Below are 144,179 nucleotides of genomic sequence, written 5' to 3' on the forward strand. Positions count from 1 at the left end.
AAGTTTTGAATGAACTTTAACTGAGGGCCACTTGAGGTATCCCAGAAAAAAAAAAAAAAAAAGGTGGTAGGAGAAATCCAGATAGAAATTAAATCATTGCTATGGGTACCTGGAAACTGGGATGTTCTATGTACAAGAACTGACCCATTGTTCTAAGGATAGAGTTTGGTTCAGTCTTACATCAAGGGAAAATTGTAAGAAGCCATCAGGTTCATGGTTCAAATTTTATAAGCTATAGGAATAATGGTTAGGCAACATAGAAATAGAGAAAAACATAGGTGCATTAGGATAAAAGAAGAGGTTAACTTTGATTTTTACTTTTATACTGTGAACTTACTCTAACATCTTGTCTATGCCATATATATTATTTTATGTGTGTATGGTTTTTTTTTTTTTAATGTTTGAACACAATTTGAAGCTGTTAAGTTTCAGTTTTTCTTAACAGCAGCCATATTTCCTGCCCCCTGGATAATATTGTAGTCCTTATGCGAACTAAGTTTCTTCTATTTTATTTTTTATTAATTGGGCTCAAGCACACCTGTTCTGTTGGCCTTTGTAACTATAAAAGGGGTATCTTTCATAAACACTTTCCATTGCCAGGGCTGTAGGAAATGCAAATGTACTGCATGGCATCTGCTTTGCAATTAATTGGTGATAAAAAAAAGCAACAGCTTTATTATTATTTTACCGCTACTATTTCCTATGACAAGACATGCTTCTTTACTTTCTATTGTGAGAATAAATCTCCACTGAGCACCTGACACTAGAAATGAAAAAATCCAACACTCACATTTCCCCTTCTCTGCGCATTGAAGGAAGACAGATTCTGTTATACCACATGTATCCCTTCCCTTCTCTGGCCTCTGAATCAAGCCACAGGTGAAATATTACAGAATGACATCTGAAGTTATGACGTAGCATGAATCCTTACAAAGATATATTTAGCTCTGTAGACATTACGGTCATAAAAAGGTTTAAATACAAGATAAGTCAGCTTCCTTGCTGGGTTGACTTGAGTCAATAAACATTAAGAATGATTGAGATTTATCTGTGAGATGACGTTAGCTGCTCTCAATTGGTAAAAACTGAGAAATGTCAAATCAAAAGATTTTCTTGATGGGTTGGTCCATCAAGATGGTCTTGCAGAACACGATCCTTCTATGTAATGAAAAGAAATCACTGGTTGAGCTGAAAATATTCTATGTGAAGTTGAGAGAAAGCAAAATCCTCTAGACCCTTAGCACTTTGTAAACCCAAAAGTACATTCACACAAATGTGTTTGTTGTTTACGGAGCAAAGACCATCTCTTTGCCAATAAATCAAGTATTATAGCTTTACTTCCTTTTGTGTAAAATCAGGTAAAAGCTTATGTAAAATACATGCCTTTACCTAAATAATATACCTACCATTATGATGAAGACAATTTAAATACAAATATGAAGCTCACATCTTTTTGCTTCTTGTATTTTTATACTTTTTGGTTGGTGAACAGTCTAGCCTTGTTCCTTATTATGGTACTTTGTGTCATTTTGTCATGTTCAATAGCTTTACATTGACTCAACAAGAAAACTTTTAAGAGCTTTCAACAAGTTATTAATGGGAAAAGAATGTCAAAACCACTAACAGAAGAACATGTTTTAAATGTTTTATTCCAATCTGTCACACCCCTACTTTTTCGCAGGTTTCTATTTTGTGTTAAAAAAATTATACTATGGTCTGAAACTTGACATTCAGGTTACCAGGCTGTGAGAATTTTTGAGACAACAGTTTAAATAGTCTGTTAGGTAATAAGAGTTTTATTCTTTAGTCAAATGTCATTGGTATATTTAGAATGATTTATTTCCCTTCAGCACAGAGAAGTTGAAGATTATATGCTCTGACAGCCGCATTCTGTGATAAATCTGAGTAAATTTACATAACATTTCATAACTTCCTAAAGGAGGAAGGGAGTATACAAAGGAATTAAAGGTCCTTAGAAAGAAGATATTCCACAGTGCAAATGATCGCATAAATTAGGTTTCTATAATCATCACTTTTGGGGAAGATCTAATTGAATTTTGGGGGAGGGAGTCAAAGCGGAAGAATGGAGGGGCAGTGGAGTTGGGCACCTCCTCTGTACTCAGCTCAGAAGCAAAATTTAAAATTCCAGCAAAGACCAAGACGTGGTAGCTGTTTCTGCATTCCCTGTTCTTTGTCATTTTGGATGCATGTAGACAACCAGTTTACTAGCAAAGCCTGACCTGTACCTGTCTATATGACTAAAATTTGGGATTAGTAATGCCTGCACCTGCATCAAAAATTCAAAGTCATGCAAGTCACAAGGACTCATAACAGAGCAGAATGTTTGGACGTGGCTCATCTGAAACTGTAGGTATCCTGGGTGTCTTCCTCCCAGATCCCCACTTGACCCCTGACCTCAACCAAATCCCTGAGCTTGACTTTACTCCTAAATCTCACCCTTGATGTCGACCTTTCCTTTATGCTTCTGCATTTTTACCTACCCCTTTATTCTTACCGCCCCCACCCCCAGCCATGAAATATGCTTCTTTCCTGAGCTTCCTCCCAAAGTTGAAGGATCAGGAATAGGGGTCAGGCACAGAGACAGAATAAATGGTACATTGTACTTGGTAAAAAAATAAATAAATAACATAGAAACAATAATAGATGAAACATAGAAATAACAATAGTTGCTGTTTTAAGCTTTATGTGAACCTGATGGAGAGTTAAAATGTCCTTCCTATTGAGAGACTGGTATCAAAATGCCATACACTCTCTGCAGACACGTTGCCTGGACCAGTGGCTTCTCTTTGGAAGGTGGGTAATAAATGCATCATGGATTCTGACTATTGTAGCCAAATTGCTCCCACCTGACATCCAGGGAGTTATTGGTGCCTTAAGCAGTTGCCACTGCTAGTTTGACTCTAAAGAGACCTAGCTTTAAATTCCTCAGACATTCATCTGCTCAAATGTGGTATATTTAGAATATGTCCACTGACTTTTACAAAGCCAGCCTTATTCTATGACCACGTAGAGCATCCTTTCATAAACAGTCCATACCTTTTCCTTAGCATTTTAATGTCAATACTGTAGGATCGTAAATTACATAAGCCGAAGACACTTGAAGTCATCATTTGATTTAGTTTTTATTTCATTTTTCAGATAAGTATGCTTGAGGTTGAATGACACACAGGAGAAGATTCCTGGTGTTTCTTGTCCCCATTTCCCCATCATGTACCTGGTGGCTTTGTCAAAGTCAAGAATGTCGAGAAGTTGTAGCTGACCTACAGAGTTAGGACAAAGAGACAAGCTGAGAGCTGGTTTCTTCTGGGCTCACAATCTCTCCTTTCTCTCTTGGAAAAATCTGATGATTTTATATACTTCTTTGTGCACCTACTTTATCCTGAATCATCAGGTTTGAAAATAATGTCCCCCATCACATTATGAGTTGAAGAAAAAAAAAAAAAAACCTCCTAAAGCTCTGAACAGACTGTCTAAATTAGACATTAAAAGAGAGAGTGGAGGAGGGGTGAAGAAGAGAGGCGGGAGGGGCAGGGGATGGGGAAGAGTCTGCAGAGCTGCAAGACACAAACGTGTCTGTTGTTCTGTTCTTGTGGTAGCTCTTTCCCAAAGTGGGGCTGACTTCTCCACTGCTCTCCTTTCCCCTCTCTCTGCCCTGGGAATTTTTAGTGTTAGCTACTTGCCAAAGACCTTATATCGTTAATGTTGTTTAATTTCCAAACTCACTGTGTAGTATCAGAACTGTCCTTCAGATGCAGCTCAGTCACTACCCACAGCATTTAATCAAACATGAAAAGGGTTCAGGGCAGCTCTGGAAAGGTAGTATACGGTCTATATGATAGCGTCTACCATGGTCCCCAAGCCTTCTTGCTCTAAGTGACCAGGCTTCTTAAAACATACATTTTGCTAAAATATTCTACTTTGTGTTGCAACATTTTATATTCAAAAATTTATACCCATATGTAAGTAAATGAATGAGGACGTAATTCTTCCTCAATCAGAATGTTGCCTTTTGGTAGGCAAAGAAATAGTTTTTTTTGTTTTGTTTTGTTTTGTTTTGTTTTGTTTTGTTTTTAACTGGGTTTCACAGATATTATTATTAGTGAACAAAAATGAACATAGAAGATAGATTGCACTTTTTTTAGGAAATGAAGTGATGATTTCTTGCAATAATTTAGTCCATCTCAATGTATAAAACTCTTTAAAATGTGATAAAAATTAGGTTCTGAATAATCAATCCAGGAAGACTTTTGAAACATTCACGATGGAAGGCTTAAAAGAAAATATAGATATATTTAACAATAAAGACATAAAACATTTTGGAGAGAGGTATACCATGAATAAAATTTTAAATGCAACACAAAAAATGAAAAATGTTTGCAATATACATGATCAGAAAGTGTTAATGATCTCACTGTATGAAAGTCTCATATATGTCATGAGAAATATTAATATAGATAATTAAAAATAAATATAAAGGCCTAATTTCGTTAGAAATCAGATGACTGCAAATTAAAACTATATGGATTTTTTCAAATCCCAAGTGACAATATTTTTAAACATATTTTTAAAGATATTGTTAAAGTTGAAGCAGAAGAAAAACTCTAAAATGTGGGAAATAAATTATAATATGAGCTTTTGAAAGGTGATTTGGCAATTTAAAAACTCATATTGTCTAGTTATTTTGCTTATAGAAATTTATCCCTTGGAAATTGGGATCAAGTTCACAACCTTTTTTGTAAAACAATGCTCATTGCAGATTTGTGTAATATTGAAAATAACAAAATGGGCCAACAAAAGAGGATTAAAGACATTACAGAGTATCTATATGATGGGATATATTAAAAATTATGTCCTTATAAATACTGATGTATTACTAAATGTACGTTTATAAGTACTTCACATATACAACTTTTTCAAACCATTTTGTTTGTTAAAAATTGAAATATGCATTACTTAATACAATTCCTTTTAGACTGTGTGGTATGTATTACACATGTGTGTGTATAATACACACACATACAAATATATCCATCTATGTGTGCACTGCCCACTGTTAATGATGATTAGCTAATTCTGGGTGCAGTAATGTGTAAAAATATTACCTTCATAATTAAACCAAAAAAGTTATTAAATACATAAATCTTCCCCTACTCTTTCCCCCATGAATCTTACTCACCAATACTCTGACCCTATTCAGTGTTCCAGATATCAACAGAAGGCTATAACGGTATTGGGACAAAGGAATAGATTCGGCTAATATTTAGCTCAATTTAGTTTCAGAGATAGGCTGCCACTTCCTTTGGCTTCTAGGAAACCAGTAGCCCACACCCTCTTCTACTGCTCTTCTTCTGGTACCTCCTCTGCTTTGACATCCCTGCAACGGCTCCAGGTAGCTTTGTCCAAAAAACCCCCAATTCCTTCACAGTGCTCAATTTTCATCTAAAATGAACCTCTGCCTTTTGATCTGTCTGCAGTATAATTCTTACAACACGGCTTTTCATGAATATTTTAATCAGAAGAAAAACAACTTCAGTTCATCCAGCAAGGCAAGGTGCTTCGTGGTTGGTACTCACTCCCTGAAAACAAACAACGCTTCAAGGGAAGGAAGAGAAGGAAGGAGAGGAGAGAGAGGAGATAAAGGGAGAAAGACAAAGTTATCTCTCAGTCTAAGTGAAAGTGGCTTTAGGAGTTTCAAAATATTGATATGATAGAGGAAAATTAATGTATCCTAGATAATTTTACATTTTAAATAAGATTTTCATATTGGATCAGTTGGATAAATCATCCTACTGATAGTGAGGTACTAAACTCTGTTAGATGCTATAATGAGAATGCCCCCCTCCCCCAATGAGAAAGGAGGAGCTAATTACTCATAGTTACTTACGTGAAAGTCACGGGAGACAGCCTTATGGTCCAGAGAGAGCAGTGAACATGTCAGTATCAGGTAGAGAGAAAGATCCCAGAAAGGCAAGATGCTGCACAAGACAATGAAGAACAGGTGGTAACACAATAATAAGACTTTATTCACAAGCAAAAAAACAGACGGAAGGAAGATTTGCTGGACTTGTCTGAAAATGTAAGCCAGAATAACAGTTATAGCTTTTTTTAAAACAAAATCATCATGACAGAACATATTTCTACCCCACCTAAGTTTTCAGCATGCTCTACTTTTTTTTTTCTCTTTAGACCAAGACAAAAGTAGATATCTATTTTTATAATGAGAACCAATGGAAAATTTGATGCATTCTCTGTCTAACTGTTTCACTGTACCTATTGCGGCATATAGGAAAAAAGAACTGGAAATAAATATTATTAAGAGGGTAGGTTTTCAAAAATAGAATAATCATAGAAGCAAAAATGCATTTAAGCCTGAAAGCTGTAGTTTAAACATAAGGTGAACTTTAACAGTTAGTTAAAACAGTATAAAATTATCGGGAAAGCATTCATTTTAGTTTACATTTCAACTTCCAGAAGAAAAATAATCTTAAAATAGTCCCAAACATTTGGAGTACTTCTGAATTAGGATTCTTTGAAGCATGAAGATAAATTGATTCCAGGATGATTCCACAAAGGCCCCCCAAAAGTCATAAAGCTTCTGAGTGCACACAACTGTTGAATGTTTAGTCTATGAGCTCAACACATTTTCTAGGTCCGAGATGATGGAGATTTTATTGCAAATGGGCAAGATGGTTTAAGTTAGGGTGAGGCTGTCATTTTGATATACTTGTGAGGCTTAATGTCTCTAATCTTTGAAAAACCCTTAAAATGCAAATGTCAACCACACCTAATTGGTTCTGAAGTTTTCATTCATTGTAAAGGATTTACAGAGAGTAAATGTTTCTTCCCTGGCGTCCTGCATTAATTGTGTAAGTCAGTTGTGTAGAAGCATATGTTAAACCTCTTTATGTAGTATAATTTTATTAAACAACTCAAAAATCTCAGAAGCGTAATGTATTATCTGAGAGAGAAATTCATTGACATACATTTTCAGGCACTGTCCTTTTTCGATTAAAGAACTTGGTTTTGAATGAAGGAAAGAGAACAGTACAATAAATCGTTAACAGTTACCTGGAATCAGTACTTCAAATAATTTAAAAAGTCAAAATGGTAATTTGGAGTCACATTTCATCAAGATAGTGACTAGGTGCTGTATCTGAATCCAGAAATCTAAAATGAACTTGGCTCTTTGTGGAGAATCTTGGTCCACGCTTCTGTTCCAAAGGAGTTGTTCATGTTTAATTGCATTCTGGGACCACATGTGAGTTCCTGCCTGTTTACAAATCTCCTCTCCCCATCTCCCCTGAATCCTTTATCAATCTTCTATTTATCCTTTTAATCTTCTCAGGACTCAGTGCCCTCTTTACTACAGAGAAAACAGAACAGCTTGTGTACCTCCCACGATTCTTTACAAGATCTCATTTCTTGATGGTTACATGGTAGCTCATTAAGCTGCTCTCATGGAGGTTATGAGATGCTGAAGAAGAGATGAGGAGACTGAAAGGAAAAGTGATTATGCGTGGGTCCCATGGGCACGTGTATCTCTGGGCATCAGCTATGTTGGAAATAAAGGAGGAGAATTCTGCCTCTGTCCATGTCTACTTTTTGGAAGAACACATATGTCTGCTTTGATGCTACAGAATAAGGGACAGGGACACAGAGCCAGACGAATCTGAACTATGATTCAAATCTTAGCTTTGCTGCACTTACTTACTATGGCATTGGGTGAGTCACTTGAATTCTCTAAGCTACAATTTCCTTAACCATAAAATGTGGATAAAATTTCTAACTTATGGAGTTTTATTGAATATGAAACAATATAAATAATTTAATTGTATGTTTCACAGAATTCAATAAATGCTAGCTATTGCTACTGTTATTATTATTATATTCAGTGGTTTAGGAAACAATCTGGTACCTGTTCACACACATACAACAGTTGATGTAACCTGAGGCCAAGAATAGCTTCAATTACCTTTCAAGAATGACCCAGTTTCACTGGCTCAAGTCCAGTCCATGAGAATACATCTCAGTAGGATGATTTCAATGATCTGATGTGACTTCTTCCTGGGCAAAAATGCTCACCACCATGCATCAAAACTCATTTTATGGGGGAAAAAAAAGCCCAACAACCAAAATCTAAAGAAAAATCATAGAATTGAAACTCCCTTAGATTTTTTTGGATTATGGATTTTGGTTTCAAATATCCAAATGTGTTCAGAGAACTCAACATACTCATTGCTCACCGGTGGCGCCATCTTAGCTTGTGTTTCCCGCTTGCTCTTGCTTCTTTCTGCTGCTGCTTCTAATACGGAAAACATACTTTCTCTAAAAAGAAAGTTTACCTCATGCTTTCTAAGTGTGAATTCAAAATTGATGCCTAAATGGGTTTTCTCCATATAGAGTCTGAAGGAAAGAAAGTATACAGAGAAAAAGAAGAGAAAGCAAGTGTCAGACTTTAGTGTTGACAAATATTTCAGAATTCCTCGAGGTTTAGGGATGCCCTCTAAAGCCCCTCTCCCACATCACCCATTTCTGCGGTCTTGCTGTGGGCTGTGACCCCACTACGAGCACTGTCCAAAGTAACTTAGAGTGGATGAGGGAACAATGCCTATGGATACTTCTGTTCTGACTGTTGCTGCTGCCTCACAGCCTCAAACATTATCTTCTTAGAGACATTCATCAACCAAGACCCAACAGTAGATCACATCTTTGGAAATGCTTTAGATTTTGGATTTGGAAGCTGTTCCTCAAGAATTTCCTATATCTCTACTGTCTCTTGACAGAAAATGGTTCTTGGTCCTTTCTTCTTGCCTCTAATTCAGTTTCTTGGGCAAGACTCCAGGTTGCAGGGGGCTGAGGAATAAGAGTGGTTCTTAATTGTATCATCTTGGAAGAGACTTAATCCCTTGGTCAAAACTTATTCCATGACCCCAACCTAACTACCAAAAAGGGAAAATATAGAAAAGCACGTGAATATTTGGTGAGCATTAACTACTTAATATGTGTACACATGCATGTGGGTGTTCTTTTATGTACAGGCATAAAAATGCATTAAACTTCTCTGAAAGCATCACAGTTTAGATCATTAACCAGCAACCAGGGGAAATTAGTGGGGTTGAGTGACTGGGGATTTTAAGGATTTATTTTATGTATATCTATTGTGTAATTTTTTCACAAAGTATATTTCATATATTATTTTTAATTTTCATTTTTAAAGAGTAGTACTCATGTACCTTTTTCAATTCCTCATCTTCCATTTACTTACTAACTTCCCAAACCCAACTCTGTCCCTTCGTTCCCTAGAAACAACACACACAAAGCTCATCAGGGACCTACTAATTGTTAAATCCAGCAGCCCCACTTCGATTTTGTTTGTACATGACTTTCTGTCGCATGTGACACTGTTAAACACGTGGCCTGTCTTTGAAACTGTTGCCTTATGTGACATTACACTCTCTTACTTCACCCCCTACTTCTCTGATTATCCTTCATTCTCTTTAACTTTAATCTTCCTCATTCGTTCTTTACCTGAAAGAATCCACACATGTTCTCTTAAGCCAAAATCTCTTTCTGAGCAACTTTAACAGCACTCAGAGATTCAGCTTCATGCTTCCGAGCAGAAGACTCAGAAGTGTGCATTCCAGTCTCCCTCATGACTTCCTGCACTGAATTTGTAATTCTATGCCAGAGAGCTCCGTATCAAGGCACAACGGGTAACTTAAGCTCTGTCTGTAAAACCCTGATCACAAAACTGTGCTCCTCACCCGAGGTTTCATATCTCACTTAGATCGTCTCCTGGGGGATGAGCTCACACGATCTTCAGTCAAATGGGCTTGAAATGTAATTTCCCAAATTCACCAGCTATGTCTTTGGGAGGTTGTTAAAACTCTCAGGATCTTAGATGAATCATCTAAAAGGGAAATAGTAGTAATAGGAATTTCCTTTAATGGTTGATGTAAGGAAATTCTATAGATATATGTAAATTCTATATAAATTTCACATCAACCATTTATATATTTTATATATATATATATATATATATAACCAGCAAGATGTAAAAAGATTTTTCTTAAGATCTTATTAAGCATTGACACTGGAAACGTTGGGCAGGAATTTCTTTCTCTTCTCATGGTTAGTTCCCCCACATCAGGAACCATATCTCAACAGCATGTATTGGTTCCCATTGCCATCAGAATAATTTCCATTCACACTTTGGGCAAGAACTTCTGCAATCTGGATCATATCTCTTTCCAGCCTGATTCCTCACCACCAGCTCTCTACTCTGGTCATTTCCAACAATATGCTTCTTCTTTTAAATCTTCTGTATCTTTACTCATATCTGTCCCTTTGGCTAATTACCTCTTCTTTCTCCCTTCTTTATCTATTGAAACTCTTCTTCAAAGTCCATCTCAAAAACTTGCCCCTCTATGAGACAACTTCCAGTGACCTCTCATTCCATGAAGAATTCATCTTCGCCTCGTTTTTCACTCCCACCCTCACTGACGTCTACTTCTCTGCTATCTTTATGCTGTGCCTTTTTATATCCATTCACTTATTCATTCATTCAACCAATCCTTTCAGAGCGGATCTGCTCTGTCAGGAGCTGTGAGTTACTCTGGTGACACGAAGATGAAAAAGCTGGACATGGCTGTCCTTTTTGCACTCTAAGTTTCTGGAAGACACCTTTTTACCCCCAGCTGTCCCTCTTCCTTCAGCCTACTTCACTCTCTGCATAGGATAGATGGTTATCAAAAGTGCATCGATCAGAGCAGGCTAGCATTGACATCTCCTTCTGTAGAGTCTACCTCTGCAAATATAATGTCAATACTTCCTTCAGAAGGTTAGCTTGCCTATTAGCAATCCAATCCTCTTTGTCAAAAGTAAGAACTAGGTTTCCTTTTCTCAGGGAGTCCTAACTCTCCCCCTTTGACTCCTATTTCTGCAGTTTCTAGAAGGACGTATTGACTGAAAGGATGCCTATGGTCAGGTGTCTCCGTGGAATTATATGTTACCAGACCTGGAGTTTTCAAGGTACTCTAGCAAATATTCCCCTGGATCTGTGTTCATTGAGCGGCTGTGGAAATACTTAAACCACCTTGGGGTCTCCAGGAAAGGTAACAGACCGTATCTCCGGTCCCAGATGAAGTTAGCTCTGACTTTTGCAACCTGAATGGTTGGAGTCTTACCTTAAACTCTACTAAATCTTTTGAAGGAGAGTGAGAAAAGGAAATGAGAGAACGGGAGAGAGTGTTGCTTAAAGTCAGAAAGTGAGAGGGTAGAAGAGGCAGGGGGCCAGCCGAGAGCTTAGAATCCTTGTTCTAACTCAGCAGAGCCCGAAGAGGAAGGAGGTTTAGTGGTAACCTGTGTTTCACAGCCTGTAAATCATGTCTACACTCTACCAGGTCAAGATGTTTTTCCATATTTCTTTTAGTATCACCTTGTACCTCACATTTATCTTTTCCATGCAAAATGTTTAAAGGGTATTATTTTCTCCTGTTTATACACACCTAAGCATGTAAAAAGTCCCCCCAAATTAATTTTTTGAAAAAAAATAAAGCATCCTGTGCAGGTATTTAAAAATTGTTTTATACCCCAATCCTTGTTCTGTTTCTGAACCTTTCAAATATGTAATTTCATATACTGTAATAATTCATAACCTTGTAACTTTATAGGAGAAAAATGAGCAAATGCTTTTAAAAAATAATGACAGCTTTTCTTTTTCAAAGTCAAGTGCTGATTTTTTTTTTAAAAGGTAGATAAAATTATTTAAATCACTAGATATTCTTGGTCTATGTGATTCTACTAATTGGTTGTGTGAGGTTTTTGTTTTTAATTGAAGTATGGTTGATTTTTTAGTCACTACACTTACATATATGATACAAATTGAAAGGGCTTATTTTTAGTTAACAACAGAGAAATAACTGAATCCATAACCTCCAGATGAGGGAAACAATTATTTTTAAAAATTTTTTTTATTTAATTGAAGTATAGTCAGTTACAATGTGGAAACAAATATATAACTGCAATAACAAATACACACCTAAAAGAATTTCTGGGGGGAAAAATGTGTTAACTTTGGAACAAGATCTTCACAGTTTTCAAGTCTGATGGAATGGATGTTAGTTTTTACTTTCATGGCAGACAATCTTGAAAATAAGATTTGATATTAAGAAAAACTCAGATTGATTTTTGGCAATTGCATGTGGTTATTTTAATATTTACCATGTGAATAATTACTGCAAGTTTATTCAAATCAGTAGGTCAGATTTATCCTCAAAAATTTTGATAATTTTGTAAACATGTCTTGTCTAGATAACCTAAAACAAAACAAAAAAAAAGATCAAGAAGGAAGGAAGGAGGGAAGGAGAGAGAAAGGGTGAGGTAAGAAAGAGAGGGGGAGGGAAAGAAAGAGTGAGAGAGAGAGAGGGAGGGAGTGAGAGAGAGAGAGAGAATGAAAGAAAAGAAATACCATTAAGGAATTTAAGAGTGATGAAAGGACTCTTGTAAAAACTTTGCAATAGCTCCTAGGGCAACATGTTTTACAGAATACAGATCTATGGTTGGACCCATAAATTACAAAGTATTTGAACTAAGTAACATAAAGTCTGGCAAATGGTCCTTAATTCCCAAATAGCTAGGTGTTACCTGTTTAAGAAACAAGTTTCTTAAAACATTTGTATAAAATGACAGTAGTTAACATTTATTAAACACTTATTATATGCTAAGCATTGTTTTAAGTTTTTAACCTGAATTACCTTCTTTAAATAAATCACGTAAGTACTCTATGAGGTAGTTATTATTAATATCCCCTTTTCATGAGTAAGAGAACCAGGGCACTGGGAAATGGAGAGACTTGCACAGATTTGTGTGGTTAGGGCATGGTTGCCCCTGGCATTTAAACCAGGCTTTCTGATTGCCAAACCCACGTCCTTAACCATTGTCTCCGTACGTATGAAAGCGCATATTCTATTCAGAAACAGTGGTTGCTAGCTTTCTTTTAGTTTTGGAAGACCAAGATTGTCTCCCCGCAGCAGTAATTCAAAAGATGCCTGGAATAAACAAAGTCATAATCCCCCAATAAACACAGGCTGATTTGCCCACCCCTTCCTCTAAAATCTATTAAATCACCAGCTTAATAAACTCCGCGTCAGTAGCTTACCTGGCTACAAATAGTTAAGGTACAGTTTTGGACAAAAACTCTGTGCTCAGGAAGATCAAGTGTTCCTGCTCTTCCTAGTTCTCTGTCTCACCCAACTATGTTTCTGAAGTTCAGGTGCATCCGGACCTACGTACTCCTTTAAGTTTCAGACATACAAGCATTTACTCAAGGAAAGTAAAATATTGATGGACCTGAAGAACTGTGTTTTTGAAGCTGCCTTAGTGCTCCCTTATGTTGTACCTGGAATTGCTTTGGCTTCAGAAAGTGACCGAGTTGAGTGCACAGTGGCACACGGATCCAAATGCTCTTTTCATATTTATGCTGCGAAAAGAAGCCTCCTAGCGATGCTTCCTTTATGTTCACTCCTAATGCTGGAAACATTTTGTGGATTTTATGAAATTTGCCAGTGAGAAAAAGAAAACGCTGCCTTCAGACAGCCCGCGGTTTGATGGTTGAATAGGTTTGCAGTGCAACATTGTAGCTGCTCAATAAAGGCTCGTTGAAAGGAATTAAGTTTTATCTCTGGCTCAGTGCCAAGAAAAACATCTGTTAGGCTGACGCAAGTTCAAATTTCGGTGCTCCCTGTGTGGTGTACTTAGGCCAGGTGTTGAGTAAAGGGGACCTTAAACCGAAACGGTAAAAAGAAGCAAGAAGGGAGTATTTTTAAAGCTAACTCAGTCGTGATGATAACCTTACTTTGGATCATCGTTGCCAGTTTTCGATCATTCTGGGAAGCAGGCGGAAAACATTGCCTTCATTCTTCAAGGTGACACAATGGAGACTTGGGACAGTGAGAGCGACGTGGGCGAAATCCGGGGGCTCGCACAGGGTACAACCTAGATCAGAGTTGGGGCGGGGGGTTCGACTCCAGAAATCAGACGGCGCTGCCACTCTGAAGAACATCCTTCTGGAACCAGACAGCCTTGCTCCTGTGCCAGATCTGTGCACCTCCGCCCAAGCTCTCCTTCCCACCAGACTTAATTACTCATGGCTGGTACAGCGCACATTCAAGACTCATGTGTGTGGTATTCATTAAAAGAGAAATACAGCACGGACTAGCTCAGAGACGCATCTGCTTCCCCCGGGAAGGGCGAAATGACTCCCACAGACCGCGGAGCCTTAGGGTGCAGGTGATGGAAATGAGGGAGGAGGGAGGAGACGTCGGGGAGGAGCGAGTCGCAGTGGGTGGGGTGGACATTACTCGAGCTCACCGCCTCGCTCCATCAACTTTATTACTCACCAGTGTGCAACAATTATTCCTCCCTCCCTGGTATTTCCCTTGGACGAGTTGGCTCATTGTGCAGCTTGCATTTGTAAGCTTCGGGGAACCTGAGTGCCCCTGAAGCTTAGATAGATTTTTGCTAGAAGGGGATTCATCTTGCCAAATTTTACAATGCAAATTAAGCGTAACTTTGAGCCTGATGGCTGAAAACTTTTACTGCTGTGTGGTGGCCGGTCTGAGATGAAGAACTCTGAATTTAGCCTGAGCTCAGCTGTGCGGGGGCTTGGCAGTGTGTGTCTAGAAGACTAAGTTGCTTGAGGCTCAGCCAAGGAAAAATCCCAGAATCTGACCCCAAATATACATAAAACCGAGATTCTTCATTTTCCAAAATTTGCTGGGCCTCCATTTGGAAGATGAGGAAGCAAGGTAGGAATCTTAAAATCTAGGAATTTGGCTGCATCTGCAAATAAGGAACATTGAAAACGAAGTTGTGTCTTAAAAATATATATATATATATCAAATCTGTTTTGGATTTCTAACTAAATGGAGCAAAAATAATTTATTGATTTACAGAATTCTGGAAACCTTCAGATTTAAGGAGCCCATATGTTAATTATTATGATTTCTCATGTAAGCCTCTACTGGTAATAGAGCATCTGAAAGCTCACTCTAGGAACAGACCCAAATTCCAGGAATTGGGAGCCATATTCCAGGCTCCAAAAAAAAAAAAAAAAAAAAAAAAGAAGGAAAGAAAGAAAAAAAAATGATAGCAGCCTTAAATAGCCTGGTTGAGTCTAGAAACACTTTAGTCATTAACTCTTCTTGGCTTCCCTCCATGTCATAGCTACAATAATCTTTCCAAGGGCAAAGACGTATTTTTGTAGGTGAAATAGCTGTGTACTGAAAACACTGTAATCGCCAGCCTGACACATCTGGGCTCTGAGTAAGCGAGCGAAACACTGTGGAATATTCAAAGATAGTCAGTGTTTGTGATTTCAACTGAAGTCTTCCATTGGACCAGCTTTGAGTATCTTTTCAAAGAATCGATGTCAGGGAGTGCTGTTTAACTGTCAGTCAAACCAGCCTGGATCATTCTGGCCATCAGTAGCCAGGATGGAAATCACAATAGAGCCCCAAGGCTAGATGGCAGAGGGCAGCTAGGGAAAAAAACGACCTGGTTAGTCTGGGTAAAATGATGCCCATTCATTTTTCTTCAGTAGAACATACGTATCGAGCACCTACTAATAATACAAGGTATAAGTCTAGTCACCTCAGCACTCCGACGTAGACACATATTTTACTCTCCCTGGATATAATATATACCCATAAATACTCAATGAATGGCAGAAAGTAATACATTTCATAAAAGTGTAATAACAAATGTGCTATGTCAGCTCAAAGGAGTCTAAAAATCACTCCCAGTATGGGGAGCATGGAAAGGCTTTTAAGCTAGAATTAAAGAAATGTAGAACATGGGAAGGTGCAGGCTCTTCCAGACAAAAGGACTATTATATTAACAAATATGTTATGTTATAAAACAAGGGATATTAGCAAAGTCACGGAATTGAGAAAGTGTAAAATGGGCACATGGAACTACCCAGTTGGCTAAAGGGATATAGTGAGGAATCAAGGGGAAGTTTATGTTGGTCCAAGTGTTTCAGAATTCTTTCTTTAGGTAATTAGGAAAGGCTTTAAGTATCTAGTATCTACTTATCAAACGGGGACGTTATACAGTGGCTGTATTTCAAATTATTATGGCAGCTGAGTGTATGGTGCATTGGTGGGGAGACCTGTCTATGTAGACCATGGCTGCAGTTTAAATGAGAGGTAACCAGGCAAAGTCTTGCTTCATGATCCTGGACAAAAGCAGCTGACGATGAAACCAAGCATTTGGGGCAGATTTCTAGAGAAACTGGTGGCACCATTAACAGAATTGGAAAATCAGAAAAAGGGGAAGCTTTCCAAAGGAAAATGAATGAGCTCAGCCTCAGATAATGCCTTAGAGATCACCATTCGGATAACCTAACTCCAATAGGAGTTAGAAATCAAATCTTGAAACCCAGGAGAGAGACCAAGATGGTAAATATAGATTTGAGAGTTATCCACTGCCTAGATGCAATCGCAGAAACTGACAGATTCGATGAGAGTGTTAACGGAGTGACTGCACAGGGAAAAAGGCAAGCCAAGGACAAAGACGCTAATGTCTTTCTTTTGGGAGTGAAGATGTTGGATTTCTAAATAGTCCTCACTTCACCAACTGCATTTTTTTTTAACTTCCAAAATATATTAGGACTTTTTGCAGTATTCTTAAGACAGATGTTCTCAATATGTTGCTTTGTAGCAATTAGCATTTTATTTCTCTAGAGGTCTGAGTCTATAGCAAAGCCCCAGTGTGCTGCATAGGGCAATGGTGATGGTGTTGGTGATGGTGATTGTACATCTGTGTAGGTGTGTTTTTTTTGGAGGGGGAGCAATAGCCAGATTTTCCTTATCAGAAAAGCACTAAATAGAGAAATGTATATGAACATTTCCACTGTAATATTAACAGGATGATTCTAAGTGTTAATAGTTAAGTACATGCATTAATACTTATCCTCACAACAATATTTTAAGGTGAGAATTATTACCATCTACAATTAATACATGAGGACGTGAGTCTCTGCCCAGGTCAGTAACCTTTCCAACATCATACAACTATTATGTAGCAGAAAAAGGTTCTAATGACTGACTCTAAAACTGAGGTCTTAATCATTATATTTTCCTGTCTTGAAGTTATTTCCAAATCAGTGATACATCATGGTCTGATCATTTATCTTAATATTATTTGTTTGAATTTATTTGTTCATTTGTATCTTGCTTGATTTAATTTCATTTGAAATTAATATATATTACTTTTTACTGTGTAGTAAGTTAATGTACAGTAAACTTGATATTGAGGGTGTAAAGTTCTGTGAATTTTAACACGTGTATCAAATCATGTAACACCATTGTCAGGTTACAGAACCGTTCCATCAGCCCAAAAGCTCCATGGTGCTCTCCATTTGTAGTCGAGCCCCCCCCCCCCCCCCGCATCTGCAAGCCCCTGGCAACCACTGATCGTTTCTCTAGCACTATGATTGACTCTTTCTTAGAGTGTCTAATCTAAATGGAATCATAAGGTATGCAATTTCTTGAGACTGGCTTCTTTCATTCAGCATGACGTTTTGAAATTCATCCAAGTTGTGTTTATCACAGGTTTGTCGAGTAGTTTTCCACTGTGTGGAATCCAGTTAGTTTATCCATTCATCAGTGGATGGACATTTTGGTTTTTTCCCAGTTTTTAGTGATTATGAATAGAACTACTATAAATATTCTCAAACGTGATTATATAAGTTCTTATTTATCTAGAGGAAATACCCAGGAGTGGGATTACGGGTCATGTGATAAATGTAATTATATTATTTTTAATCATCTGAGGTAAAGACAACCTTTTGTAATAGTGACGGCAAGCCATCTTGGTTATCTGTGAAGGAACTCTTTCAAAAATATGCTGCAAGTGAAGGAAAGCGTGGCCTGCTAATATAACTGCTGTGGCAGAGAGCATCCAGGAAGCTGACAACTAACTCTCCAGAAGTGCATAGAAAGATGCACAATCTTTAGGGAAGGCAACTGAGGACCCCAATCCACTGTGACTTGTCACATGGTGAGTTTTTATGTAAGTGAGGCCAAAACTAGGCTCCTTAACTTCCAGGCCAAGGGGAAAAAACCACCCTAGAAAGAAAAAATAAACTCTTCTCTTAGGGAAAACCACCACCTCAGTGAGGGTAAAGGTAACAATTGCACTGAATGTTTTAAAGATAAATATACTTGTGTGTGCATCTATGTGTGTGTGCGTACATGCACGTGTGTGTGTGTGTGTGTATGCTCTGTTTGGGACTCTAAGGGTTTTTTCCCAATGGCATACATGTGTATGTCTATTCAATGTTCTGAAGTTATAAACACTAATTTAAAGTCTTCTATAAATATTTAAATATGAGTGATATCCTTTTGTAAACATAACATCATGTAAAGAAGATGTGAAGAGTTGGTTCCATTCTGGGAATTTTGAGGTCATTATATGTAAAACAAATGTTGAATACTAACCCAATAACCCGCCACGTTAATGACTATACCTCAAGTTACACTAAACAACATGAACTATAATAAGTCATGAAGTCTGTATGTTTAAGAGCAGTGTTCTTCTGCTATCCATAGAGTAATTATTATAACATATTGGACCATTAATTGAATTCGCCATGAAGTGCTTTAAGTCTCACTGAGTTTGGCAGATTTCTGTATTTTCCCACTGAAAAAGAGAGCCATATAGGAATGCAGTGGTTGACAAAGGTATGTTTAAAGATAAAGTTCATTTCTAAACTCAAAGATAGTTTCAGTGAAGAGAAATGTTAATTTAGTGGGAGAAACAATAGCAGAGAAAGGCAGAAAAGAGGTCACTGTCCACTGTACCTAAAGATTATCGATTGACTACAAAGAAATCAGCTGTGGGCTTCCTGTCTCAGCTTCCACGTGTGAAGGGGCTTGGGCATCGTCACTGGTCCTGACAATAGGGAACTAGTTGAACAGACTGAAAAATCAACAACTCTTCTTAGATTCATAATTGAGGGGCAGACATGGTGGAATCTGTTGCCCCCAAGAATAGAGAGATAGAAGGGGGGTCACTGGAGGCAAGGCTTCCTGGAGCAGAGACTCAGAGGAAGAGGAAACAGCAGTGGGAATCAGTGTCGGGAAGGAAAACCTGAGTTGTAATCGACACATTCCTGGAAGCTCAGTGAGAACAACTGCGCTTTAAAAACTCCAGGGGAACCCAATCGTAGAAGCCCCGCGCCCCCAACCAACACTGTGAGATTTACCTTCACACGACAACTGTGGCCAAGAAATCCGCCACAGGTCTGTGAGCTCGGAGGGGCTCCTGCGCTTTTATGGCATGGACCAGTGTCCAACTAGAAGGCAGCTCAGCTCTGAAGTAAGACAGGTGATGCTCTACACAGATTATTTATTTCTTCCATAATAAATTAAGATAAGCTGCTGTTTGTAGAAAGAGAAGGAGAATGATGAAAGCACTGGCTTAGGGAAAAAAAACCAGAGAGGTGACCCAGGGTGAAAAGTAGAGATCCCAGCGAAGAGGAGGGGCAGGGGTGGTGCCCAGAGCATGAGATGGCGCCCTGGGAGTATCCAGGTCCCCTTTCTCTCTCTGGTGACGAGTGGTAATCTTGATGTTTCTTGAGAGACTAGCTTTTTGCAGATTTCTTGATATTCAGGTGTAATCTATCAATTTAATATTTAATGTTGTTTCATCGCAAATGAAATACATGTTTTTAATGGCCCAAGAGACCCCTCAGTGATGCCGTATCTACTCTCTAAATTCCAGTGTCTTTTTAAGGTTCTTGGCAGCTAGTCCACTGAGGACCCACAGTCTGGTCATTCTGCTCACCTATGACAGCCTTCTGGTGACCTCTGTCCTCAGCTCACTTGGGTAGCCAGAAATTAGAAAGACCCCTTTATTAAACAAGAACGGAACATTCACAGAATGAGACTGGGAGGTGATAATACCGAAGGGAATGTATTTCAGGGCAGGGAAGTGGAGGGGGAGGAGTAAGAGTGGATGAAGCAGGGGCTCAAGACGAAGGGCTGGTGTTCTGAAGTCCTGCGTTCCCCTTCTGGCTCTGCTATGCATAAGCTGGTGCTTTTCTCAGTGTTCAAAAACCTCACCTAATTTTCTCTAGGAGAAGAGTGTAGCTCAGCCCCAAGTGGAGGTGGAGATAGGAAGGAGAGTTAAACACTGGAAGGAGAGCCTGAAGGGTCATGGATCTGAAGGGATCAGAGTAAAAATCACATTTGGGATATCAGAGCAAGTACGCAGGAGCTGAGAGCTAACCGTGGAGGTTAGTGTGGATGTTGTTTTTAATAATAACACTATGCTGCACACCAGCAACTAACACAATATCATAAATCAACTATACTTCAGTAAAAAAAAAAAAAATAGACTGATTGACTACCTGGGTTTTTTTTTCCCCCATCTTGTCTCAATTATAACATTCTCTTTAAGCCAGATGCTGTAGGAATGGATGCCTGGTTTTAATTCACTGATTAACAGAGGGCTAACATTTGTTAACACTATTAGGGCAAAGTTCTATTTATGTACCTGGAGACCTACGAGGAGCAAGTTGTGGAATACACCAGTCTCTCTACCTTCTGGAAACATCGTGCCATAGAGATCTGAGGGGTCAGTGTGAAAGGACAGACTTTTTTTGATAACTGTACGTTCAGACCAGACATGGCTAACTGGGTCACTACCTGCCACGTGACTCCCACTTTTCTCAAGGGTCTTGTTTCTCATTGCTGGAGGGACTTCACTGGCCTGAAGACATATGCTACCTCATTCACACTGGCACACACATGAAAACAAGCAAAATGCAACATGCACACACATTACTGTCCGTTTATCCTGCACACACATTACCAGTGTGAGTAGTGAGAGGGGTTAAGTACTGCTGTGCTCAGAACCAGATGTAACCTTTCTCAGTGCTGTTTCACTACAGATAATTATGTTTTTCATCTTCGGAATTGAGCTGAAAAAGGAAGGAGTGTTTTTAATCTATTACCCCTGTCAATTTTTCCTGATCCTCTTTATTTAAATGAAGGAGCTAAACTCGAACTCCCACATTTCTGGAAGCCACCATTTAATTTTCTAAAAGAAATCATGACGTACCAATCATATTAAAGAAAAGTCAGATATAAAAATCTCAGCATTCCTAAACCCTATAATACCAAATATTTTTTTAAATATTTCTTCATCATTGGCCAAGTGAATACATATTTTCATAGCTACAACCGCCATGTATCTCCTTCTTCCCCCATAACATCATAATCGTTGCCTATGTTTTCTATACAACTTTCAGATTTATAATTTTAATGAGTAATTAATAGTTTAGAACTGACAATGTCTCCTACCTGATTTAAGACAAAGAGTGTGTGGTATTTATTTACAGATAAATAATAACACAGAGGAGAAGTACGGTTACAATATAGCTTTAGATGTCCATTGCTGAGGCCATGTTGAAATAATGCAGAGTCTGGCCATCTCCCTGTAACCAAGGCTAAGTCCTTGATTTGGTAACCCAAATAGTGTGGACACATTTGGCAGCCAAGCAGTTTAAAACTGATACCACTTTTGTGGTGCTGGGTATTGAATTGAGGCTTAACTTTCTAGTACCTAAGAGTAATGTTAGCTGTATCTAACATAATGTGAAAATCCACATTAAGTGGCCATCCATTTTATTGAATATAAGAAGGGAAAACATACCTAAATACGTTTGTGGTTCACCCATCCCTAATCTCCTTAACGCTGAGTGGCAAGACTCCTCCGAGGGCCTCGAGGAATGTTTGGAGAATCAGTAGGCCTTTGTACTTGCGTCTTCAGCTAACCCTCGGGGTCGATGACAGCTGCTCCTGCAATTAGCCTTTCCTCTGACCTCATGGTCAACCACAATAGCCTTGGAGATTTCGGGAAGGGAAACTATGACTTTTAAGGTATCTGGACAAGACCCGCATGTGTGCAAATTAATAGGGGGGCTGTTTGCTGTGCTTTATTCCCTTTTTCTCTCTCGGTTACAAATTGTCCCCATCCATACGTGACAGGCACATCTGGTTACCTACTCTAACGGGTGAAGAAATGCATCTAACAGGAAGGGGAAGCCATATAATACTCCCCAGGAATGTTTAAAAGAGGATTCCTCAGTCTTTCTTGGAAAACAAGAGTCTTAAGGGAACATCCTAGGCTGAAGGATGATATGCTCGCTCAACTTACCTCTCTTAGTTCAGAAGGTAGAAATACGTAGCGTAAGACGGTATTTACTAGGATGCGTCAAGAGTGTGATAATACATGCAAGAAACACAGTTTTAAAGAGATTGCAATGATAGGCTTGTTAGGAGCTAAATTGGTTTCTTTCTCCTTATCATTCTCCAGTGTGCCCATCTCAGGGAGGAGTCTCGGCCACGAACATCTCTGTCTTTGCTGAGTCTAGGGGACCGACTGTGGCTCAGAATCTGGTTTGGAGTCATCGGGGTGGGGGGGGCGGTAAGCAAGCCCCAGCTCTCTCTAGCCTTTGTGCTGTTTCTGTTTTTAAATTTCAGTCCAGTAGTGTTTTCTACAAGCTGTGAGGAATACAGCTGAATTAAAAAAGGTCAATTATTCGATGACCCACGTCTGCCTAAGCCTAATGTAGAAGAAACCTACAAATGAAGAGCAGAGTTAAAACAATAAGAAAATAGCGGCTGAGAAAGGAGGTGCTAAGAGCAGAGTGGATGGAGTCATGGTGCTAAGGACTGGGGAGAAAGGGTAGTGAGATGGGGCGCAGAGCTGCAGTACAGGAGAGGGGTGCGTGCTCAGCAAAGCCGACACAGGCAGCAGTGATGCTGGAAGCTTGGCTCTGCTAGACAGAAACCTGCCACGGAGCATTCTTCTGAGCCCTTTCAAGTGGTGACACGTGCAAACCCACCTCAACAGGTCAAGGAGAACAGGAGTGATGGAACTAAATGTCAGTCTCAAAGGAAGTGGGAAAATGAGTTCCTATGAGTTCCCTAAAGGCCCATGGAAACAGCCTTCCTGGAATGCTGTTCCCTCTCTTCCTGGTCATATTCCCAGAATTTTCCATAATGATGAAGGTACAAAAATCCCTTTGCCAAACATATTTTGTGTATTATCACAACTCTGTCTAAACTACTTTCTAGAAAAAGATGAATAAACATCAGGAAAGTCGAACTGATGAAATCAGACCATTTTTATCAAGGGCTGGCCAAGTAATACAATAACATTATAATCAACTGATCAACTGCAAAAATATTCTTTGGAATTACAGCCTTAACCGACTTCTACCCATTATAGTTGTCCTATCTTTAAAATGTGTGACAGTTCTTTAAAATGTAGAAAATGCTTTTCACATTTACTCTTTGAGCTTCTTTCATTTCCAGGGCTCATATGGAAACCCATGCCATGAAGAATAGGACTTTATCTTATTCACTAAGTACTCAGATGATAATGTACTTAGTGTGGCAATGGGAGTGACCATGTTACATAGGAAACATTCCATAAAGGTCTGTCCAGTTAACAAAGTAAGACATAAAAGAGTTGCAACAAATATTTAAAAAGCACAAACAGCTGTCAAATAAGTGAAAAATTTAAAGATAGCTCTAAGGAGAGAAAAATGCACTTCCCTCCCAGGTATACAACATGGAGACCCAAGTAGGGACAAGGAGTAAGTCATTAACGACAGTGGTCATTCCGGGAATTCTGGATGGAGTTAGCATTTTAAAATATTTCCGGTAGAATTAATATTGAAGTCCTTCTGTGAAACATCATTTGGCAATGGGCTGAGTGGTCTTTACCCGTGGAGGTCAGAGAGTGCTCTCCAGGAGACAAGAAGAATAGATAACTCTTTTATCTCAACTCTCATGCACACTGCCAAGCCTTCAGCAGCTGTCTCTATTTAAGCTGCATCTGAGCAGTGCCTGAGAGATTTTGGATTAGCCTGAATTTACCGCTTTGACCGTATTAATGTTATTAAACCAATAAGCACATGGATTATTCAAATCGGTGTCCTTGAATGAGCTCAAGACCTTTTAGCAAGTAACTTCTAAGTGCCAAGAAATTTGACTTAATTAATGCTAATGGCATCGATCTTTAATGAGAATTTTCCTGCAAAAAAGTTAATTTTTAGTTTCTTTAAGATAGAACTGTTAACATGTAAGCCAGTGGTTCCTACCAGGAGTCAGTTTTTCCCCCTACCCAGGGGACATGTGGCAATGACTGGAGACATTTTTGATTGTCACAGCTGGGGAGGGGGTCCTACTGGTCGCTAGTGGTTAGGGGCCAGGGATGCTGCTAGACATCCTATCATGCATAGAACAGCGCACTCCCACTCAAGGTATGTCCCAAGTGTCTTCAATGCCCCTGGAGAGAAACCCTGATGCACCGCATGAAGACGAATTGTCACGCAATTTGAGACAGCACACAGACAACTCAAGACACTTTGAAATTTTGATTTATAGTCATGAAAAATCCTGATGTAACCCCTTTCTCCTGTGCCTAGACTTCTCCCTCATAATAAATTAGGCCTCTTTTGACACTGCATTAACTGTTCAAAACCGCTAGGGAGCTATTCGTTATTTTGCTACTTTGGTGTATTAAATACAGCCTTGGGGTATTTAAAAAGTTAACAGAACTTTCACAAGTACCTAATTTACAGCTGAGCCTTAAGAGAACCAGCACATGTGAAAAAGACATAAATGCACGCTAAAAGAAGCACATAAACAAGCTGAAATGTTCAGAGGGCACAAGGTAATCTAAGTTAGGTGTGTGTTTGTTTGTTGAAGGGAGGGGAGTCATTAGTTAGGAATGGCCAGAGGTGAGTTTTGATCTGGGTTTAAAGAAAAAGAAAAGTGTGGATTAGTTAAGAGGACAGCCTAGTAATTCAGGAGCCCTTGTTAATGCAAAACAGAAAGTGGTTAATTGCTAATTCAATTTCCTGAGGGTTTTCAACAGATAGGAGTTGAAGAAAGTAATTAGAATCTACTGAGTGAAAACAGTTTACAATTAATTCATCTTTTGATAAATGTTAAATGGATGTTTATGATAAGGTTTATGATGTTCTGGATACCTAGAATACGGTTGATTACTTTCAGGAAAATCTGCTAATTAAAAACAAAACATTTTTCATAACATTTTGTAACTCAAATATATGTTAGTACTCTTCATTGGAAGGAATGAACAAGTTCTAAAGGTGGTCCCTTTACCCATGGAGGTTTAAATACATGAAGATGATTTTTATTCTTGCTTTCCACAGGTATTTCTAGATAAAAAGAAATTATAGCTGATTGTTCAATCTCCTCCTTTTCTTGTATTTTTTGCACATGCAAAGAGAGTTGAGAGGCAAAATCAGACAAGTTTGTGAAACCCAGATGTACCACTGATAAAATAACATAGTTAAGAGCAGATATTTTCTTTTCTTTCCTTTTCTTCTTCTTTTTTTTTTTTCTAAATATGCTTTATACATTAACTTAGATAAAATATTAGAAATAACATTTTATCCTTTGGGGAGACTTAAAGTACTGAAAATAATTTCACATTTGACTGATTATCAGGGCAAGTTAAGAAATGTGGTGTATTTTCTCCTCCTCTGCCAGGACCCTGCTAACTTTTGACCTCCAGAGTGGCTAGAACCCCCAAAGAGAACATAATTATTATCACAGCTGTCAACAGACCTGTGATGGTTAATTTTTTGTATCAACTTTGCTGGGCCACAGTCCCCAGATATTTGGTCAAACATTATTCTAAATATTTTGGTGTTTTTTAAAGATGAGATTAACATTTGAATCAGTACACTTTGAGTAAAGCAGATTATCCTCCATAGTGAGGGTGGGTCTCATCTAATCAGTTGAAGGCCTTAATAGAAAAAAAGGCTGAACTTCCCAGAGGAGGAGGGATCTCTACCAGTGGATTGCCTCTGGAGTCAAAGGGCAACTCTTTTCCTGGCTCTTCCCTGGGCCATCCTATCCAGAAGATTCACCAACATCCACAATCATGTGAGCCAGTTTCTTAGAATAGATCTCTTCCTCTCTCTCTTTATATAAATATATCTATATATAGATATAGACAGATTTGTACACATATGTGATGGTAATTATATACATGTATAATAATGATATGTCATGTATATTTATATATCATACATCATATTATACACAGACACAGACACACACAGTATTACATCCTATTGCTTTGGATCCTCTAGCGAATCCTGACTGACACAGGATCACAGATACAGACAGCAGGGAATCTATATACTCCCTTCTTCACACTCTCCTTCCTTCCGCAAAGATTTGGTAAATCTTCCATGTCCGAGGTACTGCGGATAAGACGCTGAGAAAAATCAGACATTATCCCTGCTGTTAGAGAGCTGAAACACCCATATGGATGTAGCTAAAAGTAGATTTTAAGGCAAGAATAAATATGAGACATAAGAATAGATATCTCCTAATTACTAGAGGTAAAAAGGGGCACTTGGAATATACCACAAACCTAATTTGAATAAACCTGATGCCAGAGTGTCTAAATACATACATGGAACTTGCAGAATCAAAAAGATAAGAAGAATCTGCAAAAACGGTGAAGAACTTTAACACGCCACATTCACTTGCTGACAGAACAGGAAGATATAAAATGAGTAAGGATACAAAACATCCCAATAATTAATAAGGATCAGAACATTTAAAGAGCTGACCTAATTCTTATATATATGATTTAGCTTATCTTCGTTTCATTAGCACATGAAACATTTATAAAATTTAACCATATACTTGGTCATAAATAAAGCTTTAATTTGTTTTTCAAAATTTGAGATAATTCAAGGTATAGTCCCCGAGAATTTGGAGAGTAAGCTAGAACTAACTAATTAGAAATCCCCTATGGCCTGAAATTAAATAAAACATTAAACAATACATTTCACATAAATACCTGAGTTGAAGGAGAAAACAAAAGGAAAATAAGAAAATATTTTTCAATGAGTGGTACATCATATCAAGAATGCAGCCTGAGCTTAGGAAAAAAAATGTACACCTGATATACACATATCAGATAAGAAGACTAAAATAATTGGTTAAGTTTCCATTTTGAGACACCACAATAAAAATAGCAAATTAATTTTAAATAAGTAGAAGAAAGCAAATTACATGGATTAAAAAGAGAAAAAAGTTTAAAAAAATTTAAATGTATAATGGAAAAGTCAACAAAGCAAAAGACTATATAAAAAAAAGAAAGCCCTTTAATATAAAAAATAGATGATTAATAGCAGGATTAAAGGGTATTCTCACTACAGATAGTACAAACATCAAAAAGTTATTAGACATAGAGATGTAGTATACAGCATAAGGAATACGGTCGATAATACTGTTAATAACTTTGTTTGGGGACAGATGGTTACTAGACTTATGGTACTGATCATTTCATAATGTATGCAAACATCAAATCATTATGTTGTACACCTGAAATTAACACAATATTGTATGTCAATTATGTTTCAATAACCCACTTCCAAAAAAGTTATTAAAAACATATTATGAGCATCATAAATATGACAATTTGGACAAAGTTTTAAGAACATCTTTTTTAAAAGACTTACCAAATCTTCTAAAAGAAATAGAGATCTGAATAATTTAATATCTTGTCAAAATTGAAACTATTGTTAAAAACATCCTCAAATAAAAAGGTCCAGGCCTATTTGGCTTCAAGGGGCAATTCTTTCAAACATGCTAGATAGAAATTACAGCAAAAGTGCTGACTCTTCCTACAAATGAATAAATGTTCAAGACAATGACATTAAAAACTCAAAACAGTATTCAGAGAAATTTTAAAAAGATTTAAATAAACAGAGGATATGGTCTATTCATGAGTTGAAAGACAATATTGTAATAATTTTTCCAAATTAATCTATAGGTTCAGCACAATCTTAATAAAAAAATTGTAAACTCCTTTAAAAATGCATATGGAAATGAAAGGGCTGAGAATAGCCAAGACAACATAAAACTACAGAGTTGAGAGACTTAGAGTAAGACATACTCAAGCTTTATCAATAAGGCAGTCCCATATTGGTTCAAGGAAAGATTGACTAATGGTGCAAAACAGAGTCCAGAAATCAGTCCACACATACCAACATCTGATTTATAGCAAAAGGATGCTAGAGTACACTAGAAAAGCTGATCTTTTCAATAAACAATTCTGGGTCAATTTGTTATCCGTATGGACTAAAAATGTGTTCTTTGGCCCCCATGTCAAATCATCTGCAAAACACAATTCCAGATGGACAGAAGATCTAAATGTGCAATAAGAAACTATAAAGCTTTTAGAGAAAAACAGAAGGGCATCCTTGTGACCCTCGCATTGGCAAAGATTTCGTAAACAGGACACGGATGTACCCAGCTATAAACAGAGACAAAAGATAAATTTGTTTTTAAATTAAGAACTTGTGTTCATTGAAAGATACCATTAAGAGAGTAAAAATACAACTCAAAAAGCAGTACATATTCCTGCCAATGAGTCACATCCGGAATATGTAAATAACTCCAACAAATTAATAAGAAAATGACAGGCTGACAAATAGGAAAAAAGGCAAATGACTTGAACAGACCCTTTAAAACAGAGGATATTTAGTGGCTAATAAACATATGGAAAGCTCTTCATATTTATTAACCATCAGGTAAATACCCATTAAAATCACAATGTGACAAAAGCACACATTACACCAGGGTAGCCAAAATGAAAAAGACATTCAACATCAAGTGTTGACAAGGATGTGGAGCAACAGGAACTCGCTTACATGATTCATGGGAATGGAAATGGTTATCCTCTCTGGAAACTGACATTATCTTCTACAGATGAACATACTCAGATCTATGATGCAGCAGTTCCACTCCAGAGTGTACACGAGGAAGAAGGAAGTCCATATGTTCATCAGACTCAAAGTGGAAACTACTCAAATGCCCGTCAGGGGTAGAGTGGATGAGGAAATTGTCATATATTCACACAATGGAACTACACGTTGATGGAAGTGAGGAAGTACACCTACGTGGAAAATATAAATGAATCTCACCAATATAATGTAAAACAACAGCAACAACAAAAGCCCAGTGGAAAAGAACATGTTCTACCAAACTATACAGGTCCATTTATTTGAAGAGTACAAAACAGCAAAGGTGATGGACTGGGAAAAGTCACAAAAGTGGTTAAACATATAAGGATAGCGTTCAAGCATAGGTAGGGAAGGGTAAAGACTTCAAAGGAGCACAGGGGGAGCTTCGAGGATGCTGATAATGTTATGTTTCTTGAACTGAGTGTTGGTTACATACGTGGGTTCAGTTTGTGAAAAATTGTCCAGCCGTGTACTTGTTATGTATCTGCTTTTTGTGTATACAGTTGGCCTCCACATCCGAAGAGTTCTGCAGCCATAGATTCAGCCAAGCACAGATCAAAATATTTAAAAAAAAAATTGGGGAAGTTCCAAATACCAAGACAGGAATCTGCTGTGCTCCAGCAACTATTTTCATAGTATTTACAACTATTTACACAGCATTTACATTGTATTAGGTATTATAAGTAACCTAGAGATTATGTAAAGAGTATGGGAAGACGTATGCAGGGGAACTTGCAGATGCTATACCATTTTATAGTGGGGACTTGAGCATCCTCAGATTTTGGTGTCAGTGGTGTGGTGAGAGGTGGTGTTAGGAGTGGTGGTGGTGGGGGTCCTGGAACCAATCCCCCTTAGCTACTAAGGAATGACTGTATTATTCTTCAATTAAAAATGAATAAATAAAGGTGGCAAAGTGCTTGGGTTGAGTTCACGGCCCCCTCACTTAGAAGCTAAGTAAACTTGGGCAGGGTACTTACCTGTTCTCTGCCTGTTTCTTCAGATGGAAAAATAGCCATAAAAGAGCGCTTAGTGTCAAAGGATGGTTGTGAGGATTAGCTGACTGAATGCATTCAAAACACATGAACCAAAGGAACCACTCACTTTTCAGTTGCCAAAGAACAGCTCATAGACACATTTAGCTAGAATTCACTGACGTTCACTTGCATAAGAAAGGAACTCAGTCATTTATAGTTTGTCTCTTAGAAAAGTGGAGTTTAAAAAGGCAAAACTCCACATGTGGTCTATGAAACAGAGACTCTTATTTTGTTTTATCCCAGGGGAAGCTGATCAACTAAAAATGTCAAAGAAGACAATTTCCCTTGAACAGAATGGAAGAGTTACTGTGATGAAAGTGTATTTATTTGTGTGTTTTCTAAGAATCCCGTGTCTCTCGATGTAAGGCTGGTATGGCCTTTCGCTGGGTGCTGTCAGCTCAGAGATGGCTGTGCGGTATCCTGAAGCACCTGCAAATCAGAGAGTAGAAAGAGGTCAAAAGTATGAGGACCATCACAGGAGCCTAAGAAACATTTAGAACTGACTTTGTTTCCAGCCTTCTGAGTTGGCCTCAACCTCACCAAAAGAATTGTCCCAAGGATCGGTTTGGCTGACCTTAGATAACTAGGTAACCTTTTATCTCAATTGATGAATTGATTGTTTTACTTTTCCTGAATTGCTTTCTCAGATGAAATGAGATATGGTAGTGATTGCATAGACTCCACCTTACATGGCGAGTAAATAGTTGAGGGCAAGCCTACTGCCCAGAACTCTTTTAATAGATTAATGTGTGCTGGTCTGGGAGGCCTCTAACCCTTATGCTGTTTCATTTGCTATTTGAGTCACAGTCAGGAATAAATTGCTGAACGTATAGTTTACTTTAGGAACTCCTAGCCAAGGTAGAATTTTGTACAAACCCCAGTGATATCTGGTGTTTCAGATACTCTTCTAATAAATGAACATAGCTTTGTATTTTATTTAATAAGATACAAAGTACCTGGAGATTTGCAATGAAAAAGGGCCAGGTGGCCATATGTAAAGCAGTGGTCTAATCTGAACACGATGGACACAAGAGGGCATCTGATTTCACAGAAAAAAATAGCCTTATGGGTACAAAATAAAGGGGTGTGAATACCTTGTTTCTGGGACCTGGTTGATACAAATTATTATCGGTGCTTAATTGGTCTCATCACAGAGGGCTAACAGTTTGGGAGGAGTTAAAGCACATAATCATTTCTGCGTAGTCACAGGAGAAAATAACCTTGGGTCCAGTTAAAACGTAGGCATGCTGAGGATAATGATACTTATGTTTTTACTGAATACAACAAGAGGTGTGATTATAATTGTGAGTATTAATGTCATATGTCTGGCTATCAGATTCTTATTAGAGGGTTCCGCTGTCAGATGACAAATCCAACCACTGGAAAGATTGGAAATGGCTGCAAATGTTTGGGAAAAGACAGTTTCGGGAGCTCAAGGGTTTATAGGACAGAAGAGAAGTGAGAAAAGAGCAAAAAGATCACGTGGTCATTTTAACTGTCTAATCTATTGAACCAACACAAAAGAAAGAATATGGTAAGCAAACAGAGAAAGAAAAGATGAAACTATAAGGCTGTTACTCTGATCATAGGTTTTAATTAAAAGGTCGGAGAAGGAAGTTTTCTTACAACTGATCTAGAGATACTTGAGACCACTGTCTCCTTCTGGAAGGAAGCTATTTCGAGGCATTTTAACACATTGTAGCCTCAGAGCTAGATCTCCAGAGGAAATGAATATTCTGGTTGTAAGATCTGTAGCACATTTACACTGGGAATTACGGATTTATGCAACACATGCTCTAGAGTTGAAGAAGCCATTAAAGTCACAAAAATGAACCTTCCCGATGACTTTGATTTGTGTCTTTTTCTGTAAATCCACTCTCCCGGCTGTATTCATGTAACAGTGTGACCAGTTGTGTCATTTCTGAATGGCAGCTTAATGAACACTCGTCGGGCATAAGGCTGTGTATGTGATAACCATTTTTTATAATACCTAACAGAATCAGAATAAAACACGGTTGACTCTGACAGGAAGTCCTGCTGTTAGAAAAAAAAAATCCAATTTTCTGTACATGGGCCTTAAATTTCTTTTCCTCTTGTTTTCATAAGGGAGCAGGAACTCAGTTTTCCAGAAACTTGTCTTCAGTATGAATTTCATCCCACATGACCAAAATAATGACTTAAATAGCTGTTTCAGAATCACAAGCCCTGTTTATCCCATTCCTTGAGTAACTGGATTTCCAGTGCTTTTAACTTCCCCCACCCAGAGAACCGGTCCCAGATTTCTTCAATTTCCTTCATTTTCGTTGCCTACTGTGTAGTCTTAGTTTCAACATCTCTAACAATTAGGGGCTATAATTGCCAACAACTGACTCTGACTAACAATCCAGAAAGAAATAGATTGGGTAATTCATAGAATAAACAGGAAACAGGAGAACACTGTCCTAAAAATGGGCAGAAACTAAAGGCCACCAGAAATGCTGAAAAGACCCCATAATAAGAACAGCTGGTTAAAAATGGCATGACCACTGCTCCAGAGTGATGCCCACATTGTGACTAATACCATCGCCACCACTGCCACCACCACCAGCGCTACTGGCCACCATCATTAATACTGCTGCTATAAAACCATCGAGCATGGGGAGCATATTTTTCTGTCCCTGAATCTGTGTGTCACTGCATTCAAAGTCAAGTTCAGAGTGAGAGCATTGAAGTGGCTGAAAGTAGATTCTGCATTTGTGTTCTAGGTGCCAGGCACCTCGGAAAGTTGAAGATGCAAGAGAATATTCCACAAATACTGGAGCAGTTCCTTGAAGGAATAAAATGGCAGATTTCCACTACAAAAGCTACAGCATGATTTCTTGCCAGGTTTTATGTATTAAATAAATAGATACATGGATATATGTGTATATATATTCACACATACATACATACATATATACAAAGGAAAAAAAATATATCCCAGGCTTCCAGAAAAGAGCCTGGGAAAGGATATATCCACCTTTTATTTATCCAGCTTAATCTTTTATGCTTCTTGTCTCTTTTGTATGTTTAATTGACATATAGTCCTTACAACATTGTAAGTTCCATAGGGAAGGAATACCTCTTATAAATCTAGCATCTTCCAAAACCCGAAACAGAAAATGTTGTACAAAGTATGTCCCTGATAAGTAACTATTGATTTATTGATGCTTTCTGTCAATATCTCCTTGAGCACTAGTTGATTCATGAGCAAAAAAAGAAAGGCTGGGACTTGAGAAGTAACCCACAGCTGTGAAGAAAACTAAGGCCATTAAGCTGTGGATAAGTTCAAAGAGTGGCACTGACACCAGGGGTGTCAAAAAGACTCATGGGTTCCTTTCTTTGAAATCCAAGGAAAACATAAATGGAAATCATCACCATTAAAGACGGAGAATTGTACCCACATGTTTCATTTCTTTAGAAGCATACTCGATGCGACTGCAATGTCTGCTCATTATAATACCATATTTAACGATCTTAATAACATGCAGTGTTTTTCTCTCCCCAAGAGCATAAGGAAGAAGATGCTGTTTTGTCTCAGGCTAAAAATAGGTTCACCTGCTGTTCGATATGGAGAAGTCGAACTTGTAAATCTAGACAACTAAAGTTAACTAAAATAACCTTGGAAAGTGTCTCGTCTTGGCGTACTTCATGGCCTCCACTTTTGTGCTCGCCATTTTGTACTAATGAGTATTGGCCAACAAAGTTCTACAGAGTACATTGACCCCCCATGGTAAGTCTTACCCAGACAACTCGGGTGAAGAAACGAATGGCAAGTTACTTCAGGAGCAGGCACGATCATGTTTTTCAAGCAGATTCCGAGGGGGCAAATTCTTACAAAGAAATATATTGAACTCTTAAGAGCCCAAGAACATTTCTTGATTAAAATGTCATTGCTGAAAAATTCAATTATGCTTTAATGTTTACTCAGCTGGCTATATTGACATATAGAGACGTATTTCAACATGATGGCAATGTTGAACAGCCTACGATTTTAATATGCAGAACTTATTAGTCATTATGGAAAATAACTCTGAGGCAGATCACCAAAGGTCCGAGTAACCTAGGTTATAGGTAAAAATTTTAAGTGAGAAAATGTGAAGATAAAAAATTAACCTGGGTATCTAAAACAAAGTGATACAAATAGACTTATTTTCAGAACAGAAACAGAATCACAGACATAGAAAACAAACTTATGATTACCAATGGGTAAAAGTGTAGGAGGGATAAATTAGGAGTTTGGAATTAGCAGTTACATACTATGTATATATGAAACAGATAAACAACAAGGTCCTACTGTCTAGCATAGGGAACTATATTCAAAATCTTGTAATAACCTATAATTTAAAAAGAATCTGAAAAGAATGTATATATGTATAACTGAATCACTATGCTATACAACAGAAACTAACACAACATTATAAATCAACTATACTTCAATTAAAAAAAATTAACCTGGGGTCTTTATCTTACTGATTGTTGGGGAAAAAAAAGATAGGAAGGCATAGAAGTAAGCGTGGAAAAATTTGTACCTATCAAAATAAATTTGTACTTGCATACAAAAATGTCTGAAAACCAAACCTGGTGTGTGGAAGTGAAGTGGGCACTGGGAGACAATAGCAAACCTGATCACAAAATGGTAACCACAGCAACCTTGTGTGTTCAGGAAGACCACAGCTGGGTTACTCACAAGGGAAGCAAATCATGGAGAATGGACAAGGGAATGGTCTTATGGTCAGTTGTGGTGGAGATGATCAGGACCAGATATCCATATACTGACCCTGATTACTAGGTCCCTGCAGGATAGATGCACAGAGAAATCTATAAGGAAACAGGACACTGTCTACTACTAGACAGTATTTTGTGCTCAGATCACTCTGGGACCTCCTACCCGTGAGAAGCAGGAATGACCCTACTTAGCCACAAGGCTCTCCTAGCCTCTTTACTGAAAGCTCTGGTCCAGAGGCAGATGCAAGTGGCCTTTGTCATTGCTCCTTTTACCCAGGCCAGCACCTGGATATTGGCTCTTTGGATCTCTGTATCCTGTAAGAAGAGACATGCAAACAGGAGCAGAAACAGCCCTTTAACTCAGACTTAAAGAAATTGTTGCCCTGTCCACTGACCTTTCCATGTTTCCCACTGGGCCTTCCAGAATTGGAGAGGCCAGATCATCTAAGCCACTGGTTTTCACATGTGGCTGTACGTTGAAATTACCTGGGCAGATGACTGGGCCCCACCTCCAAAGATTCCAATTTAGTTGGCCTGGGTTAATGGCCTGAGCATCAAAGGGTCCTCAGGTGATTCTGACAGACAGCCAAGGGTGAGGACAACGGATGTTGGCCAGGAGAAATACAGCAGCTGCAAATGACAGAGGGACCCATAGAAACACATGCAACCTGCAAAGAGAACCAAGAGACAGACACACACACACAAAAACGATGTGGTAAATGACAGCCCACCACGTGGAAGAGCTTTTCTATTTCCTTGCTGTGCCACAGAAGTCCAACTGCTACTCATGCCAGTTGCCCGATCTGTTTTTGAGCTCTGGTTTGAAGTGGAGAATGGACGATTCCACCACAATCAGACTTCTCTAGATGTACGAGTACTTGCTTATTGGCCTTTTTGCTTTGATTCAAAGATGCAAACTCTGATGAATTTACTTATCATCATTCTCTTCCACAAAATTGGAGCTTGGTTAATATAAACAAAAAGAGGAAAACCGATCTCTTAGAAAGAGTATCTTTAACAGCCCCTGTAGGCAGGCAATATTCTTCAGAACAAAAAAAAATTTTGAACGTTTTACTAGCATATCAAATAGGAGCTGGCTTTTATGATCAAGAGCGAGCTATGTAAGTCAGGAAGCATGAGGAGAGCAAGAGAGAGAGCTATGTAAGTCAGGAAGTGCAGGTTAATACGCTTGGGCGGCAGAAAACACAACAAACCCAAACAGTCCTAAATAGTAAAGGTGTTTTAACTTATATGAGATGGAAAAGCTAGAGGTAGGGGGATTGCAGCTGCAACTGGGTCAGGATCTCAGCTCAATTTCTCTGCATTCCTCTCACTTCTGTCTTCTTTTTGTGCTGGCCTTTAACTCAGGCTAGCTTCCCTTACAGGGGCACAGTGGCAGCCAGCAGGTACAGGATCTCCTTGGTTGGTCCTTCTCATTTACAGTGGGAGGATAGTTTGTCTTCTGGCTATGCTCATGCAACAGTCTGGAAGGTTCTTCCTACGTGGTCACTTCAGTCCCCAGCGTACAGGTCCTAGAATTTTTTCATCCCAAATTGGACCGTATGTCTATCTCTGAACCCATCACCAAGGCTGGTAGATTGAAATGGACAGAATGGCTTGCGTGGGTCAAGCCCACTCCCAAATCGGGGGTGGGACTAGACTTTCTAGAATCATATGAATCTCCAGATGTTAAAAAAGAGAGAGAGAGAGAGAGAGAGAGAGGAGAAGGAGGAATGGTGAGGTAACAAACGTGTACAACAGAAACTTCTAAGAGGGAACCTATGACAATAACAATGTATCTGGGTTCCAATTTGAATCCTGCCAAGTAGTTTTGCATCCTTGGCTGAACAAGTCACTTTCATGATTACCGTGAGTGTGTTGGGCAAGATAATCTTGTTTCTCACATTCTGTTCAAACCTAAAATTTCTTAACTTTCTATCTCTAGAATATCTTGTGCCTGAGCTGCTGGTTTTCAGTCCTATTTTTCTGAGAAGCATTTAAAGGGCTAGGTCTGATTTATGGTCTTGGGCAAAATTGTTAAAGGCAATTAAAGAATGTTTTCACTTTTCTTTGGTTATGTAGGCAATTCTGGCCTTTTTAGCATCTACTGATGGAAAAAAAAAAAAAAAAAAAACCAAAACTCCTTGTTTCTCTTCTACTGCTTCCCTGGGCGCCTGATAAATCAGAGCAATTGCTCTGACTTGTATAAGAATGGATTTTCCTATATTTGTTTTAAGACTTCCTAGAATGATTCACTTTGCTACCACAATTCTGTTGCACCCGCAAAATGTTATGTGACACTGCTAAGGTAAATTTATTGAGGCTCTCAATTTTAATTAGTTTTTTTCTCATATTTTCTCTGAAAAGTTAATCCTCTTTTAATGAAATTGTAAAATATAAGCAAATCTTACATGACACTTTAATCACCTGCCCATTTGAGATCAAAAGTCTAACTGTACTGCCTTCTAAAATTATACCAAATTTTAAGTGCATATTAAAATGGTAATTTTTATCTCAGATCAATGGTTGAGCTTTAATTTATTTGAGCAAAATAAAACAATGCAGATAATGGCTTAGTGCTGCATTTCAACATGTTTTATAGTACTGAGATATTATTACAGTGATTTTTATCACTGTTTGAAGTAGAGTTGGAAGCAGATTCTTAACTTGAAAACTTAATAGGTCCAAACTTTCCATCAGAAAAGAATCTGCCAAACAGCTTCTCCATAATAAAAAAGGGAGACACTTATATCTCTTCCAGGTTTTATGATGTAAAACAGTACCCACTGTTACATTGTGATGATGGTAAAAATCTAGCGCATGTGTGAGTTTGCCAGGTTAATAGTGTGATTACTTTAGCTCAGTGATAAAGAAAATATTTGTCCTCTAATCTCTCTTCCGAATTTTCCAATCTTATCTCTTACATTTAAGTCCCAAACGTCATTTTTGGATCTATGAACAGTACGGTTGTACCCTTTACTTAATTTCAGCACCCCAGTTCACATTGTTTTAGCTTTCTTCTTTATTTATGATCAAAGTATAGGCTCACTTTGTAGCATTATACTGACAATTTACACCGGCTCATAAATGCCCCTTATCTTGTGATTTACGGAGGGCCTCCTACTTGCTGTCCCTGACCTCTTGCTCCTCATCCCCATTCATTGTTCATCTCAGGCAACCAGTTGAAATTCGTTAGCTTAGGTACCTGTTGATAAAGAAAAGCCAGCATTTATTTAAACAATGTCTACATTATCTCCAGGCTCTTGATGCCAGCATACCAAAGGATCGGAAGATAACCATTTGTAACAGTTTGGCCTGAGAACTGCTTCGAATAGCACTGAACTTTGTTGGCAATTCCAGGTTAACCCTCGCCAGAGGAAAAATAAAAGGCAAAACAAGTTCTGGTGATGAAATTAATTGAGAAAAAGCCAGTCTAACTGTCAAAAGAGAAGGACCTTGAGAAGAAAGGCATCTTCTAAAGGTCAATACTCAGCGTGCTATAATCTTTACCATCTGTGTTCAGGCTGGTGAGATTCAGAGACTGTCATATGCAGTCGTTTTTTCTGAAAATAACAGACAAGGGAAAAAAAGGCTTGCCCAACAGGGAGCCTGGATGTACTTAGCTGGATAGAAAACGAGAACACTATATGGTATAAACTTAGGATGACCCTTAATTTTGCTTCCCCTTGACCTACATGAGTCCAACAGATAGTTTCAGAAAAGTAGTGCCATGGCAAATTGAAATAATTCCATCACCAATGAAATGTAATGTTATATTTACAAGGTGGAACACCAGGCAGCTCGACTCAGTGTGGACACACTCCATCATCTGACTCTGTACTTTGATGAAGGTTAGCAAGCCTTTCTCCATTTTTTGCTAACAGAAAACATTTCAAAAGTAAGTAGAAAATGGATTTAGTTTCTCTTTACCTAAAGGTTCGACAGCTATGTTAGAAATCTCCAATGTTACAATTCTATAGCGTGATATGAGTTTCTCCTATTAGAACAACATTTAGAGGTTTGATATAGACTTTTGAGAAGATTTCTAGCAAGTATGTCAAATGTCACTGATAATTCTATACACTCTCATTTCTATGAATCTGTAGTGTTTTTGCACAAAGGAGAAATGACGGGGAAAGAAAAAATTAACATATGTAATATTTACGTATATATTGTCTATATATTTACATATATGTATATATGTATATATGTGTGTATGTAAATGTTACATAACAATTATGTTTTATGTGTAACTTTTATATTAGTATTATGTATAAACTTTAAGTGACTATTGAAATTTTGTGTATTCTGATTTATTCATTAAAGTGAGAAATACTCTCTCCCACCATCATATACAAAGTCAAATGTTTTCTGTATTGTTCTTTGAATATCAATTTTCTTTTTTTTCTAAAAGTCCAATCCTTAAGAGATTTTTCGCTCTTTTTCCCATAGCACCACCCCAGCTATTTATTACCTCATCTGAAGAGCTCATTTTTCATGCACATACTTCATGTATTCATTCTCACAACCTCCAGGAATCATGAATGACCATGTCATTCTGATGATCCATGATGTCCATGTACTGTCCTATAATAAAACATCTTCCTCGTGTTTATTGGGGCTGTTTTAACCTGCTACAGGAGCGGCAGATTTTACGAAGTATCCTGATGTCTGAATTTCGTAGATAAAGCCAAAGGTTAACTGATTTGTTTTTCTCGCCTATGAATTCATTGCTTTGTTTCAGAAACATGAACTGAGAGGCTACTAGCTTCTGCAACATTTGTCACTGCCTCCACAGCCTTCCAGAAAAATAGAATCCATAAAATCTTAGGCATAAAAAATAATAACACTCTCCAAGTGCGAGTTAATAAAATGCTCCACCTCTTTAGGAGAAAGAGATACTTCATTTGTATTCATTAGGGTGACCTAACCACTCCCTGGTTCGCTTTGTTATCTCTCTCCTGTGTGATATAACAGCGTGAACACATGAAAACAGAGCACGCAGACCATATTGTTTTCTCTCTCCACGTATTTCAAACACAGTACCCTTTGTTTCCTTTTTCCCCACTGTCCCTTCCGTTTCCCTCCTCTTCCCCTTCCTCTCTTCTTTTTCCTCCTTGCTCTGCCCACCAAGAACTTCCTTCGCGAGCCATTCACTTTTATATCTGGGGTGCAGTCCTGCTGGTTAAAGCCCCCAGGAGATTACACAAGTGAGTTAGGTTTATTTTCTTGTTGTTGCTTTGACATCGTAAGTTACATATTATTCTCCTCAACTGGTTTATGTTGACCTAAAGACTTCTTCTTTATGGAAGACAGCATCGTTTTGTAACTAATAAGTCAGGGAGACATAATCTCAATGAAAGCATAACCAGAAAATAAAAATCTGGTTCCAGGAAAAGGGAAATAGAGAAAGAAAGAAGCTGTTTACATATAGGCTGCTGAATAAATGTCTCTCTCTCTTAGTTTCGGGAAAAGGGATCTCACCATTAACAAATGATCCCCCTCTGAGCCTGTTCTGTTGAATATGTCACTGTCAATCACTTTGCAATCCACAGGGCAATAATTCTCCATTATAACTGCCAACTCTAGTCAATATATTTGCATCATTTTACTTTAGAGGCTTATGAAATGCAAATGCAAATTCTAATAATAATGCTTCTTATTTAATTAGTTCTGCCTGATGGATATCCTCTTTCTTCAGCAAAGCCTGAAAAATAAGAATTTCAGTTTGGAGCTGGGTAGGGCCATTTGTGAATTCTTTGTTTGTATTGCTGGCCCATTGTTTGGAAGTTTTTGACCAAGGAGACAGGCACCATGATTTCAGCAACAAGACCCTTTCTTGAAAGAGAGTGAGCACTACAGGAATCCTCAATTCACCACATTATTTTAAACCCAGAGAGAAGCATCTTACCCACATATTTTTAACTAATAAAAAAAAAAAAACAACTTTTGAAAAAGGATACTTGCTTGCATCAGAGGTCAGAGCCATCTATTATGAATGTCTTGCTCTGTTACTCTAACTGGATGTGTACATGTCCACCCAGCACCCTTCACTTGGTGGAAAATATGGCTCCCCATCACTCCATAGTAATTCTGCTTTTCAAAACGGTGGATGAGTGATACAGACTCGGCTAAGCAGAACAGTCCATGACCCCTAGCACAGTTAGGAACAGAGGCTGCCTAGCGAGTTGCTTGGGGAGCCCAGAATCTACCTGCCCTGTAGGAAGGATCACCTTGCTCACCATCTTTCTGTGCCTTTTTCACAATCCTTGGTTCCATGAATCATGACCTCAGATCAGGATTGCCAAGCAGTCATAGTAGTCAGACTGTTCTTCAGAACCCAGGTATAAACCTTGAGGCTGGTGCGTTTACCAGCAACTGGGAGCAAATATGTGTCACACACTTGTGATATTGAGAGCCTTTTGTAAGGTGTCCCAGCCTATCTTTACCCCGATATGGCCCAGTCAAACTGACATTTCTCTGGGTTAAGGTAGCAGTATTCTTTCTTCTTTCTTTTTCTTTTATAACCTCTTCATAGCTACAAATCTCACATGAATCCGAAAGTATATTTTGCAAAGAGTGAAGCTTCTCTGATAGAGCAAACTAGAACTCTTTTTTTTTTCCCTTTTAATTTTTTGCTGCATCTCCAGATTTGCATTCTGCGTGAGTCCCAGGATTATTCTATGGAAGCATAAGTCTCCATAGAAAAAAGGCTTGAGATTACAAAATTAAGACATTGAATTATTGAATGTAGAAGGGTCGTTTCCTTGAGCTCAGTCATTCCATGGAATATATTCCTAGGAAACCAACACTAGAGCAGTTATTCATTTCATTAATAGGAATATGTAGAAATGGGTGGGTGAGACAGAGGATGGATGAATGGATGGATGGCTAAAGGCAGGTAAGTACTGATGAAGGGAAGAATGGGGTAGATCATTCTGGAGTACTGAGTAGAGTGGATGGTAACACAACAATTAAGGAGAACCCTGTTATGCCAGCAGCATTATAGTGATTCCCCCAAAAAGAGATTGGCTTAAGAGGAAAGTAAGAAGAGCAGACATGGAGTCATAACAAATTTTATCTACATCCCAACTTTGCTGAGGGATGGGTCTGTTACAACCAATTTCTTCCTTGACTTTGTATTACATAGATAACAGCCATTGCTGAAAATAAGGGTGGACCCATTTGGGACATTAAGAAACTACCACCCACACCCGTGTGTGCTAATTTGTTTCCTGCCAAAACATGCCTTTTGAATCATCTAGGCAAGGGAAAAATCAGGCAGCGTGTTCAGCGGGATGCAGAGAAATATTCATGAACTCATGGGTCTATGACTTCCCCCAGGAAGTTTTGGTATCTGCTTTCCAATTAACCTGTCCAGGTACTGCTCAGAGTCAATCCAAAACACCCACAGCAATTGTTTTGTAGTTAAGATCCTGAATTTCTATTAAAAACAATTCCTAAATTGTTAGCAGAACAATAGGCAGAAAATACAGATCTCGGCACTCAAGATATTTACTGGACACAGGGGTCTAGGTAGGTTGTTGCAGTGTCAGGGAGGGACAAACAAAACATAAACAAAACCTGCAGATTACACTTGAACCTCAGGGTAAATACGCACAAAGAATAGATTATATTTTTGTAAGGCATCTGGGTGTAAACCTTTTTCCCCCCTTTGCCAGAAACCATAGTGTTTATAGGCATGTTTTACTGGAAATCTGCTGCTTCTCACAATGTTTCCTGCACAACTGTCTTAGTAAAAGTACATCTGGAAATGACAAGCACACAGTTGTAAATCTGGAAGTCGGTGTGTTGTTCTAATAGCTTGCAGCTACAATATGGCCGTCTCGCTGAATGCCAAAGAGCGTTACAAAGACAGAGGCCAGCTGTAGCTACCGAAATGAATGCTATTTTTCTGAAGGGATAGAATGAGTTTTAAGAGGGCTATAATGTCTCTTTTCAAACTACCAAATGAACCAGAGTAGCATTGAACTTATTGTTTCTTGGACACACCAATTATTTTAGAGATCTTGACAACCAGATTAGATTGACCAGGCATGATTTGTTGGTTGGTATGAAAACAGGTAGAGATTCATTTAATTGTAACTTCCTAGATGTTTAAGAGCCAGCTAAGTCAGATGTCTCCCTGGATAATGAGCCTCTCGTGCTAAGAGCCACAAGAAGCCATCCTCAAGTATCAGCTGGAACATCTCAGCAGTGCTTGGTCCTGGATAACTGATGTAATCCACATAGGTCCCAAACAAAGCATCCTATGTGGGAAGCTGGAAGATTCCCCTACAAGTGTTTCTTTGAGTCATTTAAATTAATCTGGGAGTCAAGGATTGATTTGTCATTATGGGAGGTTCATCAAATTCCGTTTTGATATAAAATCACCAGTAAGAATGGTAGTAATGAGTTAAGTAAACATTAATAATGAACACAAGTAAAAAACAATCAGGAAAATCCTCATTTGTTCACTATTCATGTAGTAATTGAGTACTGGTAAATTTAGACACTGTGGACTTTGATTATAACATATGTGTAGCTGAATACTACTTATGTTTTACTATGGCTTACACTTTCAGTAATGTCTCTAAGCCTGTGTTTAACAGGTGTATATTTGTAATAACTACAGTGTCTTGCCTCTTCTTTACCTTTACCTGTTTCCAACATGTTCTCTCTTCCTTCCTTTCTGTCTCAGAGGGAGAGCAGACCATCTCTCTTTTCTTTTTAAAGTCCAAACTCCCCTTTCCTATTTCCTTCATCCCATCCCATTCCACTTCCAAAGGGATTTTTGTCTTCCATTATTTATTTTTCCCTTGCATCTTCAATGTCTGGATTTCCTTTCTAGGCATTTTTTCCTTGCTTTCAATCATGCACAAATCTCTCCCATATGCAAAGTGAAGATGGACAAATAGTACAAACTTCCAGTTATAAGATAAACAGGTTCTTGGGAATGTAAAGTCCAGCATAATGACTATAGTTAACAATACTGTATATTTGAAAGGTGCTAAGAAATTAGATCTTAAAGACTCTCATCACAAGGAAAAAAAATTGTAACTATAGGAGGGGATGAATGTTAACTAAACTTATTGTGTAATCATTTTGCAGTATATATTTATATCAAATCACTTTGCACACTTTAAATGTAGACAATGTTATATATCAATTATATCTCAGTGAAACTGGAAAAAAATGAACTGTACAGCCCACTGTATCTAACAAAATTAGAAGAAGAAAAAAAGAAAAGCCTTTCAAGCAAGTGCTCGTGTAAGATCCGTGTGGGTAGAAACAATATCTGTGGTTTACTGGTATACCCAATGTCTAAAAGCATGCCCAGCTGAAGTAGATGCTCGATAAATGTTTGTCAAATAAATGAATGAAATCAATAAATGAGTAAATAGATAAGAAATGTTTGCAGGCTAGCTGCCTCAACTCCCTCACAATTTACTGGCTCTTTCTCTCTGGCCCATGCTAGATTTCTGAAAAATCTCCTTTGTCTGCTAGATGCCAACTTGCTCTTCTGTCTTCATCTCCCCATCCTTACTATACATTTGATGCTGTGGACCCCCTGCACTCCCACCAGCACTGCCCCCTCCACTCATACACACGTGCGCACACAGGCACACAATTTTATTTATTATTTTACTTTTTTAATATACATTTTTATTGAAGTATAGTCAGTTTACAATGTTGTGTCAGTTTCTGGTGTGCAGCACAATGCTTCAGTCATACATGAACATACATATAATCATTTTCACATTCTTCTTCACCATAAGTTACAAGATACTGAATATAGTTCCCTGTGCTATACAGTATGAACTTACTGTTTATCTATTTTATACACAGTAGTTAGTATCTGCAAATCTCGAACTCCCAGTTTATCCCTTCTCACCCTTCACACACCCACACGCAACTTTAATATGTTTCCTTTCCTAGTTTTGATGATGGGACATTATCCGATTCTTATCCAAACTCCATGTTTATGCATCTCCTTCATTATCTCTGACTTTTCATTGTCTCTGACGTTCCCCCCTGGTTCCAACTGTGGGACTTGGACTTGTCTCACCTCCCATCTTGGTGATCTAGCGGCTTCTCCTTCCTGAGAGGGACAAACAGGGTGAAGAGGGAGGGAGAGAGAGAAGAATGGAAAGGTTAGATAGAGTTTGTAGTTGAGTATTTTCCTGTGAGACCCCACTACTTGCCCCTCTCCTAACTCCACTTCCTGCTTGCTTCTCAGATTGTGGTCTCTGCACCACCTGTGTCAGAATTTTTAAGATATTGATTCCCAAGCCCTATCTTAGTCCCCTGGTCCTACTTAAGCAGTATCCCAAGGATGTAGCCTCCAGAATCTATATTAAAAAACAACAAAACAAACAAAATTTCTTAGATGGTTCTGATTTGAGGCCGGGGTTGGGGGTCACTGAACTATATAACATTATATAGAAGCAGATACAGGTTTTAAAATAAGGGATGAAAACTCAAGCGTTTAAAGGCTGTGATACTTGGGTCTCTCATCGTGACCTTCAGAATTTTCTGCCGCCCTCTCCTCTCCCAGTTCAACAAGAGTCCTGGGCTGAACTGAGTTATCCTCAGTGTGTTAAAGATTAGTTATCACCATCTTACTTTCACAGAGGACGGATACCTCATTCTGTCCGAGAGGACCCCAAACAGTTTTTTCTCAAGTTGGTAAAAATGCAATCATGGCTTTTTAGGGGAGTTTCCTCAAGTAAGTGCAACATAGCACAGATCTAAACGGTATGATTTGTTATGACTCTAATCCTTCTTTTCCATTCAAAATTCTACACATTTCTGCCCCTTTTATCTTTACTGCTACATTTTTACATTTCAAACATAAATCGATTTCAATATTTCTACTTTTTAAAATGGAAATATTTGGTTTATCATAGTAAACATATTAGCAACAAACGTACAATTACTCCCAAATTTAGGGGAGGACAGCATTTTGAATCTGTGCTGCAGGAAGGACATGGTTTACTTACAAAGCATGCTCATATAATGGGAAAAGTTTATTGCCATCCACAAAATTAATGACATTTCTATATATAACTACACAATAGGGTAGAAAGAGAGTGAAAAGGAAAGAGAAACATTGATTAACAACCAATGCTGTGCTCATTAATATTTGTTTTATCGGTACACACACAATTTTACTCTGTGAGACTCCTGGGGGACGGAGGGTTAGGACATTCCTTGGTTCCAGTCCTGCCCACCTCCCACTCCTGTTCTCCTTTGTCCTTTAGCAGTGGTGTTCTCTTTAGAGGCCATGCTGTGGCGTGTCCCCTATGCATGAGGAGAGGAAATACTGCCCCCAAATATGGGTAAAGCTAATGCCTTCCAACGAGCAACTTGGTCAAGACCCCACAGCTTTCTCATCAGACCCTTAAGTCAGAAGAAGGAACACACTGAGTTTAAAGTAATAACTACACCTACTCATTCTTCATTCTTTGATTTGCTTTTTGGTTTTCTCTCTTTCCAAGCTGCTATTCTTTGAAATGCTCCCCATTGCTGTCTGGCCTGAGACATCAGACAATAAACATATGAGGTCATAGAGGTACCAGATGGCTGGCTGTGCTATAACCTTGACATTTCCAGCATCTGAGTCAATCTCAACTACACTCCAGCAGTCTCTGAAATTTGAGGTTCCTCACCCATCAAGATGAATCTTGACCTCCCCCTTTCCACCTGGGAAAAGCTGTATTCTCAGCATCATCTTTACCCCATTTACTAGTTTGTCCATGTTGATGATCCTAAATATAATATTTGGAAAAATACAGAAAATTCTAATAAAAATAGTAACTCATAATATCATACTATTCATAACAAAGTTGCTCAAATGTACCCACCCTTAACATTTTTGATGCTTCTACCCAGCTTTTCTCCTTTTCTGTCTTTTTTTGAGTTGAAATCATAATGTGTATTTTTTTATGTTGCTTTATTTTCTTCAGCCTTTTATTAGAAGTATTTCACATTTAATTAAACTCTTAATAAATACCATTTTAATGGCAGTATGATACTCCTATTAAATGACGATAATGTAATTTATTCTAACGTTTTCCTAATTGGGGATATTTTGACTATTTCCAAGGGTGTGAACTGCATATATTTGAGAGACGAACACGAAGGAATGGAAGTGTGTGTATGTTTTTAACTGGTTTGGTTTCCTAGAGCAGAATCGATGACGTAGACTCAGTCGATCAGAGAGTGTGAGTGTTTGCATGGCTCTCATGACGTATGACTCTCCCTCATTTTCAAACCCGATCTAAAGATTCTTACCTAGCTCCAGATTATTGGGACTACAATGAGTCAACATTGATTTATGAGAGGTGTCAGCTAAAGGTAATGGAAAGTAATTGGAGGGAAATTTAAAAGGAGAAGAGTAATATTCTAAAAACAACTACTTTGAGGAATTATTTTACCCTTGATTAGATCATGTCTAACTTTTAATTTGACTTTTCTGACCATATCGAACAAGCCAGCCTTTTCTGTTATTGTAGAAAGAGTCTTTAGGGTTCTTCTGGTTTACCTTCCCTTGCACATTTTTTTGATTGAAGTGTAGCTGATTTACAATGTTGTGTTAGTGTCACCCTCGTTCTTCTTAAGCGAGTTGAGCTCTCACTCCCATTGTTCTGTTGCATGTATCTATGTGGTTTTAACAAAGCAGAAGCATTTTTCTTTTTTCCTTCCCTACTATTCGGTTTCTTTCATCTGTTTTCTAAACATTTCTGTGCCCTCAGTTCTCCTCTGTCCTTCAGGTTCTGTTTCTCGCTTGTCCAAGTTCTCCGAGCTCCTCTCTCAGAGACACTTCTGGGTGATGGTATTTGTGCGTTCACATTAAATAGCCTTATCTAAGCTGTAGCCTGAGAATGATGTAACTCCGCGGGTTATCCAAGGTCACCGGTCCACAATCGGGCAGTGAAATTCCTTTGCTGTGTTCCCGTTGTTCAGTCTGCCATGGCTCCCTCTCTTTTCTCTCCTCATGAAACAGAGCTGGGTCCTTCAGCTGAAGTCCCATCTGGGAGCAGAACACGCTTTCTTGGGGCAGAGCTGTGGAGCGTCTAGAGAAGTATTAACACTGCGACGGTGACTTCCTCTAAGACACAGCTGTTAAAGTGACCAGGGAGAAGGATGGCCACGGCTACTTTTAACATCTGGGTTCTGTGTGTCTCTGTATGAGCAGCAGGTGGCAGTGAGATGGGCAAAGGACTAAGAAATTACCCCCTTTGGTTTTCAAACGGAGAGAAAAAAACCACTTTATTGATGCAACTCTGCATCGAGCAAAATTTCTTAGGCAGTTTAGGTTGTTTTTATAGCCAGAGTCACTGGTGTCCTGCTGGAAGACTTCACCTGTCTTCCCTGTACAGGACAGACGGCTGGAATGTAAAGCATTTGGTTTTTCACAAATGCTTTCACTTGGGGTGGGAGCCGGGATCTATGTTTCAGGTCAAAGGCAAGAACACGCTCTCCCCTATCTGTTTCCTGTCTCCAAGTGATCAATCACTTATTTCCCAAGGGAATTGTAGTTCTTGGGCATGTGGCCTGTTTTCCATTGGCTTCTATTATCATTTACTAATTAGATTACAACCCAGTCTTTACCTTACTCTGTCTGCGGCTTTGAGACCTTCCCCGGCAGTGTTTTTCTGTTAGCTTTACAAATGCTGCAGAGTTTCCTCTCTTAGCCAACTGTGTTAAACCAGGCCAAGTGGGGAACTTTACATTCACATATGACTTTTTCATGTTTGGAGGGGAGATGTAAAAAGTCAAAATTAAATTAATCCTACTTTGTGTTCAGACATGAGTCAACGTTAAGGATATGCACTTAGGAAACTTCAGAGATTTTTGTCATTCCTTGACTACAGTAGGCTTTAAATTTTAACTCTGAGCTTGAATTTATATCTTGCTTATGCTTAATAAAAATTTAATTCTTTGACACTGAATAACATGTCCACTGTGATGGGCAATTTTATGTGTCAACTTGCTATGCTGTGGTGGCCAGTTCTTCGGTCAAACACCAGTCTAGATGCTGCCGTGAAGTTATTTTCTATGTGCAATTAGTATTGAATCAAGCAGATTACTTGTTATAACGTGGGTGGGCCTTATCTAATCAGTTAAAGGTCTTAAAAGACAGAGTTCCGTCCCTTGCAGGAATTCTGCCTTCAGGTTGCTTCATAGAAATTTCCCCTGAGTTTCCAGCCTTTCAATTCAAGGCTGCAACTTCAACTTCTGCTGAATTTCCAGTCTGTCCTTCAGATTCTAGACTTGCTAGCCCCACAGTCAATGTCCTGTCAATTCCTTAAAATAAATCTCTCTCTCTCTCCATCCCTCTTGTTTTTTTTTATACATATATATATAATATATATAATTATATATATTATATATAATATATATAATTTATATATATTATATATAATATATATAATTTATATATTAATATATATAATTTATATATTAATATATAATTAATATATATAATTTAGATATTATATAAATATATATTATATATATATAATTTGTTTCTGAGGAGAACCCTGACTAACACACCCACTCTACCCTATTCAGTGCTAATCATTTCTAAATTTCTCCCTGAGATTCTATTTATCAAGAAACTTTCCTCTAAAACTCTTTATTAATCCAAGGACCAATAGGTGTTAGTTTCTATTCTGACCTCATAGGGATCGATAACTTTATTTTTTGTAAATTAGAATCTCTTTGTGCCCTTAAGAACAATAGTCATCACAAGGGAGTGAAAAGTAGCCCAGCTGCTAACGGCAAGAAGTCTTTCTCTTTGGCTCAGAGGAAACATTTATTACAGTGGGGTTATTGGCTACAAACTGTCTAAGACATATTTCAAAGTGGGTGTAATCTTGTTTATCCAAAACCTTGTATCTTAGAGATAGCATTTTGTAAGTTGGCTCTGTGGGAATGAGCGAATGGTGTGGAGCATGAATCAAACTCTCCTGTGAAGTTTTTGTGAACTTTTTCCTCAATTCTGGAAAAAGATTTTTTTTTTAAATTGTATTTATTTATTTATTTTTTACTGAAGCACTGTCAGTTTACAGTGTTGTGTTAAATTCTGGTGTACAGCATAGGGTTTCAGTTTTATATATATGTATACATATATTCCTTTTTATATTCTTTTTCATTATAGGTTATTATAAGATATTGTATATAGTTCCCTGTGCTGTACAGTAGAACCTTGTTGTTTAGCCCTTTCATATATAGTAATTAGTATTGGCAAATCTCAGACTTCCAATTTGTCCCATCACCTCCTCCCACCCTTTCCCCCTTGGTAACCATAAGTTTGTTTTCTATGTCTATGAGTCTATTTCTGTTTTGTCAATAAGTTCATTTGTGTCTTCTTTTTTATATTCTATGTATAAGTGACATCACATGGTATTTTTCTTTCTCTTTCTGGCTTACTTCATTTAGTATAACAATCTCCAGGTCCATCCATATTGCTGCAAATAGCATTATTTTATTCTTTTTTATGGCTGAGTAGTATTCATATATATATATATGTATATACCACAATTTCTATATCCAGTTATATGTCTATGGACATTTAGGTTGCTTCCATGTCTTGGCTATTGTAAATAGTGCTACTATGAACATTGGGGTGCCTGTGTCTTTTCAAATTAGAGTTTCCTGCAGATATATGCCCAGGAGTGGGATTGCTGGATCATAGCTTAAGTCTATTTTCAGATTTTTGAGGAATCTCCATACTGTTTTCCATAATGGCTGCACCAAACTACATTGCTGGGTGTATCTCTGCTTATGTTACTTGTATAAGTTCCCCAGGATTTACTCACAAGTCCTTTCCATCTCTACCTCTCCCCAAATTGTCTTCCACCACCACTGACTTCCACTGGGCTCTTAGGAAGGATAGAACGCATAAATAGGGAGCTTTCTGGCCTAGAGGAGCCAGGAAAACCTTCCACTTGAAAAGCCAGTCCAAGTTTATTTTAGAACTTCCAAAACGTTCTGGATTCCCCCCACTAGGACTGGTTTCAGAAGCTCAACTACAAATTTCTTTCCAGGACCCCTGCCAGGCTTGACTATTTCTAACTCCCTAACCCTGAAAACTTTCTATCACAGCCTAACTGAGGGGTGGGAGACTTGTGAAACAGACAAGTGACTTTCCCACTAGAGTTCATTAACTCTTGGCTCTAATCGAGCAAGTGATGTGTTGGGTCAGTGTGTGTAGGGTAAATATAAAACATAGTCCTCAACATACAGATTGGCTGGACAGTAAGACATTTCACATGGATGAGAACCTTAAGTAACACTAGAAAACAAGAATATGGTACGCTTTCCACTTTTACCAAGATTCCAATTTAGTTGAGAACAGTGGATGAGAACCCTATAAATAATGATAATACCCCAGGATTAAGGAGCTTCCCAGGACAAAGGGGCTAAAACTGGAAGAGCCCCAGGCAAACAGGAGTGAGTAAGTGACTCTCAGTATCAGGCAGGAATTAATACCAAAGATGGTGGAGAATAAACAGGAAGCATCCACGTGAGGCAAAAGAGCAGCTGGGGTAGGTGGAAATCTAGGATTTCAATATTGGGGAGAATCAGTCTAGGTAGGCAGGTGTTTCAAGGGGAAAACTCAGCAAGAACTAGGAAACGAGGCAAGATTAAGCCTAAAGTGTTAAGAAGACAGCAGGCAGCCCTGGCCAACAGGGGCAACTGATTAGGGAGAGGAGGAATTAGGGTGTAAGAGTGGAAAGGCTGGCTGCGGTCAGATCCAGGAGTTTAGATTTTATCCTATTGACAATAAGAACCAATGGATTTTGAGCTGGGTCTTGCTGTGATCTAAAGAATGTTTTAGTTTTAGGCTATAAAAAGAATTGGATAGGAGATACAACAGACTAGAATCTGGGAAATCAGGTATTTTACTAATTAAAGTTTGAGGAAATGATAAGATAAATTAGCTCGATTGCAATAGAAATATAAAAAGAGGCACAAATATAAGAAACATGTCAAACAAAAAGTGGGCAGAATCCTGTAACTGATTAGGAATAGGAATGGATAAAGAAAACAGAACCAATGATACCATCGGACCTTTTGGAGCCTAAATCACTACGAAAATGCTGGAAGCCTGGGAGCCCATTTTTTTTTCCAGGGAAATCTGATGCCCTTGGCTCTTAAGATAATATCTTCCCTTGGAGCAAATAAAGGAATTTAGCCTGCTGTTGCTAATACCTTAGATCATCTGGTAGCTGGTTCTGAATAGATGTTTGTTTGGAGTATGTATCACTGGCTGACACATTAAGAAATATATAACAGTATAAAATCGATAAACAAGTTTATACTGTATAGCACAGAGGACTACATTTGATATCTTGTAGTAGCTTGTGTTGAAAAAGAATATGAAAACGAACATATGTATATTCATGTATGACTGAAGCATGGTGCTGTACACCAGAAATTGACACAACATTGTAAACTGACTAGACTTCAATAAAAACAAGCAAAAAAAAAAAAAAAAAGACAAGCCCATTTGCCTTATTATATTAGAATCAAGAGGCAGAAAATTATTGTCCAGTTGTTATAAATATTTCAAAATGCTTCCTCTCAGTATTGGTACTTCTCTCATTGAAGACTATTCATAAGCATGGGCCTCAATCCAGAGACCACCCCTCACCTGGGCACAAATCAGCTCTCCATTTTCGGCCTGGAAGTATCTTTTCTGGTTGGAGATAGAGCGAAAAAGAAATCATGTACACCATCAAGATGAAAATCATACATCAAGGTAACTTGCCACACACTCAGTGTTCAAGTTCCGGTTCTCTGAACGTTGCGTGCTCCCTCCCACCCCCTCCAGAAATATGTAATTCCTTTGAAATGATAAACTGGAAACATACTGAAACATTGGATCCTCACTCACCTCATCTATGAAATGTAACTAAACATGCTACCCATGAGGATTGATAGGTGCATGAAGATTTCATCAGGAGATGCCATGGAACAGGCACCATGTGGTAGATGATGGGAGTGGTGACTATTACAATTACCACGAAGACACAGGCTCAGGGGAAAATGAAGTTAAGGGCAAGGAGAGTCTGTCATCTATTTCGGGAAATAAGTTGACAAAAACAAGAAGGATTAGACCTACTTGCTTTGTCTTTGGGTCTTCACCATGGAGTTCTAAGTTCCTGCTAAGTGGAATCCAATTCATCTTCCCCCTCCTTAGGGACGTACCATGGACTATGGCTTAGCAAAAGCTATTGGATCATTAACCACCAGGAGCCTCAACACTCCTGGGACTCAGATGCCTATCTCCTGGACTGCTTTACTACTGGAAAGTTAAATGAGTCCCTTGCATTTATGATTTATAAAGCACTTTTGGATGCTGGAGGATTAAACACACTATGAGAATGTCTAGACTGCAATAATAATAATACCATAGCTTATTCCTGCGATGTTAAATACCCCAACATTCAGGATATTCAGTAGAATCTAATGCAAACAAATCTTTAAGCTCTCTTTCTTGTTAACTAAAAATGACGCAAATTTAAATTAATAACTGAAAGAACAATAAAGCTGCTAAAAGACAGGATTCATTGGGCACCAAGCTCCAGATTCTTTATTTAGGCTGGAAGAGATTATGTGATAACAGGATAAATGCCTTGCTAAATGTATAAAAACTAAAAGACTCTGTATATCACAGAGGCACATTATACTTGCAGGGCATTAATTTACCTCATTAGGGAATCTTTTTTTTCTTTTTTCTTTTTAGGTGAAATCTCAAGGAGAAATCACTTTGCTGAACGGAACTCAAGATGTGTACATCTTGGATAAGAATCAGCATTTGGCATAAGTTCCATGTCATCCAAATGGCTTTCTCTTGACCTTTATTTAAAAAGAGGAAATGATTCTAGAGAAATTCAAGCACATCTCTTGGCAAAAAGTTAAGCAATCTATTCTACTGACACAAAAATTTTGCTTCAGAAGAATTATGCCTAATCCGTAACATCTATAAGTGATGGATCCATCATCATTTTGAGCACAGGCACTGCTGTAAGTCAAAACAGCACGTCACTGTATTGAGAAAGTGCTCTAAATAGTTACAATTAGGTAAGGACTGCAAAGCTAGTGGTTAAACAGACACACAAACAAAAAACCTGTGGTTCTGTTTGGGCCAACGCAGTCCACTTTCATATCGTCCATTATTAAAGAAGACACATATGGTTCCATTGTGATAATCTGTGTTTAAATAGCCATGGAAGTAACCAAAAAACATAACCTAGTAGGTTTTTCAAGTCAACGGCCAAAGCGTTAGCTCATCCCTCTCTTTCTTTCCGTCACTCTCCTCACATCCAATCCATCACTTCATTCTGCCAGTTCAACTTCCAAACTATTTCTAAAGCCCATCTATCTCCCTCTATCTTTACCAAAATCCCAGTCCAAACCACAATCATCTCTTGCCTAAACTCTGCAACTGTTTCTCAACTCAGCTCCCAGCTTTCTCTCTTGACCTATTAAAGTCATTAATGTCTATTCTCCATGTAGCAACCAGAGGAATTTAAAAAAATGCAAATCCTAGCCTACCACTTCTTGGATCAGGTCTCCAGTGACACTCCGGTACACTTAAATAAAACTCATGTCATTACCTAGGCCTAGTCTCCTCCTCTGCTCTGGTCTCATACCACTCCCCCCTCTCTTCACCATGATCTCTCCATGTTGGCCAGCTCCCTTTTCATTGGATACTCCAGGTTTGTTCCCAATTTAAGGACATCATACACATATTCTTCACTCTGCTGGAATGTTCTCCAAAATTCTTCCAAGGCTGGCTCTTTCTCAAAAATCAGGTGTAACCTTCTCAGAGATGTCTTCCTCAACCACCCTATGTGATGTGACCATTCCCAGTTACTTTCTATTATATTATTTTTTTTTTTTTGTATCACTTATCATTCTCTGGAATAGCTTGAACCTCAGCTCGTTCGTTTGTGGTCCATTTCTCTGGACCAGAGGCTCCATGGAGGTAGTGACAGAGTCTGCCTTGTCACTGCTGTATCTCTGGAGCTAGCACTGTGCCTGACACTCATTAGACCCTCAACAAAGCTTTAGTGGGTGTGTTCATTGACTAACGGTGCAGATTCTGATAAGCTCACTGCTGGCTGGTGAAACGGCTTTCTGGCTTGCCCCAGATAGAAACATGTAAGGACAAGAATCCAAACTATTTGCATCATCTTACGCCTTCATCAAAGACCATTTTCAAACAAGCGAATTCACTTACAAATGACTGGGTTGGGAAGCCTTTTGAACCATCTCTAGAGGTTTCTGATTGACTGGTGACATTTCCCACACCTTTCCAGAGGAGTTCTTAACGTTACTACATTCGTGCACTATTTCAGAATATGTGTTACTATTCACCATTTTTATTTTCACTCTATAAAATACATAAATCAAAAAGGATGTTGTCACCATGGATGATAGACATTTTATCAATGCTTGCTGCCAGAATTAAAAATAATGTTTGGACTGATCCCCCAGGAGTAGATTTAATTCTCTTGATAAATTAATGACTAGCCTTGGCCTCTGACAGAATAAATGAAACTCTCCTTAATCTATGCAATTAATGAAATGGGCTCCTAGCTATGCTCGCTGCAGGATGCTTATAACCCGGGTGGGCCACTGCCAGAAACACAGATTCCAGTAGGGGAAGTAACCTGAATTACTTACAGCCAGATCCACTCAATTTGCCTTAAAATGTTTAAATAAAGCTGACTTGAAATTGAGAGCTCAGATCAGCAAAGAGCTGAAGGAAAGTATCGCCTCAAGGAAAAATGACCCAAAGAAAATGAAAAACAGCGAAACCCCAGAAAACAAACACATCCCATTTTGAGGTCTTTAGGAGGATGAAGCAGAAAAGAACACATGTTGGAATCAATGTAAGTATTTTAATTTTTCTTAATTGGGAATCCACTGGAGATACTGTCCTATCTAAGTTTCACTGAGCATTTTCTCCTGTCCCTTTTAAAATTTTTCCATTACTTCATCTGGGACATACCTCCAAAGGTCAGGCTTCTCGCCAGAATGATCGACAAACATTTCAAATGTCAGGGATCAATGACGGACAGTGGGAGGAGGTAGGGGAAGGGTATCGGGGCATCTGAGACTTGTCAGCTCCATAGGGGCATGGAAGGATGGGACAGGCAAGCTCAAGAAATTGAGCGAGGTGAAAAGTGCAGAATCTAGGCATGGCAACTTCAGGGCTCAGAGGAAGCCACAGTCTGACCTAGAGTCAGGTGGGGCACATCCTTTATGACTGCAGGATATGGAGGCTGGTGGAGGCGTGGACCTCACGTGTGAAAACTGCTGTGCCAGAATACAAGGCAGGGAACCCAGCCGTCACAGAGACGTGGAACGGGCCTGGACGTGTTCTAACTAGGTACATTCAGAGCGTACTTATGGCTAAGGCCCGCTCAGGGCCCTCACGAAGTCAGGAGGGTCAAAAGAAAGTTAGAAAGTAACTTAAAAGCCATGTAATTGTTAATCCACATCTCACGTTTGGTTGTTCTCCAGAATCTCTGTCTAGCCTAGGGAATCCTGTAAGCATCTTTTTGCTATTAATACCTACTGATACATTCATCTCACTGCTCCGTTTCCCACGGTCCCTCTGGGTTTTCCCACAAATTGCTCTCCATCCATACTAGAGGACAAATGACCAATCACTGAGCATTACCTCTTACGGATGCCTGTGTATTAGCTACCGTCAGACCCTTAAGTTAAACATGAGGGAACGTGAAAACGACCTTACTGAGAACTGGTAAACACACATCAGTCTGCAAGCCTCTATAACATTGTCTTTAATTAGGGATTCCACTTAGATATTCCAGCCCATTACAGAGTTCATAGGGCAGTTGGAAGTTTGGTAGAAACTTCTCTGCCTTGTCACTGATTTTACTCCTCCAGATTCTCTCACTAGAGAAGGGGCTTATTTCTCCACCCCCCCCTTTTTCCCCCTGCCATCCGTGTGCACTGCATCAGCGAGCGCCCTGCCCTCTAGCCTTGCCTTTGCCACAGTCATTGGGGACCCCAAGTAGGAGACGGAAGCAGGCAAGATAATGAGGGCAGGACATTTCTTCCTCTAGCTCCCTCTTAAAGAGTCACCGCTGGCTGGCTCATCCTCAACCAAAACTCAAGGCTGCCTCACACCAGCCTTCGCCATATGACTCTTAGCTTTAGAATCCCAGTAACCATTCCCTACCCTGCCTGGTAAAAGTACTTTCATGAAAATATCCTTGCATCAATGTACTTGGCTGTGCCATCTGTTTCCTACACGTGCCGGTCATTTATTCTCATCCTGGGACCCTGCAGGGTGGCCGAAGGTCCCGGGATGAAGCAGAGGAGAAGGGAAGGAAGCGTTCAGGGGCCCGGGTGACCCACGCGTGGCACTGCATGGTTAATAAGCCTGTGGGATATTTTGGAACAGCGTGTGCCTCCTTCTGTTATCCTAGTCTGATTTACGCTGGCATTCAGGAGGCAAAGGAAGAACGACTTACCTTGTTCTGCTTAGCGTTTTCTACATGACAAATGCTTATTAAGCACCTATTACGGTGGATGGGGAGTGGGGACAGAAAATAGACAAGCAAAAATTACTTACCAGATGGTGGTAAGAGCCACGGAGGAAACTAAAGTTGGCAGGGGGAGCGGAAGCAGAGGGCAGAGAGGCAGTTCCCCCTCGGGACCCACTGGTCAAGGGCAGCTTCATAGGGAGGGTGTCGTCTGCGCAAAGACCTGAAAGAGGTGAAGAAGAATTGTGTGAAAAGCTGAACTAAGAGCAGGGTAAAGGACGGGGCTCTCAGGCTAGGTTGGTATCCCTCCGCGCAGGGGGGCATTTGCAACTGTGTGGGAGTGTGTTTGGTTGTCACAGTGACTGGGAAGGTGGGGGGATGGTGGCGAGAGGAGAGGGTATGACTGCTGGTAATTAGTTGATAAACCAAGGAAGCTCAATGTTCTGCAATGCACAGGACAGCCACAGACCACGGAGATGAGTCCAACCCAAAATGCCAGTAGCATCTTTGATGAGAAACACTGAATGCAAATGGCAAATGCAAACGCCTTGAGGCTGGAGCCCACACCCTACCCCTAGCTCGCGGGCACACGCACACACACACACTTTTTTTCCTTAACCTGAAACAGGACTACGGTGATCCATCCCCACGTCTTCCCATCTTTCCCAGCTGCCCTGTGGCACAGTGGCTCTGGCACAGCTTGTCCTGTGTCTGCCCCTCCGGAGAGGTGTGCGTGTTAACCCAGCGCTTGGAGTAGAGCAGAGCACAAGAGCCCCATCACATGTGTGCATGGTTGTCCTTCAGACTTGAGGATGAATTTCCTGGTAGTAACTGACTTAATACGAAAAGACCAGCAGGAGATCTAAGGTCCTGCCCTTCCAGGACACACTCAGAAACTGCTCTTTTCTGAAGAGTTATCTCTTTAAAAAAAAAAAAAAAAATAGATGAAGTTCTACAGCATAAAATACTCCCAAAGATTTCACTCATTTTGCTGGAAACTCTAGCAGAAATTAGCAAACCCTCTTCATTGGTAATTTAGACTTAAATTGATCAATTTATGGGCTGTGCTTGTGGAGAAATGATGCATTTTGTATATTTCTTCCACATATATATGTTCATGATTTCTTTGGAAATGAATTCATCTGGCCTAGTTGCTATGCACTTCAGATATACGCTATAAATGTGTTCTTTCTCATTTTAGTATAAATGTCTAAGATAGTAGAATAAAAATACTAGGCTATACTTTGATAAATTTAACTTTGTAAAAATAAACTTCCTGTGGCTTTGAAATCCTCTTCACATAATCCTCCTCTACGTTTGAGCTACCCTTCTGCCTCCTACTGAAATCTTACATGCTTATAAATAATTCTGTTATTTTATCTCTGATGGATATAAATAGTATAGCCAGATAAGCATCTCATTATTATTCCACATTTTATTTTGTTCAACAGAATCCTGGAAGATGCATCCAAAAAAAAAAAAAAAAAAAAAAAAAAGGCTTCCAACCAAGGTTCAGAGCCCATTGCCCCTTAAAGACCTCTAGTTAGCAAGTCATGCTATGAACTAACTCTAGCAAAGTTCGGTTCCAGTAAATGGAGCAATCCTGGTTGATTGGACCCATGCGCCTTTACCAAGATGGGACAGTTTGTTATAAATCAGGGAGCGAGGCCAGCGTGAAGGCATGAATTTATGTGGGACCCACATCACTTTTCTCTGATCATTTCCTCACTTGTCAAAGTCAAGACATTTTCTGTCCTCCAGTAACTCTTTGGTAAAAATAGCACCCTGAAAACGCTTGCAGGACTGGTTTATCAGAACTATCTTCCATTTAATTTCCTTCTCCCAGTCCTAAAGGATGTAACATTGCATCTTCTGCAGCACTGAAGAAGGCAGTCTCACCTTTGCTCTTTGCATGTTTAACCACGATCAGCTCCTGAGAGGGAATATTTAACACTGATGGGCGGGGCAACAACTGTTCTACACAATTTTCAACACATTCTAGGGAGACCCCTGTACATATTCCAATAAACGATTTAGGGCACTTTGGATCTGGAAATCTAAACTATGTCCTATCTTTCCCTTCATATTGGTTATAGCTACACAGACATGCTCCTCAAGACAAAATCCATTCAAGAATTTAAACCTTCCTATGGGACAGTAAAAGGAAAATGAGTGTTTTGATTTGGTGAAAAATCTGATCCTTTTACCTGTGGGCTCTCATACATCCCTGGAATTAAATCCTTGGTGGTTTGCACTGGAATGAATAAATGTGTAGCACGGAGAAGTTCTTTCCACAGTGACTCTGCACCTTCCAGCTGAGGGCACGTTTCGAGAATCTAGGTGATCTGCAATATTTCCATGGGAAAACTGCTAAGACCCAACATTGTCATTACCCTAAACATTGAGGGAAAACAGTTTCAGTGAGGTCAGAAATTCTTCAATAATGCCCCATAATTATCTCCACTTTTGAAGTCTCATTGCAATTAACTCATACTTTTATTAACTGCTAAATTATTATGGTGCTCATCACATTCTTTCTTAATACTAAGGTTATTTTTATTCCTGATCTTCCCAATTGGTCTATAAATCCCTTGAATATTTTGTCATCTGTTTTTCCATGACACCTGCCATAGGAGAAAACTACTAGAGATGCCCATGAAATATGGGTTGAATAAATGAATTTAAAAAATACTCATATATGAGCCTGGCATTGTTGCTATCTAAAGAACCTTGAAGAGTGGTTATTACTAACAGCTTAAGGAGTTGTAGGTAGAATTGCCTGCTTTAGTAAGTATAAACTTTTGCCGAGTTGATCAGCTTTTAAGTGAAATGCAGTACATAATGTTTTCACAAATAAGGAAATGTTTTTCTCAAGATGTTCATAGCAATCTAATAAACATTATCCGTTATCAAAGAAATGTGTCTGTGGCCCCAGCTAGAAATGAATCCTATTAGGGCAGGTACTGTATCTTCTTTAGCTAAAGATTAAATTTATTATTTATTATTATTATATTAAAATTAAAATATTATATTTTAATATTTATTATATTATATTAAATATAAATATATATAATGTTTATATGTCAGTGCTTGACAAGTGGTAGGTACTCAATAATTCAGAATTGTTTTAATATTTTCATCTTAAAATATATGAAAACATTTTTTAATTCTCTTCCTCTCTCACTAGAATAAATTCAGGTTTTGGGCTCCAGAGCATGGCCTTTAAAGGGGTAAATGCAACTAGATTTTCCAGGTGTGATATGCCACCTGTGTGGAAAGAAAATAACCAATGACTTTTAACCTTGACAGAATTTTCCCTCTTCCCCAGTCCTAGGGTCTGAATGGTGTGGGTAATACATGGTCACCCACGAGACCAGCTGGAGCATCCTGGCATCCTGGCAAGGAGTAAGTAAGTTATGACAAGGCCAGGGCTAAGAGAACTGGCCTCATAGAAGAAATGGCCCCTGAGGAGAAGACACCATGATCCCAATCTCTCTATCCCAGATCTGAGACCTGACTCGACCCAATCTGACAAGGTAGGCTTGATCCAACCACATAGGCAGGGATCCTAGCCACAGGAGTCTTTGGACACCAAAGACGGTCCTTTTGCCATTGCTGAGATCACTGGAGGACCACCTGGACTGAAATGGGACCCTGGTCTGGGGTCTGGTGTCCACAGTGCATACGCAGAGCGTAGGAGGGGGATTTCTAGTAATGGCTAACACCAACCAAATGTTATTTGGCATTGAGAATAGTACAAGAGCACAGCTGAAGTGCGTGGATGCATGTCCAAAGATGAAGGATAGTTGGAGAAGCTACAGATCAATGACGTGAAGTTAGAGGGAATTAACTCTTAGAACATCTCAAGTCAGACTTTGATGGGCTCAAGGATGGGGCTGCGCTGAGAGGTCCAGTGCTTAGTATAAAGTAGGTCTCAGGGCTTTAAGTATAAATAGTCTGGTGACTGTGGTAGGAAAAGCTTACCCACTCAGTCCTCCACCTCTACACTCTGATCCTGTTTCAGTTCCTAGTGCTTCATAGCTTTGGTCTCACATCCTTAAACCAATTCCTGATCAGCCATCAGTATACTACTTCTAAATCACGTCTACCTAAAACAATTTATCTCAGCAGTGAGGTTGTCAGCCAACTGGTCTCCTGCGGTCTCCTAAGGGGTCTTGGCTGCTGAATACTGATAGGTCAATCTTGTCACAGATAGGGTCATTTTCATGACATATATAAGAAATTGACACAAAGAAATGATATGTGACTTGTCACAGAGACATGAATCCCAGGGCTGGGAATTCGCTCTAATACTTTCTACCATTCAATGTTGTTTTCTTTCCCGTTTCCAGAATGATCTTTCGCTTTACCATGTTTGACAAACATTCATTCTAAACGAGGTTCTCTAATTTCTTTATTTGCTGACTCTGAACAAACTCTATCTGTAGCTAGCTTCAGGTTAAGTTTCCCTGTAAAAGAATTCAAAAAGAAGTAATCACAATATTGGGATTTTTAATGAAAGAATCACCAAGCCAACCTATTTAAGAAGGTCAATTAAACATAGCGCTAAACCATTTGAAGTACCAAGAACAATTTTCCATTTAGGAACTCAGGATATGGCAATTACCTGGTTAATCTGACATGTAATCAGGATACAGATTCCCAAAGTACAATCTTGTTTCTTTCAAGTGTTACTTTGCAATTTTCACAAGTGTACATTGATGAGGTAAAATTTCTTTCACCGATTGCTTTGGAAATCACATGGTTGAGTCATATTTAAAAATCAGTTTAAGATAACTTGCCTCCATCTTGTTGTTATCCTACCAAGCCCATTAATTCTTGATTTAGTATCCAACTGGGAAGAAATCTTACTGATGTTCTTCTGAAGAAGCCAATTATCATCATTCTCCAAAAATCCAGAAAACTTTCATTTCCTAATGAAGTGGTTCTCAAAATTTGGGGTTAAAAAAATCAGCTGGAGAAGTGATAAAAATATCAATTCCTAGGCTTTCCAGAAATTCACTTGGTCAAAAAGTGAGGTCCAAGAATCTGCATTTTAAAAAACACACAAAAATAGCAATTTTTTTTGCTTGGGTCCACAGACTCCTTGGGATATTCATCTCCTGGAAAACTAATGAAATATTAAACCACCCCCTCAAACCATCTCCATGCCCCTACTGTCTCAATTTATGATTTTAACCTAGGTTTGATGGTCTTGTGTAATGGAGATTCAAAGGGCCAGTAGGCTTTTCAATTTGACCTGCTATTTTGTGATTTATCTTACGGAGTTAAATAAAAGCCCCCACATCTTGAAAACACATCACCTTAAGTTTTTTCCTCCCTACTCCTACAAAAGTCCAGAACCTGTATGTTTGAAACCTAATCTCCTTAATCATGTGCTTCTCTTGACTTAAGGTTTTTATTTACTACTTTTCTATGTCCCTACAGAATTGATTACTGGGTGAACCGTTTCTGGCTGTCTCTGAAAGTTGATTTCTATATACTTTATAGAGTTGGACAGGCCCGTCAGGAGTTCCAAGGATATTATACAGGTGGCTGCGTGGCAGTTGGAGTTAACAGGAATGTGAGAGAAAGTCCCACAGGGTACGCACATTTTCTTTGTTCAAAAACAGAGTTCTGATGTAAACAGAACATTAGCAAAGCTGCTATTGTTCAGCAAGATCTCATTTAAAAAAAAAAAAAGATAACAGATTTTTAAGTTGAGGTTTTTTTGCCTCTTAAACATGTAACAATACACGGAAAATAAGCCGATTCATTTTTAAGGCCCAGCAATAGTCAGTGTGAGCAGTTGACTAAATGTCGCCTCCAAGAGTGTTTTGCAGGCTGTCATTCATCTTTCTTTCTGGCCAAAGTGGCTGCTCTCGAAGCAGAGTCCTGGGTCAGTCTTTACAAACTGGCATGAACTCCAGGCCCATCTCCTAGACAGAGGCCAGGCCTGACTCAGTGCATCTGAAAGTCGGGCCCACTGTGATACGCCAATAATCCCTGTGACAAGGTCCATGATGGTTCTGCTTTAGACCCCAAATCACCCAGTTCTGCAGTGGTTCTGCATCTACTGTAGGTACAAGATCGTCTGGGATCCCTAAGGCAAGAGATCACGGAATTGCTTCGCTACAGTATCTGTACATCTCCCAAACAAGTCACAAGTCCAGAGCCCATGGGATCACCCTTTATTCACAGATCGCTGGATTCTAAGCCCCTTTGAGCAACCACAACAGGGTCTCCTTGGGCCCACAGTGGAGTCTTGGCCCAGCCAAGACCTGAGAGTCCTTACTTCCATATTAATGTGACCCCTGCCCAAAGCAGAGAGCTGGTGTCTGTAAACTGTTAATGTGTTATTTTAATTGCCTGTCACCAAAAACTACAGACCCGTGAGACCTCAGAGAATACTAAATCCAAGAATAATTCATTGCTTCTCAAGCTGGATTATGCGTATCTCCAGGGCTAACTGGGAGCATGCCAGTGGGATCTGTAAGTCCACAGGATTTCAGGTAGGGATTGATTTCCTGCAGCATCAAATTTGCCACAAATTTGAGAAGGAAAAACACATTTTGATGATACACCCAAATATTATGGAGTTGGTCACAACATTTGGCTGGATTCTGCAACACAAGTAAGATTCCAAAGGAAAATCTTGCTTGTGTTGGCCTGTGGGGGCTCTGCTTCTTAAACATTCTGTTCTGTCATTTGGGGTATGTGTTAGGAAAATTGGGGAACACTATGTCAAGCCCCTCATTTTGCGGATGAGGAAACTGAGGCCAGAGAGGGGATATCATTTGTTCAAAGTCAACTATTCAGCCAGTGTCAGGCTAGCTGTAATCCCTCTGCATAGCACTCCCATTATGCTATCAGGTGTTCAGCCTCCCCTATCCCACCATCATCTGCACAAAAGTCAATTCTTCAGATTCTTTTAAGACTTAAAATGCAAATAATCCCAATAGAGGTATGAGAGATTGATGTCTTGGCTATAAGATGATTGGCATGTCTTATCCTTTTCCTCAATATTTGTATAGGAAAAGGGAGAGGCAGAATGCAATGAGTCTTTGGGAGTGAACATCTTTGCTTTCTTAAGTGTGTGGGGGTGTGTGTGTGGGAGAGCGTGTACGTGTGTGGATGTGCACACTTGGAGTGTGTGTATATCTATACAAAATGTTTTTGGGTCTAGGTTTCTGAGTTTGTTGGTAGACATACAGCCGAGTGGGAGTACAGCCCAAAACAGGGGGCAAATCAAAGCACACATTTCCCTACTTTGCAGTTCTGCACAGTATAATAGTAGTTGATAAAACCCAAGTGTTGCCTGCCTAACCTCGGCCTTTTCCTGGGAAAAAATCATGCCTTCTTGAGCGTTTCTGTCACTCATGTGAAAATATAGCTAAACATCTTTTCACTTGCAGCTGCTTGAAGTAATGGATTATGACTTTGAACTTGCCAGTAAACCTCAATGGTCCAGTATAAATAGTGAACTTGTCAAACTTGCTTTCCAAGGAAGCCCGATAATGAGAAGCTTATCTGTTTGGGGGGTAAGTTAATGCCTCACTTTTGCCTCAATGCCAGATCCTGAGAAACTTTTGGTGGTAGAGAATTTCCTGCCAGCTATCAGGGTCACCTCTGCACTGAAGTCTGGACTGGACAACCTGCCTCTGCAGAGCTGGGCTCCCTCTTGTCCCCATGGGCTCAGCGTCTTCCTCTAGCCTTTCCCCTTCCCTTTGAGTCTGCACATCAGGGAATCGAGGTGGTCTGCAGACCAGAGCTACCATCAAGAGAAGAGAAAGAAATCAGTGAAGGTGTGATGGGGTTTCAGCCAGGGACCTGTGGGGCACCTAATGCTGCAAGGTAAACAGTGGAACAAATGCCGGAGGCCATTACCAGGCCTCAGGGGGCAGCGAGGGGGCCAAAGGCGATTTCTCTAAACCCGGATTGTAATGGGGCAGCTAACAGCCTTCTTCTTTCTGAGAAATGTAGATGGGGAGAGAGAAAAACCCTTCAAGCAAATCTCTGTCTTCCAACCACAAAACCACTTCTCGGTGTCAAATTTCAGAGGGTCAAAGAGTATTGTTTTTTTAAAGAGGAGTTAGAACAGAAGTGTTATGAATCATAATAAGAAGAATGGCTTTAAAACCATGGCCTTTCAGCTCTGGTCCTTACAAACACTGATGTCCAAACCATGTTTTCCTAAGGAAAATTCCCTTCATCCTCATCTGGACTGTTGAATTCTTAGCAATTCCTGTGAGGTGCTAACATTTGGGTCCCATCAAGGGTCCTTGGAGGCAGGGAAAAGGCAGGGGCTTTTTGTTATCTCCTGAGGTAGCTGAGGGATGATTGCTAACAAGAACCTTCTGGCCTTTAGACGTGAAATGCATTTTCAGCTAATGCCCTGGAGAAGTCCTCTGTGGTACCAGACAAAAGGAGAAATTCAGCAAACAATCGCTGATAATCAGGCCGGCCCCTCTGAGCAATTGTTTCTACCTGGCCCCACTAATAAAGATCCCAGAACTGTTGTTTCCTTTTCTTTTCTTCTTCTTCTTCTTCTTCTTCTTTTTTTTTTTTTAACCACTTCTATATCTGTGGCCAGCTGTACTGTAGTTAAATTTCCAAATTCTCGTTTGGCAGCCCTGTACTGTGGTACTATAATGTTTATAAACCCCCTGGTGCTAGTTTGAAAGTGACATGCACAGATACGCACTTTAAAGGGGGCATAAAATGAACAAAATGCATTACCAAATGCAATACTCGGTATTAACCACATTCATATGAGTTTTGTATTTGATCCAATAAACCAGTGGTGCCAGATGTAAAATTAGCTTGTAAAACTTCCCTTCTACTTTAACCATCCACTGTTACTATTCAAATACCAATGGACAATGGTGGCATCTTTAAACAAGATGAGTTAAAAAGTATAAAATACATACATACCGTGTATAATTATTATAATGTCACATATGTTAGCATATATATCATATGCACAACATATTCCATGATATATGATATGTGTGTATATCAATGTAAAATAGTTACAATAGTTCCAATTACTGAGGAAATTGAATGAGGTTCTTTCATCCCCATGGAGACTTGCCTCATGTCAGAATGTGCACAGAAGCCAGGTCACTTGGTCTGTACCGTCCACAGACATTTGGTCAGGGATGGACATGTGAACCAAACTACATGTACGTGTGAGATGTGGTAGTACAGGTCTTCATTAGAACCTTTGGGTGGAGAAGACATCTGCCTCATTAAACAGAGAGAGAAGCTAATGCCTGAGGACATTTTTTGAGCAGCTGGATCCAGGTGTCCCTGAAGCCAGCTCTTCCTTGAACTTTTCAGGAAAGTGAGTGAAATCCCCTAAGCCAGTTGGACTTAGATTTTCTCTCTTCCAATGGGAAGTGTACCATCAAATACATCTTTACTTAGTAGATTCCAGCTAATTTTCTCATGATAATATGTGAGATAAATATTATCTTCATTTAATGAATTATAAAACGTAAGACTCAGATGAAAAACTAAGTTAACTAACTTGTTCAAGACTACCCAGTTAGTAACTTAACAGGAGCAAAATCTAAGTCTAAAACCTAGGTTTTTAATACACACTCAGGGTTTTTAATGTTTCTTTAAATGTAAATATCTTTGGAAGGAGAGATGATTTAAGCAAGCTATAAATAATTTAAATTTCAATAAATGAAAGATCTAAATGTACTCTCTTAGTGGGAGAACCAAAAGTGAACTTCAAAGGAAGGGGAATCTGAAAGAAATCTGAGTATCTGTCTGTACTGATGAAAAACACTTGGAGAAAGCAAATGGTGTGAGCTGACGTTCACTGAGGACACATGGATGTCCCAACTTAATCCTCCCCCAAGCATCATCAGGTGGATAATATTATTATTTCCATTGTATAGATGAGAAAATGGAAGCACAGTGAGATATAATACCATGTCCAGAATCACACAGCTTCTGGGTGAAGGCAACCCCCGCATTTGATCCTCATCTTGTATATGGAAAAACAGGAGATGAGTTCTTCAATGGAATGTATTACCTGGAGTAACAAATACTTATTAATTGCTTTGGTTGAAATATCTCTCTAGAATCCACAGTTTCTAGGATGTGGTTTGATAAAATATGTGATTGAACAAATAACTTCATCTCTGAGACTTTGATTTTGAGAGAAATTTGCTGGAGTATAGAAATGTACATAAACAATTATTTTCCACTGAGATATTCAGACAGGTAGAATATATAATATATAATAGCTCTCATCAGTAAGAAGTTTACCTAGCAGAATCTGAAGTCCTAGGGTCTTCATATTTTAGGAAAGAAGAGAAAAAATTACCAGACCTTTCCTGCAGCCTGATTGCTACAGATGTTAGTGAAAGTCGTTTGACAATTACAGATTTAGTGCCACAGAATCTGGGGTACTTAATCATGTTGTCACTAATCATTGAACGTGGCTCTTAAGAATTTAGATAAGTTCTGAAACTATAAGAGACAAAAATGGAGTCTGGAAAAAAAGTATTCATAATTGACACATCTATGTTAGTAATCTCCAAACCTTCAGAGTTTTCATTGATAAGGGAAGTGGTAAAGTTCATTAAAAATACTTTTTTTGAAAGCAGTATGGATTTGAGTGGTCCTATTCTGGGTCAGTTACCAATGGGCTATGGCTTGGAGGCTGTTATGAAAAGAGCTTTGTCTGAGCAAGTCTTTAGATGATCTTGAATGACTTGACCATAATTTCCCAGAAAACCTGGGCTGACTTTTCCTTTGTGGGGAAGGTCAGGCAGAGAACATCTTAAAAGAGGATAAAAGAGGTGCTGAAGGAATGAAGGGAATGTAATTCTTTCAAAAACTTGCCATAAAGTGACTTCCATCTGCTAAGAATAATATCATATTATAGATGCCTGCTACATTCTGGTCTTTTATGTAAAAATAGTAACTTTAGAGGAGCTTATGTAATGTCATTTTGACCTGCTGTCCTTCATTCAGGCCCCAGCTCTCTGACTATGGTGGCTTCCCTGAACATGACCAAAAAAAAAGCCCAAAAGACTGGCTTGTGAAAGTGTTTATAACTGCATTTTTTAATGGATCCTTCTGCTTATGAGGAACATGTAGGCAAGGGATGAAGAAACCTTGACTAAAACTTTTTAAAATATCCTATTTAATTATTCTATGATAAGGTAATCAGTCTACTTAAGAAGAATTATCACTTCAGAAATGAACATAGACTTTTGCAGAAGACCTTTCTAAAAATTTGGAAGAACAATCCACAGTGCCATATAATTACTTTTTTTGCTCTGAGAGATGTTTCAAATATGAAGAAATATACCTCAAGGTTCACAATTTATTTCTCCATTTCATTAAGAATGGCCAAGATTAAAAAAAAATGAGCAAAGTTGTAACTGAATCCAATAAAAGCATTGTTCTATAAAACACTGCAGTTAAACAGGCCTTAATATATCTAAAACATTATTTTATTCCTAGAAATACAATTTTCATGTCCCAAGAAAAATATCTTACTGTGTAAAGTGGGTATTAAATATTACATCACATTTTATTATTGTTTTTATTTTTGTTTCTATTTTCCTTCCAAATGGAAGTACTCCCTGCCTGTGTAGGAAGAAATATCCTTTTTTCATCCAGCCTTGGTATTTGGCAAATATCTAGTGCAAATGCTTTACAAACTATAACGTAGAATGGAACTCAGAAACAATGAGGAAAAACACAGTCGTTACCTCCCTGTACTACACCTGTGTCAGTTTTGGGATTATCTATATTTTCTCTCTTCTTCATTGGTGTGGGTAATGAAGGACAGACTATAATTGAATTCAATCCAGTGATGCCGAATTCGATCTCAAGTCCTAGGTCATTAGCTAACCATTACTTGTTGGCTTTATAAATGCTTTCTGCTCTTAACGCTGGGTGTTCTTAGATTCTCTGGAAGCTGAAATTCTATTAATTTGAGTTTTAAGAATTTGCCTAATACACTTAGAATATCAAGTTTAATAAAACTCTGCCCTGCAAAAGATAAATCAAGCATAGATAATTATATTCATTTTAATAATCTGCCTTTATAATAGCATTCCGTAAAAAAATCAAAGGTACTTAGATTTGATTACTATTAAGTATCTCTACCTAATACAGTGCAGATACTGAAAGGCAATTTACTTAAAATATATGTATGTATATTAATGTGAAACAATTCTGAAACAGCAAAGCAAATAATATGACAAAAGATCAATATCCTTGGAATATTTCTTGCCACCGGTATTTTGACTAGAAAATGTTCTGCGATTTGTCATTTACTATCTCTTCATTTATGCAAAATGCATGTTCAAGACTATTTGTCTTCAACTGTAAAACGAGTCATCAATTTAATAATAATTTTTCCAGAACAAATAAGAAATCTTATACTAAAATAGCCACCTTTTGCCATAGTAGTAAATATTTATTCTTATTATATAAATTGTTTTTTTCTGCATTACATTTGAGTTTAGTAATATTTCATATTCAAAAGATGAGTATTTGTTGGGTCTTTTTGGGTTTTGTTATTATGCATAGCTCCAAAATAACACTTTCTCCCCTAAGCCCATGCTAGCCATTTTCATGTTTTTAGCATTCTTAAAATTAAGAGTATAATTTCAAAATATATAAAAAATACTAAGTTATATAGTTTGCCCTTCTATTTGGTAAACTGTTTTTAGGATTTTAGATTTTTTTGTGTGTTCTCAAGTGAATTATCTGTTTTTAGCAGTTATACAAAGTCTCTTAAAAGTCAGCCAGAAGATATTAACAGATGTTTAGCTCCTTTAAGCTTTTAAAACTCAAGAACAGATCACATTAACTTCTAGGTTTGAACATTCTATGATCTTGTCTAACAGTTTTAACAATTTCTACTGTCTTGAATTGCAGGTAACCTTCTGTATACACAGTGCCTTTTTATTTTGATCCACTGCATATCATGATTTTAAAGAGAGATTTTATTTGAGAAATGGAATTTTTATCTTTAGTGAAAATTCAACTGCTTGTGGAGCGACCATTGCCAAAAATCTAATGAAGGTGACGAGGAGGGAAGTCACCTCTACTCACAGCTGATCTCACATATGTGCAGACAAAGATCATGGCTTCACAGTGACTCCCTGACTGGCACTGAGAGTAACACGCAACCTACTACCACTAATAGTAAAATTAAAACCAACAGCAACAAAAACCTTGGACCTTAAACTCAATTGTTTCTGCTTTCTGAAATTCTGTTAAATCCTCATATTTCTTTTTCAAAATTCTCTGAACTTTTCAAAACCTTCATATCCTTTGGCAGAAGGACCCCTCTCTCCTACAACCTCCTATGGTGCATTTTATTTCATGGTTATTTATGCATCTGTCATATTTATTCTGCTAGATTGTAACTGTTGAAGTGTACGTGGAGGATTGTGTTTCCCTGGCCACACTTAGTGTGGCTTTCTGTGCCAACACATTCCTGCCTAGCTCTGAGACTTTCATTAAAATTCACTCAGTGCAAAGGTATAGATAATACCACAGGCTACTTTTTATTGAACTAGCCATCATACAGAGTTATCAAATCCAGGAATTAGTGAGAGTTCTTGTAATAGCCAACCCCCTCCACAGTATACCCATGAGGAACTCCATTTTCTTGCCTGCTAGCATAATTCAAGTGAAGATGTTTTGCGTGCCAAAAATGTCCCTTCTTGGAGTTGAGGGCAGATTATGAAGAAGAGCAATATCCATAATTTTCTTTATAGCAGCTCACAACAGATGCTCAGTTTAGTATCTTCTGAATGAATGAATATATAAATTACAATATGTATGTATTAGTTTTCTATTGCTGCATAACAAGTTATCCCAAAATTTAGCAGCTTAAAACAACATACATTAACTCATGGCTTCTGTGGGTTGGGAATCTAAATTGGTGCTCAACTAGATTCTTCTGTTTTGAGGTTCCCAATGATGTCACAGTCAAGCTGTCTTCCGACGCTGCAGTCATCTCGAGGCTCAAACAAGGCTGAAGGATCTGCTTTCAAGCTCACTCATGTGATTATTGGCAGGCTTCTGTTGGACTTGGGGCCTCAGTGTCTCATCGTGCCACATAAGACAGCTCTCGTCCTTCAACAGGATTGACCCAGGGAATAAAAGGGGAAGAGAGAGTGTTGGGGAGGGAGAGAGGCAAAGAGGGAGGAAGGATGGGAAAGAACCACAGTCTTTTTTTTTTTTAATAACCTATCTTCAGAGTGACTTTCCATCACTTCTCCCTTATTCAAATTCTTAGAATTATGCAATAAGTCCAGCTCACAATCAAGGAGAGAGGATTACACAATAATAATAGGAGGAAGAGATCCCTGAGGGTCTTTTTAGAGGCTGCCTACTACAATGTACATGAGACAAAATATTGCTCTATCATTTTTCTCTTTTCAGTGCATTTTACTTAAGAATTAGATTTGTGATAAATCCAATTATCTGTATGTAGACGATTATTAATTATTCATTAAATGTCATGCCTAAGGTGACTTCATTCACACAGTTCCTTTTTGGAGTTGGCTGCCACCTATTTTGTCTAGGGGGTGTTAGCTGCTTCAGCTCATCTCTGCTCCTCGTGGCTTTTCATCTGCTGGTAGGCTAGACTGAGCTTTGTGTGCTAGTCTCCGGTCAGAGTTCCACCAAGGGGAAAGTAGAAACTACAAGGCCTCTTGAGATCTAGGCCTGGGACTCTCACAAGTGCCACTTCTGCTGGATTCTACTGGTTAAATCAAGTGGTCAACCCTTCAATGAGTGGAGAAAATAGTTTCCATCTCCATTGAAATGAGCATCCAAATGGTGATGAGCAGAATTTCTGGCCATGAAATTATCTATCACACTCTTTCTCTAGTCACAGTATTTCTTTTTCTTCCACATACAAAACATATTCACCCTCTCTCAAGGCCCCCCCAACACCTCATACCATGGCGGCATCAGACTGGAAGTCCATGATTGTGCTAACTGCCTCAAGTCTGGCTACCTCGGAGGCTCCTGGGATACAGCGCCTGAAGTATGGCTGCTCTTAATCCAAAGCCTTGTGGACTGAAAAGACAAATTACCTGCCACTCACAGAGCCAACACACGTCATGAGACAGTGACAGCCTAAGCATAATAAACACTCTTGTCCAAAAAGGGGAGGAACAGAAGGTACGTGAGCCTAGATCGTCCAAGATAGCCTCACTGGCAATGCTTGGCAGTCAGTGCTGGTTATTGGCCGAGCCACTCTCTCCAAGTGGTCTCTGTTTCTGAAAGAAGCTGATTGGGCTTCTCCACATCATGACTGCAGGATTCCAAGAGGGAAAGGGAGACAACTACAAGGTCTTGATGTCCTGGTTTCAAAGCCACATAGTATCATTTCTGCCACATTTTGTTGGTTAGTGCAAGTCACAGGGTAAATCCAAATTCAAGGAAATGGAAATACTTGGGAGGAATCATTGCAGTCATCTTTGCAAATCATTCACCAAAGGGGGCTACTGGCCATTGTTGCCACAGTTTAATGGCTACAACGTGAAATGAAAACTTAAAGATCTTACTTTAGAAATTTCTAGCAATTAACCAATATGTATTTTATAGTGTTTATACCTCTATATTAGCCCAGTTGTCTTCTCCACTGGGAAGCTGGCACAGTGACAGGCACAGTGGAAGAGATATAAGCATTTCAGAACATATAGTGGTGGGGAGGGTAGAGCTCAGTGCTAGAGCATGTGCTTAACATGCATGAGGTCCTGGGTTCAATCCCCAGCACTTCCATTTAAAAAAAAATTTAAAAAAGAACATATAGCAAAAATTAAGAGAGAGTTGGAAGTGACTGTTTCCCCCACCTTGACATTTCATCTAACCGAGACCTTGTCAATGGGTTTTAGACAGCGATGCCAGATATAGCTTTAGACTCAGAGATGTGGGAACAGAAGAAATCAGTTCTTTTCTGGTTGAAATAGCCCACACAAAATGGCGGACTGTCATTTGAAAGTCAAAAGAAATAAAGGGGAAGTGACTTAGCACCACAACTCTGATTGGCCCGTCCTGTACAATGACTAGATTCCCACCTCAACTGTCATGCAGAGACTGTTTGTTCAAGTTTATTAACGATTATTGTTGAAGACAGAAATCTACAACTAAGATAGTACATCGATAGTATCAGTGTTAACTAGTGACTTTTGCTTATATATTTTTAAAATCCTTTACATGATAATTCAGTACAAATCTCAAATACCCAGTGATACTCAGTAGATGAATAGAAGGAATTCTAATGTTGCAATTATTTGCAGTTATTAATTGTAGGGAATCGTTGGATGCAGTGTCTTAAAAAAATCAAGGAACAAAAGAGAACTATTACCTTCTTTCTATACTATAGCTTTTTCTTCAACTTTTTAAACAATTCTCTGCATGCAGCTCACTATAAAAGAGAAAAAAGAACTTTCTACTTTGTTCAGTTTGCTTTTATTAATTGAAACATCAACACGATGGAAACAACTAGAATATTTGTACAATTGCCACATTTCTTGATATCTTGGAATCTGTGCATTCAGGTCTAAAAATAGCTTTTAAAGAGAGTACCTAAGAAGACAGAGCAGCTAGTGGCATGTGTGGAGATGATTCTTCCTAGGACTGGGAGAGCCTAGAATTAACTGGGGAGGAGCTAATTCAAATAACACGGAAGGTTGCCCCTCCTCATCCCCTATCCTCACCTTCTCAGCAGTATGTCTTTTTCTGGGAGAAAATGGAAGAAATATTCAGCAATAGCCCTGAGCCATAGCCTGAAAAGGGAGCGGGCACTTAGAAACACAAAGCAGCGCAGATCACAGGCACAACGCATTGAGCCTTGAAAAGACCTAAGTAATTACTCAGAACATGGCCTCCGTTTTAAGTGAGAAAGAAAGGAACCTCCAGAGAATTGCTCAAGGTCACATACATGTTAGTGTTGAAGCAGCCAGTAAGGAGAAGCCCCTTCGCTTTCCAGTATCCCCGGCAGGGCGCTGCAGTCAGCCGCTACCCTGAACTCTCCAGCTGTCACCATCTCTGGCTGCTCTTCTGACAGCCTCTCACACCTTCCCAGATCCGAGTCAGCAAAGCTCCAGCAGGCATTCCCCTGGGTCAGTCACACTCCATCCTGCGTCTGCCTTTACCTCTGCCAGCCTCTGAGGACAGGAGAATTTATGAACTTGATGACAAAGTAATTCTTTTAAAAAATGCAGAAGTTGAACGTGCATAGATTTATACTCTTTCCAACAAGCAGAAGCACGCAGTAATGATTGACAGCCCCTCACTGAATCTGCAGATTGCAGGTGGATAGACAGCCACAGGGTAGCCAGACCGATGGGAGACAATTGGGAGGGGGAGGGGCATTTCCTGTTACCTTTTCACAGCAGGTTGCAGACCCTTTGTTTACTTTCTCCTCTTCCTCCTCTTCTTTCTTCTCTATTTTCCTTTCTTTCTATTCATCTGATATTGAATGATCACCTACTATGCTCACTAGGAAGGAGAGATTCTGGTTCAGTTGGTTTGGGATGCATGCTTCATGGAGATAATACAGCTGGGTCTGTAAGAGTTCTGGACCCAGAGTTTCCAGGTGCGATCCAGGCTGAGTCTCCTGTGAGCTGTGCAAATGATGATAGTATCTCAGCAGACGGTTGTGAGGACTGAACAAATATGTAGAAGGTTTTAGCAGGGCCTGTTAAGAGTTAGCTGTTCTAGTTGGAACTATTACTGCAAATCTCCCTCCAAATTTAGACAGTCCTTAGGGCTGAGGATGGACAGGGACCTGAGCTGAGTAGATCACTGGCTGAGATTATCACACTGGATAGCAAAGTAATCATTACTTTGGCTCCACCTAGAAGGGAAGGCATGGCATTTTCTGTTTTTAGAATTTGAACCAGACTTAAAAATTAGAGTTGTAGGAATCTGCTTTTAAGTTAGGGTGTTGTTATCTGAGTGTGTGAACCGGGAAAATAAGACACTCACTTCCCATGTAATCAAAATAGGTTATATGAAGACTTTAATTGGTGGATGGAGTAAAGAGGGTCATAGATAGGAGAGAAAATTTTTTCGGGGATGGTGTCATCTTTACTGAAACCAAACAAGACTAGGGAGAGATGCGTGGCAGGTGGTCAAGATAGAGGGTTCGCCTTTTGTTTGGGCCAAGAAGTGAGAGAGAGACTGGAAATCCACATGCTTTAGCAAGGATGGCAGCTCTGTCTGGAAGGAGATTTGTTAAGGAGCTAAGACTGAACAGGTAAGTAGAGGCCAGATCACAAAGGAACTTGCAAAACCATGTTACACAGTTGGGACTTAATTGGTACAGCAGTGAGGAGGTTTTAAGGATTTAAGCAGGAGATTTATAAAGTTATTTTTAACTTTAAAATATCTAATTTCTACTTTTTTTTACCACTTCCTTTTCCCGATGGACAACTCATCATTTTATTTTATTTTACCCTATTTTGGGGAGTAGAGGATCGTATGAGGGAGGCATAAAATTAAAGAAAGGAAGAGACATCCACCTCTCTAGCTAGTAAAGAGAGATATTTTGGTGGTGGTGATGTGCTGTTTAATGGCAGTATTGGGGACTGAACCCAGGACCTGCATACTAAGCATGCGATCTACCACTGAGCTATTTCCCTCCCCCGTGTGAAGTTTTTTTTTTTAAATGAAAATAACACAACCTTGTTTTATAAAATTTCACCCCCTACTCAACGAGTGATTTATGTAGAGAGGCCAGCATCCTTCGATTTTTTTTCCAGAAAGAACTCCAAAGGAGACGTTGCTAGAAAGAACTGACAGAAAGACCTCAAGGCCTCAGTAAAAGAAAAAAAGGTAGAGAGAGAGGAGGAAGCATTCTGCTTGTCTTCCCCTCTGAATCCTTCCCTTCCAGCTCTGCCTTGTTTTGTATTCTCTCTTATGCTTCTTCCCCAGCGCACGCACGCACACACACACACACACACACACACACACATATATTTTTTTTTTTAATGAAGCATTTGTAAAGCATTTGGTTACCAGGAGATTCAAACACATTAAGTCAAGTGATTGCCAAATAACTTTATTTGTGCTCTCACAGTCTATCAGAAGACCCTGTGATCATTCTGGGATGATGAAGAGAAACAGAAGGATTTAGGACCAGAAATGAAGCTGTCTTTTAATCCTCAAGCCATTTCTTACTTTATATTTGAAATATGCTGCTAAAGAGATGGAAATGGACCCCTTTAGAAAGGGCTCGGATACTTTGTGGCAAATATATAAGGAGGTGGAAATGGATATTCAAAACATATCTGTTCAGTTTACATTTCCTGTGCTTTTCAAAAAGGCAGAAAAAAAATCCTTTGAAAGAGAGAGTAGAGCGTTCAAAACAGGGTCAATAGTCATACAATTTTATTATCAAACTTGGGTGTCTCCGAAAGTCTGTAAACCCATCGACTGGATGAGGAGGGGGTCAAGAACTTCTTTTCTCTGTAACACCCCCCTGCCTGCCCCCTTCTTCCTTGTCTTTACTCCACAGCACCACCCGAACAGCCAGGGAGCCTTACTCTATCAAGACAAAGACACATGAAAATCATGTGTTACATTTAATACTCATTTAAAATGTAAAGAATGCCATTGATATTATTGTAATGTTCTTCATTTTTTAACTTGGATTATAAAAATTATCTTTTATGTCCCTTATCCATCTATTAATCTACTTGTATACATTTTCATAGTTTCCAGCTTAACCGAGCTCTCCCAAACCTAATTTGTCTATAAAGTCTGACATTACTCAACCTCAGACCCCCAAGCACAGTGGTTATGAGGTGTCTAGCTTACTCTACACTGCTTTGTAAACACTCCCAAGGGTTCCAAGGGTGTCCCAACTGACCAGATTATAATTTATGTGTATGAGAACGGAAGACCCTTGTCTACTTCTCAATTTTTTTTCTCCCTTCTTTCCCCCCACCCACAATGTTACATGGGGCATCAATGACATCAGTGTATCCAGAGATACATGTACCACTGGCTTTCTCTGAACCAGGGAGAAAGGACTGAAACCCTGCCCATTCACCCCCGACATCCTCATCCTCTTTTATCCAGGACTTACTTGCAGCCTAAGGTAATTCTGAGGGCACCTGGGACCCCTTGGGAAAGCACTAACCTGTTTCAACCCGTTCATCTTACTAATGAGGAATCTGAGAGCCAAAGAAGCAGACTGATTTGTGCAACATCATAAAAATAGTGATCACCGAAATCAAGACTTTGGCTCAAAGATTCTAATACCAAGTCCTGGCTCTTTTTAGTCTAAGGTCCTGGATGTAAAAAACTATGTGTTTTATTTATTTTCCGTTCTCTTCCTCCCCCAAATCAAGTTGCGATTCTGAAGTAGACTATTTGTTTATTAGTTGGGTGTATCTACCAAGTCAGGGCAGAGCTGAGCAAACAGTTAGAGTACTGGGGATTTAGGATTTAGGTAAACAACAAAGGTACATAGTGATGGAATGGGAAGACTGAACCTAAAATGAAGAGATGGGCTGGTTGCAAAAAAATGTCTTATCAGTATTTCTCAGAATAGTACTAGCATCACCAAGATTCATGCTGATGCATTAAACTTCAAATAAAATAGGTTCTTAAATATTATGATGCTCATTCTGAGGTACTTCTTTGTAATATGACTTAATTATACTATCAGAAATAATGAAAATGCCAATAACTTTAGACATAGCCATATCCCAAAATAAATACAAAACATTGTTAAGTCAACTATACATGCCTTTTGGATTGCCTACTATTTTTGGATTATTCTCACATTTTTTTTCCCTCATTAGAACTAATGTTCAAAGACTAATGGTGGAATTAGCTGAAGGGAAGTCATCACATGTCAAAATAAATTTTTTCCATCTTTTGTAACAAAGAGCACAAATGTTGAATGTTAACTCATTGAAAAGTAGGAATTATAGAAAAGCCACAATTACATTTCACCAAAAAAAAAAAAAAGGAATGTAAATGCTCCCGTTTTGCACATCTGAGTACAAGTGCTTTAAAAAATAAACCATATACAAATATATTGTAAAAATTCAGTTTTAAACACAGTAATATAAATTATTTTTCCCCAAATAATTGTTTTTTTTTTCCCTAAACTTTTCACAAGTCGTAATCTCAAATGTTTGCAATCACCTTGGCACCATTTGAAAATCAATTTGGATTATTACTATTGGGGCCATATGTTTTGGATTTTCAAGAAGAATTCTGACTTCTAGGGCAGTCCTGATTGCCAATCCTGACCTGTTCTTAGGTCATGTGTTCCATGAATTTTCACAAATTTTTGGTAAGGAAAATATTTGCTAAGATCCCAGCTCAGTTGTTCTGTTAATGGCTTATCATTCCTGTCCCCCCATCTTGAAACTCTACTGAATCAGTTTCTTCCTAAGCTCAGATGCTTCCCCCCAGGACAGAAAGTGGGAGGGGTGGGGGGGGCGGTCTGAACATTCCCATCTATGTTGGGGGGAATATGAGACATCCACTTCAAACTATAACAACTTCAGAGACTCCGAATTCCACGGGGTAAGAAGAGCAGATGCAGAGCCATTTCCAAACCAACGTTTGCCCTTGTCCAAAGGTAAGTTGTCAGTACAGCTTCGGTCTTTCACTGACCCAGATCCCTGGGATGGTGCGAGACGTCGTCTGGGTGCCCCTGAGGGAGGTTATTAGTGCTTCCCTCCCTCCCCTCTCTTACCTAAATTGCACAGAAAGGCTATAGATTCCAAACTCTATGCTGTGATGAATGTAGTGCAGATGGGAAACATAAGAGAGGTCAGAGTCCGCTGCCATTGGGCTAAGGTTGTCCTGCTTTCATGCAAGCTAAAAGGATGACTCAGAAAATCCAAAACTATGGTTCATGCAGAACCAATGTTAAACTAACAAAATTCCTTAATAAATAACAGAACTTGTCAGGGGTAAGAGTCTCATCTAGCATTTCACATGACTTTAAATACTGTTTAGCCACCCGCGTGTCATAAGCAATATAGGCAGATGTGAAAAATTGTGGCATCTGTTTTTCTTGATACGTGTGTGTGTATATGTGTCACTGTTTGAGTCCATTTAGAAACTATCAAGCATACATTTACTGTAAGTAAATGAATTAAATGGTACTATTTTTATTATTATTTAAATTTATTTACTTGTAAACGCCATCCTGACAACAGGGTAGCAAATCAGCAACTCCAGAATTCAAATGTTTTCTTGATTTGGAGCATTTTCCAGTTGTTTTAAATCTGATTTGGCCTTGAGGTTTCTCATGTAGTGGCGATGTCATCAGCTGGGATCCTGGTGAATGAATAGTCACTTCCTTCCTGAGTCAGACACCCTCGAAGGTGCTCTAACTTGCTATGGAATCTTCAAGTACCTATTTAACAACCCTTCACAAGTGTTCTCATGATCAAAAAGCCTTAGGACCCCATAGACAGGATTTATCTTGGACTGTGGCTGTGCAGCTGGTTACACAGCTGGGAAACAGGACGGAACAACAGTCAATCAATTCATTTTGGTCGTTTCCATGATTACCAGTAATTGCTCCAGCTGCACTGATGTATGGTGATCAATATTCATTGTAAAGATGGCAAAAACGGGCAGCGTGGATGCCCCTTTGCCTTTTCATTTTACGCATGGTGACCTGGCCATGTACACGCAGAGTGATTCATCCAACCGGCAGTACCTTGCTACTAGCCCTCCCATTGCAGAAAACCATGGTAGCAAATGACTATTAAAAACAAAGGCAAACAAAACCCTCTAGCAATCAAGTGACTTATTAGTGTACAGAATAGTTTGGGAAGGTGGATAGTTGCTTGGGGTGGATGGCAAAATGCCAGTGTTCCAACATCTGCGGGATTTAGATGCTCAAAGTTGCATCACAGCAGGGGCAGTTGAGTCCTTGAGCCCACCCCAAAAGGGAAAGCTGGGATTCTAAGAGGTTGAGTAAGAAAGTGAGCTCCCGTGGGGAGCCCAACCGCAAGAGGACAACAGGGGATGTCAGTGTACCCTTATCCTTGGGCTTCAGTCGAGCTGCACTCCCGAGGAACTTCTGTCCCCTTTCTGGGTTCCTACTGTCTGTATTGAACGAATTCCTGAGAGTCGGCTCTCAAGAGTCCATATGAGATGCCAGGCTCTAAGATTCAGAATTCTCCTGAGCCCGTTGCAAGACCACTCAGAGATTTTAATTTACTATTTTATTTTACTTTTTAAACTTTATTTTTATTTTTAAAAAAACTCTAGGGGGAAGGAAATAATTAGGTTTCTTTCCTTCTTAATGGAGGTACTAGGGATTGAACCCAGCACCTCGTGCATGCTAAGCAGGCACTCTACCACTGGGCTATACCCTCTCCCTACTTTATTTTTTCATTGAAGCATAGTCAGTTTACAATGTGGTGTCATTCTCTGGTGTACGGCATAATGTTTCAGTCATACATGTACATACATATATTCCTTTTCATGTTGTTTTTCATTACAGGTTACTACAAGATATTGAATATATTTCCCTGTGCTGTACAGAAGAAACTTGTTGCTTATCTATTTTATATATAACAGTTAGTATCTGCACATCTCAAATTGCCAATTTATCCCTTCCCACCCACCTTTCCCCCAACTCAGAGCTTTTAGAATTTTTCTTTTTTCTTTTTTATTTGATTAAAAAGGGAAGAAGAGCTCCTCCTTGGCGTCCTTGAAATCTGCCTTGAAGCTCAAGCACACTCTTCTCCTCTCTTTGAGAAAACCAGCGGATTCTTCAAACACAACTCATTGTCTCTTCTTTAAGAACTCTTCGGTATGTTGAAGGGGAAGACTGAATTTCGAATAGAAGATTTTTAAAAGTTAAATGAATGAGAGAATGAATGAATGCTAGCCAGAAGTGGAACAAAGCGTGGGTCTCTCTACGGGAAGAAATACAACAAAATGTTCCTTTTCAAAATAAAACGTGGATTTCAGTGAAAGGTCATAATTGTATTCTACACAGTTAAAAAACGCTTAGCCATGCCAAGCTAACCTCCTTTTTTCTAAATTGTCTTCAGTTTCCAACATTCAGCCGCTAAGATGCTTTTCGTCTCTGAACTGAGGAGACTCCCCCATCAGCACAAGGTTTGGGTTTTAGCTTTTACCTGGACTTAGAGTATTTTCTGAAACAATCCTTTATCACCCTCGGCTTCTGTTAGTTCATAAATAACAAAGGTTAAGCCTGGTCTTCTTCAGATGCTGGGAGATCTTGGACCAAATAGCTCTTATAAAATGAAGGATAGTAATTCATTTTATGTGAAGAGCTCCTGGGACATGGTTCTTCCCCGCTCCCTCTCTCCTCTTCATAATGGAAATGTTCTTCGCCAAAGAAAGAAGGACTGTTTAACACGAGGTATTCTCAGCAAATTGCTATCTGATTCAATTTAACAAGCATGCGATTGATTATAAAAGAAATGCATAATATTAATCCTCATTATTACATAAAACTTTCTTTCTCATGACTTGCTTTTGCATCCATTATCACATTTTCATCCTCTCAGAACTGTACGACCTAGCGTTATTTCTACGATGCTCACCCTACGGTTTTCAGACTTCTAATGACAAGACCAGCCCAGGTGCTGCCTGCCGCATTTCCCTTGGGTTCATGTTTCACAATAATGGGTGTTTGGCTCTGATCATAAACTCAAAGAGGAGCAGCAGAGCCCAGGCCAAGAACAGAGGGCAGCAGGGGCCACCAGGGCTGGGGCCACACCTGGCTTCTAGTCCCAGCAGCACCACTTCTGGAGAGACTTGGAGGGAAAGAAAGATTTCTGCAGGTTTTATTCTCCTCAACTCTTAAAGGAAGGGGTCTGTCCAGGTCATCCAGGACTCCCTTCCAGCTCTGTGATTCTTTGGAACTGACAACAGAGCATTTAAATTCTAGGTACTGGATTTTCAATTTATTTCAAATGCTGATCATAGTTCATTTTTAATTAACATTGATATTAATGACTCCCATTGTATGAGTCCTTGGTTTGCTCCGTGTAACTCCAGCTGGCGCAATAAAAGGACAATCAGGGAGTTTGAGCTGGATGTGCCTGGATGAGGAAAGGTCTTTGGTTGGAAAGACATGACTATGAATTGTGGAGGAGGCAGGGGGACTGGGACGGGATGGCACCAACTCTGTGAAACACAATGTTAAGGATTTCATGTACTATACCTTATTTAATTCTTCACATAATTACTTGATGTGCTCATTAATATTTCCATTTTACATAAAGGGAATCCAAGATTCACAGAATTTGGACTACTTGGCAAAGCCACATGGTTCGTGAGTGATGGATGAGGGATTGAAATTCATGTGTAACTGATCCCAGAGTCAGTGTTCTTCATGGTTACCTAATACTGCTTCCTAAGAAACCGAATGGCACACAAACACACGTATCCACACAAATGCCCAGCACAGAAAACGTGTGTGTGCGTTCTCAGCTTTTTAGCATAAAAGTAAATACTTGATCAAGAAATGGATCGCATAGGTGCATGCAGATGACAGTGTTCCTATGGGTAAACCGTGCCCCAGACTGGTTCCAAAGTGTCTGAACCAAGTTTTATGAACAAAAGCCTGGCCTCCAGCTGCCAGTGAGTCATTCCACGGCAGCTTGGCTGACAAAATAAAAACTTCTGATTAGCTGCCAATGTCAAGTTTCCCCCCGGGTTATTTTTTTTACCACCCCTTGCCTCCACGTGATACAACACAAATACAGAGGCGAGAAGTACGTTTAGTCCATGCGTAGAAACCGGCATAATAATAGAGTGATGGTCAGAATGTGAAAAGTGTCACTTGGAGAGGATTACTTGCAGTTTGTAACAGATTTTATTACAACCTGGTGACTTCACTAAAATAGATGTTCCTTTTCCAAAAAGGACTACCTACCTATTCAGTAGAAGAGGGAATTTTCTTTAGAAAAGTATTTCTGCACAAATACTGTCATCACACAAGTAACCAAGCCGAGAGTGGCTCACTCAGGTGACTGGAGTAGGGCAGTCAGACTAGACTGCCTTGAACAGCTTATGCATTGCGCTGAAATGCCCCTAGAATAGATTTCCTATACTGAGCACTTAAACGCCACAGACTGGCCAGAAACGGATCTATCTTTCTGTCCTGTGACATGGCCACCATTTCTTCTCCTTAAGAAGAAAGCTCAGTTTCATTTGGAAGTTATTACCCTGTAGATGACCAAATCCTGCCCCAAGATGCCTCATATTTACTTTGCCTTTGAAGCATAATAGTTAAAGTTATTTCCCCATCTGCATGATTTTTTTTTAAACTTCTTAAACCCTGTCCAGTTATGACAGAGACCAAGATTCCACAATGTAAATGTGCCTCATTAATCAACTCCATTATTTCGGGGAGTAATGAACATTTTGCCGTTTGACATCTGGTAGTGATTTACAGTAACAGAAACAGGAATTCCTAGTTTACAAAAGTGCACATGTATGATTTGATTTCTTTTGGTATATATATATATATATATCCCCTGCTGCTTTTCTTGGCCAAAAAAAAAAAAAAAATGGTGGGAGCAAGGGAGCTATCGGGGTGGAGTTAGACTGTAAACTGCGTGTAGATTTATAACTAACTAACCAGCTTAGAGCAAAATGTTGTGGGAGATATGTAATGTGTAAAATCTGGTGTTTATGTAGTTCTCAGGCTGGCTCAATACCAGTACTAGTGAGTGATATCTAAACATAAAATAATTTCTACATAAACTGTGGGTTTGTAAAAATGTAAGCACTGTATTTTTGTGTAGTCTGAAAGAAGGTATTCTTTGAAATAGATTATTAGTGTAGGGCATGGTTCCACCCACTGTTTTTTGTGAGGTTTTTTTTTTTCGTCTTTTTTCTTTTTTTTCTTTATTTGGAAGACTGATTGGGGACTTGGGTCTTTACCAAAAAGTCAACATGTACTTATAAAAAATCTTGATACGCGATACGCTGACTCAAGTGAAGTTTATGATTTACTTCAGGCTGACTTTGCTACCGTGCAATGAAAGCTTTCAGTAGATGCATAATCATGAGGAATGTGTAGCCTCCGACTGAATCCATTAGCGTCCAGGCGGGCTTCTCGTGATATTACCTTACAACCAACACTGATGCTATGTTAATGATTAAATATATACGAAAAAAAATTACTCGGCTGGAGACGGAAAGAAAAATGAGATTAGAAAAGATTTTCAAATCATGGGAATTAAGCATTAATGGGTGGTTGTTTAGATTTCAGAAATGCAATACTCTCTTTCACAGTGGGCTATGGAATTAGGTATTTATCCCTTCTAACAAATTCCACATGTAATGAATGGACGTGTCAGTGTGCAGCTATGATGCTCTCATGAAGAGCACTTTCAAGGCTCCTTTGCCTATTCAGACCTCTCACCATCCTCTTGTCAGTCACGTCCAGTTGTTCAAAGGCGTCTTTGATACCCAGAGAAAGGCCAGTTGAAACCAGAAGGCAAAAGGACGGATGGGTGGCTGAGTGGTGTTGGTGAAAAAAGTTGCCACTCAGAGATGACCCAGAATTTGAGTCTAAATCTAGTGGTGTCTCCTTCTAGTTCCTCTCCTTATCCTGCTAAATGTAGTCAAGGCAGACATGACACTTCTGATGGTTTGTGTTCTGAAGAGAGAATGGTTTCCTGCTATCTCCACCGTGATTCTTTCTGTTGCAAATGACAGAATCCCATAAAAAAAAAAAAAAAAAAAAAGGCTTAAGAAAAGAAAGACGATATATTGTCTTTGAAATGAAAATTCCAGGTGTAGAGCTGGCCTCAAGTGCAAATGGGATTTGGGGTTCATACATTTTCCTTGCCATCCAGTCCCCCTGCCTTCTGCTGTGTTGGCTTGATCTTCAAGCTTCACATAAGAAGTCTCAGTAGCACGAGGTTCACACTGAATACATGCCTAAGATCCGCAAGCGGCGCCCCTGTGCTGCACGCGTGCTTTTGCGCGCCCAAATACCACCGCCTCGAGAAATCTGAACTCACCTAAAGACACAGGGATGCTTCCGTCACTTGTAGTTCTGATCTGCGACAGCGCACCCCGTGACCCAAACATCTACTCCTGTGATCCATTCTCCTCAAGCCCCAGAGAAGCTCTTCCCTCACTACCCCAGAACAATTAGCCGTTGCTTCCAAGGACCGTGAGGTATGTGGGTTGCCAGGTGGCTGCTGACACACGAGGCGGACACTGCCTTGGAATGCAGGGACTATTTGAGCAGCGGAAGGACTTGGAAAAGGCAAAAAACATTAACTTCATCCTCTCCGAGAGCAAGAATGCGATGGCTTCTCCCATTACGAAGCATCCTTTTCGAGTATCCGTTTTCTTGTTTCTGTTTGCATCCTAATCCATGGTTCTGGAAGAACATATGAATTAACACAATATTTACAGTAGCTGGACATGTTGGCTGAGAAATATTTTCCAATATTAAGCAACTCAACTGTTTTTAAATTTGTACTTATTTAGGTTAAGATAAAACATCATGTAAATTCTTTACAATGGAAACTGGATGGTTGATTGATAGACTAGCAATAGTTTTATTTTTATAAAAATATTCAATAAGATCTAATTGTTTCAAAATTAAGTAAAACTTAGCATCATTTAAATACACTCCTTTATAAACTGTGTACAAGTTAATTACAGGTCATTTCTTATCCCTTCATTTTGCTAGACATTTTAAACCACTTAGAAAAAATTTTAGAAACTATAATAAAATTATTTACTTTGCTAGTTTTAAAATTTATTTTCACTTATATTTTTGATGTAAATATACTTGGTAAAGTATATAAAATAACTTTGATATATTTTGATTAAAGTTACTTTGATTACTATTACATTTTATCCTTAGCCTTTTAAACAACTGAGAAGAAGTTGAAATAATATTTTATTTTCCAGTCATACCAAACAGTAGCATTCAACATATTTTTAAATGTTATCATTAGGAAAGTATGTTAGTCAAGGCAGCTGGCTACACCATATTTTATTTCACTATTTATGTTGAAGTATAACTTTAAAATATGTCTAATGTGTGACTCTCCATTTGTGTTCCCAGCCCAGGCTCTGCAGATGTTCAGGAAGATTCAGGAACACCAAGTCCAGCAGCAAAAGTGACTCCAGAAAGGAGTGGCAGAAGTTTTGTTCAAACATAAACTCCTGGAATTGAGTTTTACTTGTACCACTGGCTTGACCTAGCCCAATATCTGTTAATATATACCTGCTGAAGACATGATTAATCCCATAATGAGAGAATAAATGAATTGATAGTTTTAGAGATATTTAAGTTCTATAGACTAAGGTTAGAGTGAAAGTTTGTAACATACGATTTTAGAAAAAAAATAAATTTGGCTGATAGGTCATGATATAGACATTAAACTTTGCTTTCAGGTACCATTTATAAAGGATTTATTTTCACTTAAAGAAATTTTCTTTTTTGTTATACTAAGTTGGAAATTGGGATTTAAGAACAAAAAGGCTAGAAATGTTTTTTTGCATCGTAACGGTTTCTCTCACAACTTTCTCCACAGTTCATTTTCTGCCGGCAAGTTTGCCAGCCCTTGTGTAGACACAAAACCAAGAGCTAGACATTTATGTTACTGCACGCATAATCAGATTATCTTTCAGTATAAAAATGAATAATCATTTAGAAATACAATCCAGCAAGAGCTGATCTTAAATAGTACCCAATTAAATCAGTTTCAGAGGACCCCAAATCAAGGGAAAAACTTACTAATAATTATAATACCGTATTACATTTTTAAAAGTTTCATGTATTTTTCAAAATGCTCTTACATCTGTCATCTTATTTCATGACTAATTTGGACAATGTGGTCAACCACACTGACTCATTTTCCTTTCCAAGTAAGAGATGAAGTCCAAAGCAAGGTGGTGGGAGTTTTCCATAGTTTACAGTTTGGTAGTTTTTACCTTTGTGAATGTTTGTAAATGTTTTGATCTACATCAACATGATACACACTGGATACATGGCAGGAGCTGAAGTGGCTTTAGCAACAATGCTATGCTATTTATCTCAGATATATATAACAAGCCATACCCTTCTTCAGTTAAGAGACAAATATTGGTAAGTAAACAGACAAGCTAAACCAGAAATATAGTTTCCATACTACACCAAGGTTTCTTAATTTTATATTCCAAGAAGGAATCATTTCCATTTCCATTACACAGAATTGGTAAGAAATTGATAAAAACTGAAACAAAATTAATCATTTTGATTCATGACATTTTTTGATGATTGTTTTGGGTCTTTTTTGATCATTTCTGGTGTCCCTGAAGATTAACTAGATGAACGTTGCAAAGAGCTCTGAAAGAACAGCTTACTAGAGGTTGTCAATATTGCATGTCACAAAGATTTGTCATCACCATGAATAACATTAGCTATAAAATCTTGCTTTTTGAAAGGGCATTGGATTCATTCATTCATTTTCTCTTTCTTCCTAGACAACTTTTCCTCCAGTAAGTCATACAGGCTTAAAGCTAAGTCAGGAGAAAGCCATCCAGTCTGTAGGTATCTTATGTGCCCATATCCAAAACCCTAGCCTTGAGGAGAAAGCAAAGAGTCTGAGTCCATTCCCATAATGTTCTGTTGAAGATAAAACTGACTTGGTAGTTAATATTTGTGAACTAGTATATACAAAATAGATAAAAAACAGATTTCTTCTGTATAGCACAGGGAGCTATATCCAGTGTTTTGCAGTAATGTATAATGAAAAAGAATATGGAAATGAATATATGTATATATACATAGGATTAAAACATGATGCTCTACACCAGAAACTGACACACCGTAACTGATTATACTTCAATTAAAAAACAAACAAACAAAACTGACTTGGTGAGTTTTAGTTCACGTCATCTCCCATCTCACAGAGATTCTTATCAGCTCACTTTCCATCTGCCTTTTGACCATTTCAAAAAGTGGATTCTGTGAATGCTTCCAAATCTCACACTGAGATTTTACTGTCAAATGTTTTGTCCTGCTATGCAGTAGCCAACTACCAATCGTTTTTTGGGTGAAAAAAAAATTTTTTTTTAATTGTCTTTAGGCTTCAAATGTCCTTCACTGTTTAAAATAAAATATTGTAGTTGGGTATTGAATATGCTAAAAACTCAATGAAGATAAACTCTTTAGCCAGTTTATGTTTTTTATTAATTTTTTTATCTGTTTTATTTTCTGCTAGTTAAAGAAACAGAGTTCCTGCCTTAGCTGTCAATTTCTTGACATAATTTCTATAATGGGAAGTGCCAGGATGATTACCTATTGCCTACCGATCACTGCTGGAGCCAGATAGGGAAGTTTGTCTTTGGACTCTGTAACGGAATATCCTAAACTAAGGGTTTCTTAATAGGATATGGTGATATGACAAGGACAAGCCTCAAAACAGGTGTTTATAAAGTAGGTGATCTCACACCAGGGTACTTCATTCCTCAGATGGTCCTGAGTTACTTTCTTCACAGCCACCACCAGCCTCCTGCACTCCTGGGTCGGCAGGTGTGCGGGGTTTTGGATGTGCGTGGGCTCCGGGCGAGTCAGGACAGAGACTGGTAGACACTGGCTGAGCGTCTGCCTGGGAGGTGGGGCGGCCTGGAGAGACTGTCCTGAAGGCTTGGATCCTGTCGGGTGGCCCTTGTAGCACGGAGTTGCCCTGAAGCACTTCCAAGATGCTTCTAGTATGTTGGAAAGATGACCTACTTCCATCAAGAAAATTTTAGAGTGAAATTCCCCCATGAATAACTTCGATTCATCTCATATTGTAAGAATGTGACTCTACTGAGTCAAAGGTCACAAGCTGCAGCCTCCCTTCTATATCAAACTGCCTCTGACACCTTGTCTTGCCTGCGGTAGCTGTTCAGTGAATGGTGGCTGCTGTCATTATTCTGTGAGGAGGAGACACAATGTGGGATATCTTCAGCTGGTCTAGGGAAGTGGGTGGTGCTGACTCACAAAAAGTGGGTGGAATAGGGAAAAAAGGGTGATCTATTCTGACTTTAATAAACTCCTGTTTGGATGGTAGATATAGGTTTATTTTTGCATTGTCCATCTTTCCTCAGTCCAGATAATCCCCTGATCCCCTACCCTTATGACCAGCCCATAACACATACACACACACACACACAAACACAAACACCCACCCACACACCACTGCCACCACCACCACCACCACCACAACCAACAACCACTTACCTGGCTAAACTCTATCAGCTTCAGCCTCATCTATCCCCCTTAACTGTCCTTGCAGCCAGAACATGTCCCTGGACCCAGAGTGCCCCCAGGGTTGCACAACTTCACCCTTGTACACTCTGACCCCAAGCACGCCAGAACTACACAGAGCAAGTTTAGATCAATGTCCTTGATCTTCAACCAGATATACACAATTTGGTACAAAACAAAAGACCCTTTCTTGGATATTAGTAGAGACAATTACTAGGGAATTGTTTTCTCAGCAGTGTGAACCTCTGACCTATTTAGGCAGGAGACAGATAAACAGATGATTAAAGAAAAGTCCTCATGCCTCTCCAGGCCTGGGAGGGGAGCCCCAGCATGAGAAGCTTCTCTGAGGAGCTGCAGATCTGTGCCTGCAGGAGGGGAGGGAGGGTGGGTGGGGAGGCTGGGGAGGGGGCGCTCGCTGTCCTCGTGCTCAGTGCCGGAGTCCAGGCGTAGGCTTTGACTTCCCTCTGATGCTTTGGGTTCACTTAAGAGCCCAATTCATCCTCGCTTCCATCAGCTGCGGATCAATTTCTAAATTGTTCTGGGAAAGCCACATAATGAAAACTTGTCAGTGGAGAAAAATGAGTAGCGTCAGTTGCAGCCTAACTCGTGACCGGTTACTGGTGGGGGCTTCGTGTCCACCGGGTCTCCCTTAGTGGAATATTACGTACGCCTCCTGCCTAATGTGCATGGTGGTGTGAATTAGCTTTCTGAAACCGCAGGAGAGCCTATAATTTAGGGACGCAGGGCCATAACCACAGCAAAGAAAAGGCTTAGGGTCAAAAATAGAATCGCTCCAAAATACCACTGGAAGCGTTTTTACCTAGTATGAAGCTTTTGCCAAAAGAAAGAGCAGGCAGTATGTGCTTAACGCCTCCTTAGAGAACGTTACATTCAGAAGGAGGGCTTCGGATTTGTCGATATGATACATAAAACCCAACATTCTGTGGCTATAATTAAATCACTTTAAAATCTCAATCTGAGACATCACAACATTTTTCTTCAAATAATGTTGTTCTGTGCAAAGACTATGGCCAGTTCGAGGGCAGATATTTGGAAGTTCAGTGTTTGAGATCACTGGTAAGTCCTGCTGGTAGAGACGTGAACGTGTTAAAGGTGCAATCCCATTGTATGCAAATGAAGTTATTTCTAACTCTACCCAGACAGGAGACTAGAAAGTGTTGCAGGAGTTTCTATGAACTGGGTAGGGATGTGTTTCATGCATCTGCTCTCATTATTACTAAAACATATTATGGAAAGCAAATCAGTTGTTTGCCTGTTTCCCTGACGGCAGAGACAGAAGGCAGGGCTGGAAGATCGCAGTGCCTTCTTGCATAAGAAGCAGCCATAAATTTGAGTCTTTGGCTGAAGGAGAAGAATGATTTATAAAAGGCTACAAATTCGATCTTAAGCTAAATAGAAAAAATACATATACACGATCCTCTAGGTAACATTAGACAAGGAGACTTCCAGGTTTCTTGATTTTTTTTTGGACCTGGTTATGCCTACTGAATACATCATACTAAAATTTGTTATTTGCAATTCTGTGTTTAGGAATTAAGCTATTAATTTATTATTATTAATTAATAATTGATTGCCATTATTAATTGCCATAGCCTCCTACCTGGCTGCCCAAAATCTCCTCTTGCTCCTGTACAGCAAGAGAACATTTCTTTCCACATGGAAATAAATCAGATCAGAACTTTCTATGGCTCAACACCATCCATCCTCCTTACCTTGGCCTTGTGGTGCCTGATCCGGCCCCTGCCGGTCTCCCCAAGCTTCCCCTCCCCCTCCATTCCTGGGCTTCAGCCATCCTGGCCCTGGAGGGGGTCTCTCACTGATGTCAAACCCTTCTGCACTGGCTTGTCCTCTGCTCGAAATGCTCTTCCACAGACACTTCCATGTGGCTTCTTTTACTTTATCTACGTCTTGGCCCCATTGTTATTTTCTCAGAGATGCTTTACTGACTTCCTATAGAAAGAGCCACCCTACACCCCACCTCACTCTCTAGCACCTTATTTGCTGGGTTTTTTTTCCTTTACAGCCCATGTCACTGCCAGACATTAAGTAATCAATGTATGTTTCATTCAATACTGTCTTCATCTCCATTAGAATGTCAGGTTTTGGAAAGAGGAAACTCCTCTGTCCTATTTTTATTCAACGCTGTATTTTCAGGACCTAGAATGGTGGTGATCAATAGGTATTTGTCCAAAAAGAGAAATGTCTGTAAGGAGTGGAGGAAGGAGAACTCTGAAACAAATAGGTACAAGCAGAAATATTCATAAGAATAATCCCTGAAACGTAGTGCTTCCCCGATTCACCAGATCACAAGAATCATTTTGAATGCTTCAAACAGCCCCTCCACACACACACCCACCCACACCCTCACACACAGAGTCTTGGGATTCGTCTCAGACTTAGTAGTTCAGGGACTTCAGAGGACAGCCCCTGTCTTAGTCTGCTCAGCCTGCCACTATGAAATACCACAGGCTGGGTGTCTTACACAACAGAAATTCATTTGCTCATGTTCTGGGGACTAGAAGTCCCTGATCAAGATGCCTGCACATTCAGCTTCTGGTGAAGGTTTTCCTCCCGGCTTGCGAAGACTGCCTTCTCGCTGTGTCCTCACGTGACCTCCTCCCTGTGCCTGTGCAGAAAGAGAGATGGTCTCTTCCTCCGCTTACAGGGACATCAGCCCTACCAGATTACGGCCCCACCCTTAGGTCCTCATTTAACCTTACTCGCGTCCCTAAAGGTCCCATCTCCAAATACAATCACGTTACGAGCTAGGACTTCACCATATGAATTTTGAGGGAAACTGTTCAGTCCGTAAACCTTCCCAGGAACTATATTTGTAACAACAGCCAAAGTTCCTGTGTGATTCTTAAAGCCAGGAAAGTCTGGGAAGCGGTACTTAAGAATGAAAATGACTCCTTCTGGCTAGATAAAGGAGCCTGTGGTTCCTGATGGTTGAATCTATCTGATAATATAGGGAAAAATCCTTAGGAAAGGATTTTGATAATAAGCAACAATTTGAGCGTTTTGAACGAGAAGCTACAAAGATATGGCGGAAAAGTAACTAAATCCTAACCAAGCATTTTTTTTTTTAACTTAACAGTTTCCGTGGAGAGTCAAATTTGCTCTTCACTCTTACGGAGATTTAACGAAATAGCCTGTTTATTGGACAGGCAAAATGGGGGTGCAGAGGCAAATTGTGGGTGAAAAGCAATGGTGTTAATGCTTTCTTCCATTTTTGTCGTCAGACGTGTCCTGTCGGATCTCTCTTTGCTGGTCTTTGTGGCAGAGCTCAGAGCTCGCTAGTAAAGTCCAGGTATTAAGGAGGCTGGTCAAGTCCAGGCCAGCTCCAAACTTGAATTTCAAATTCATTTTGGGGCATCCCTCCTCCCAGCCTCTGGATTTGGAGCGGGAAGGGGCTGTAGCTGCCCCCTCCTAGCCTCTCTCTCTCTCTCTCTCTCATTTTTTAGTTCCTCAGGGTTAGGAAGAGTGGTGGAGAAGATTAAAAGGTCAAAACTATTTTTCTTTAAATGGATCTTGTGGTCTTCTTGTGGCTACCAATGCCTCTCTCGGGGGCAATAACCTACAGACTTGCTGTCTGTTTTGGGGGAGCATAAAAGTGAATTATGTTAGAGGCACCTTAGGCCATATCTCTATTTTGAAGATCTTTGCTGGAGAGATGGTCTGTTTCGTTTTGTTTTTTAAATTGAAATACAGTTAATTCACAATGTTGTGTTAGTTTCTGGTGTACAGCACAGTGATTCAGTTATACATATATATATATATTCATATATTCTTTTCCATTATAGGTTATTACAGGATATTGAATATAGTTCCCTGTGTTATAAAACATGATCTTGTTTATCTATTTTATATATAGTAGTTTGTATTTGCCAATCCCAAGCTCCTAATTTATCCCTTCCCCCCTTCCCCCTTTGGTAACCATAAATTTGTACATTTCGATGCATGGTTGCAAGTTTCTGCCAAAGCTGACTCTACATGTTTGTGTCACTGGAATACTTCTGGAAGCTTCTGATGGACCTTCTAATGCCAGATTATTATTTCTTTTTCTTTACAGAGTAAAGAAATCCCTTTAGTAGACTGAATTATAAATTCATTATTACTTCCCTCAGATTTTTCTGTTTTTTCCCCTAATTACTCCCTCGCCTGTAAAATTCTAATACCGCAGACATATTGTATAACTAAATTTTTATGTAATATCAAAGATTTGGTCCACCCCTTCCCTTATACTGATTTTCATCCTCTTGTGGGCAACCCTGGACCTACTGGGAAGGCATACGGTAAAGTAATAACATTGAAACCACAGATTTCGGAGTCCTCCTAAATATAACATTGTTTTACAAAGCTCAATTACCATACATTTTATCCAACGTCGTCGTTAAAATGATTGAGATAAACACCCCAGGTCTGTTCCGTAGCATTCCTGCAGATTGCACGGCTGAGTTCTCGGGCTGGGAAAAGAAACAGAGAACTGGATCTTGACCACAGACATGGTCTCCATCACCTGGGCAAACTCTCCCACTGTTTTTTTCCCCCTCAACTTCCATTTTTAGCACTCTCAAAAAATTTCCAATAATCGTAAGTCCTTACCTTCAGCAATGGGCTCTTTATGGACATTGGACTTCATTCAAATTTAACCTTTGAGGACAACGCCAGCTCTCTTTTCTTTTGATATTTAAGTGCGAGCCTTTGTCAAAGACTGGTTTTCACTCTAGTCTGGAGTCTGTTATGTCAGAGAGAGACATAATGTGTGATTTTCTGTTTCACCTTAACTGTAAAGGCGAACTTCAAATTTCAGCTAGAAGTAATAGTCTATAAACCACCACATAAAAATGTACAATGTTCATTCCCCATGCTTGGCCATATTCTTTCTCATTAGAGAGCCATATTGAACAATGGGGCTTTGCTTGCTCGTGTTAATGCAAGTGACAGGCCTGAAAAAAGCCATAACATGGGAGCCCAAAACAAAGGGCTTGAGAAACTTATATAAAGATTTTGCTTTTTATTGTAATCCCCCTGAAATAATGCTATACACTGTGCCTTTTAAATCAGTGTCATGACTACAGAGAGGAAAATTGGGCAATAATAGACCATTCCTTTATTCACACTCTCTCCCTACCTCCCTGCACCCAGGCACCACCCAACCTCATCAGCTAAGAATTCAGTTGTAACCATAATTACAAAATTAGGAATTTGAATTTGAACTTTTATAGAGTAGTTATATTTTCTATAAAAATTATTTCACTGGGATGAAATACAAAAAGCCGAATAAGAGATAATAATAGAAAATTAAGAGTGAGGGGAAAAATGCCAGGAAGTAATCTTCACATTTTTTATAATAAATTGTATTTAACTACAAGGAACAGAAAAGTCTAATAGTTTAAGTAAAGGAAAATCCTGTAGGGGCAACATGGTATGATGAATGGCTCAGTAATATTCTCAAGGACTCAGGTTCCTTCCAGTTCTCTGTTCAACCATTTATCCTCAGAAGCTACTTTCCTCATGGTTATAAGATGGCTGCAGCAGTTCCAGGCATCCCATCAAGATCTGTAAAAGAAAGACAAGGTCAGATGTTTTTTTCTTGTGTGTGTGTGTGTGTGTGTGTGTGTGTGTGTGTGTTTTAATCAGTCAGGAAAACTTTTCCTAGAAGACCTCTACCCAATTTCTCTTTGTTTCTCTCTCGCTAGATTGGTGTCACATATGCATGCCTGGAACAGTGATTAGCCAAAGGAAGCAGGACCACCATGAGTGCGTTAGAAAATTTCCCTAGGGGCTGCCAGTGGAGGCAACTTTCTAATGAAGCCAAAGGTTGAGCAGAGGAGAACGAAAAACTAAATAACTTTAGGGCTCTGCCAGCATGAACGAAGCAGGTGGGACAGGGAATAGCAGTTGGATTTGCGGTCACCGGTGTCTATTCCATATTTCTAATTATATTTAACAGAAATAGGTTTCATTTCTCCTTTGAAAGATTTTTGAGCTATAAAATGTTCAACTTCTGGAGTTATTTTGTCCATTTTTATTGAACACTATAAAGGTGCAGCCCCAATTCACTTACCAGTGAAGTTCAATGTCTACTGTCATTATCCTGGTAGATATTGAGAAAGGAATTTCAATTTAGTTCTTCTAGCTGAATCCAGCTGTTTTGCTCCAGACCTCAAGCAAAACTCCTTGACCTCATAGCATTTTTCACTGCTGATCTCTCCCCCAGCCATTTCCTTCAATCTTCTAGAAATTCTTCCTTTTCTTAGTGTTTGTGACCACTCTCCTCCCTTCTCCCTTTTTTCTTTCTTTGGCTCCACTTCACCGATCAATGGTCATCTCCTCCTGAAATCCAAGCCCTTAGATCAGGTCATTCTGTATGTATTTTTGCTCCTTTGGAAATTTAACCTGCTCTCAGGATGTGAATGGTCCTTTCCATACAGTAGAACTCAGAAACAGCTACTCCTGTATTTTATATTTCCTAAGGAAATTCTCCCAAATTCAACATAGCGAAAAAATTATCATCAAATCTTTCTCCCCACACTGGTTGGCTCTCTGAATTTAATAGTGTCATCATTGTGGCAGAACTTGGACCCAAAACTCTGTATCTTGATGGATTAGATTTTACATTAGCTTTTGAATTATCAGGTAAGTCTTTCTGTTTTAATGTTTACCTCTGAGATGCTGCTCACATTGGCTTCTTAAGTGAGATAATACATGTAAAATCCTTAACAGCAAAGCCGATCACAAAGTGAGAAATCAATACATGTTTGCTTCCATTATTGTTGTTACAATTGTACAGAATATCACAGTGGTTATTGGAAAATCCGTCTAAATGGTCTTACTCTATTTACTTTCTCCTCAAATTCATACTTCACATCTCCTTATACCAACACTTGCACTGTGTTATTTACCTTACTTATGATTTTTTGATTCTCTAATGCCTATCTGATTTAGCACTGACATCAACAAGGCTCTACATAATCTTATATTCCAAGGTTATTTCACTGATTTCTCAGCACAAATCTCTCCTTTCATAGAATCGATCAACTTTTCATTTCTTCCTTCCTTGCTCCTCAGGCCTCCCTAACTCCACATTCAGGGTTTAAAGTAAATTGAGGGTGCTTAATCCAACTCCCTCAGTGTATTGATGTAAAAACTAAACAAATCTGTCCAGGGTCAAGTGATCACGGAGCCTGGGCTCAAACTCAGATGCTTTGTCTCCCCATTCAAAGCTCTTTGTGACTCATCACATCTATTAATGACACACGATATTGCTGCTGACATATTAAATTCATGATCAACTAACCCTTCTGTTTACTTTTTACGTAAATGATTGTAAATTCATTCTTACTGATGTCTTTAAACTTTTGACTCAAAATAGGGTATATTAACTTAGCCTCAATAATGTTTTTCAGTTCTTTCTAGCTCAAGTGATCTGGTCAACCAAGATCATATCTTTATCTCCATTCCTTCTATTTTTTACAGCTCCTTGAACCAAAATGGTATGGTCAAGAACAGTTCTGGGCACTGAATAAGATTCATGAACTGCCTGCAAAACTACTGCCCCCAGAGCACAGGTTAAGATGCCTATTTTGGTTAGCCACAATTGATATAATTTTGTCCCACTTCTATTTAAACTAAACCAGTGAATCTGGCCTCAGATAACTTGGCATAATTTTTATCTGACCCCAGGGTCAGAATTGTGTATAATGTGGCATATAGTCACATCAGCAATCCCAAAGGTACTTTTACAGTGACCTTATTTTATACACGGAGGGAGAGAGGGAGGGGAAAGAAACAACAAACTGAAAACTTCACCTGCAGCTAGAACATGCTTATCGATAGCTTCCTGTTCCTCACGGATGTTCCTACAGCTTTGGCCTTCAGCCTTCCCGAAATGATGCAAAGACTAATAATTAGTTCCCTGTTATTTGAATCTGTATTTTCCTACCAGCTTTCTCAAGTTTCTCATTTACATCATAGTCTTCTGATTCCAAAAAAAAAAAAAAAAAAAAAAAAAAAAAAGGGGGTGGCAGTCAGCTTAACTCTCAGAGCCAGAGAAGAAGAGAAGGGGGACATGAGGTCAGAGAACTGGCAAGAAGAGCATGACTGAACTTTGTTTTAAGAAGTTTTATGTTGTGGGACATCTGGATGAATTCAGACCCTATATATGACCCTATATCAGATCCTGGTGCCTTCAAACAAGAGACAGGATGTGTAAGATGTCCAGAATGTAGTCAATGTACAGTAAAGTCTGTGTAAGGGAGAATAAAAGTAGAAACAACAGCAGAAAGACACGAATGAAATAACATCTTTATTTTTAGTTCCCTTTGGCAATGTCTACACCACAAAACTATTTCTCAGTGGTGTCTTATAGTCATGCACAAAAGCTAACGTTGGGCACCTGCATGGGCCGGAGTGGCCTTGGTGGATCCTTGGTGTAATGAAGAGGGCAGCTGCGGTCAGCAGTGGTCAGCAGTGGGGATACAGTTGTCCTGGAGTGATGCCAAGTGCAAACCTGGTTTGCAGAAGAAAAATTAGCTGTTCTTAAACCCAGAAGAGAACACAAATTGGCCACTAGGCCACATCTCCGATTGCACTGCTGATGATCTGCTGATGATCTGCTGATGATCTCAGTAGCACATCCCCTTGGTTTAAGTCCTCATGCATTTATCTGCCTTCATTCCCCCTTCATTTGTTTAGGAATATTTGGCTATTAATGAAAACAAAACTGTCTCCCGAGACAGAAATTGTTTTCAAACAGTCTCTCAGCTGACGCTGAATATTTGTAACTACCTCTTCTGTTACTCGTATCTCTGACCTATTTTGTTGAAGTGCATCATTGCCCCAGGGGAATTACTCTCTCTTATTATGACATGAGACCCAGTTATCCACTGAGTCAGTATCACCCTGGAGATAACATATATGCTTGTCCCTTGAATGCTGCTTTAGAAAGAATGAGTCAGTTTTCCCCTTAAAGAGTCCAATCAGATTCTCTTATAAAAACATTTGTTTATAGGATGATCAATTTCTCATTCAAATCATACCCTGACATGTCATATATTCACTTAGTTCAGAGCAGTTATTGATCAATTACTGATATGATTAAGTGCACTTCAGTTCCGCCAAACTTAATGGTGAACTACTAAACCCAGTTGTGTTTTATCTCTTATAGTCCATATGCTCCGTAAATATGGAAGATCAATTAACTTTAGAATAAGTTCAACAGAAAAGATCTATTTTAGTCATGCTAAGGTTGCAATATTTATTTTCTCCCCCAGGGAAAATAAGATTATTCTGATCATTTCAGTACAAATTAGTATCTCATTTCTCACCAGATTAACAGAAAAACTGTGCATCCAATTACTTTATTTAGGTCGATCTCCGACCCTCTTCTTTTTTTTCTAAAACAAAATTTAGCATTTCTTACTAATTTCTATCCCAAGATCATCTCTGCTAACTCAAAAATTATTTGGTTGTAAAATAATATATATCTGAGGAGTTAAGAATGCCTTGATGAGTGAGACAGTAACCAAGGACTGAAGGATGGAAATTGAAAGGGGGGAAGAACATGGCCCTTTACATGATGAAGGTCCTGGGGAGCAGTGGTTACTTAAATTCATCTTTTCACTTGCTACCTTCCTTAGGGTCCTTTGCTCTGTTTCAATCTCCTTGAATCTGAAGAGGAACTTCTTAAGACCTCTGTCATGCTGGGTCCAGGAAGTAAACATTTGTGATTTGCCGGTAACCTGTGCATGTGAATAGATTGAAGTCTGTGAGGTTCTAAAAGAAAAATGCCTTATTTTTCTCACTGCCTTCACATTTGCTCTATCAGATCTTTTTTTTTTTCCCCCTGAAACTTGATAATACTTGCAGTTGGTCCCACAGCTTTCTGGTGACTTTCAGTTATTAAAAATTCAAGGTTAGATTAATCCAAGTTAAAAACCTCAACCTCACATCTAGTTTTTATTTACTTCCTTGCTTCCCCTGACCCCCAGCCAGTATTGACCCTGATGAACTGAGGAGTGAGGATATGGTCCAATCTGCTTCTTCACTTCACTTCTCTTCTCCCGTGACTTTTAGCTCTTCTGGCTTGGGGCTCTGGGAGAAAGGAATAGAGGCTTTTTAATTAAATCGAGATCACATTTTAATACTGTCTTGGGTGCATCTACTTCCTGGACAGTGTTGACTGGTAGTTGGCAGGCTATGAGGATCTGGCTCTCTAGTGAGTGCATGTGTGTTTCTATAAGGGAAGGCGCATAGGGCACAGAGACTCCTTGAGTAATTCCCGGATTTCAGACTTTCCAGGCCACTACTGCTACAGGACACCTCCTTTTGCTGCTGGGACTCTCATGTAGCCGCAGCCATTTCTGCTGAGGACGAGTGTGTGCAGCTTGACATATAAGAACTGTGCATATAACAAAAATGGATGCAAAGGCTCTGTTCTTAGCATCCACTCTTGGTTCTGCCATCTCACCCCACTTCTGCTTTACTTCTATGCAAATAGGTAAGAGGCAGATACAACATTCAAATGGGACATGAGATGCTGGTGTTCCTTCCTTGCAATCTTTTTCAAGTCTCTGTGGAAGTGATTCTTCGTGGGTTTTCTTCATTTGACTTTTGCATGAAGAAGTAGCCTCCTCTCTTCTGCCACCAGAAAGGGAAGGAAAAGCCAAGCACACTTCAGCTAGCTTAGGACTAATGACTCTGATTCTCCTCTGCCTCTTTCTTTCTCCCTTCTGTTTGTTCCTCTTTAGGGAATGACAGAAGAGAAGGAATAAAATGGCCGCAGACAGCAGAACATGTTTGGTAACCTCTTCGTAATTACAGCAGGGAGTATCATGTCCCCAGATGTCTGTGACTCTCTTTAACTGTGGGGTGTTTGGTGTCTACTTGTCTACAGCTGTATTCTCACTTCTAGCAACAGTAGAAATTCTACTCAATATCCTGACGTTCATGTTTGTTTATTAATTATTTTGAATTTCTATTCAGTGTTGTGAATTTGTATTTCTCTCTTATATCTGTATAGAAAAATATTTGAGGGTCAAAGCATTTTAGTTTCAGTTTTTGAACAAATGTGATTCTAAAAAATAAAAATGCAAGAAATCCAAAACTGGCTCAACTTAATTACATTTATAGCTTAAGGACAACTGATGGTTAGTCCCATCTCCATAGTATCTTTTGTGAGTAGGAAGAAGTATCCACTGAATAGAATTCATTTATTTTTTTCAAAATCAGTATAGTAATGTGTCATGACTACTGGAAGATTCTTAGGATGGGAAAGACTCATTACATGGTTCAGTGCTGTCTGTTAGAAACATAATATGAGCCACTTAGGCAATTTAAAATTTTCTAATGACCATGTTAAAAAAAACAGAAAAATTTAATTTAATATATTTCATTTAGCCTATTAGATTAAAAATATTATTTCAACATGTAAAAATATAAAATAGCATTATGACATATTCTATTCTATTATTTATACTAAATCTTCAAAATCTTGTGTGTATTTTAGATCTCCAGCACATCTCAATAGCCACATGTGGCAAGTGGCTATTCGATTAGACAGCACAGCTCTGGTCTAAAGGGTTGCTCAGCTCACCACTGTGTAATTCACTTCAAAATATGGCCAACACTACCCCTTTTGAATTCTGTGTTCAAATTTGTTCATTGATATAATTTCTGTAAGAACAAAGCTCAGACAATTTTAAATATGCGCTCAACGTATGAGTTATACAACATTGATGGAAGACATTGGACAAGAGACAAATAAATAGATATTCTGTACTCATGGATTGAAATAATTAATATTATTAAAATGTCCATAATATCCAAAACAATCTACAGATTCAATGCAATCTCTGTCAACGTTCCAATGGCTTTTTCCACAGAAATGGAAAAAAATAATCCTAGAATTTATATGGATCCACAAAAGACTCCAAATAGCCAATGTAATCTTAAGAAAGAAGAATAAAGATGGAGGCATTACACTCCTGATTTTAAACTATATTACAAAGCTTTAGTAATCAAAACAGGAGGGTATTGGCATAAAACCAGATACATGTATCAATGAAACAGAATAGAGAGTCCAGAAATAAAAACACATCTATATAGTCAATTAATTTTTGACAAAGGAACCAGGAATATACAATGAGGAAACAATAGTCATTTCAATAAATGATGCTGGGAAAACTGGAGAGCCACATGAAAAAGAATGAACCTGGACCCCTGTGTTACACCGTACACAAAAATCAACTTAGGATGGTTAAAGAGTTGAATGTAAGATCTGAAACCAATAAACACCTAGAAGAAAATCTTCTTGACATTAGTTTTAATAGTGACTTTTTGGGTGTGACACCAAAGCACAAGAAACAAAAACAAAAATTAACATGTGGGACTACATCAACCTAAAAGACTTCTGCCCAGCAAAGGGAACCCACAACAAAATGAAAAGACATACAACAGGTCAGCAATTGCATGAAAAGTTTCTCAACATCACTAATCATCTGGGAAATACAAATCAGAAACACAGTAAGATGTCACCTCAACACCTGTTAGGATTGCTATTGTCAAAAAGACTAGAGATAACAATGTTGGAGAAGATGTGAAGAATGGAGAACACATGCACAGTGTTGGTGGGAAGTTCAGCTGATGGACACTTGAAACTTATATGGAGCCTCCTCAAAATTTAAAAATAGAACTACCATATAATTCAGCAATCCTACTTCGGATATACATGTAAAGGAAATGAAATTATCTCAAAGAGATATCTGTAGTCCCACATTCATAGCAGCATTACTCACAATAGCCAAGGAATGAAAGCAACCTGAGAGTCCATTGACAGATAAAGAGATAGAGAAAATGTGGTATGAATATACAATGGAGTATTATTTAGCCTTAAAAGGGAAGAAAATCCTGTCATTTGCAGCAGCATGAATGAACTTGGGGGATATTATGCTAAATGAAATCAGCTGAAGATAAAGATGGCATCGTTTCACTTATTTGTGGAATCTAAAGGGAAGAAAAAAAAAAAGTCAAACTCATAGAAACAGTGAGTAGAAAATTGGTTGCCAGGACTGTAGGGGAGGGAGAATTAAGAAGAGTTGTTTAAAAGGTACAGTCTTTCAGTGAGAGTTATAGTAGGTCTGAGGATCTAATGTATAACACGGTGACTATAGTTGAAAACACTGTATTGTATGATTGAAATTTGCTAAGAGAGTAGAACTTAAATGTTCTCACCACCTCCCCAAAAAAAGAAAGGGTAAATATGCGAAGTGACAGAACTATTAACTAACTCGACGGTAGGAATCACTTCTCTATATGTAAATAATATCCCATTGAATACTTTAAATACCTTACAATTCTACCTGCCAATCATTTGCCAGTAAAGGTGGGAATAAAAATTATTTCTCAGCTCCTCTACTGTTTGAAAGACTTGCAGTTGCTAATATTATGCCCTCATTCAGGGTACATGTGTCTCTGCATAAAGCCTGAGTTAGGGTCCCTCTGATGTGATGAATTGAAGTGGGTTCCTGTCTTTCTGAGTGGGCTACCGGGCATTCACCATGCTCTGGGCATTAGCAAGTGAAAAAAAAATTCTTCCTTCTATTCAGGAAGCTGAGGAATGGGACCTAGGGATAAATCCAAACAAAGCATGGTTCCCTCAACTTTGGAAATCTACATATTGCCCTCCTGATATTCATAGAGTTCTCAAAATCATGCATTGTCCAGCAGGACTGAAATTTTGATAAGCTTCAATTACGAGGTCTCCAAAATGCATGTAGCTTGTAGTATATTGCTATTCAGAGATTGCCCAATATTTTAGGTTTTGTTGGTTGGTGAGTGTAAATGTCTTTATGTGTATTCATATATATATATATTTAGCAGCACAAATATTTGCTAAATTTACTGGATTGTTGTGCCTATTCTGTTTCTTAATTGATTACTTTATTATCTTTATAGTAGTACTATGAAATGACTATTTATATTCTCACATTACAAATGACAAAACTGCTCATTCTATTTTGTCCCGACATGCTAGAGAACACAGTGTCACACACATACTTCTAGTGGGCATGAATTTCTGATAGCTTGTTGAAACAATATTTCTCCACGACGGTTTCTTGGATTGAACTAGCCTGGCCGGCAGTGCAGTTATTTCTCCCTCAAAGCACGAGCCTCCTGTTGGACAAGAACTCAATGATTATATATATTACGTAAATTAATGGATGATTATGTTTTCTTAAACAGAAGCACATTCAAAAAAAAGCAAGCAAAAATCGACGTTCCTTTAAGGCTTACAATTAGAACCAATGAAACAAGCTGAGAAATCTATACTAGGTTAAAGTTTCCTTTGATTCTCCAAATATAGCCCCCGCTGGCAACATCCTTCACCATGGCTCTGATGGGCTAAAAATCTATGGCTAACATTGCTTCACCCTCTGCAGAAATCATCTTCTCCTACAAGGATCCCAGGATAGCTGGACCTCTTACAAAGTAAGCTCTCCTTTCACGTGCAAATAAGAACACAAGGGAACAAGTAACCGTGGCATCTTCTTACACAAGACATGCTTTTCCAGAGCTCTTTGAGAAGCACTGATACCTCCTTTCAACATTTTCAGAGTAAACAAATTTTCACCGATAATTTAAAAATGATAAGGCCAGATGAATGGACTGCTAGCAGGTGAACTGAGGTAAATCTTCTGTTGCATATTCATTTTCAGCTGGTATCTTACTTTAAAAAGCTGAAGATGCACTATTTTCAAATGTGAACACATGCAGCCTTTCTATGGAATGAACAATATGCATGATGACTACACAAGCCACGAAAAAATGAAGAGTCTACTTTTAAAATAAATATATTGATCTTAAGAACAATATTTTAGAAGAGATACAAAGTTGCTTCTTAGACTCTTTTGGCAACAATCTACTAACATTTCAGCCCATTCCAATGAAAACGATGGTGCAGCAATAGAAAAACTACCGTGGCATTAAAGTCAAATTGTTCTGAGTCTCACATTCTTAAAATAATAATATTGGCCTTTTGCCTCTGTTGTAGCAAATATATTAAATATTCATGCTGATATTTATTTTCTAAATGTAAAATGGAATTAGGATAACAAAGTCTACCATCTGGTGATAATATTGGTTATATATTATATTTTTTGTTTCTTGAGATTTTACATGTTTGACTCAAGGTAGCTTCCTGAATTATGCATAAACATCTTTAAAAATGCATTTCAGTAGTTGAGGTTGTAGTTGGTTGTCAGATGCTCATCTTGAGCTAAAATCGTGGTGATTTTCTCATCATATAGGACAAGACTATGAGGAAGGCAGCCATTGAAAAGCTAATCGGTGCTGAGTCAAAATATTTTTGTGATAGAGATTCTCTATCAGAGAGCTCTTTTTTCAGAAGGAGACCACAGTATTCTCTATAAATGTTAGGTTTCTTGAAGCATCTTCTTAGGAGAGCCTTTTTTGTGTGATTGAAAGTAATCTAGAAATAATCTAAAGATCTAAGAAAACCTAAAATAACTAAATGATAAAAAAAAAACTGTGGAAGACAACATATCTATTTGCTATCATTCTGCTTTTTGAAGGGATCATTTTTATCTCTCTGTTCATCGTGAACTGCTGGTACATGTATTTATACTTTAAAGCTAAATCGATGTGAAAGGTTTAGCTTCCTTACATAGGGCTTTCTGAGTAGTAATTGTCCATTTTATGGTATATTTTGCTGCCACATTCTAGGTTCTGATTCTCAGAAACAATTGTGCAAACCCTACTTTGTGGTTTTTTTTCATATTTGGTGGCCAACCATCTTTAATTAAGCAACACTATTGCAGATTGACTGATAATATAAAAGTCCACTTTAATAATTTTCTATGAGAAGCATAATCACAAATGAGATTCAAGACCAGTTATATAATTGGTGGGGCCTGTTGCAAAATGAAAATGCAGAGTCTTTTGTGCAAAATGATGAAGAATTTCAAGACAGCAACAGTACAGCATTAAACCAAGCTCAGGGCTCGGCTAAAAGGGAGGGCCTCGCATAACTGCACAGGTCACAAGCCCATGAAGCTGGCCTTGATTAAACTCATATATCTGCCAAAGATTGCTTACAAGTTTGGAATTAGGGAAAGGGATCTGGACATCCACCTGTATTCCTGAGAATACTGGCTCAATTTCTCTTTCCAATTTTAACAATGTGGAAACACATTAGCACTTCCTGCTGCTGCCTTGTCTTTATTTAGCTCATTTCTCTTCGGTTGGAGCAAGGCAGAAGCTTTCTCCATCATGTTACAATCCATTTGCTCTGTTAACAGGTTTTTGCAAAACACTGTCTTCTTAATTGGATTCGGTAGATGACCCAATCTCATCACCTACACTTTCAAAACATATCTTAGTGTGCATTGTATTTTATGCATAACACACTGGTTTTTAGTAGCTTCCATTTCAGAGGATGGCCTTTCTAAATCCTATTTCTAGACTCTGAAGAAACTTACAACAATCATCTCTGCCCTGACTAGGCTTTATTCATTCGTTCAACACAACTTTATTGAGTATCAGCCATATATGTATTAAGTACAATAGTATTTAGTATTGCAACACATATTTTTCAACATATGCTGAAAAATCCTGTATATTCAATATATGTTATTCAGTATGTTATTTTGAAAATCAACATACATGCTTTGTCTGTTACATTAGACATATATCTTAGTTAAAACATGTTTGTTTGCATTAACAAAATCTAACTCAAACTATCCTAAAAAACAGGTAGGTAAGTAGGTAGGTAGGTAGATAGATAGATAGATAAGGAGGTTTCAAGTGACTGCATTCAGGAATACAAAACATATCATCAGAACATCTCTCTTTCTCTCCTCTTCCTCCTCATCTTTCTTTTCTCCACCCTCTCTGTCTCTTTTTCTCCATTATCCACTTCCTAGCAGTTGGCTTTATTGCCAGGCAAGATCCCTTTTTGTGGTTGTAAAAAAAGACACAACTTCCTCCAAACTTGTATGTCAGAAGGAGAGAGCATCTCCCTTGTTTGAGCATCCAAAATGATAATGTCAAAAGACTCTGATTGGCCTTTCTCAGGTCACACAACTACCCTGAGCCAATAACATTGTCCTGAGCCTGGGATGCTGTTATTAGTCATTCATGAGACCATGCTTGACAGTCTCATTGAGAGGTGGAAGGGCAACTTACAAAATAAAATGGGGATCTTTTCTTATCAAAGAAATAAGAAGAGATTTTGTGCAGGTAGAAACAGTATGTGTAGTCTCCTCCGGCATATGCCACAATAAGATCCGTAGTTAAATATAAGGAGAGCTTAAGATGTGAAGTATGAAGAAAGGTAACATGTGTCACAAAAACCTGTTGTTTATGGGAATGTGGTCAAATCACTGTAGCCTGAAGACCTAATCATTCTGATTCTCAAGGAAGCAAATAGACTTACTTGTTCCACAGTTCTCAGAGGAAACCCTTAAAAGTTTACAGATCAGAAGGAATCAAGCTGTCAGTTCTGTCCAATTTTGTTGCATATATAGAGAGATGCTATTTAATTTTTTTGAACTTGGTCAAAATGTTTAAACTTTTGAACCTAGAGTTTCTGGTCTATTAAGTGGAATGTCACTGCTGTTGGGCAGATATTCATCAAAGACAAAGAACTGCAGAGATTGGCAATCCCAGGGTTGCAATTATTGTAATAGGAAAGAATAAATCTGACTCCATATTGGATCTGTTTTTTTTTAAATTAACCTTTGTTAAAGGTTATTGCTTTTACTACAAGTTAAGAACGTTGCCTATAGCCTGAAATAGAGAGGATAGTCCATTCTTAAGGTGCTGACTTTTAAAGGCATAACACTTTTCCATTCATGGAGTGATAAAATGTTGAAGAATGGAGAATAACATTTGTTTTGTTGGAGGTTTACAGGAACATCATGACCTGACTTACATGGACAGCTGCAAGAACAAAGAATTCAGACACCAAGAAGTTTGCAGCAACCAACCACACACCCTCCCATTTCAGTATAAAAAATAGCCTGAATCCTAACCCAGGGAATCTGATTCTTTGGGACACTAGTCCACCATCTTCTCCAGCTGCTGGCTTTCTAAATAAAGTTGCTACTCCTTGCCCCAACAACTTGCCTCCCAGTTCATTGGCCTGTCATGCTGCAAGCAGTATGAGCTTGGACTCAGTAACACTCTGACTCGGGTGTTGATACTTTCAAGAGTTGCATTAATTCTTGTATACCTCTCAGATACTTTCTCCATCTCAAAGGAACCAAGCTTTTTCCACTTCTCCCGACTCCCTATGAGGAATGCCTGGAAGCATCTGCACCATTCCATCTCCATCATATCTAACATTTTGTAGAGCTGATGTTTCAAAGTGCTTCTAAATTCTTAAACTTTATCCTCATGATAAACTTTGGAGAAAGGTAATAGTATTATTATATAATGCTGTGTGAATTGGTGAGAGAACAAACAGCTCCTAAATTGACTGGTACACAGAAATTATGATAATTAATCCCATTATAATTTCATTTCTGCTTCACTTCATGTAACACAAGGTAAGACAAACTCATGTGCTCCAAACAGAGAAAAGATGTGCTCCTTCAACCTCAAGTACCACCCCTCCACCCACATCCCACACCCTCTCTCCACGAGTTGGCAGGGCACTCTGACCCATGACAACACACTGCAAAAATGTTGTTCTTGTGGATATTCTTTATCTGTGGAATGATGGGACCCTCAAGCTTGTCTCCAATCCTCCTCACTTGCATCAGGGCACACTTCTGGGAACCATGGTGACAGCTGATGATTATTTCATCCACGCAGAGAAGGGGGGCCACTTTTTCTTCTGCAGCTTTGCAGGGATGTCAAGTAGTTTCATAGGACAGCAGGCCCCACTGGGTATTTATCATTTTAAGGAGGTGCTACAGTCATGGAAACTCTGAGATCAGTGAATTACTGTATCACAGAGAAATAGTAGTAAAAACAGCAATGACAAAATTAGTGCCAGTAAAGATGGCCAATTGTAGCATTTTGCCAATACTGCTGTGGTCACTTCTGCATCACCTAAGTATTGTCTTGGTGTGGATTCTCAGCCAAGGATGTTCTCAGAGATCTGGGCTTCTGCATCAAAGGGACAGTGCTGGCCATCAGGCTGACGAAAAGGCTGCTTGGGGAACCAGAAGGCAGCAGCGGGTCCTAAATGGATAACAAAGAGATCTTCAGAAGATAGATTTGTCACAGACATGACACCGAAGTAAAAGAAAAAGAAGAGAGAAAGAAATTGTATAGTGTGTCATCTTTTTAACTTCAGATGGAGGAGCGGGAGTGGAGGAAAGTTAAATAACTGATATGGACTCAAGTTCCAGGAATCAACTAAAGAAAACTAAAAATAGCCAGCTCCATAAATAGAGTGGAAGGGCTGTCTGCAGCCTGGGATCCTGGAGACGGCATCTCCTGGGGAATCCAGCAATGCTCTGAGAAGTCTTTTATTTTCTCCCTTAATGGATCCTGTCAGCACTTTAATATCTTCAAATATCTCTAATGGCGGGAATGTCCCCCAAAGACCAGTTGGCAGGTGTCTGTGGGGCAATCCTGTTTTCAGAATGGCATGGTCCTTCCTTTGTCTGACTCCTCACAGCCCCCTGAGAACAATAGAGATCTGCTTTCGGCCCCCAAAGAAGGAGCAGCCACAATTCTATTTCAGATTTTTTTTTTTTTTTTTTTTTGCCTCCAGTTGCTGAAACTTGGTCAAAAGAGTCAAAAATAAACTGATACAAGTTCATAGAAATAACCTTGTTGGCGTAAGTAATGACAACAGAAATAGCGTAGTATCTCATACTGGCTTCAGATTTCATTTAATCCATTAAAAAAATCTTCCACTACTTCATGCTCACCAACACATTTTAGAAATTTTTCAGACTTGTCAAACCCCAAAATGCTTCAGTCAAACCTTGTTACCCTGCAAGTTCGGACACTGGCTTCTATTAATAATTTTTTCTCTCCTTACTCATCCATTCAAAGCTGCCCTAAGGCAAGACTGTGAAGTCTGTGACACTTGCCCACAGTGGGCCTTTCTTGACATTTCATCACTTTTCCTGTGCTCTTTCTTGCCTTTCCTTCCTTCCAGAGCCCAGTGTTACTGCACTTTCTGGCCATTAAGAAGCCTCTTCAGTAGTGAGAATCCCTTCTTTGACCTACACCCAGGAAAGCTGCCCCATGGGCTCTGGAGGGCGGAACTAGAGGAGAAACCTAGATGGGGAAACCTCTCACTGCCAGTCACAAGCTTTGCAACTCTGGACGGCTCAATCCCTCTGAGCCTCACTTTTCCCATCCAGAAAATGGAATAATACTTGCTTCAACATACCCCCTCACATTTTTTTAAGTTAAAAACAAAGGGAAAAAAATGGGCAGAAGAACTCAATAGACATTTCTCCAAAAAGGAAATGCAGATGGCCAACAGGAACATGAGAAGATAGTCAACATCACTAACCAACAGGAAAATGCAAATCAAAACCACAATGAGATATCAGCTCACACCTTTCAGAATGGCCATCATCAGAAAGGACACAAATAACAAATGTTGGTGAGGATCTGGAGAAAAGGGAACTCTTGGACACTGTTGATGGGAATGTAAATTGGGGCAGCCACTGTGCAAAACAGGAGGGAAGTTCCTCAAAAAACTAAAGGTAGAACTACCATATGACCCAGCATTTCCACTCCTAGGTATGTATCTGAAAAATCAAAATAAAAACACTAATTCAAAAGGATACATATACCCCAATGTTCATAACAGCATTATTCATAAGTGCCAAGATGTGGAAACAACCTAAGTGTTCATCAACAGATGAATGGATGAAGAAAGTGTGGTATATATACATATAATGGAATACTACTCAGCCATAAAGAAGAATGAAATAATGCCATTTTGTGCAGGGATTATCATACTAAGTGAAGTAAGTCAGACAGGGAAAGACAAATGTCATATGATATTATTTATATGTGAAGTCTAAAAAATACAGCAAACTAATGAATATAACAAAAAAGAAGCAGATTCAGAGATACAGAGAACAAACTAGTTATCAGTGGCAGTGGTGGGGGGAGGTCAACATAGGGGTGGGGGAGTGGGAACTGCAGACTATTGAGTATAAGACTCAAGGATGTATTGTACAGTGAGAAATATAGCTAATATTTTGTCATAACTGGAAAATAACTTTTAAAATTGTATAAAATAATAATAATAATAAAAAAACTTCTTAAACAGAAAAACATGTTTTAAAATGTTCCCTCGCACGTGGAGCCCTCCACACTCACACTCCCTGCCACCTCGTCCTCACCTGTCTGCCTCACCAGCTCTGTTCTAGGCTTGTCCTCTCTGACTCTTCATCAAGTCTTAGCTGAAAGTCCACTGCAGAGAGCTCATCCCTGACCAGAGTATTTAAGAAGCCACTCCTCTCCCCGTTAGCATCCTCTTTGTTTAACTGCCACAATTTGTGATTATCTCACGTCATTTTATTAATTTGTTTTATTCTACCTTTTCTTTTGCAGGGCGGGGAGGGGGGTCCTGTCTTCTACTACTAGACTGTAAGCTCCTTTCATAGGGCAGAAGCTTCTTGTCCCTCTTTCATCAAAGCTGCTCCAGACCCTGGCACAGCACAGAGGACTTGACACCTAAACGCCTCAGAGAAGATTTAGTGTGCCTTCCATGAGCACATGTGGAAATAAACCAAGGCCACCCAAATTAGAACAAACAGAAGCTGTTCGTTCAGCTCCTGCTACAGCTGGGGAGTCAGCCACCATCACTTGTGTTTGGCAGAGACTCAAAGGCGTTGGGGGACTGGGAAAGCTTTATAGTGAAAAAAGGGGAAGACTCTAATATGCTCCAAGTGGAGGTTGTGGTCATGAGACAGCTGGACCAGGGCTATCCAGAAGCAGGGCATTTTATGTGATTGGTTTGGGGGACTTCCTTGGGCTGGTCCTGAATTAGTAGTGGCAAAAAATAGAGACGTTGGCTCTCACTGAGCAAGTCCTGAGGCTTCGGGCTGATTGCAGAGGTTGCTGGTCAGAGTTTTATCCTCACGCATGGTCTGGCCCTTGTGCATCCGTACATCTCCCACATAATTCCTCACCTTTTCTTCTTGTAACTAGCACATCACCTATACTCTCGAATTATGGAGAGACTGTATCAATTAGCTTAAAATAAGCTGTTAATATCTGACAACATCTTGAGGCAGACCCATTTCAAAGAGAACTGGCATTTATTAGAGCAACTGAGGACTCCAACAAATTGGTGGTTAAGAAATGATACAGACCAGTGAGATGGGTGATATTCGGTGGCAAAGTGTTACATTGGTTATTTTACTCAAATTACACTGTAGAAACGGCTCTGCTTCGTTTTTCTCTTTAAAATATACAAAAATAAAAGGTTAAAATTTCAAAGATACTAAATTTATTTAAAGGAGACCAAAAAAGAGATTTTGATGCCTATGTATCGATGGCTGGTCACACCAGGTGCGTTCGTGCCTCCGCAGTCCCTTCTCCTGGGATGCTACGCCCTTCTCCGCCATTACCTGAGGCTCTGACCTTCAAGGTGAGCTCCGGGAGTCATCCTCCTCCATGCAGTTCTTGCCAACAATGGGCTCCCAGCTCTTCTGCTGCCTCAATTCCTAAATCTCTTGTCTTTGTCACTCAACACTTAGCAGCATTTTGCAGTGAGGTATTCCTTATGCTCGTGTTCTTTCTTATCGGCTAAGCTGGAAGTTTCTGTGACTTTTGTGTAGCTACCGCGGCAACAGTAACACATACACCTTCAATTTATCTGGTTGTATCAATGCTTTCATTTTCCACTTATAACAACAGGAAATCAATTGATTAAATTAAAATCCAAAGGGGAAAAATTATGAGTATTTTGCCCGTGTATGTGGGAATAGTGCTACACAGTACTTAATGACATGGGGCTCTGGGTCAGGCTGTGTGGTTCGGACTCAGGCTTGACTGTATCAGAAATACACATTTTTAGGCAAGTTTTTAAAATATTCCTAAACTTTGGGTCCCTCTTTTATAAAATGAGGATGATAATATAGGTCCTGTACAGAACATATCATATAGAAATATGAGGGAACCAGTAAGTCATCAATAAACATTAGTATTATGTAATTTTAAAATTTACTAAAATCTTATGTTGAACTTTGTCAGAAAGACTCTATTTATAAAAATTTATTCCTAAAAGTTGGGTTGCTATGAATGTGTTTGGGTTGTTTTTAAAGGTGTTTTGACTGAGACGAAGACTAAATATATTAAATATGTAGAGCGTATGTCATAATATAATTATTTACTACAGTTGAGTGCCAAACTTGAAGAGTCCTGGCTCAGTGAGAGAGACAGTGAGATAAATGTATGTGTGTGTGTATTGCATTAGTACACATCAAAACTGCAGTGACGGTGGAGCGGTATCCTTTCCATTTATGAGACTTTGAGGCAATATACTCATCAGCTGATCAGATGTCAGTTTAGTAAAAGAATAGGGGTCACTATGATGTGATTTAAAAGCACTGAACAAGAAATTAGAACTCATGTTTCAAGATTTACCATTCTCTAACCACATATATTCCCTCAATCTTTAACGCCATTTGTAAGACGGTGATAATGACACAACTCAAGATTAATGAAACACGAATATGAAAAGACTTCTGTTTCTGGCTACGATTGATGTGTTGGAGCAGACCAACCAAGAGTAACTGGAAAAGTCATAGACTATATACAAATACAGTCTGTGTGAGAGTGCTGGGAAATTGTTTAGGTAGCCAGAATTTAACAGGGAAGATCCCAGGAGAAACACGACAGTCGTTAAGATAAGCTCAACGTAGACATGCTTCTTTTTCTTTCAGAGCACTTGCTCATCTTTGATATTAGTAAGAGACTGTGAAACCAGGTGGAGGATAACCACAGAAGGGCCAGCAGAGCTTCTGAAAATAGCATAGGGCAGGAAGACAAAAATTAGAATCTAGGTCAATGAGGCATCAAGGGTTTGAGAGACCAAGAGCGTGGAAATAAAGAGGTGCAGACAAGTCCGCCTGGCGTTCTTTGTGCTCCGCGTTAGGTATTTGCCAATTCCTTACTGAGCAGCGCCAGAGGTCAAGAAGCTAAGTAAAAAGCAGCTGAAAAGGAGAAGAGGGTTTTTGGCAATCTCTGGGTAAACAAAAATTGAAATTCAGACTGCCACGGAGAAGAGGTCCTGGAAAACACCTTGTCTTTCAAAGGGGACCCTTGGCAAGCTTCACTCCAAGAAATGGAGATGAAAAGAGGACCAAGACCTAAAAGAGACTGCAAACTAGGGCTGGGTCATATTATTTACTGATTAGGCTGAGCTAAACTCCCCGTACTCAGCTCTAGGATAGGGTGAGTCCTCACTGCAGGAAGAGCATCATCTAAAATCCACCTTAATTGACATCAACCATCCCTGGCACTCAATCAAAATTACCATGCATAACGACACACAGCACCCCAAATCAAAAGACAACAGCGCTGCAAATGAACTGGATACTAGGCTCTGTAGACATAGATCTTAAGTTGATGTAAATTAATGACTTCAAAAAAACAGGTGGCTAAATGAAATTTCTAGAGATCAGAGAGCTATGTCCAATATTCCATCAAGAAGGTCCAAGCCCACCAAGAGATAGGATGATGTGACTAAAACCAAGGGAAAAAGAGCCAAGAGAAACAGGCACAGGTGACGCAGATCTTAGAGTTAGCAGACAAAGACCATAAGTAACTGTTAATATTTTCAAGGAAATTGAGAAAAAGGCTGACAAAATAGAGATAATAAGAATTTCAACAGAGCAATTGCATAAAAAATGTAATATTTCAAGTGAGATTATCATCTCTGGAATGGATTCATACTTTCCTCTACCACTCAAAGAAAGTGGGGCTTATTACTCTTCTCCAATCAAGAACACATTTGAGGCCATTTTTGTAAAGTTAAGGCTCAGTCTTCCTCTGGTTCTCTCCCGTTCCTGGAACATAGCCCTCTAGATCATTAGATGGAGACCCAGGGCATTCCCAAAGGTCCAGTCCCTTGTGGGATCTGCGTGCTAATCTTAATCTATTCAACAGCGTGGGACAGAGGAACAGTCTGCCTTAGTTTTCAGATGTTCCCAATTTAGCCATTTAATTCCTCATCTCTTGCAGCTTCAAAATTCAGCAGATGTGCTGGAGGGAAAAACTGGCTGTGTGTTAGAGTCCTTTAAAGTCCCCGTTTTTGTCTCTAGTTTTATAGAACAACAAAAAGTTCTGCTCGTGCACCACTTCCCAGTTCTCTTCTCAGGACAGGCTCTGGATTCTCAACCTGTTGCCCACACCAAGAATCTGCAGATCCCCTAGGATCAAAAGCAGCTATACATCATAAACTCACATTTCCTTACTTCTCCCCTCCCTGGCATCTTAGCCCTTCTGGTTCCTCTTGTTTCAGTAGCTCTCTTGTGCCTTTGAACAAGTGATTTTATGCAGGTTTTGGGATCATCTCAATAGAACCATTTGCCTTCCTTCAGTTCCTCCTTCCGGCTTGATAAGACTAACAGCACTAAGGATTGGCAAGAAGGTCAAGCAATGGAGACTTTCACGCGCTGCAACTGAGTGTAAATTGGTACAACCATTTTGGAAAACCGGCATTGATATCCATATCTAATGACATAGCAATCCTACTAACCTAAGAAATGCATTCGTATATTTACCAAAGGACATGCACAAGAGCCTCAATGTGGAAACAACCCAAATGTCCATCCACAGCAGAATGGAGAGAGAAATTGCACTATATTTGTTCAAAAGAACAAAACCACAGCCACATATAGCATGATGAATCACAATGTTTATTTAGCAAAAAATCTAGACAAAATAACACTTGATATTTGAAAACGTGTTGCAAACAGCAAAGCAGCACGCACATAAGGAATTATTACTATTGAAAATACACTAAAAAGTAGAGAATGTTGCTCTGCTCTGGGAATTTTATTCCATATAAGGTTAACTTCCAATATTTTAATGTAAGGTCAATGAAAATCTATGCAGGGAGATAAAAAATAATGAAAGATGGAAATAAAACTATGTTGGTTTAAAATAAGCTTAGTATCAAGAAACTGTTAACAACAGCACAAATTTTATTTCTCTAAACTATGAAAAGCTGCCAATGTGTTCGACATTCCACAGTTTTTATCTCCACTGCTCAAATACAGAGCTGCATTTTTGCCTTGCTTTGGCCTGATCTCTATCTCTCAATTTTGTCACTTACGTTTGAAAGTGTCAGATTCTAATTTGGACGGCTAGATCTGAAAACTGACATTTGTGGAGGTTCAGGAATGTAGTGGGTGCATCACATGGCTTGTCTCAATGTTTTGACAATGACACGTACCTTTTCCAGTGACCAGATGCTTCTGACCTCATTCTTGACCTCATTCTGCAGTTACGCGTCAGAATACAGCAGTTTTATGCTGCACAATATTACTTTTCCAAAGGGAATATTTTGAGAAAGATCTGAGACAGAAAGGCTTTGATTGAAGTTAAGCAGTGCCAGTGTTTACCAGTAGAAAAATCTTACTATAAATGACTACCTATACTTGAGCAAGCATCATAAATAAAATAAATTATATATGAGGCTGGTTTGTCTCAAAAATACAAATTCTTGAGTTTAGAGTGTCAGCATGCTTGATAAAAGCAACTTGTCTAAATCTCAGCTGGGGACTGTTACACCCAAGAAGTTAAATATTTTTGTAGCCAGACATTGAACATACTGCTTGACACATCTGGAATATCACTTCTTAGTCCAAACCAGCCTGCTGATGTTTTCAAGAAAAAAAAAAAAAAAAGTCTTCGTGTTCGGCAAGTTTTTTTTTTAAATCTGGAACTAAGGAAAAAAACCTCTTTATTTTGATACAATTTCAAACTGACAGAAAAGTTTCAAGAATAGCACAAGGAATTTTAAAATACCTACATTTCAAAAGTATTTATAATAAACCTAACTCTCTTGTTTTACCATATTCTTTCTCACTTCCTTTTCTTCTCTCTCTCTCTTCATATATACGTATTTTTTTTTCTAAATAATTTGAGAATAAGTTGAAAACATCATGCCTGCCCCTCCATTCCTAAATACTTCAGTGGGTATTTTCTAAGAAGAAAAATTTCCTTCTTGACCTTGACATCTCCAAGTATTAAAAGCCAATTAGCTTGCAGAATATCCATCAATTTGGCTTGGTCCGCTGTTCCTTCCTGACTAGGTTTGGGTTGCACATCAGGAACGCAGGAGCACAGGGGAGTGATGTTGTGTCCTCAGGGTGTCACGTCTGTTGATTTGTTGCTAATATTAGGCTTGAGCATTTGCTTAAGATATCCAGGTTTCTCCTGAAACTTTTACACACCAGCTTTACTATCTACTGAAGATTTTCTGACTTTATCATCCCTTCTATAGTGACTGATGGGCATTCTGCTGTAAAGAAAGGGCTTTCATTTCTCTTCCATTAATATACTAATTCACTTAGTTACGTTACTTCGGATTGGTGAATTCCTGTTTTAATCAGTGGATTATAATACACGTAGTATCGTTATTTATTTGCATGCTCAAATTATCCAAGATCTGGCTGTGCCATCAAGCTGTGTGTGTATGTGTGAGTGTGTGTGTGTGTGTGTGTGTGTGTGTGTGTGTGTGTGTATGTTTATATATTCCCATCATTCTTTGAGCACTTCTTTACTTCTGGGTCATAAAATAGTTCCAGCTTATTTCCCCAGTTCGTAAGTAAGTCTTTTCTCAAAGGAGCCCTGGTTTCTTTTATTGGAGACTGTCATTTTGTGGTATGCCACTTCTAAGTAGGCTCAGCGGGGCTGGAAAAATTTTACATGTACGCCTCTATATTTTTAAGCATATCTACATTTTATCTAGAGCTGTAATAAAGCAGGAGTTCATAGTGATACCTTCAATTTCAATCCAATATCACAGTGTATACCCTAGTTTCCTACCCTTCCATATTTGTAACTTTTGCACCATATTGAGTGAATTTGCTTTTTTCTTTTTCTTTCTTGCTCCCCTCTCCTTCCCTTTATCCTCCTTTCCTCCCTTCTTTCCAAATGCATTTTTAAATATACTAATTCTAGTGTTTCAAAAGTTTGAAAATGCTCAGTGTTAAGGAAGACCAAAAAAAATGGATGTCCTAAACACATTGTATATTTCCACAAAATTAGTGTCTCCAATATTAAACACTATATTTTGGCTGTACATCTGTTTCCTTTACCCATTGTATTTTAGGTTTCTTTAAAACTTATACAAAGGGGACATTTTTGTTGGAAAATCAGGGTTATATAGGGGTAAAAAGAAGGTAATTCACTTGAGAAAAGTTTCCATTAAGTGGTAGGTACCAGATGAATGTTTCTCTGATTTTGTAAAAGTTTGATGAGGAAGATGGTCCTTCCCTGAAATTGCCAACTTGAATTTATCGAATGTCTATGGCATGCAAGCCCCACCATTGTATTCTATGCATCCAAAAGAGCTGGTAGGAATGACCTAGATTATTTGTCAAGAGTGATAGCCTTCCATTGACTTTCTATGAAAATGGACAAATATAGCCCCAGTGTCTGTTCCCAACCCCCTTCTTAGAAATATAACCCACAAATAATATACTATGGAGACTTCAAAATATTTTAAAATATCAAATAAAAAAACTTCTGTGGGCAAGTAAATGTGAGATGTGTGGCTCTACATTTGTGAGGAGAGAAATGCATCTGATAAATGAGGCAAGAAATAACTCACTAACCACCTAAATAAAAATGAAACTCATAAAAACAATAAATAAAAAAGAGAGAAAATAAGCTTGTGTGTGTGTGTGTGTGTGTGTGTGTGTGTGTGTGTGCGAGGATCTACCTTTCGAGTAACACCTGACTTGGAAGTGATTCCTTCTTACCTGTAAATGAGATGTAGCTGTCCCTCTGAACATGCAGGGATAAAAGGTGACATTGGGCCTGGAGAGAAACAAAAGAACAGAGTGTTTTTCTGGATCTGCTTCAGGACACAATGGAGAAATGTCACAATGAACATGGGGTGTCATTCTGGCAGTTGGTCAGCAAGTCCAAAATGAGTGTTTAGCCACCCAAGTCACAATTCCTGGTGCCACTCAGATGTGACCAAAGGTGCTTAGAAGTCCAGGAAGCTTGAGGTCAAAGTTTAACATCACCAGAGAGAGAACCGCTGCCTTGAGAGGTAGATGGAAAAATAATGCACAAGTTAATGCAGTTCCAGAAACCAGAGCCCCTAAGAGCTTAACACAGCCCGTCAGCCTACAAAGTATCACATGTCAAAATAAGGGTCGTGTCTTTCGCTGTCATGGCCGGATTTCATTTATTCTTGGTTTTGTCTTTTCTGTTTCTTAATCAGATGGAGAATATTGCCTTGTATTCTGTACACTGCTCTGCAGGAATGTGCAAATGCTGACGGGTGAGGGGGAGAAAAACTGAGGCTAGCAGCAGCAGAACGCTGCAGATGCAGGAAAGGCAGGCGACCTCGAGTATTAGTAATAACAAAAGCCACACTTGAGAAGCCTGGGGAGCTGGATCCCTGGGCTCCAGTGCAGGACACCGCCCACCAGGACAGATCATGAGGACCAGGCAGAAGGAAATCAGGGCTAGTGGTCCAGTCTTCAACCCCTCAGCATCACTTCTGCCATTGGACACCGGTTAGATGCCAGTCTCTTCATTTTATCTTCTCAATAAGCCTACATGCTAGAAGAAATTAATTCCCATTTTACAAAGGAGGAAATTGAAGTTACCCTAGTCATGACTTGCCAGTCCCAGGTCCGGTGGGCTTTCCACTGAGCTGTGTAGTTTTGCTTGGTGCTATAAATGTTTGTTATAAATTTCTTTGGGCATGGAGGGAATTAAATGACATTATACCCACTGAATGCATCTGGCAGACAGTCTTATATATAACTTATTCTAAAACACAGAGGTCTCCATGTTGCTAAGGGAAGCATTATTAAAACAATAGCTGACTAATATTTACAGCCCCTTCTGTGACTGACTAATCTAAGAGTTTTACGTATTTTAATACATTTCATCATCACAACAGCCCTAAAAGGCAGGTATTATTAACATCATTCTCATCCTACAGGTGAGAAAATGGAGGCATAGAAATGTCTAAGATTACTCAGTGTATTGGCTTTCAAGAATTGCTATAAAAGAGGACCATGAATTGAGTGGCTTTTTTTTGGGGGGGGGGTTAAGGTTTTTGTTTTTGCAGCTTTATAAATTTTTTTAAGAAGTATAATTGATGTACAATGTAAGTTATAGGCGTACTATAGAGTAATGCACAATTTTTAAAGGTTATAATCCATTTATAATCGTTATAAAATATTGGCTATATTCCCTGTGTCATACAATATATCTTTCTAACTTATTTCATGCAGAATATTTTATATCTCTTAATTTCCTACCACTATATTGCCCCTCCTCTTTCCCTCTCCACTGGTACCACTAATTTGCTCTCTATACCTATGAGTCTGTCTCTTTTTGTTATAGTCACTGGTTTGTTGTATTTTTTTAGATTCCACATGTGAGTGATATCATACACTTTTCATCTTTCTCTGCCTGACTTATTTTACTCAGCACAATACCCTCCAATTCCATCCACGTTGTTGCAAATGGCAAAATTGCATTATTTTTTATGGCTGAGTAGTATTCCTGTGTGTGTGTGTGTGTGTGTGTGTGTGTGTGTGTGTGTGTGTGTGTATCTCACATCTTTATCCATTCATCTATTGATACTTAGGTTCCTTCCATACCTTGGCGATTGTGAATAATACTGCTATGACCATTGGGGTGTATGTATCTTTTTGAATTAGTGTTTTAAACAATAGAACTTTGTTGTCTTACACTTCCGGAGGCTGGAAATCTGAAATCAAGGTGTTAGAAGGCTTGTTCCCGTCTGACAACTATGAGAGAAGCATCTGATCCAGGTCTTTCTTTTTTTGGCTTTTAGCTGTCTGCCTTTTCGCGTGTCTCTTCACATTGTCTACCTTCTATGTGTGTCTGTGTCCAAATGTCCTCTTCTTGAAAGTATACCAGTCATACTGGATTAGGGGCTGCAATGGACTGAATTGGGCCCCCCACCTAAATTGATATGTTGAAGCCCCAATACCCAATGTGACTGTATTTAGAGATATGGCTTTTAGAAAGTAATTAAGGTTAAATGAAATTATAGAGGTGGATACTAATCCAGTAGCACTGGTGGCTTTATAAGAAGAAGAGGAGCCGTATCTCTTTATTCCGCCATGCACAGGAACCAAGGAAAGGCCACGTGAAGACACAGCAAGCAGGTGGCTGCCTGCAATCCAGGATGAGGGCTCTCACCAGCACCTGACCATGCTGGCACCTGGATCTTGGACTTCCAGCCTCCAGAACTATGCGATCAATGACTGTTGTTTAAGTCACACGGTCTGTGGCATTTTGTTATGGCAGCTTGAGCTGACTAAGACAGGGGCCCATTCTACTGCAGTATGAACTTCTTGTATCTACTTACGTCTAAAATGACCCTATTTCTAATAAGATCACATTCTGAGGGAATGGGAGTTCAGCATGAATTTTGGAATTAAGGGGGCACATTTAAACCTGTAACACTCAGCTGAAAAATTGTAACCCAAATTCAAACCCATGTGGGTTCACTTGACAGTCCTCACTATTAACCAATCTGTTATGTTGCTCATTAAGTCAAACAGGATCCTAATGCAACAACTACTTATTAAGCACCTGCTGTATAACTTCCTTTCCTCTGTTCCTAGAGCTCTTTTGTCTCTTAGAGAGGTTTCTCTCTGTTTATGTTCTCTGTTTCTGATAAAGTAAGGCCTTTTATTCCCTATGACTGAGGACATTTTTCTTCTTGTTTTCAATTAAGCAGTTGTTCAGTGAAAATTTACAATGTAACCATCACAAAAGATGCTTGAGTCATGATCCTTTCACTTTGAAATAAATCCTTAGCAGATGCTTACTCGTTTTCTGGTTTACACTGGATATTTGTGTTCCCCTAAAATTCATGTGTTGACATGCTAATCCCCAGAGTGCTGGTATTTGGAAGTGGGGCCTTAGGAAAATTATTAGATTTGGATGAGGTCATAAGGGTAGAGCCCCCATGATGAGATTGGTGTCTGGATAAGGGGATGAAGAGCCCAGAGCTCTCTCTCCAGCATATGAGGAGTAAGGAGACCACCATCTATGAACCAGAAATCAGGCTCCCACCAGACACTGATTCTGCCAGTCCCTTGATCTTGGACTTCCCAGCCTACAGAACTGTGAGAAATAGATTCTGTCTTTCATAGCCACCTAGTCTCCAGTTATAACATCCTGAAGGGACTAAGATATCTCCTTTCCTACCACAGGACCTCTGCACATGCTATTCTCCCTCACTTGCTTTCTTGGCGCCTGGCAAATATTTGGACCTCAATAAGGATTAGCTGAATGTTACCATTTCAAATGAATTTAAAATACAAACTTGTCATTTCCCATGATTGCAAGTTCATTTGGTTTAAATGGGCCTCCCAGACAAACCTACAAATATTCTCCCATTAGAATGAACAGACCCCTTAATCTCTCTAGTGAAACTGTCTCTGGACACATTTAAATAGCCTTTCTTTTTTCATAAATGTATTGATGACATGAAAATAATATGAGTTAAAATAACCCACTGGAAATGCCTGACCATAAATTACATCTGAAAGAATGGTGGGATGGTGCCTGACTACAAAATGTACAAATTTCTGTGGCAAATTAAGTTTTCTGCTGTGGACTTGCGGACACACATTTAATGCAGTTTATATAAATGAAAGCAATGTGTAATTGACTTGAAATTAAATTACAGTGTTACAGAAGTCATGTTCTCCCACAAATCTTATTGAGATCTCAAATGAGTTGCCCTCCTTCCTGCTTTTAATCTCCTTTTTCCCAGGCAGCCTGTTACACTGCTCCCAAAGACAACTTCATAAAACACAGAGCTGGCTTTGTTACTCTTCTACTTCAGAATGATGGCACCAGTCACCAACAGAATATAGGACAACTTATCTTTGTAGTCTTCATCTGACTCAGCCCCAAAGCCAAATTCCCACCCAACTGTTCTGCTGAGTTGATATGAGCCTTCCCTGCAACCCTCCTTCTCTGAACTACTTTGCACCCTGGATCATTGCCTGGAATAAACACCACCCACTCTTCCTTTTCCAGCCCATCTCTATTAACCCCCTCATGGCCATTTGAGACATAATTTTCTCTGTGAAGATTTCTTTGACTTTCGTCTCTTACTGTAAAGAGAAACAGTCACTCTTTTGCCCTCATCCCTCCAGAATTTTGTCTGTCTGCACCAATATTCCACTATTTCTCCACTGCAACATACAACTTGAGGGCAGATGCTATATCTTGTCTCCATTTGCCGAATCCCACTAGGTGTGGGCAAACAAACCCCCACATAGTAAGTGTTTGGTAAACATATGCTGAAAGGAGGGAGGATGGAAAGAAGAGACAACATCACGGAGGAAGATAGGAAGAATGGATACCTTAAGATGCTTTAAAGGAAAATCACAGAAACATATATGGGATGAATAGGAGAGTAGAAAGTCATTTGCTTTTTCTTCCACAGATATAGAGGGAAACCAAAAGATGAGAAAAGCTAATTTTGATTAGTTATGAATGTGTATCTATCTAACTAAAGGTAGCCAGGCAAACAAGTTTAAAAATAAGGAGATGGATTTGCTGAGACCTGGAAATGATTCCAGCTTCATAGTCTTCTCAATAGCTGTGCACAACCAAGGTTAAACATCCAGGTGGAAAATAAAAATCTATTCCCTCACCAAATGTGTCTCAATATCCAGATGTTTGGCATGGTGATAGACAAAACATCTAGATGACAGATTGAATGTGTTATTGGCTACTTCCGTGTTTTGACACATCATGTGATGTTACGACTCTGAGCTGTACATAAAGGCGCCTGCGCTTATATCCTACAGTTTATAGAGTAAGACATTTACCAGGAAAGAGGGAATGCCAGTACAGTTAAACAGAAGGCAATATAAAGATGATTTCCTTTGAGTAGGGGATATTTAACGTCAGTTGTGATTATCAGTATGAGAATTTGTTAAGTTTCCACTGAGCAAATTTAATAACAAAGGAAGAGTTTTTTTGTTTTGTTTTGTTTTGTTTTTAAGTCCAAAGGCACAGCTAGTCTTCCAATATGCTTGTGCACAGGTTGGCCAGGTCGACCTCTTCAAATTTCTTGTGGGTTATGTAGTTTTCAGGGATTGGTTACATAGTTATACCAAAAATAGTTTAATTAAGATTCTAGACTACCCTCATGGTAAATTCTATTTTCCAAAGATGGCTACACCATTATCCCCGTCCCACATGGTCTTCTCACAGTGAGACTCCACACCTCTTAAAAAGACTCCAGGGTTGCATTCCTTTCCCTTGAATACCGGTGACCTTGTAATAATAGCAGAAGTAAAGCTATGCGACTGTAGAGTCTAGATCATATAAGACGATAGTTTCTGACTGGTTTTCTCAGGCCTCTTGCTCTTGAGACCCTCCCACCATTTCATGAAGAAAGCCAAACAGCCTATGGGGAGACAACGTGCAGAGAAACAGCCCCCCAGCCCCAAATCCCGACCAAACTCCCAGCCGACAGCCAGAACAGCAGTGCCTGCCGTGCGAGTGAGCCTTGCTGGGAGTAGATCACCTGAGTAGCTGAAGTTGATGCTCCACGGAGCAGAGAAGCTGTCTTGGCCAAGCCCTGCCCAGTCTGCAGACACGTAAACAAACAAATTATTATTGCTGTTGGGAGCTGTCACACAGCAACCGATAACTGAAAAACCCAAAGGGGAAACAACATACATTCTGGCTTCCAGCTTTGTACCATCAGAAAGTACATTCCTTACTAAAGTTATGCTGTGGGCCTCCCTCCCACTAAAGATGTCCACGTTCTGATTTCTGCAGCCTGTGAATATGTCACCTTACATGGGAAACGGACTTTGCAGTTAAGAAATCTTGAGATGGGGAGAGTATACTGGTTTATTCAGTTGGGCTCCCAGTTGAAGATGCTACACTGCTGTCTTTGAACATAGTGAAAGCGCTCATTAAGTCAAGGAATTCAAGTCGTTTCTAGAAGGTGGAAAAAGACAAGAAAGCAAATTCTGTCTAGAGTGTCTAAAAGGAATACAGCCCTTGATTTTAGTCCAATGAGTCTGATTTCAGGTTTCTGAACTCCAGAGCTGCAAAATAAAAAGTTAGTGCTTTTTTAAGGCACAAAGTTTGTGGTTATTTGTTAGAGCAACAAATAGCTAATAAATAGCAACAAGAAGCTAATAAAAGTAGTTATATCTGCAGCTTAATAATCTTCCCCTCCACCTTTTCTGAATTGATCCTGGGACCAGGACAAGCCCTAGGCAAAACCTCAACATTGGGTCATCCCTAATGTAAGTTAGGTCTGGCTTAGAAAATGCTTTGAGGACTAAAGCATCCAGCACTGGTGGTAGTGGTGAGTCCCAGAAAGAGTTAGTGAAGCATTCAGAGTCAGGAGATGGTCAGTGACTGAGCAGGAAATGGAACACAGCTGTATAACTCTAAGGCCAGAGTTTTTCTCCTCAGATGCGTGTCTTCAGTATTTCTTTATTCTGGCTTTCAGATAGTTGGGATCTCTTTTTCTCAGTTGTCCTATGTTGTTCTACTGTCTCCAGTCGAACAATGGATGAGCTCTAGCCTAGAGTTCTGTTCAAGCTGCCTCCCCTTTAATAAGACCAATGTTTCCTTTCCCATCATTACATTTTTAATTCTTTATCTCATTTGTATTTTTAAAGACTCACAAGTTATCTTGGTGAGGGTATAGTAATTTGTCATTATTTTAGGTTAATATGTATATAAAAGCCACCTTCAACTATTGAAGAAACACTTTAAGCATGGAGGTAGGCCAATGGGAGAATGGTCTTGGTTAGACCAGTCTAGCAACTTCCCAAGTTTTATCATCTAGTCAGTTTAGACTAGCTAAAGCATTGGTGAGACTAATAAATTTGTTCAGCTATTTTGCATATCAATTTGGTTTCTTCCATCAAAAAATTTAAATGCACAAATCTTCTAACCTAGCAGCTTTACATTCAGTTAAACATGTATACACAAAGATATATGTAAAAGGATGATATTTATAAGAACAAATGTTAAAAAAAAGGCCTAAGTTTCCATCAACTGAGGAGTAGTTAGTTTATAAGATGGCACACACCATACTGTGATAAACCATGGGGTCATTAAGAAACGATAAGCTAGAATTCATTTATACAGAAATGGAAACTTAACTAACATGTATTCAGGAAAAAAAAAGGTAAATTTTTGATCAGTTTATATTTAATCCACTTTGTGCTCTGAAAATACATACTTTATATGTACGTACGCCTTTATACAGAGAAGATATGTAAGTTAACTCAGATTCCACTTTTTTCTTTGTTCATTGAAATGATATTTTCCAATTGATTCCTCTGAGCTAAGCTGAGTATATACAATATTAAATAAAATAGGCATGGCAAAAGTCTTCAAGAAGCTATAGTCTACTGAAGGATATTGACAATAATACTTTTAAAGTAAAAAAAGTAGACTAAACATAGGAAAAAGTATTGATAAAACTTTTGAAAATAAAAGGGAAGATTCTGTGAGACGGAATGAGAGGATGTTTCTACACACAAGATGATTGGTGACGCCTTCCAGAAGAGATGGCATTTCAACTGAGACATTTCAACTGATATAATTCTTGATCCAAAGGACATGCAGACTACTTTAGCTCCAGTCTTCTCGTTCACTAGTGAGGAGCATGAGAGAAAGTGTCATTGACATTGCAGAGATCAGAGCATAGATTTACAAACTCCCATTCTGGAGGCACCCAAAGAGAGAAAGTTTGTAGTGTTCCAAGATCTGAAAAGCCACAGGCAGCAGAGAAATTGTGAGTATGAAGCAGAAGGATAAGTTTGGATGGGAAGCAGACAACATAGAGCAGAGCTCAAACCATTTGGTCTCAAGACTCTTTTACTCTGTTGCAAATGGTTGAGGATCCCCAAACGTTTTTGTTTCTGTGAATTGTATCTATTGATATTTATAACCTTACCATCAAAATGGAGAAATTTTAAAAATATGTATTTATTACTTCATATACAAATAACAACAATGAATGCATTACATGTTGTAGTGAGTTGAATGGTGATAGCCAAAAATGGTAAGTCCATGTTCTAACTTCTAGAACCTGTAAAAGTGATTTGTTTTGGGGAAAAAAAAAGTTTTTGCAGATGTGATTAAGTGAAAGGACTCTAGATGAGATCATCCTGGATGAGAGTAAGTCCTAAATCCAATGACAGGATCTTAGAAGGGAAGAGAAGGGGAAGTAGAATAGAGACACAGAGGAGAGAAGGAGGCCCTGTGAAGTTGGAGGCTGAACTTGGAGCGATGGGTCTGTGAGCCAAGGAACACTAAGCCTTGCTGGCAGCCACCAGAAGCTTCTAGAGAAGCAATATCCCTTAGAGCCTCTAGAAAGAACCCGCCCTGCCAATGCCTTGACTTCAGACACCTAGCCTTTGAACTCTGGGAGAATAAATTTCTGTTGTTCTAAGCTTCCAAGTTTATGGTAATTTGTTATGCTGATCCTAGGAAACTGACACAACAATATAGAAAATAGTCTTATAAAAAATAACTAATTTTCTAAAACTAAAATAAATGAAAGAGAAGAATGATATTATGTATTTTGGAAATCTCTTTAATATCTAATAGAAGAGAGTTATAGTCTTATACATGTTACTGAATTCAAACTTTTGAGGTATGTTGTTTTGGTTGAAGTCCGTGAAGAAAATCCAGCTTTGTACATATATGTAGTTAAAAAAGGAAGAACTATTATAATATATTCTCATTAAATTGTGCCTAGTTTTCTTTGATACGACACCAAAACTCAGCAAGTGGTACTTTCTTAAAGACAAGTTGCAAAGTGGAATAACTGAGGTCATAGCAGTGAATTTTTTATACCCTTTTACATTGAACACATTGGTTTGCCTTGCACTTTGAGTGGATCCTTTACCCAGCATAAATATTTACATTATTTGTCAGTCATTTGGAAAATATTGGCTCACCAAAGAATGCAGATCTTCCAAATGTTGACACATTTTATTGTATATTATCCCCCAAAATATCACATTTATTAAAATTACCACTGATGTCATCAGAAAAGTTTTTAAATACTGAGAAGCTGTCAAGCGCATGGTGGTGGATAAAACTGTACGGAAATGTTAGTGTTTGTTTGAAAGTTTGAATTTAACATTGGTAATACATGTTGTCAATTGTTTGCCTTGAAGTGACAAACTCATTCAGGTCTGAATAAGCACACTTTTGCCAGTTATTCCTTCAAATGAAAATGATGTTTTGCGAAAAATATGGCTTTATGCTTATCTTCCATCTCATTACACAGAATATTAAAAAGACAGAATCCAGATTTATGATTTAAAAAAATTAATAGTTTTAATTTAAGGGCTTCATCAAAGATATTCTTACATGAAATTGGCTTTTTTTCTTCTTTTTTCTTTAACTGCTAACGTATGACCGAGAAAATTCCCTGGTTACTAGCATAGGTCGGTGCCACAGATTTTATATATGCATACTAGGTGCCAACAGTTTTACTTAACATTGCCTTTGCACCATCCATGCAAATATTAAAATGAAAAGGGAAAATGACATTTTAGTATATTATAAAGTTACCTTGGGTCATACTGACCCTTGAGGGCCAGAGACCTACAGGAGTCTGCAGACCATTATTTGAGAATTGCTGACATAAAGCAGTAAGTCTTAGCAAACTATGGGAAGAAGGTGGATTTCATGTCAATTCCAATGAACAGTAATTCATAGGACTTTAGCCACAGAGAGATATGATTTGACTTGCATTTTTAAAAGATGACAGAAAGGTTTCTTAATTGTGAAAGTGTTTGATGGTGTCACTTAGAGGTGGGGAAGACTGTAAGAGGATGTGAATAGGACATATTAAGAGTAGTTTGAGACATGTTACATTTGAATTGTTTATGTGGCATCCCAGTGGAAGAGCTTAGTAAGAAATGTTATTTGTAAGTCTGGAGCTTAGAAGTCAGTTCTAGCCTAATGTTACGTATTTCAGAGTCATTAACATATGGAGAGAATTAAAAATTAAGGTAATTGATAATACACCAGGAAGAGAGTGTAGAAAAGGAAGAGAAACCTGAATTAAACCCTAAACAACTCAAACATTTAGAAATATTTAAAAATAATTAATCTATGAAGAGAAAGGGGAAATTACCCTTATACACTGTTTGAAAATTTTCCAATGAGCATGTAGCTTTCTTTTTACACTTCATGATATTTGAAACGCACAATTTGATGGCAAGTCAAAGTTTCGTTGTTATCCATTGTAATCCATACCACCCACCCCTTGTCCCCAGACAACTACTAATCTGCTAATATGTAACTTTATTCAAAGTAAATTTTAAAAAGAAAGCAATCCAATCAAACATCATTTCCCAGGAAAATAAAGCGATGAGAAATGAACTGACTTTCATGGAGTGATGCAGCTTTTTAAGGACAAAAGGAGGGTTAGAATTCAATCTTCATGACTTTCATTTTGGGGACCTTTTCATTATACAAAACGTCCTCCACTCTTTGACCTACTGTCTTGATCTTGTTCCTTTTTCACTTGACTCCTCTTAGACAGTATCCCTTTTGAAAGTATTTGAGGAAGAATTTCTCCCCTGTAGTTTGGAGTCCCTACTTGGTATGTCAAGGCACAGAGCCCTCAGTTCTGACAGGCACTGGAGGCTGCCTCAGAACAGGTTTATTACATTTGAGCAGCACACCAAAGATACCTCAATCTTCTCTTCTATCAAGAACTCCCCATTGCATTTCACTTTCTCTGTCATAAAATAATTCAACAAATTCTGTGTAAACCAGAAGTTTTCAAACCTGCCAGTCTTAGCGCAAAACATTGTTTTTCAACAGGGAGAGCACTAAGAGGTGCAACAAGACACCGGGTTTCCATATTATTGAAATCATATTATTTCACAAATTATCCTATGTTCGTTTCCCCCAGGAGTAGAGTCTAAATTAAAGATTTGAATACAAGCAGTCTAATATAGAGGCAATTCCAGGAGGTGCTGGGAGAGGATTGGAAAGTGAGGGAAGGAAGAATGCAGATAAATAAACTATATATATTCTTCCACAGGTTATCACTTTGGGCAACTGAGGCTCAGTCTTGCTGGGGACTCTCGAAGACACTGCAGATTTCATCTCAGAGATACTCCCTTTAAAGGGTGAGGAAGCAGAAGTACTTATCCTTTAATCCCAGCAGTCCCTGGCTGAGTGAGCATGAACTTCCTGAGTTTCCTACCTGCCCTCTCTACACATGTAAGGACCATAAGAAAGCTCTCAGGGAAGCATTCATGGGTTCTTGCAGTAGGACCACTTTTGGCATGTGCTGGACATTTATGCAGCAAGGAACTATGTGTCCACTAAGTAAACCATATAATGGTTCATTTTGAAAGGGAATCTCAACTCTCGGAGAATCATGGGATTTGTATTTCTTCCTGCAATTTCATTAATGAAGCTGTAAGCAAATCATACAGGTCACCTGTAATCTTCTTGAGACTATCTTGCTCATTTGTTTATCCACCAAAGGCCTGATTGTAATTTAACATGATTTTGTGATCAATAGACTGAAATGCCTTGCTGTGAACTACACTCAGATTAGCCATGGAGTTCAATGTTGCAGTGGTGACAGTCACATATTCTGGAATCAGTCTGCTTACATTGTAGCCTGACTCCATCCTTTATTAACTATGTGACTTTGGGCAAATTTCTTAACCTCTCTTATTTTTGTTTCTCTTATGTATTACATGGAAATGATCATATTTTTTATGCAATTGTGTTGCTCTCAGGATTAAATGAGATAACTAATGGAAAACAATTATCGTAATATCTAATATTTGTTAAATCTATAAGATCTGTCAGATACTGATATCACTTGTCACTTGAGAAATAAGGCCGTTAAGATTGCCCAACACCTTGGGGATTGACAGACACATAGTACTATATGTAAAATAGATAAACAAAGACCTACTGTATAGTGCAGGGAACTGTATTTAATTTCTTATAATAGCATATAAAAGAAAATAACCTGAAAATATATATATATATATATATATGTATGTGTGTGTATAACTGATTTTGCTGTACACCTAAAACTTACCTAGTAAGTCAACTACACTTCAATAAAAAAAAATTTTTAATAAATAAAATAAAAAAAAATTGCCCAGCACTCAAAGTGACCATACTATGGTTGGTGCAATCAAACTTCACACATACGTGTGGTTATTATAAAATGGTTGTGATCTTGTCCGAGGCAAACTTGTCAAAACTGATCATTTTCCCGTAAGAGGCAGACATAACTTTACCCTGATCTTTTCACTCTTTAACATTGTGTTTTCAATTGTTTAACTTATCTGGGGAAGTAGCCCTGTGTTTTGAGTTAGGTGGATATATCAACAGCAACCATTTAAGAAAGACAGTTTAAGGTAGGGTTTCAAATACTATTTTCCAACTCTACAGATAATAGATTTTATTATGTACCTAAGCACCAATTGTGCTGTCTCTTGGATTTTATTTGTGTAGTTTCCATTTTTGTTAATGGCTCATCTGTCTTAGAATTCAAGGTTAGATTTACCTATTTACTTTAAACTGTTTGTTAAGCCCTTACTAGGTAAGAAGCATTGTGCTGGATGCTTGAAATCACTTAGACCATTTTCTGCCTTCATGTACAATACTGAACACATCCTAGGTAGAAGGAAATTTACTCTAGAATGAATTTTCACAGCTTTCTCAAGAATATATTGTCATAATAAATTATTTTTAATATGTGGCACACAGCTTAAGCTCTTTTTCTCTTCCATTCCTATTGGAAATGAAAAAGCATCAACCCTTGTGAATATTCTTGAAAATCATCATTGATTATCTTTATTTTGTCTGGACCAGATGGCCTTTTTATCTTTTCAGCAAAGCAGTAAAATGTTGTAGAAAGATTATTTAACAAGGGATAAGAAAATCTGGTCTGGTCTTGGCTTTGCCTCTAAGCCTTTGATTCCGTGATCTCACAGACACTGTTAATAACAGTTTCATTCAATGATACAACATTGTGGATCAGATCAGGAGTTTGGATGCATCTGAAAGAAAGAGTAGTTAAAGCCTGGGGAATATGGATTTAGAATCATAGCTACCAACTAATTATTATACAGACAAGGATCTGAAACAACAGGTAATCTAAAGTGAGCTGGAGAGAGCTAGGTAACGTTATTCTATGTAGAGTCCAAAATCTGAGGTTTCTATTCAAGCAATGTTATGTATATATTATAGCAAATGAACACAGCAAGTAGTCAATGAAAATCTCATTTTTTTTTTTTTTTTTGCCAAAGTGGGTTTGTCTGGTTCATTGGTCACCTTCCCAGAGCAAGCAGACAGCATGGTAGCTGGGAAAATCGCATCTTCTTAAGGGTGGTCCAGTACCAGGAGAATAAGAGTCCAGGAGCTCAACTTAGTGGCTGAAGTTCAAGGGAGAAGACAGAAGCAAAACAACAAGAAAGATGGGTTATAAAGTACAAAGAATTTGCCATCCAGACACAGATTGGTGGCAGAGAGTGGTGACAATAAAAGGAGACTGAGAAAGCTTCACAGGGCTCCAGAAGCAAAACTGGTCTCGTAGATTGGGGAGGGATGGGGAAATGGTGGTGTCCATTACTTAACTATTGCTGTATAACAAACTGCCATAAAATTAATCAGCTTAAAACAATGTACATATATTATTTCTCTTGAGTGGGACAGAAATAGAGGCAAAGGGGTCCTTTGGCTTTGAGTGTCTTGCAAGATTGCTGTCAAGGTGTTGCTCAGAGTTCGGATCTTATTTGAATGCTCAAATGATAAGTACCTGCCACCACACAATTGGTGTTGGAAGGTTTCAGTTCCTAGAAGGCTGTTGGATTGAGGACCTCAGTTCCTGGCTGGCTGTTGACTGGGATGCCCCCCTCTTCAATTCCTTGTCCTGTTTGCCTCTCTACAGAGCAGTTCAGAACATGGCGGCTTGCTTCCTCAAAGCCAGCAAGGAAGAGTATTTGCTAGCAAAATGAAAGCCAAATACCTTATGCAGTCTTCAATGGAGGTGAACTTCATCACTCTTACTGAAGTCTGTTTGTTAGAAGCAATCACAGGACATTTCCTGATATTCACAGCTTCCTGTGAATATCAGGAAATGGAGATAATTGAGGAGTCACCTTGGAGCCTGTCCACCACAGGGAGCTAACATTTTATTGAGTATCTACTATGGAAAGGTTTGGCACTGGAACTCTTACGTGCAATACTCATTTACTTGGGGGTTCAGCTCTTAGGTTGTGTGGGCTTTAAAGGAATGGACTCAGGAAGGATAACACAGTAGCTGTTGTCAAATTGTCTTCTTTCTTCACCTCGGTTTTTCTGGCTCTAAGAGGACAGGATCTGGATTAATGGCTCATCCAGTTCTTGGGTTTCCTCCTTTTGGGGATTTCCATGAGCCTGTCATTGACACCTTTCCCAATTGCCCAGATTCCTTTTTAATTGTGGAACCTGTTGTTGTATTCACTTTTCCATAAAGGGTCTGCTTGAATGTGACGAGGTCATAATGAATTACTATTGTCTACAAAATGTGTCTCAGCACATACGGCCGCAGTGTTTCTGAAAGTACAGGAAAAGCCACATTTTGTATATCAAAGAGTTTTTCCATTAACTATGAAAACTTACCATAAAAATAAGCCTATTCAAAACAAAAGTTTAAAAGAAAGGAAAGATATAAGCAAGAAAGAAGGGGTGAGGGAGAAGTGGTAGGATGTGAAGCAGAAGAAGCTGTGGTCTGTGGATCACTATTGTGTACCAGGCAGGATGCTAAGTGGTGTTTGATCTTATAACTTTATTTTGAAATTTGAGCAATTATTTTTTCAAAGCTTTCTCATATATTTCATATGTATCTCTTGTCTTCAAGACCTCTGGCCCTGTACATTCCTTGCATTTTCTGCAAATGTTCAATTACCATCTCATACTATCCACTCCCCTCCTCAATTCCTTGAGATTAATTTTGTAGAAAACATATCTCCTATGCCTCCAATAGCAAATTCAACTTGTTCATATTTTTCCTTCCCAAAGTAGGAGACAACGTCACCCCCCAGGTGCCCTGTGATGACTAGGATTCAAATGTAATCATGAAAACCAACAAGGAATTGACTGGTTTGCTGTCTACATGCTACTGCTGGTTGGAGATAGCACTGAAATGCAGGTGATGGAGATCTCCTTTCCTGTCTTTCACAAATCGGTGACGGTTCCAATTTGTGTTGGAACAATTCTTCTTCCACTGGCTTAGCAGCCTGGCTGGATTCAATCATCGTTTCTAGCCTGGGTTTGATTCAGTAGCTCAGTATAGACACAGCTTCAGTACATGGTCTTTTACTGCTCTAAGGCCAGTTTTCAAATAAATAACTGGCTAAATGATTTCCAGATGCTAAAGTAAAAACTATACAGATGAAAATATATTACATTTAATTTCAAGGCTGTTTAAGGCTTTTACTGTGCCTAGAGAAGACAGCTATAAAAAATGCACATCACTTTAGCAGAGCATACTTCATCAATTACTCCATTAACAATAACAATGTGGGAAATACAGGGTGAAATTGAGCACAATAAAGCAATGAAGAAAATGAACATAAACAAGAAATGGAAATCACCAAGCAATGAATTAATATTGAATCATAGCTACTTGGAGTGCTGTTCAGGTCTTTCTTGAAAATACGGTGGTTCTGACTACTGATCAATAGGGTCCAGGCTTTTGAATTGCCTTTCTCGTAATGAGGTTCTGGGACTTGTGCATCCATGCTTCTTTGCCCTGTCCTCCTTATGACCCGTAGTACCCTCTACCAAGATGCTCTATGAGGGGTGGTAGTCATGGAGTAAAGAACTGGCCTGCCAATCAGTCCTAAGACATGGGCTCATTAGCACCACTCGGACTGTATCTCAGCACTCATATGATGCCAGGTGAGAATGAATTAGTCATCCCCAAGGTCACATGGCTGAATGTACAAGTGGGCACAAAAAAAGGGGAGAAACTATGATACATACCTGTCTTTATTATAGCTGGAGATGACATTCAATCAGAAGTTGCCCACTCACTGTATTTGAAAGCATTGAGATCAACATTCAAATTAGGTGACACTGAGGATGGTCTCTAGATATACAATATCCCATGGAAGAAATTAAAGGGTGAGATTCACAAAAGTTAGATTGATAATTCATTTATGGAAGCCATGACCCTAAAAATGACATGATCTCATTATACGTAAGGTTTTAAACTATTAATTCATGATGTTTCTTGGGAAGGTAGAGAGAAGAACTACGTCATTGAATGGAGCTATAAAAATTAAAAAAAAAATAGGACATTTAAAGCTACTTCAATTTGCTTTTATAGGAGAAAAGTAGATCATAAAGAAGAGAAACAATCTGGCTTCATGTGAATTTACTTGATAAAGCTAAGAATGCTGAGTCAACTGTCCTTTTATAGTGATCCTTCTAAAGTCGTGAATAATAACGGAAACCCTTTGGTCACTAGGCCAATAGGGTAAAATAATTGTGAAGAAAGAAATCCACAAGGTTTAGTGTGGGAAGTGGGAGTGAACAGGAATTTGATTCCACTTGAGCTGAAGCAGAATCTCTTAACAGTTGTGTCAGTCTCATAGTGTGAAGGTGGTACCTCTCTACACACACCTAAGGCTGGGGGGGGGGGCTAGATAAAGAGGTACTGCAACTGTCTGTTCATCCCTGTAGGTTTTAACCTCCACTTGAACTTTCTCTCTCATTGGATTTTCATCTCACTTCTTCTACATCTGGGTGATCCCACTCAGCCTGGCTTCAGGTTGACAATTTACAGTCTTTTTTTTTTTTTTTTTTTTTTTTTTTTTTAGCTCAGTAACTTCCCTTTAGTCTCCAGACCTACCCACCTCCTTCAATCCTTCTCATTAAGGTCCAGCTCCCGATGAACCCTGCCTCAGTATCTGGTACGGGCTCCTGATGCTCCTGGTCCTGACTTCAACACCCCAGTCCTCAGTTTGTCTAAAAGGAGGGACTGTATATATTCCTGCAGAACCAATTTGTGAGACCAAATCAAGTTCTCCTGGATATCATATGGCTCTGGGGATTCCACTGGTACGTGTCTCTTTGTGTTGTACCTCACTGCCTCCTAGTAGGCAAGGGGGTCACCAGCAGATCTCCTGGAGCTATCTGAGAAAATTCAGCCAGCGTTCTCACTCTTGCCACATTTGCTCAAACTGGCACATCTGATCCAGAAATACTGTTTCAATATGGGCAGCCCATGTTTCCTCAGTACACAGAGGATACAGTCTTTGTTAAGTTGGACTAAGGGAACCTCCTTGACATCCAAGACATCTCCTTTACTGCAGGCACAATGCTAGGCTAGCTCTTTGTACTTTTTTTCTTGAAACCTCAAATCCCACAACCATTGTTTATTATAAAGATGAATCTGGTCCTCAAGAGAGGTTCATCTGTAGGATTTCTGGTAGCAAGTATAGGCACCAGGACCTTCAAACATTTTGGGATATCAGTGCAGGATCAGCTTTCAGCAGGATCCAATCATACTGGTTGAGGATGTCTTTGATCTCCATCGTGGAAACCTCATCCACAAATTTCTGGTAACAGGCCACCAGGGCTTTGGAGATGGGCTAGCAGATTGTGTAAATCTGGGCCATGTGACCACCACCCTTCACTCAGACTTGGATGTCCACCGTGGCAAATCGCTCCTTGCCCAGAAGCAGAACAAGTTTCAATGACTTATACTGCAGTGTGCACAGCTTGAGCATCTCCAGGGGTCACTGTTCATTCACCTTGATGAGGCTGTGGCCCCATTTGTCGTGCACCGTGGCCTGGCTGTTGTCTTGCTTGCATCTGAAGATCTGCACCAACTGCAAAAGGGCTTTGGACCACACGGCTGTGAGTGTAGACAATAGCTCCTCACCTTACAGTGCTGCAACCAGAAAAGTGTTACATGTCCACACGTGTTGTGCACGCATACTTTCTAGCCTGCATTTGCTCTTCAACCTAGCCCTGTTCCTCTGCCGACTCCAGGAGAGAATTCAACTCACGAGGCTGAGGGGAGGCCAGGAAACATGCTGTAAAAAATCACCAGGCAAGGAGTGAGGAGACCTGGGTTCCAGACCTACAGATGCCACCAGCCACCTTTGTGACTTTGAAAAAGACAACTAGATCAGGCGACTCGCTTAAAAAATCAACAAGTTAGACTTGGTCAGCAAGGCTCCTTACAGCTCTAACTTCTAGTGGATTTTTATCAGAGGAGATTTAATATTTTGCTGTATTTAAGAACCTGTGTTTTCCAACTTTTAACTGGACAGATAAAAAGTGACAAGAACTTAGCTGAAGTTCTAGTGAAAAAATTCTTTGCATCTTTGCCTGTAGTTTTGTCTCCCTAACTTTATTCTCACCACAGAATGAAAGAAAAATAAAATATCAATGATTTCTTTTCACATCTATGAAAAAGAATCTTCCAAGAGACTTTCCATTCATGCGTTCAGATTTACTACACTGCAAACTAGTGGGATCCTGCTGCATTTATTTAAACTTCTGTCACCATCATTGTGAATACAGCCAGGGGTCTCCTGTGGGCTGTGAGATGAAATGCTAAGTGGCAACAAAAGTAAACAAAGCAGCATCTCACTTTCTATTCTCCTGGTTGCGCCATTGGTATTTAATGACACAAGAAATACCCAGAAGCTACAGCTGAGTTAAGATGAGCATAAATAAAGTGACAATCCAGCAAGCTAGAATACTCATACTCAAAATTCTAAAATCAGATTCCTTTCTCTCTGGGCACCCTTCAAGCTGAAGTTATATTGCTTCTGCCCTTACAATATTTACTTCACCAAAGGGCTTTTCTAAAATTAAAACTGCAGCTCAGTAAGCAGAGTGGAGCTTTGGTGAAGTTCATCTTATGTCCATTCCCTTCCACCTCTTCTGTGCCCTTTGGTCCTGCAATGGGCTCTTTCTTTGTCCTCTCCAGGAACAGAGCATCTTCCTGGTCTCTCCTGTCCCAAAGTAAGGGAAATAACTAAGGATTGCAGCAGTCCTCAATTTGGAATAATTTTAATGGCTAGTCTTTTCTTGGTATATGTAGCTTATCAATAAAGTAATCAGGGAACTGATGAGTTCTAACTATTTTAACTGGAAGTTTATCACATTTAGAGCCAGGGTCTGGGGACGGTGGTAGGAGCTGTAGTGAACAGGCATCTCTAAGTCGCTGTGGCAACACACACAGCAAAATCAGGTGAGACATAAGTAGGGGCAGGTCACCTAACATACAGGTAAGCAATTATTATGAAGAATTGGATGAGAGCGGCATCAATAAGAGTTTGAATGAGGATGCCACTGGCATATGAAGAAGGGCATTGGGATCAGGGAACTAGGCTTCTAACCACATCTCCAGCACTGATTAACTCCTTGGCTTTAGGAGGAAAATAATGCACCCTTCTGAACCTGTTTTCTCATCTGAAACTATATTCATCTGGTTATTTATCCAACAGGAAAGTTCCATTTGATGTTTGTTTTAAGGCATGAACAGTTGTAATCTCCTGACAAAGGGAAGAAAAAGAGAAAAGAAATGCAGAAATCTGAAAACATTCAGCGATTTAAAAACATGACCATCCTCTAATATAACACATTTCATGAGCTTAATAGTGAGGTAGATGAAGCTGGAACTATCTTTTGACAGAATTGTGAAAAACGTTTCATTTTGTATTGTGGCATCAGAGGCATGTAGACTAGAGACGGAGAGACATTGACTGTTTTTAAGTAAGGAAATGACAGATCAGGGGGATGGTTTGCTTTATTGCTTGGAGCATAAATAATGCTATATCTCTTTTTTAATATTGAAGTTGATTAGTTAAAACTTCATTTCTCAGATAAGCAGGAACTCAAACCCCTTTCTCTAGACCTCCACTCTACTTTCTCCAATAGTCTAAGAAAATTATGCAACTCAGTCCAAAGAGAATAATCATGATTCTAAACAGAAGACCATAGGCCAAGGGGGTAAAAAATGAAATAATCTGTTTTCTGCTGCCTCTGCTTCTGTCACTGATGTTGTTGAAAAGTGACTTTCTCTTGTAGAGAAGTGGCTTCTCTAAATCTGGTATTTCCGCTACTCACTGCTGCAAGGATCACACTGCTGGATCTACATTCTTTTTTTTAAGTAAAGAGGATAGAAAACCAAATTATGATTACCTTAATCTAACCTTATACTTAGACATACAGGGAGCTCTACACCACCATTAGCCCAAGCTTTCAAATTTAATGCTTTTTATTCATTTACATAGTCACTTCCCCAGACCTCCCAGGGCAGCTGTATCAGAACAAGTTCTGGTATCTACACTAGAAGCACAGATTCACTTCTACCTTCATATCTTGTCTTTTGAGTCTACAAGTCCCTTCTCATCTTTATTCCAAGTCCACACCTATGTCCTATTGCAGAAAGAGAGACATTTCTTTGTAGAGAAAAATCATACTGTGTTACCACTGTATTTTAGATAAGAGCCTAGAAAAATTTCTCAAAGTGAGAGCAACCTGCACAAAAATTATATGGAGAATGACTAATCAAAAAGTTACATATTTCCTAAATTACTGGGTCCCCTCGTAGACCCAATAAATGGACCTAAAATGGGCTAGAAATCTGCATTTCAACACATTCTTCCTATGATTTCTATGCACAATAAAGTGTGAGACCCTCTGCAGAACTATTGAGGACAAATAGGCTGGAAAGTCATCAGCAGTGGGAGACCAATTAAGAAGTTATTGTAATCACACAGACAAGCAATGATGAGGGTTACTACTATGACAGTGATTGTGGTAAAGGAGGAAAGTTGGGCACGCGTGAGAATCATTTCAGATGTAGATTTCAGAGGTAGATTTCACCCACTGGTAACTCAGATTGGAGTCAGGTTAAGGCAGCTTTTATGTGTGTATGGAATCACCTCCGTTAGGAAAGATTCTCCCTGCAAATTCCTTCAGCTACTTGGCTTGCTGACTGAGCACAATGTACCTGCCTCCAACTGATTCAGTGTTTCTACAGAATGGGAGCTTGGAGGCAGTTTTGGTCACACTTTTGGTCACACTTCTGCTACTTTATTTTACACTCATAGGCACTAACACAAAAAACTGAGATATAAAAAGAAAGTATCGAGGTGGATGGATGTTAAATAGATCCTGAGCTGGGATAGCCACCAGGAGCAAGAAGGCAACTTGAGATGTGAACACACATTGTGAAATTCATTGTTATCACATGGCCCTGCCAGGTCCTGACAGCAGCCTCCTGAAAACTCAGAGACCGTAAGCGTATTTCCAGGGGTCTTCTTGTGCTTTTGAATCTTCAGTCTAAAACCACTGGAGTATAGACAAGGGATCAGCAGGGATGAAGACACGAAAGGACAGAAAACCATGTGTCACCCATTAAGGCAGTAATCCCCAAATTCTGTTTTAAGGAACACTGCCCTTCAGGGGGTCAGTGGGCTTGTCTCAACAGCAAACACAATAAAATGAATTGGTCAAACAGAAGCTTGAACAATGTTAACCAACTTCCTCTACTGCACCACTCCCTAGAACCTCTGATGCGATAATGTGCACGGAGGCTGTAGGGTAACGCTTAGGAACACACCCCTTAGCAGGCGTGCTGAGGTTCAGATCCTAGTTTGTCCACTTACAAGGGTATCAGCTCTCTTTGTGCTTCAGTTTCCTTGTCTGTAAAAGGCAAGTAATAATTATACCTGCCTCGTGGAGTTGTTAGGAAAATTAAATAAGGTAATGAATGAAAGACTAGGGCAATGCTTGGCACCTGGTAAGTACTCAATCAAACAAGCTTAAAAAAAGAGGGCAAATAATACTTTGTGAACTGACTTGATCCAGAATGATTTGAGGGGTAATATAGGATGATCATATTTTTTGCTACCATTTGAACTCCATAGACATGACCGTATTTCTCCAGAGCCTTAGAAGTTGGTCAGGGAGAGACAGCCTCATAATAATCTCCATTAATATATGTTTCTTTTCTGGAGAACTTATCTTTCTGATTTCTAAGTCAGAGACTATGGTTTGAGCAAGATTGGGATCCTGACTGTCTACAGTTTTTTCTCTCTACTGAGAACATAAGAAAAGGAATAATGTCTATTCCTTTCTGTATTTCTAACACTGGTCATAGTACCTTGACTATCGGAAAATTAAACAAATGCTTATTGAGTAAGTTTTCTTATAGATGTGTCTTTAAGCAATTAGGGTAATGAGAGAAAAAAATTGCCGTTCAATTTACTTTGTATAATAATAAATCTAAAACTCCTAGGTCAATTGTGCACAGACCATGATCTATGGACCACTGGCAATCCAAATTCAACTCCTTGCTTGGGTGACAACTTGATAAGTCTCAGAGCAAACCAGATTGTCAAACAATGATGCTTACAGGAACTTGACATAAAAATGAGAGATTCCTGTTAAATAGCAGCCTTCCCTCCCTCTTGGAAAACCCATCGCAGGAAAATAGACTGTGACAAAGCAATCTTTTAATAAATTTCCAAATATTCAATTGCTAGGAATCTCTGAATGTCTATAGCACAGGCAGAGGTATATTAATTTATGTGAAGTGGTACTTTTCAACCCTGTTTATGGTTTAGACTCACAAGGGTGGGGAAATGGGGGAAAGACTTTAAAAAGTAATCCTGGGTTCCCAGCCTCAGAGATTCTAATTTCGTTGTTATAATTATATTAAATTACTTGTTTGTATCATGTTTCACAGACTATTTGAAAGTAAGTAGCCATTTTCTCTAAAGGGAATGTTGATAGAGATGATCCAGAAGAATTTTAATAGAAAAGTTGTTGAGAAGAGCATGGGAATATTTATGAACACTCGGTGGGTGGGCTGGAGGTAGCTCTTGTAGAAGTGGGACCAAGAATGAAACCTGGAGGTAGAGGCATGGAAAATATATTCTGCCTATAAATCTTCTTTTGTTAAAGGCAGTTGATGGCATCAGTGTTCCAGGCAATGAGCCCTGATAGAAGAAGAGCAGTGATGGTAGTGATGGTTATGATAATGATGGTGGATATAATGAGGAAAGTTAATTATCAAGTCCCCACTATATAGTGGGAATGGGAATTTTTCTCATTTAATTCTTGCAAAAATTCTAGGAACTAGATATCAAAAGTTTCCAGGACATAGGAGTCATTATAACTTTCTCCCTCTCCCTCCTATAAAAAAATTGGGGCTACTTTGATGATCTTTAATAACTTTTGACACCAGGAATCAACAAGATGGAAAATTAATGAACTTCTCAGGGAATTAAAAAGCTAGCATAATTTTAAAAATTGTTTTTCAAACTATCGTTTCTTGATGCTCCAGAAGATGACTGAAAGATACACACACACACACACGCACGTGCACACACACACAAGCACTCACACGCACACACCCAGCCCTCTCTTGTGAACTATTTACATCGTTATCTATGAAAGTCCTTAGGAAGAAACCAAGAGCCCTTTTCAGAAGTCAGAGAATTCTTTCTTTAGTTGCCTGGATTCCAGGTGCTCTCAAAATAAGAAGGATGTTCAGCTACACCAAGCATGCAAGGCACTGACCCAATATCACGTGGCCCCCGGTGGTCAAGCAGAACACCTGGAATGAGGTTTGAATCCAGATGTCAGGGGCTATGGCCAGAGTGTTTCAGTTTAGGAAGAGCCATTCTGGCCTATGGCTAATTTTTAATGTCTTTATAAAGTTGTCACTGTAGTTAAAAACTCTTAATTATTTTCTGAAAACTTTGTGCACAGGGAGCAATGCCTGTGATTTTCTTCATTTTGCTTCTGAATAATGCAGACTTCCAGAAAGTCCATTTCGGAAATCTTTCTTAATTTTCTCACTTACTGCTTTTGAATACTATAAAATAAATCTGTGCTCAGCTTCTGCCAAGACAAGGCACTGAGGGCTTCCAGTGTTCCCTGGGAATCATTACTTTGTTTTGGTTTGCTTGGGTTCAGACCCCTTGAGATGGCCCTTGAGTTTCAGGTTCATTTCAACTGCTGAGTTGGGCCTGGTTTCCATCTGCAACCATAAAATTGCTTTGAATTCTCCAAACTCAGCCCAGGTTTGCTGAAAACTCATCTAAGAGTTGGCTAGGGTTCACCGAGAGGTTTGCAGATCCATTTGATTATTTAGCTGTTCCAAACCCCAATTTCCAAATTGCCAGGTGAGAACTTTACCTGGTTGGAAATTTTCTCATCTGGAGGCACTTGCTTGCTACTCGGGAGCACGTTTAAAGGCTGTCTTTTTTTTTTTTTTTTTCCCTGAAGTGTTAAGATATCTGAAAGGAGAATACATGTCTCCAAATCTCAAAATGCCTCTTAAATTTTTCCCCAAGTGAATAGTAAAAACATTCGCTTATCAAACCTTTCTTGTATAAAGCATGTGCCTCTATTCCCTGCTAGGGTCTCCTTTTTCACTGGAAGTTACTGAGATACGTTCTCCAATTGGCTCGTGTGAATTACAGTTTAGCAAATGTGAATGAACTTGAAAATGTTCTGATCTCAAAATCAGTTAGAGACTGAACAGTGTGCGGAGGCAGCTGTGCACGTAGAAGTATACGTGTGCCAGGATGGATGGTGAATGCAGGTTTACGATTAAAGATGGAAGAATGGATAACAGAATACATTTTTGAGTTATGGAGGGACACGCAGGGCAGTTTCTAGGGAAGCAGTGTGAGTAGATGGACAAAGTTGACTTTCAAAATTTCGGGAGATTTGAATACAATTTCAAAACATGTCTTTTCAAATACATTTTAGGAATTGTGGCTGATTTTATTTTTTCTCCCCCTCCTTCTTCCAACAAGCCTTGCTAAATCTAACTTAAACGCGGATGCTTCCGGGTGATCTATATCTGATTTGGAGACATTGTCATCATTATTTTAAAACACGTTCTTCTCTCGTAATAACTTTTGGGTTACTACTAATCAGCCACTGCTTATCCGTGTCCAGAGCTATGCCTGTGGCTAAAAGGAAAACTCTAATTAGGATCTGAAGTGAGTTCGAAATGATTACGGCTAAGGTTCTAAAAGATCATTTTGATGGATCTCTAGAAAAATTCTGTTTTGATGGTGCCAACATCTAATTTTACTTTGTCACTAAAAACTCCAGTTAGAGGTATTGCTATAAATTTTACAGTCCAATAATAATGTGAAAAAAATTAAAAAATAAAACAAAAAAATTAGAAGGCAAGGTAATGAGCTACATGGATAATTAGATTATTTTATTTATTTTTGCCTGGTTGAGAAAAACTATTTAAGTCTTGCTAAATATGCTTATAACACAAAACTGGTATACATACACATTGTTAAAAATTGTCCAAAATTCCTCTTGGTGAATACTCCAAATATAGTTTGAGACACCTTTTAGAAGTTTCATGATTTTGTTAATTTTTAATTTAGTTTCTCTATGAAACTGAGCAATGTTTCCCACTT

The sequence above is a fragment of the Camelus ferus genome, chromosome 5 (genome assembly GCF_009834535.1).
Source record: "Camelus ferus isolate YT-003-E chromosome 5, BCGSAC_Cfer_1.0, whole genome shotgun sequence".
Classification (NCBI taxonomy): Eukaryota; Metazoa; Chordata; class Mammalia; order Artiodactyla; family Camelidae; genus Camelus; species Camelus ferus.